General features: G+C 42.1%; 2 protein-coding genes, 1 non-coding gene and 1 pseudogene across 12 annotated transcripts; 2 read left to right on the top strand and 2 right to left on the bottom strand.

The window, feature by feature from the left end:
- Positions 1-5,736: 5,736 nt before the first annotated feature.
- Positions 5,737-10,371, top strand: LOC106837324 (single-stranded DNA-binding protein, mitochondrial pseudogene; annotated as a pseudogene).
- Positions 10,372-39,405: 29,034 nt separating this feature from the next.
- LOC123285231 (uncharacterized) lies at positions 39,406-59,470 on the top strand. Of its 4 annotated transcripts, none has more exons than XR_011502507.1 (3): positions 39,406-40,760; positions 41,239-47,352; positions 49,259-59,470. XR_011502507.1 is itself a non-coding variant. In XM_044768724.2 (2 exons), exons 1-2 carry the CDS (start codon positions 40,565-40,567, stop codon positions 41,463-41,465), a joined length of 423 nt encoding a protein of 140 aa, XP_044624659.1. In that variant the 5' UTR covers positions 39,426-40,564; the 3' UTR covers positions 41,466-59,470. The 4 variants fall into 4 exon arrangements, 1 of the variants encoding a protein (XP_044624659.1); XR_011502509.1 differs by having other exon boundaries at positions 39,412-40,760; positions 41,239-45,579; XR_011502508.1 differs by having other exon boundaries at positions 39,422-40,760; positions 41,239-44,060; positions 45,415-59,470.
- TRNAL-UAA (transfer RNA leucine (anticodon UAA)) lies at positions 40,409-40,491 on the bottom strand. Its single transcript has one exon. It is a non-coding gene; the product is annotated as a tRNA-Leu (tRNA).
- A 5,069-nt stretch (positions 59,471-64,539) lies between the features above and the next one.
- STX11 (syntaxin 11) lies at positions 64,540-107,091 on the bottom strand. 7 transcript variants are annotated; one of them, XM_070506612.1, is made up of 3 exons: positions 106,876-107,091; positions 106,559-106,746; positions 64,540-66,485 (listed from the first exon to the last, which is right to left on the bottom strand). In XM_070506612.1, the coding sequence occupies exons 2-3, from the start codon at positions 106,629-106,631 to the stop codon at positions 65,617-65,619; spliced, it is 942 nt and encodes a 313-aa protein (XP_070362713.1). In that variant the 5' UTR covers positions 106,632-106,746; positions 106,876-107,091; the 3' UTR covers positions 64,540-65,616. The 7 variants fall into 7 exon arrangements, with proteins under 7 accessions (XP_070362713.1, XP_070362717.1, XP_070362732.1 ...); XM_070506616.1 differs by having other exon boundaries at positions 106,977-107,083; XM_070506631.1 differs by lacking the exons at positions 106,559-106,746; positions 106,876-107,091 and adding an exon at positions 98,296-98,437.
- Between the last annotated feature and the right edge of the window lie 37,088 nt (positions 107,092-144,179).

Raw genomic sequence — 144,179 nt, 5'->3', positions numbered from 1 at the left:
GGGGCCAGCCTGGTGGCACAGCGGTTAAGTGCACACGTTCCACTTCGGTGGCCCGGGGTTTGCTGGTTCAGATGCCGGGTGTGGACATGGCACCGCCTGGCACACCATGCTGTAGTAGGCATCCCACATATAAAGTAGATGAAGATGGGCACAGATGTTAGCTCAGGGCCAGTCTTCCTCAGCAAAAAGAGGAGGATGGGCAGCAGTTAGCTCAGGGCTAATCTTCCTTAAAAAAAAATTTCTAGGTCAGAATGATAGCAAATTAAATGACTTTATAAACAATAATACTTTACTTGCTCTGATACCAACACTGTTATTGCAAAACCATTTTACACAATATTTTCTCTTGATCTTTCTGTATTTATTTCATAGCAATAACATCTTTGAAATGCTTGAACCCAGCAGCTTTAAATAAACCAATATTAAAGTTTTGGGATGTATTATCAATTTGCCATCGAATTATTCTCCACTGAATACATATTAAAAGGCTTTTATGTCTCCAATTCTTTCTCCATAAGGTGAACCTGACATTAGCCTTGGAGTTACAAATCTTTAATACTTCAGGATGAAGAGTATGTCATACATTGTGATCAGCTTCATCATTCCCATTTCAATTGGTTAAATTGAGGAGATCAACACTTTGTTCCCAAAGATGCAGGTGAAAATGAAAAGAATTTCTTTAAATGTTTTTTAATAGTAACTCCTTGCGGTTGTACAACTCTACACATTTCTCTAAGCGCTCTCTCTTTTCTACTTGGATGTCTTGCTCTTATTTCCACTTCAGCATGTCTGAAACTGAACATCCCTTTAATGTTATCTCCCTCTTATGACTTGTCCAATCCATTCCATTGGTACCACGACTCGATTCACTCTGGCTTGAACCTAGGATTCTTGCCTCTCCTTCTCCCCACTTTCAATATCTAATTAGTTAATAAGCTCAATAGATTCTTCCTTTGCAATATTTCACATAACTATGTACCCATTCCCAACCCTACCACCTCTCCTCTGTACTTGAACTTCTGTAATGGTCTCCTAATGGGCCTCAGTCATCCAACTCTTCTTCCTTCAATCCATCCTACACTTTGCCGTTGCATCAACTTGTTAACATGGTAATCCTGTTGTTCAAGAGTCTCCCATGGCTCCCAATTGCCTACAGGATAAAATCAGCCTTTTGAGTCTAGTAGCAAACTCCACGTTTTCAACTCTACTGTTTAAAAGTCTTTCTCAGCTTACCCCCATGCCTTCAGCCACTCTGTTCTTTCTTCCGGAGCATCCTCTCATGACTTCTCTTCCCCTTTTATCAATGTGGCTCAAGTCTTCTTTCTCTTTGAAGCTTTTTCTGAGTACTCATCCCTTAATGATAGTGTCCTTTGGATTCTTAACACTTATTGTCAGTATCATTCATTTGAAGTATATGATATGCTGCCTTTTATGGTTAGTTATAGCCTCCTATTTATGTATCTTATCACCTGAACAAATTATAAGCTCCTCGGGACCCAGAAGCGTCTGATCCAAACATGGTGGTGGTCTCGTAGTGTGTGTCCATTCAATAATTGATTGATAAGGGGAAACTATTTTTGGCTGACTTTTTCCATTTCCATGTGGATACAGGGCATTATAAAAATATATAGCGGGGGCCAGCCCAGTGGCGCAGCAGTTAAGTTCACACGTTCCGCCTCTCGGTCGCTGGGGGTTCACTGGTTCGGATCCTGGGTGCAGACATGGCACCGCTTGGCAAAAGCCGTGCTGTGGTAGGTGTCCCACATGTAAAGTGGAGGAAGATGGGCATGGATGTTAGCTCAGGGCCAGGCTTCCTCAGCAAAAAGAGGAGGATTGGCAGTAGTTAGCTCAGGGCTAATCTTCCTAAAAAAATATATCTATATATAATGATGTGAGTATACTTAATACTGTTGACCTGTACACTTAAAATGGTTAAGATGTAAATTCTGTTATATGTATTTTACAATTAATATTATATATATACATCAAACTCTATGTTTTATATATCTTCAAATTATATCAGAAAATTTTAATGTACTTTCTACTTGGTTTATTAAATATGAATGAGTTGGAAGAAAACCCTGGATTTGAGTCCTGGCTCTCCCAGAGACCCACTGTGTGAGGACCTTAGGCAAGTTGCTTAAATTTCTGAGCCTCCATTGCCGGGTCTGTAAAATGAGTGGACGGATAATCTCTGAAAGCCAGTTCTGGGAGTCTGCAGCTTCACGTCTCTCTGGAGAGCACACATCCTCTCCAGGACTATGGGAGAAAACGCTCGCTCTGGCTCCCTTCCCAGACTCGAAAACCAGACCATACTAAGTGAGCGTAACCTATGCCACTCCCAGCCCTGGAGATTCTAAAAGCAGTTTGGGAAGCTGGTAGCAGCTGTGAATGGGGAGGGCTGTGCTTCTGCCCCATCCTGGCTCTGCCTCTTTTCTGGGAATTCCGGCCAGGCTTGTACTCAACCAGCATCCTATCTTAGGAGCACTCACTGCACCCAGGCCCACTGGGAAGCGATAAAACCCTCATTTTGGTGGCTGCCGACCAGGCCCCCAGCGCCAGCTCCTCCTGCAGGGCGGGGGAAGGGCGGGAAAAGGAGCCTTTTCTTCCCTTAACTACATCGTATCAGGGAGTGCTGGGGGAGACAGGCTCCTTAATCAGCTTAGCAAGAGTTTTGAACAGATTATCAACTTCACATTTTAGGTGGTGGGACTTTTGTCTGTTTTGCAGCTGCGAAATTCTTTAAAATATTTTAGTTTTAGTTTTCCCACTTTGGGGAAAAGAATACTGTTCTGATGGTTGTCCTTTGAAATTAATTATGGAAACTGAATCATTTGGGTTTTTTCTTTTTTTTTTTTTTTCAAATAGTAGGTTTTGTTTGAATTTGCAAAAATCTCTAGTTTATCCTTTGGCTCAGGTTAGTTACAATAACTACAAATCTGTCAACCAAAAAGGCAATAATACTAACAGTCTTAGCAATAATATTAATATTAATCGAACGTTAGCATGTTGTAAAACCCCAAATGCTCAGCTTATACTTGCAAAGCTTGGGGCAGAAGCAGAGGAGAGGGGATTGTCGTCTAACTCACAGATCACTCTCCCACCGGGTTCACCAGGAGTCCTGAACAAAGGACAAAGCCAGATACTTTAGGCCTGAGATCAGCCGACTGTCAACCACTCTCTGTTTAAAAGAGAGAGAGAGAGAGAGAGAAGAGAGAATTTCTTGCTGTCATCTTCTTAGTAAGTATTTAATTATTTAGTGATCTGCCAATTTCTCCGTGGGATTTAAGGTTATTTATATAATGATTAAATAAAATTGAAACTAAGTGGATGAGGAATGCTGGACCAAATTAAAATTATATGTTAGAAAGATAAGATGAGGTCAGGAGCAAGGTTAAGGCACAAAACCATATGAGCACATTTTTGCTTATCTCTTGGTGTTGTGCCAAAATTATTGTGAATAACAATCCTGTGTTAACTATCACAAAATGTTATTTGTTATTAGATCACTTCTAGTAGTAGAACCTTCTCCAAGAGGTATTCCATTAAGTGGCTCAATCTAGCTGCGCCAGAGCCCTACATATTTGGCTTATCTGTCTCTGGCTAATGGTGTGGTTTGTCTAATATTAACTTGAGGGGGTCGCTGCATCAAGACAGCCAAAATTCCCAGGGTTGACTTCTTTAAATTCCAGAAGCCTCATTGTTCACGTTTCTGTCTTTGTGATCGATTAACTGTCTCCACTTGGCTGGATGAATAGTGTGGCTTCTCTGTGGCACCTCCCTGGCCTTGACCTCCAGCCTCTCCGGTTACCTTAAGTAGCCAAGTGTTTGCATCCCGCCCAATAGAGATGCAGCGGTTATATTCATTTTTCCGTTTATGTTGGCAAAGAGGCTTTTCTGTCAGTGCTTTAGTTTCTAAGTCCCGTTATGTGGTTTTGTGATTACACTGCAGTTTTTTCAGAAAATTTCAATACTACTTTATATTTTTTCCAAGAATTTCATAACCAATACATTTTTTAAATATTAAAAGTACTACTGATGTTTTTTAAATCTAGAAATTTTTCCTAAGAAAGAAACTCAAACCCAGTTGGTTTGTCAGTTTTCCTAAAAGCTAAGATTTCCTCTCTTTAACCAAGATAGTCAGGCTGGCTAGAGGTGGGAAAGGTCACAGAAGAAGTCTTCCAGAGGATAGCTGTATGAATGTTTCCACACCCCTTTGATGAGTCAGAGACAGAAAACTAGAGGCTGGGTGACAGCTCATACACTAAAGAATTCTAGAGCCAGAGAAGAATGCTGCCCTCAGGCTAACGATTTCAGAGCTGTATTTCTCCCCTCCAAGCTGGCCTTTGGGTAGGAGATGTAGGAAGTGGATGGTGGGAGGAGAGGGGCAAAAAAGAGACCATGGCAACTAGATTCCTTTTTGACCATTTTGTCCCACTGTAAGATCGTGTAGCGTGACTTTTTTTTGAGGTATGATCCATATACAAAAAGCTGCATATATTTAATGTATATATCTTGGTGAGTTTGGAGATAATTATACACCCGTGAGACCATCACCACAAACCATGCTGTAACCATAACCACACCTTAGGAAGTCGCCTCTCCCACTTTTTTTTTTTTTTTATAAGAACATGTAACATACATCTACCCTCTTAACACATTTTAAGTATAGAATACAGTGTTGTTAACTATATGCACTGTGCTGGGCAGCAGAGCTCAAGAACTTCCTCACCTTGAGGAACTGAAACCATGTGCCCTTTGACCTCTCGCTCCCCGATTCCTCCTCTGCATGTACCCTGATTTTCAGTCAACCAGTAAGGTCACGATGAAGATGGAAGAACTGGTTTCTCTCCTTCTGAGGCTCATAGTGAACATTTCTTGTAACCTCAGAACTCTTAGGTAAAAGCACTCATTTAGATTTATTTTGTGAAAATTTTAAATAGTGAATTTCACATATCCCTGTCTAGGCAGGAGAGGCAGTACATCCTGGCACTCGGCCTGCTGGGGTTCCATGCCCAGCTCTGCTCTCACCGTCATGACCTCAGGACAAGATTCACCCTCTCTGTTTCCTCCTCTGTGAAATCCTGATAGTGCCTCCCTCGTAAGGGGGTTATGAAGGAGTCAATGAATGTAGTGCTTAATGCATTTAGCATAGTTCTGAAACAACAGTATTCAATACATGGCAATTATTCTTTAAATTTTATTCAACAGTGCCTGATACATAGTCAATACATCATTTTAATTATTTTCCTTTTTTTTTTTTTGCTAAGGAAGATTAGCCCTAAGCTAATGTCCATGCCAATCTTCCGTCACTTTATATGTGAGTTGCTGCCACAGCATGGCTGACAAGTGGCGTAGGTCTGTGTCTAGGATCCAAACACGCAAACCTGGGCCACCAAAGCAATAAATTTTTTTAATGCATTACCTTGATTTTATTATGAGACTGAACTAAAGCCTTATAAAAATCTTATTTCATTCTCACACTTTACAAATAAATGTCATCTGCATTTTGCAGATAGAGAAATTGAAGCTTAGTGCTATGGATTAAATGTCTGTGTCCTCCCCCTACCCCATTCCCGTGATGAAGCCCTGACCCCCAGCAGGCTGGCATTTGAAGGTGGGACTGGGGAGGTCATTAGGTTTGGGAGAAGTCACAGGTGGAGCCCCCGTGATGAGGTCAATACCCTTATAAGACGTGGGAGAGATCAGAGGCCTCTCTCTCTCTGCCACGTGAGGATGCAAGAAGATGGCCATCTGCAAACCAGGAAGAGGCCTGTCACCAGGAGCCACATTGCCGGCTCCTTGATCTTGGATTTCCCAGTCTATAGATCTGTGAGCAATAACAGCCTGTTGTTGAAGCCGCCCAGTCTATGGTATCTTGTTACAGCAGCTGAGCTGAGTAAGACACTTAGCAAGGCTGACAGGATCACCCAAGATCACACAGCAAGTGAGTGGTTGCACCAGAACTTGAATAAGCGTTTGACACCAAAGCCTGGGCTTGTTCCATAAAACTGTGCTGCCACCCAATATACTACTTGGGTTTCTCTAGACAGAAAGCTCCCCTGAGCCAACCTGAATCTAGTTGATACACTTGACCATCTGTGTTACCATATGTCAGTTACTTGACTTCTCTGTGCCTTGGTTTCTTCATCTGTAAAAGGGAGGACAATAGTAATACTCTCTCTCACCGGGTTGTTGAGAGAATTGTGTGAAGATCTATGAAGTGTTTAGGCCAGTGCCTGGCATGCAGTAAATTTTTTTATTATAATTATTATTACTATTTATAACTCTGGGGTCAACCCAGATTAGTCTTTGGGAGATGCAAGGAAAGAGCAACAAATATGGTCTTTTCAGCACAGCTTGTGAGACTTTATGTAGTAGTATATGACCAGGGTACTACTCGCAGGATATTAACTTTGTGGTTTCCTGATATCATCCCTGAGAACTGTGGAGCAGAACTTGACGCCACCCAGCAGAATCACCAGCAGAGCTGTGAGAATACACATCTCCACCCACACTCCCATCCAAGCCCCACTCCCACCGCCCCCCTTCATCCTCACGCCAGACCGCTACCCAGAATCTGCAGGGGTGGGCCAGAAATAGCCACTTTTAACAAGTATCCCCAGTGATCCAGATGTGCAGCTTTCTAATACAGGCCACTTTAAAAGATGGAAAAATGATGGGGCCGGGCTGGTGGTGTAGTGGTTAAGCTCACACACTCTGCTTCGGTGGCCTGGGGTTTGTGGGTTCAGATCCCAGGTGCGGACTTACATACCACTCATCAAGCCATGCTGTGGTAGTGTCCCACATACAAGATAGAGAGAGATTGATGCAGATGTTAGCTCAGGGCCAATCTTCCTCACCAAAAAAAAAAGAGAGAGAGAGTGAGACCCAAGAGGTTACGTGATTTTCCCAGGGTTTAGGGCTCTTTCCATCATAAGTGCTAATGTTCACATAAATCCAATGCCTGATTATTTCTAGGTCTATTGCCAGGACAATTTTTTGTCCTTGTCAGCCAAAAGAATTATATTTCAATGGAAATGCTGAACTAATCTCAATCTCACAGATCTACCCCTGCACACCAGGGATGCCAGGAAGCTGAGGGTTGAGGGAAGACTTGAGCGGCAGGTAGCAACGTTCCCGTCCTCTCTTCTGGGAGCCAGGGACAAAGACGGAGAGAAAGCAGCTCCCTTAAGCAGGCTTGATTCTGAGCTGGCAGAGATTCTACAGGATTCTGCAGGTCAACGTGCAGTTTATCTTCTATTTGGCTTAGCCCTGGTTGAAAGATAATCCTAGGTTAGCCTTTGAAAAGCATCTTATCTCTCTTTTGTAGTTTTAACCAGATGTGACCCTCTTTTCCTGTTGTTTCAGCTGCTGTTGACACTGGGGTTGAGGGTGGACCCACGGATCTTTCAGAACATGCCTGAGTTGTTCATTGACTTTATTCAATGACAAGCTTAACTACGCTTGTGGATCCACCAAATGGTTTTCATGGCAAAAGTGTGTCTGTACTGCTGACTTGTAAACACAGCCTTAAAGTCAACAGAGTGTTTTTTCTGAGAGCTTCCAGGTATTTCAAGAAATCTAAGACAGAAAAGAGAAAAAGAAAGATCTCTTCAAGGTTCTCATGAAACCAATTTGTAATATGGTCCAACAACTGCCTTAACTATTGTTTAAAAACATAGGAATGCAACCTCTTTTTGAGGGTATTTTCTAAGTTTCCTAGGCAGGGAGACACAAAAAATATGGGGAAGAGCTGTAGTTACCAAGAGAAAACTAAAAGAATTGTTGTAAATACCTAGTCTTCCCAGCCAGCAGCTAAGCTGGAAGTATGTCTGGTGCCAAGAAGGACGCTTCTACTTTCCTAAAAAGGAAGAAAAAAATTAGTCCTACGGACTTGTTTCTACTTCTAGATACAGATATCCCCTATGTGGAATCTTTCCTTTCGGTTGCCAGGAGCAGAGCTGGAGGGAAAACACAGTCATTTGTTAACCTGGTGGTTTTCCCTCCTGAAGCCCAGAGGAAAAAGAAATGTTCCCATAGCAAACATCCTGTACTTTCTTTATGGTAACGCTCATCAATCTTATAATTGCTTGTTCAATATCTGTCTTCCAATTAGACTATAAATTCCATGAGAATGACTACGCTTTTCTTATTCACTACTGCATCTCTGGTCTAGAACCCTGGCACATAGTTTGATGTTCAATAAAAATCTTTTGAATACAATGCTGAATAAATTATGTTGAAGCCAATGCCTTCAACAGGGGTCATTGGAGCCAGTAAGATTTAAATTGCAGATGAAGCCACTACGTGGAGTCGGAGTCGCTGTATGTGGACAAGGTGGTCGACTATCTAATGGAATTAACTAGTTGAAAAAAGGAGAATTTCTCGTTTTGAAGGGCAAAACAAGGGAGAATCTTGTCATTACATTGAACTTCGTGTGATGACATAAGTAATCACTAAGAACCAAAGAGAAAAATGCCAAATTGCATCCAGGTCCGATTCCCTTCAAACATCTCACATCTATTAGACAGCACATCTTAGTGTTTTAGGTTCAGTTTGCTGTAATAAGGAGGGGTTTTAGATTTTTTTACAAGTATTAGTGTAAGAGTAGCCACATCTGTGGTTTAAACGGTATAATTTCAACAACACAATTAGCATCTCAAAGCCATCCGGGGTAGTGTAACTTCATTGCTGGTTTTATTGTGGATAAATAAAGGTCTTGAAAAATAAATCTGCAAAGTTAAACATAGGAAGTGTCTGCTATAATGTCATAAACTCTATCTGCTTTAAAAAATTAAGAGAACAGTGCAATTTTATAGATATGACCTCTTTTGATGGGATGAATATCTATCTGGAAGCATGATGATGAAAGATCTAATTGAAAAATAGATGAGAGCATCTGTCCGTTGAACTTAGGCCCCTTGAGAGTCCTCCCTCTTTTGAAGAAAACTGGGAGTAAAGGACTCGATTGTAACAGCAGGGCAGGATCAAAATTGCAGAAATATGAACATGTAAAGTAAAGAAGACAAATATACTCATGGACTTTTTAGTTCAGGAATTTTGAATAGATTACACTTAGAAAAAAATCACTTGGCTTAATGTATGCCTGCAAATTTAAATATTTGACTTGTTTTCGGAAAACCTGCAATTTGGCAGCTTTATTGAGGGATAATGACATACAATAAACTGCACATATGTCAAGTGTACAATTTGATGAGTGTTGACATATGTTTATAGCTGTGAAACCATCACCACAATCAAGAAAATGCATCAGCCTCAAAAGTTTCCTCATGACCCTTTGCAATCCCTCACTCCTGTTCCTTCCCCCAGGCAAACTGATCCACTTTCTCTTCCTTTTCAATTTTTAAAAATTGTGGTAAAAAATACATAACCTAAAATATACTATCTTAAGCACAGAACAAAGATTAGAGCAGAGATTAATGAAATTGAGGACATAAAAATATTGAAAAAATCAACAAAGCTAAGGGTTGGTTTTTTTAAAAGATCAGCAAAATTGAAAAGCCCTTAGTAAGATGAACTAAGAAAAAAAGAGAGAAAACTCAAATAACTAAAATCAGAAATGAAAGGGGGGCATTTCAACCAATGCTACAGAAATAAAAGGATTATAAGAGAAAACCATGAAAAATTGTATGCCAACAAATTGGATAACGTAGAAGAAATGGGAAAATCCTAGAAACACACAATCTTCCAACACTAAATCATGAAGAAAAAGAAAATCAGAACAGACCATTAACTAGTAAGGAGATTGAGTCAGGAAACAAAAACCTCCCAACAGATCCCCTGGCTCACAGATGTCTAGGCTAGAGCCACAGATTCGATTGTAAAGAACCCCTGTGTCCAAGACCTGTATTACAGGTATTTCATCAGTTTGTAAGACACGAATCTCAAATAGCTAGCAATTTGGTTCTTGAAAGGTCTCTGAATTGTGTCACTTGGGCAAGTAGGTTAGTAGGCTGTCATGAGACAGGTGGAAGGAAAAATCCGGCAACAATATTTTCTCTTGCAACAAATGAGATGTGGCAATCGAGGGAAAATGAGGTATATCAAATGGGCAATGTCAGTGACAAGACAACATAGCACAGAATACCAGTGTTCTGGCCAGGACTCAGAGATTTGGCATACCACTATATGAAAAAGTGGTCTTGAATTTATGTGGAAGGAAAAGTCGGTTCGGGTAACTGCCCAGATAAAAATAATTTGAAGCAACAAGCAACAGCCATCATAGCTGATAGCATTATATTTCTGAATGACCAGACAAAAGAGATGGCATACAATGGATGGTTCTTCTTTGGCCATTGTTTGGTACAGCCTCATTTCCAAATCATGTATAGCCCTTATAGTTTCTAAGGACAAAGATTGAAATATAAAAGGGGCATCACAAGCCTCAATTGATGCTCTTGAGTGATACCCAAGACTGGATGGCATCACTTAAAAATCCTACCCAACATTTAAAGAAGAATTAACTCTGAGCCTCCTCAAACTCTTCCAAAAAATTGAAGAGGAGGGAACACATCCAAATTCATTCTACGAGGCAGCGTATTACTGATACCAAAGCCAGATAAAGACACTATAAGAAAACTACAGACCCATATCCTTGATGAATATTGATGCAAAAATCCTCGAAAAAATACTAGCAAACTGAATTCAACAGCATATCAAAAGGACTCTACGCCACGACCAAGTAGGATTTACCCCTAGTATGCAAGCATGGCTCAACATATGAAAATCAATCAATATAACACCATGTTCACAGAACAAAGGACAAAAAACACATGATCATCTTAATAGATGCAGAAAAAGTATTTGACAAGAACCAATACCATTTTGTGATAAAAACACTCAATAAAGTAGGAATAGAAGGAAGCTACCTTCTTAACAAAACTACCACCATAATAAAGACCTTATATGAAAAACTCACAGCTAATAGCATACTCAATGATGAAAGACTGAAATCTTTTCCTCTAAGATCAGGAACAAGATGAGGATGCCCACTTTCGACACCTCAACATAGTACTGGAAGTCATAGCCAATGCAATTAGGCAAGAAATAAAAAGCATCCAAATTAGAAAGAAAGAAATAAAATTATCTCTATTTGTAGATGACATGATGTTATATGTAGAAAACCCTAAAGATTCCACAAAAAACTTGGAAAAAATAAACAAATTCAGCAAAGTTGCAGGATACAAAATCAACTAACCAAAATCAGTTGCATCTTTATACACCAACAATTATCAACTGGAAAAGGAAATTAAGAAAAAGATTCCATTTACAATAGCATTAAAAGGAATAAAATACTTGGGAAAAAATTTAATCAAGGTGGTAAAAGACAAGGACATTGAAAACTACAAAACATTGCTGAAAGAAAGAAGACATAAATAAATGGAAAGACACTCCACGTGCATGGGGTGGGAGACTTACTGTTGTTAAAACGCCCATCCTACCCAAAGATCTACAGGGTCAACACAATCCCCACCAAAATCTCAATGGAAGTTGTTGCAGAAATAGAAAAAAATCATCATAAAATTCATATGGAATCTCAAGGGAACCTGAATAGCCAAAACAATTTTGAAAAAGAAGAACAGAACTGAAGGACTCACACTCACTGGCTTAAAAACATATTACAGGGGGCCAGCCCTAGTGGCCTAGTGGTTAAAGTTTGGTGTGCAAACCAAAGTTCAGAGGCCCGGATCGGGTTCCTGGGTGCAGAACCACACCACTCATCTATCAGTGGCCAAGCTGTGGCAGTGGTTGACACTAAAAAAAAAAAAAAAAAAAAAAGAGGAAGATTGGCAACAGATGTTAGCTCAGGGAAAATCTTCCTCAGCAAAAAAAGAAAAAAAAATTACAAAATTGCAGTAAAATGCAAATGCAAAATGATGCATATAGACCAATGAGATAGAATAGACAGCCTGAAAATAAACCTGTGAGTATATGCTCAAATGATCTTTGACAAAGGTGGCAAGACCACTCAATGGAGAAAGGACAGTTTCTTCAATAAACAGTTTTGGGAAAACTGGACATTCACATGCAAAAGAATGAAATTGGACCCTTATTTTACACCACATACAAAAATTGGCTCAAAATGAATTAAAGACCTAAATGTAAGATCTAAAACTATAAAACTCATAGGAGAAAACTGAGGGGAAAAGGTTCGGGTATTGAATTTGACAATGATTTCTTGTATATGACAGCAAAAGCAAAAATAGAGAAATGGGGCTCCATCAAGCTTAAAGACTCCTGTTCATCAAAACACATAATCAACACAGTGAAAAGGCAACCTATGAAATCCAAGAAAATATTTGTAAATCTTATATCTGATAAAGCATTCATATCCAGAATATATAAAGAACTCCTGGGGCCGGCCCTTGGCCAAGTGATTAAGTTCTTGCACTCTGCTTTGGCGGCCAAGTGTTTCACCAGTTCGAATATTGGGCGCGGACATGGTACTGCTCAAGCCACGCTGAGGCGGCATCCCACATGCCACAACTAGAAGGACCCACAACTAAAAATACACAACTATGTACTGGGAGGCTTTGGGGAGAAAAAGGAAAAATAAAATCTTAATAATAATAAAAAAAAAGAACTCCTACATTCCAACAACAAAAAATCAGTTAACCCAACTGAAAAATGGACAAAAGACTTCAATAGATCTTTCTCCAAAGATGGTATACAAATGACCAAGGAGCGTATGAAAAAATGCTCAACGTCACTAATTATCAGAGAATTACAAATCAAAACCACAATGAGATAACACCTCATACTTATTAGAATGGCTACTATCCCCTCCCTAAAAAAAAAAATGAAAGAAAGAGAGAGAAAGAGGAAAGAAGGAAGGAAGGAAGGAAGAAAGGCATGAAGGAAGGAAGGAACAAGTGTTGACAGGGATGTGGAGAAGTTGGAACCCTTATCTTTGGTGGGATTTTTAAATGGCGCAACCACCTTGCAAAACAGTATGGCCATACCTCATACTATTTCTAGTTGCTATTTTAAGTAGTCATTTAATTATTACATTGGATTATTAATTTAATTACTCATACTGTTTCAATTTAAATAGAATACCATAAGATCCAGCAATCCCACATCTGGATACATATCCAAAAGAATTGAGAGCATGGCGTAGAAGAGATGTTTGCACATCCATCTTCACAGCAGCACTATTCACAATAGCCAAAAGGTGGAAGCAACACAAATGTCCATCGACAGATGAGTGGATAAACAAAATGTGGTCTATCCATATAACAGAATACTATGCCAGCTTGAAAAGGAAGGAAATCTTGTCACATGCTACAACATGGATGAATCTTGAGGATATTATGCTAAGTGAAGTTATCCAGTCGCAAAAGAACAAATACTGTATGACTTCACTTGTGTGAGGTATCTAAAATAGTCAAGTTCATAGAGACAGAAAGTAGAACGGTGGTTACTAGGGGCCGGGGGGAGGGGGCAGAGAGGAGTTGTTGATGAAGGGGTGTGGAGTTTCGGTTCTGCCAGATGAAAAGGTTCTGAAGATATTTCACAACAATGTAAGCAGACTTAAAAGTGCTGAACCATACACTTAAAAATAAAGATGGAAAATTTTATGATTTTTTTTTTTACCATCAAAAACAAAATCTGTAAATTAATAAGTAAAGTTGACAAGAATGTGGAGGGATTGGAACTCTCATACACTGCTAGTGGGAATATCAAATGATACAACCACTTTGGAAAACACTTTGGCAGTTTCTTAAAAGCTAAACATATATCTCCTATTTCACCTGGGAATTTAACCAAGAGAAATTAAAGCACAAGTCTATACAAAGACTCGTACGAGAATGTTCATAGTTGCTTTATTCGTAATAGGCAAAAGCTAGTGAGAACCCGAATGTACTTCCACAGCGAATAAACAAATTGTGTACATCCATACAACGAAATATTACTTACCAAATAGATATACTTTTTAGATCTTGTTTATTGAGTTTTTGCTACGTAGCAAGCACTGCGCCTAATGCTTTAAACACGTCATCGTAACTGTGCGAGGTAGGAATAATTAGCCTTATTTTACAGACGATGAAAAGGAGTCTTGGAAAAGTTGAGTAACGTGAGGTTACACAGCCCAGCTATGCTAAAGCCGGAGTTTGAATTTGGGTCTAGAGTGATGCCAAAAATGGAATCTTAACACTCCACTGTACTTCTTGAATTCAGCTGGAGCAATACACTGATGAGCTGATGGTAAACATCTCAACTGAAGAATTCTTTAGAAAAGGGGAGCTCTGGCTGTTCAGCAGTGATGTTAACTGACATATAGCACAGGGGTTGAGAACATGGACTATAAATACAAACAGAGGAGGGGTGAATTCCCACGGGTACCATTCCCTAGCTTGTGAGCTGTTTAATCTCTCTGTTCCTTTATCTTTAAGATGGAAATAATAGAATCTACCTCGTTCCCTGACTGTACTTAGAACAGTTCCTGGCATACAGTAAAACACTACCCATCTTTATTTAACTTCTTAAATTGAACTTTGAATGCTTCCTGTCTCTGTTAAGAGAGATAAGCCACTTAAAAAAAAAAAACTTCATTCAATTTAATGTGTTCAAACCTGTTCTGTGCAATGCCCTAGGCTAGCATTGTTGTGGATCAAAGTGGTGTCAGATGAGAGAATCCTTCTCGGGAATTCTGCAATCTACTGAGCAAAAGCCATTCTCAGCCTATTCAATATTCTTAAGGTTTACATGCCCTGTCCTTTGTGGCTGGTTGGATTTCATATTTAAAAATTTGACTTTGCAACATTCTAACCTATTTTGCATTATGATATACTGTGTGCAGGCCCTTTCCCCTTTAGGGCTTCCTAAATTACCAGCCCTACTTCTTTCTTTTTTTCTTTTTTGGTGAGGAAGATTGTCCCTGAGCTAACATCTGTGCCAATCTTCCTCTATTTTATATCTAGGATGCCACCACAGTATGGCTTGTTGAGCAGTGTGTAGGTCCATGCCCAGGATCCGAACCTGTGGACCCCAGGCTGCCGAAGCTGAGCCCACGAACTTAATCACTACACCAGTGGGCCAGCCTCCCAATTTCTATCTTTTTGTTTTTATTTTTTGAGGAAGATTAGCCCTGAGCTAACATCTGCCACCAATCTTCCTCTTTTTTGGTGAAGAAGATTGGTCCTGAACTAACATCCATGCCCATCCTTCTCTATTTCTTTTATATGCATTTCTTTTATATGCACAGCAAGGCTTGATAAGGCTTCTAGGTCCACACTCGTGATCCGAACCGGCGAACCCTGGGCCAACAAAGTGGAGCATGTGAACTTAACCATGCACCACCAGACCATCCCCCCTCATTTCTTTCTTAATAGCAATATTTCTTAATATTAATATTTCCTTCCCTTTTACTGCTGAAACATGGTGAAACTTACTAAGCTAAAACCATTTTAAAATAAAGTTTAAGCATTTTAAGCATCATCAAACATAACTTCTTGGTACTGTAATGAGATGCGTTATGAGTTGAATTGTGTCCCCTCAAAATTGATGTGTTGATGTCTTCACCCCCAGGTCCTCAGAATGGGACCTTATTTGGAAATGGACTTGTTGCACATGCAATTAGTTAAGGTGAGGTCAGTGGGATGGGCCCCTAACCAGTCTGACTGCTGTCCTTCTTAAAAGGGGAAACTTGGGCTCAGAGATTCACACATGGGGAGGTTGGAGCTATGCTGCCATAAGCCAAGGGACTACCGGAAGCTAGGAGGGGGACCCAGAACAAGTATGTCCCTGGCACCTTCAGAGGGGGTGTGGCCTTGCTGACACCTCGATCTCAGACTTCTAGTCTCCAGAACTGTGAGACAGTAACTTTCTGTTGTTCAAGTTTGCGGCGCTCTGTTGCAGCTCGCCAGCAAACTAGTACCAGATGGGAGGGGATTCTGTGCTCTTTTCTTTTCTTTTTTTGCCTCCATGGGGTTACACAAATGCTAGGGCTCTTACACAACTTGATTTTTTTTCTTTTAAGGATACAAAGATAAAATAGTCACTTCTCTCATGGTGCTTAAGATCTGCTACGGGAGATAAAACCGGGAGGGCGTGGTTTGCCTCTCAGCTCTGTCGCTTGTTTGTTGTATGACTTTGGGCATGTTACTTAGCTTCTCCAAGCTTCATTTCTGTATCTCTAATATGGAGATAATAAGATCGCCTGCCAGCGTTGTTGAATAATTTGAGATAATGTATGTAAACTGATAGTGCATGCTCACAAAACGCAGCTATTATTATAGCAAAACAGCTACAATTTAAGACAGAATGATCAAGACAAGATCAGCAGGATAGCAAGTGCTTCAGGGGCTGGAAAATCCAAGATCAAGGTGCCAGCAGATTTGACGTCTGGTGAAAGACCGCATCCTAGTTCACAGATAGCCATCTTCTCCGTGTGTTCTCCACGGCGAAAGCGAGCAAGGAACTCTGTGGGGTCTGTCTTGTAAGGGCATTAATCCCATTCAGGAGGGTTCCACCCTCAAGACCTAATTACTTCTCAAAGCACCCCCCCCCCACCCCCCCGCCGAATACCACCACTTTGGGGGTTGGATTTCAACACATGAATGCGGACACGCACATCCTAAGAGGTCCACCCGCTTGCTACTATGCTTCTTGCAGGCCTAAGTTTAAGAGAATCTGTACTTTGAAGTAATGAGAGTCCTTGATCAGAAATCAGGGATCTAAATATTCCCACTCTATTTCATGCCTATAGATAGATTTCAGCCTTAAATGAGAGTTCCTTAAAATTGCAACACGCAAGTAATCTTCTAAACAACAATTATTCTGGGACATTCCAATCTGAAGCCAAAAATGATCTCTCACTCAGGAGAAGAACTCAAAAGACTAACATCAGTGACAGTAAATCACCATAATTAGGAAAAAAAAGACCATGCAGAAAAAACACACACATAAACTCAGAGAATTAACCTGTCCATTTAGGAAAATCCTGAAGTCTGTTTGTGGGGAAATCTTTGCAGTAAAGGCAGGGGACTAAAGGAGAAGAAACAGACCAAAATCTTTTAATGAATCATGGAATCTGTAAACTGGTATCTGATGTTCTCCAGCAAAAGAGCCATGGACAGCCCCAACAACATTTCAAATTCTTCCAAATATGGTAGCCCCAGACAAAAGTGACTGCTTTTTAAAGCCAACAATTTCTTCTTACCTGATTGTCTATTTGGTTTAGAATGAAACAATGTTTTCAGAGCTAAAGTGCATTTATGCATGTAAGATTAGAAGGATTATGAAGAAGTTTTCTTTAAACACACACACACAACTTTTCTACTGAGTCAGACTTTCCAGTGTATCGGTCAGAGAAAAGGGTAGCATAGCCAAGAAGAGAAGTTGTCTGTGGTTTCATTTGGTGGTCGGGGAGCAATGGGGTTTGTTTTCCCACTGTAACATAGCAACTTGATTTCACGGTTGCCCTTCTGTCACATGCAAGAAGGGAGATGCCAAATATCTCAGAAGAGAATTCTCCAGAAGGTGCAGAGATGGTCCTTAGCCAGCCTATGGGTTCTCAGACACACATATGAAAAGTAACTACTTCAGACTGAGCTTTTGGATTCCAGAAACTTAAGGAGTAAATAGTCTAGAATTATAGACTCCTAGAAAGAACTCTTAATAAAACGCTAACCAGAATAGTTACTTGTGTGTCCATATATCCATCTCCTCTGCCCCAGGTACGGGTGAGGGTGTGGTGCTGCCTGGGCTGGAGACAGCTCCCCTGGGCCAGTTGCCTGAGGTCGTGAGCAGCCGCCTTAATCTACCCCAGTGTGCCACACAATATTGTTGTCTGTGTGTGACAAGTTGTGAAAAGATTGGGAAGCACTGGTGTGAATTACACCCATACTTTAGGCTTTCCAAATGTGTAAATAGATTGATGACTTTAGGTGGCACATAGGCATGACATTAAAAACACTGAATTGCTTAGTGAGAAAATAATTTCCCATTCAATTCTCTTTTAATCCTTCTGACTAGAGAAAGAGAAATGATCAGTTTGGTGTTATCATATATTCAACTATTAATTTTCCTTTTAACAAAATGAAGGCAGATCACAGGCACAGAGCTTTTGCCAGGCAAAGTCTAGTTAGAATTTAATAACATTGTTTTGTTTTATTATATTTATTTTTGGCCACTGATTCTTATTTCCCATTTATAGTAGCGATTTAGTTTCATTTAAAAATAAACTTATTTGGACAAAAAAGGAAATTGATGCAAAGAAAATATTGAGCAAAAAATGGTACAAGTTTCCCCTTTCCCGCATGGCAAAAATTGTGAAGATGACGTTCAATGAGTGAAGTCCAGAAGACACCATCCACTGGGCAGCTTGAATTCGCTCTACAATATCTCCGATCAGTTATTAAAAACCCTTCTAGACACAGCAAACATTACAGGCCAATTCAGCCCATTTTCAGACACCTTAAATTGTTACAGTTTTAAAATTGAAATTTGTTTCCCAGGAGCTTCCTATCATGAATTCTAATGAAATATTTGAAGTATTTCTCTTTCTTTGGTATCCTCTTCCATACCTTTAACATTCTTCTTCTCCTGGAACACATACACACCAGCTCTTCTTTCTTCAAGCCAAACTTTCTCCAGTTTCTACCCCTTTGACACAGTTCTGGTCACATTCACCCCCGTGGCAATTCTTCTCTGGGCTTATTTAATTTATCAACGTCTCTCTTAAATTGAATCAGTAAAAACGATTGTGGTTACATGTGACAGAAAACCCAGTTTAAGTTCGCTTGAGCAAAAAGGAGATTTTTTTTTGGCTCACATAATTAAACCTCCAGAGTAAGTTTCATTAAGGGCGTGGTTTGAAATAGGAGCTCCCAGAAGATCCCCAGAATCTGAATTCACTGCCTCTCATCTCCCAGCTCCATTTCTTTAAGAAAGAAACTCAGGCAGGCTTTTTCCTCAGGATAGCAAGATGGTTGAGGAATCCAGCCTTCCCTTTTAACAATCTCCAGTCTAGTAGAGAAGAGTGGCAATGTTTCAGAAATCTCAGAAAAAGTCTCATTGCATGTTAACAGCTCTGAAGGTGTCACACGCTTTCCCCTGAGCCAAGCACTGTCACCAAAGGAGTGCAACGTGCTGTCTGGTCAGGAGTAAAGAATAAAGACAATTTCACTGCAAGCACAAGGCCTTAGGTGGGAAAAGAGTTGGTGTCCCAAAGGGAAAGCAAGTTGTGTCTTCTAGAAAGACTCATACTGTGACGTCCAGATGAACTCAGTACCCTGGGTGAGGTAGGACCAGGAAACACAGCAGGCAATCACCTCCATCATTATGAACTTTATATGTCAACATAGGAGTGAGGGAAAGAGTGTTCTCCACTGTGAAACTACTAGGGGCTGTTATTTCCCAGTTTTCTCTCTGTGTTGGGAACCCAGGCACGATGGGAGAAATAGAAAACATTACATCAACATAAGACAGTATTCTTTGGTTTCCAGATGAAAGGATATAATTAAGACAACCTGGTGAAAAGGAGGAGGAGGAGGAGGGGGAGGAGGAGGGGGAGAGGGCTCTAGCATTGCATACTCTGATAGCAACCAGCGGTGGGAACTGACAGCAAGAGAGGAGATAGGAAAAACATACCAATGGTGACTATAACTCAAAAAGCTGAGTGGAATTGGCAAAAAACAGAGTAGAATTGCCAAAAAGAAGAACAAAGTCCCCAATTTCAAAACTCAGTATAGAACAACAGTAATCAAGACAGTGTAATATTGATATAAAAAAAGACATATATCAATGCAACAGAATTTAGAGCCCAGGAACATTTATGGTCAATTGATTTTTGAAAAAGGGACCAAGGCAATTCAATGTGAATTGCCTTTTCAACAAATGGTGCTGGAATAATTAGATATCCACATGCGAAAAGATGAATTTAAATCCTCACTTCACATCATACACAAAAAATAAAATAGATCATAGAACAAGACGTAAAAACATGCTAAATTAAACTTCATCAAAATTAAATCCTTTTGTGCTTCAAAAGACACCATTTAGAAAACGAAAAGTAATTTGCAGAAAGGGAAAATATATTTGCAAATCAAATATCTAATAAACAACTGATATCTAGAATATGTAAAGAACTCTTTCGAATCAATAATAGGAAGAAAAACAACTGGATTTAAAAAATGGACAAAAATCTTGATGAACGTTTCACCAAAGAAGATATACAAGTGGTTAATAAGCACATGAAACAATAGCCAACATCATTAGTTATAGGAAAATGCAAATTAAAACCATAGTGAGATACGGCTTCACATCCACTAGAATGACTATAATCAAAAAGTTAGACAATACTAAGTCTTGGCAATGTGAATAAACTCGAAACCTCATACATTGCTGGTGGGAATTTTTTTTTTTTTAACATTTTATTTTTTTCCTTTTTCTCCCCAAAGCCCCCTGCTACATAGTTGTGTTTTTTTTTTTTTTTTTTCAGTTGTGGGTCCTTTCAGTTGTGCTATGTGGGATGCTGCCTCAGCATAGCTTGATGAGCAGTGCCACGTCCGCACCCAGGATTGGAACGGTGAAACCCCAGGCCGCTGAAGTGGAGTGCGTGAACTTAACCACTCAGCTACAGGGCTGGCCCTGCTGGTGGGAACTTAAAAGGGTTGCAGCCACTTTAGAAAAAAGTTTGACAGTTTCTTAAAACGTTAAACACAAATTTACCATATAGTGCACCAATTTCACTTCTAGGTATCTACCTAAGGGAAATGAAAATATATGTCCACACAAACACTTACACATAAATGTTCACAGCACCATTATTCATAACAGCCAAAAAGTAGCAAGCATTCAAACTTCCATCAGGCAGTGAGTGGATAAATAAAATGTGGTCTATCCGTACAATGGAAGAACATTCCGCAATCAAAAGGAACAAATTACTAATGCATGCTCCAACATGAACGAGCTTCGAAAACATTATGCTAAGTGAAAGAAGCCAGTAACAGAAGATGAAATATTTTATGATTCTATTCCTATGAAATGTCTAGATAGGCAAATCTATGGCGACAGAAAGTAGATTAATGGTTGCTGGAGCTGGAGGTAGGAATAGGGATGGCCTGCAAATGGTCATGAGGGATTGGTTTGAACTGACGGAAATGTTCTAAAATTGAATTGTGATGATGGTTGCAAAACTCCATACATTTACTAAGAATCATTAAATTGTATACTTAAAATAGGCGAATTTTATCTGTAAATTTTATCTCACTAGAGCTGTTTTTTTTTAAAAAAAACAAAACAGAATACTCACAGCAACCTAGAAACAAACTTTGTAAAGAAGATATAATTATGTTTCAATGAGGTGGTAGAATTATGAATGAGTTTTTATATTTTCCAATTAAGACGTATTTTTAAATCAGAAGAAAACAATACTTTTTAAAATTACCCTCTGGGAGTCAAACATAAAATTACTACATGACAGATCAGAGGAGAGCTATGTAAAGTCACCTTGATAAAGAGACAGAATGGCTCTCAGGCCTGCAAGAGTTGGCAGTAACCTGATTAAAGTTAATAACACATCCAAAGAAAGAAGAATCAATCAGCAGAGAACATCGATCAATAAAGAAAGCAAAGAAAAGGGATAAGTGCAGAGGCAAGCATTGCAGGGCCTACCCAAGGCTGTGCAGTGAGGCTGAAGGCTGGTCACCATGGGTACGCACAGCCCGAAGGTGGAGGCGGTCACCACACATCTCAGAGCCCCTCGCCATTGGGCATCCTAAGTGTGGTAGAACAGATTTAACTTGCTTTCACTGCACACTCACCAAGTAACAGTTTTATAAAATTTTTTCCCAAGTAGTTTTGTGCATCAAGTCCAGTCATATCAATATATTATGAATTAACATATATTCTGGTTTATATACTTCAGACTCCTGAGGTTTATACTGTGTGAGTCAGCTTGTCCAATCTAGAGAGGTGGCAGATGAAATTGTGTACCTAGAAAGCCGAGAGGGACTGCGGACTGTGGCGGATTCACCAGGATAAACGCAACCTTGTGAGACCCGGCAGCCAGCCAGTCAGCTCACCTTTCTCAGTGACGACCCAACCTTGACAGCAACTTCTCATTCAGACTTCAATATCAAGGAATCCAAGACGCCAAGACATATTGAAATTATTGTATATTCAGCATATTTTTTTTAAGAAGCCACTTATGGCAGGAATTTAAATTATTTAAATCTTGTACTTAGTGACGCCAGATCCGTCCATTCACAGCAATAATTCTGGCACCAGTTGGTTCAGTTCCACCCTAGTCATAAAACCAGTCCTGGGTAAATAGGAAGCTCCCTTCCAGTGACTTTGGGTGGTGGTGATGCTGGAAAGAGTCTGTGGCTCTGTACCAGAGTCCTCTGCTTCTGGGGACAATGGAGCGTATTTGCTGGAGCACTGAGCTATAGTGTCCTACAATATATAGGCACTTTGCCTGACTGATCTTTTGTCCTGGTTCATAATTTCTACTCTCCTTCCCATACAGGACTTTGAGGCCAAGCCCCGTGCCTCATTCCTGTCTGCCATCTACTTCCTTCCATACCCCCTCATTCTAGTTGGACCCTGATATTACCCCTGCCCCGACCTAGATGGACAATTTGCTTCTGGCACTCACTTCCTGCTTTGAAGCACCTTTTCCTAGAATAGTGGTTCTCACCTTGGTTCCTGCAATACTACAGTTTGATGTTAACCACCCAGAGTCAGCTTCAGACTCCACCGGTTGAAGGGAAGTCCCCTTAAACCTTCCTCATTTCAGGTACCAGCTGCAAGTGTGGAGGTCCCTAGGCCACCTGCACTTCTGATAAACTGGTTACAAATTCAGAAGTTCCTACTACCCCTTCAGGTTTGGTAATTTTCTGGAATGACTTATAGAACTCAGGAAAGCACATACTTATGATTACAATTTTGTTGTCAAGGATACAACTCAGGATGAGCCAAATGAAGAGACATGTAGGGTGAGGTGTGGGAGGGTCCCAAATGCAGAGCTTCCACACCCACTCCCTGTGGAATCAGGATACAATCCCCTCCCAACACATCCATGTGTTCCCCAACCAGGAAGCTCCAAGCCTCAAGTCCAGAGTTTTTATTGGGCTTTCATTAGGCAGGCATGATTGATTGAATCATTGGTCACATGACTGGACTCAATCTCCCAGCGCTCCTCCTCTCCCTGGAGGTTGACAGGTTGGCTAACGTGGCTGTGGTTCAAAGACACAACTTTGATCACGTGGTTGGTCTTTTGGTCATGACCGGCTCCCATTTTGAGTCATCTCCTTAGCATAAACTCAGGTGTGGCCCAAGGACCCACCGCGAATAACAAAGACACTCCTATCACTGGGGGAATTCCAGGAATCTAGAGTCTCCTCTGAGGAACCAGGGACAAACGCCGAATTCTTTATTACACAACAGTTGCATATTGCAATTACCTAGGAAGCTTTAAAAAAGGTCCATGCCTGGATCTCACCAAGAAACTCTCATTTCATTGGTCTGGGGTGCAACTTGGATATAAGGATCCTCCAGATGGTTCTAACATACCCTACAAGCTGTGCTGCTGGCCGAGCTTTATCTCCTCAGTTAGAACTGCTAGGATATGTGTGTCCCTCCAAATTAGACTGGAATTAGTGGTCTGGTTAATAGACCTCCCAACATGCTATTAAGCTGGGGACAGACTTGTTATAATCTAGGTCAAGTCTAGGGTCTCTCTGGCTGCACAACTCCAAGTGGCCGCACCCATATCATAGTCTATGTGAACGGTGCCCTGGATTTATGCAGGGCACACACTGCACTATGGCGAGTGGCCATGTCCTAATCTAGTCACCATATGTCAAGTCTGCCAAATGACCAACTTAGCAGATTTATCAATTTTACTAACATATTTAGTAGCTTTAACAGGCATATTTTCACATCTCTATCAGCTTTAACTTTTATTTTCAGTTTAAAACCATCTAAAATAAATTAGAATTTAACTAAAACAATCTGTATATTAAGGAAAAATAGGAAGTGAAAGATTCCCATATGAAATACTAAAATTTTGAGAAATTGAAAACAAACAGTGAATATATGAATTTATAAATTCATATAAATTTGATATATCAGATTATCCTATAAATTAGCTTTTGGAAAACTGGCCTTCAATGAATTGGAATTCTGCAAATTATTTTCTCGGCTTCTGCTTATGATTAGCTTCCATCATCTAAAGAATTTGCTTATGTGATAAATTTTAGACTCTAGTATTTTCCACCAAGTTTTCCTTGTATAGCGTGCAATTAGGAGATTGCATTTTGAAAGTGTTTAAAATAAAAAAGGCAGAAGTAGAGAGGAAGAAAGTATGAACTACTTCTGACCAGCCAAGCTTTTTCCCAAGGGCCTGGGAGGTGCTCTCCAACAATGAACCAAGAAGTTTTTGCAGCAGAAAATAACTTTTTTTTTAGCAGAACTTGACAAATATGTTGAGGTAAGAGGCTGTATTCGACATTAAGGCCCTGACGCTGGTACTTTTCCTAAATGAAAACAGGGATTGCCTTTGTGCATACTATCCTTCCAAAATCAGTTCAAGGTACTCATGTGGGCCATTTTTTTGTCCATCCACCAGAGGAAAAAAAATTTTCAGAAAACTTCTCTTTCTCCCTCAGACTGAAATAGGAAATAGGTTTTAGCAAACTTCTTTTGCTGCCACCATGAAGGGAAGGGGGTTCAAATTTGTGATTATGATTGCATTTTAAGTCACCTAAGAATATCACTAGTGAGAAAAAAAATTGCCTTTAGAAAATAATCAAAATTAACCTGAAAAAACTTCCCTAGCCTCAGCTTTGAAAGTTCACTCTGAATTCCAAGCCCCCAGTTTTCAGTTTATTTCTGAGTTTGTTGATGAACTAACCAACTCTGAGGGCTGACATATAGGACTCAATAAAAATCCTTCCAAATATGTGGCTATGGTTGGCAGTCTTTGAAAAATAAGTAAAATTTCCAAACTTGTTACTGAGGCAGGGCTCCCCACCCAATGTGCACAGAAGCTGATACCGTGGCACACCAGTCTTTGAGAAAAAAAGCAGTTTATTACACAATCAATTAGTAAGGAGACAGAAGGACAGGCTCTCAACTCTGCCTCCCCCATCCAAGGTATGGGGTAATGTTTAAGGGATCAGGAGGGCAGTCTGGTATATGGAAGTGATGACAGGATGAGTTTCGATTGGCAGATCAAAATTATCTCTTCTGCGCTTGCTCCTGCCTGGCTCAAGGCCCCTGAAAAACAGTTTTAACACTCTGTTGTTAAGATGAGGTCAGCACCATAAACGAGCGTAAGGCTGTTATGTAGATCTAGGTCATTGCCTTCTCTATTGATAAGAGTTTCCATAGATTTAGAGTGGCCCTCCCCTTCCTAGCACAGAGAGGGAGATACCCTTAAAAAATGGAGATTCCTCTTATAAATGTAAATTTCCCTTACAAATGGGTAACTTTTGGGTTTTCAGAGCTTTCCCTATGTCTGCTGGGTTTTTTGGTGCTTTTTTTTTCATCATCATCAGCTCAAAATAGCCCTTATGCCAAAGAGGAATATTTTGGGATGGCAAATTCTATTCCTGGTCCTATGGTTACAAACTCATTCCACAATTCCCAGTTATCTCACACTATGAGAGAATCTGGAAATACGCAGCCAAAGTTAAGGGTTCTGAGGAATCAGTTTCCAAAGTGTCATCTGGGTGGGCTAAAGGCACATATTAGTTTGGCTTTTACACCTCCTGCTCCTTTTCAAGAGAATAAATAATTACAGTGATTTATCTTTGAAATGTGCGGCTTGGAGCTGGATGTGGAAAAGTCACATAATGGTGTCAGCACTTCAGCCTGAAGTAAATAAAATGGTGAAATATATTTAGCAAGCGATAACACGAGGCACTGAGAAACAGAGATAAAAAGAAGAAATTGTCCTTAAGTGATTAGAGAACTTTACCAAATACCAGGCTTTTGCAAAAGGAAAATAATTATAGAAAATATAAATGGTGGGCAAAAAGAGAAAGTCTTCCAAGTTCCAAATTTCCATCCTAATTCTAGCCCGCAAAAGGCAGGTCAGTTTCTCAGGCACTCTGCCTGGCTTTCCTGTCTCCTGGTTTCATCTCCCTTCATGTGGTAAGTGCTCAATTTTGAAATCAGCTGAGCAGTTACCTGGATCTCTAATGCCTTTCAAGGCTAATGTGAACATTCAAGCTAGTGGTGGCCATTAGTGCTTCCCTGCATTTCCAGATGCCCTAAGAGGGACTTTGGCAGGACTGTGGTGTCTGCCGTAAAAGAGATTTTACCTCTCCAGAAAGGCTGCATTCCAGTTTTCTCTTTCCTCTAATGTAGGTTGGATTTGCGCACAAATATTAATTGGCTTCAAAGGACTTCAAAAGTCCAATCAATCAAACAACTGACTCTGCCATTGAACGCAAGCAGAAAGCAGCCCCAGAGTGTGAGTGCTGGATACCTCTCTGCATAGATCCTCAGCCCCTCCTCCTGCCTGAGCCTCCTCCTGAGACTCGGGGCCAACTAGCTTTAACTATACTCAGTTAGTTGTCTGTTTGTGGTTTAACTGTAGAATATGGAGAGTAGTTAGCCCATGCATTACCAAAACCCACCCTACAGATAACATCTCTGACATCCGGGCCACTATAGGAACGGGTGTTTAAGCTGTTTCTCGGGAAATGAGAGTCGCCCCCTTGTCCAGTTCAGGCCAGTTGAGACCACTGATCCACCAACCAAGCCCGTGTGAATGTCTGATAGGTGACCATTTGACATCAAGGGAGCCAAAAACTCCACCCTCAGATCATGGTAACACCACCATTTTGTGAACATGCATCCTATGAAAAGCCACGAAGCTTGACTACCCTTGTGCAGATCATCAATTACCTCGCTTCTTACCTCCAATCATCTATCCCTACACTTCTGACTACCCTGCCCCTTTATCCCATAAATATCCCTAATCCCCATTTTCGGAGAGACAGATCTCAGACTTGTTCCCCTGTCTCCTCATTTGGCTGCCTTGTGAATAAACCCTTTCTCTGCTGCAAAACTCATCATTTTCAGTGACTGGCATACTGCGTGACAAGCAAAATGAACCTGGTTCACTAACATCCCCACCTCAAACTGCTCTTGCATCAGCCATCACCAATGACCTCCAAGTTGCTAGATCCAAGTAATCACCATCAGTTCATCTCTTACTTCCCAGATCACAAGAAGTTGATAATATTGACCAGTTGATCAACAAAAGATATTGATAATGTTAAAGTTTTTTCTTCAGTGTCTCTGACCACTCCTTGACAGTCTTCATTTTGGGGTTCCCTTCTTCTACCTGCTATTAAGTGGGAACTTTCTGCAGTACTCCATCAGAGACCCTCTTCTCATTCATCTCCTTATTCTCACCTGGTTGTATTCAACCCTTTGCTTTCATTGTCACCTACAGGTTGATGACTCCCTTCTTATATCTCTAGTCTGTCTCTCTCCTGAGTTTTAATCTCACACATCTGAGGGTCCTTGCGGAAGCAGAGAACGGGGGAATCCAGAGAGGAAGGACACATTAATGGGACCAGAGCCTTCAGTTTCAGAAACTCTTTTGCTCCTTTAGTGTCCTAAAGAAACTTAAAAATATATGTAGAGGCTGCTGTCTGCTTTGCCCGGCAACTTAATATTAGTATGTTGTAACTGCACTTGCAAATAAACAAAACTAAGCATGTGAGAATTTTCTTTTTCTAGGTTGATATTCAGGTAAACAGGTTGAAAATCTGACACTTCCCTTAAACTGTATGTCAGTATTTCAAAGCAGAATTGAGAAGACATGATACAAAGGAAAAGCTAGAGTCAGTATAGGGTGATGGTGAGTGACTTCTTTTATTTCTTATACTTACTATATTTATACTAATTGTTCCTAATATCAGGTAGACTAGCATTGGCTGTAGATAAAAGAAATCTTCCCCAAATAACAGTTTATTTCAGTCTTCATGGAAGTCTGAAGCTTGGTAGGACAGAGTTGGGATGGTGGCTTTGCTTTACTAAGACATTAGGAAAAAGTTCTTTCTACCTCATGTCTCTTCCAACCCTGGGCCATGACCTCCATCTTTGTGGTCCAATATGATCATTGAAGCACCAGTCATCACACCCATGTTCCCAGGAGCCAGTAAAGGGCACATTCACAAGTCTTTTAAGGATGTTTTCCTGGAAGCTTTCCGGTAACACTTCTACTTAGAAGCTACTGGCCAAATCCTATTCACGTTGCTGCTTTCACTAAGAGAGAAGCTGGACAATGTGGTCTTTATTCCAGGCAGCTCAGTGTTCTGTCAAAAGCTGTGCTTCAATTACCATGGGTGAGGTGGAGAATAGATGAGGGAGGGGGACAACCAGTAGTCTCATCAACATTGTTTTCTGAACACTGACTAAGACCAGGAGAAAATATCTAGATTTATTTGATGATGACAGGAGATGGAAATGTTACTTTTGCATGAAGACTTTGTGGAGAAAAAGATATTTGTATGGGTAAATCAATAAATTTGAAGGGTTCTTTTCGAGGGTCTGGATGCTTGTACAGCTTCAGGTGTAACACACCGTGTGGGCATCCCATGACAGCAAGGATGTGGGGACCCATGGGCCATTTCCTGAGAGCAGTAGGCTGGAAGCCCTTACTCCAGGAGCTCAGGGAGCCATAGAGCATAAGTGGCTGAGTCCTGGTGGGTGGACTGGTCTGAGTGGCTGCCAGCTTGGGATTGTTCCCCACAGAAGGGCCTCTGTTATTTTGTGCAGTTCATCTCTAAGCATTCCATCAGGGACTCCCACCACTGCTCTTGAATTCACAGACTCCTCTGTGGGGACTTTCCTCCCTGCTGGTCAGGTTAAATCTTCCTTTGTTCAGAACCTTTCCTCTTCCTCTGTTCTTGCCCCTTCAACATGACCACAATCTCAAGAATGTGATATTTACACATCACATTCTACCAAATCCAGCAAAACAGCCTCACAGACCACTCCTAGCACTGAAGGAGTGCTTTTTTGTTTCTTTTTCTCTTTTTTATCTAACAAAGCCACCTTCATCAAGTACATGGATGTGTCCTTCGTGGCTTTCATTGCATTTCCAAGGTGTAGTGAGCCTTAGATTAAAGACATTAAAAACAAAAACAACAACAACAAAATTTTTAACTTTCCTTGAACTAAAAAGCTGCACAGAAATCCATAATATTTGAAATATTGATATTCTGAGAGATAAAATAATGTTGGGTAAATATCTTACATGTACAAATAATTTAATAATTTAAGTTCATAACTGTGTTTTAGAAATGCTTTGCTCTTAATCAGAGACTTGAACCTGCTTTTCTAAGTTAGGTTTCAATCTATGCTACATCAAATGGCCAATTCAGTAGGACATCTTGGTAAGGGATCCAAGAAACTGAAGAATGGCTGCCTGTATGCCCCCAGGGACCTGAGGACAGGGTAACTCCTGGGCCCTCCCAGACTCTCCCTTGTCTTGCCCTTGAGCATGCCGATGGGCCGAGACTTGCACTGACAATATGTCATCAAAGTAACACAATGTGAAAACAGAAAGAGGAGGTCCTTTCCCCAGCCCCTTGTAAAGTGATGGAGGCGTTGTGAAAAGAACAAGACTTTAGAGATATACCACCTTGGGTTCAAATTCTTGTCTTCACTTAATACTCTACTTTGAGCAAGTTACTTAACCCCTCTGATAAGAAAGCAATGGGCAGTGGAAGCCAGCATGGGTTCATTAATAATATCTGAGGTCAAATCAACATAATTTTATTTTTTATAAAGTCACATTATGCATAGATGGAATGTGTTTCAGTTTTGGCACTCTCTTAGAATACATATCTCAAGATATCTTGTGGTCATAACGAATAAATGCAAACTGGATAGTCATTACAATTAAGTTTGGAGCTGGTTGAACAATGACATACAAAGAGTGTGTAATAATGTACCAATTCCCCCTGGAAAGAATATCTCTAATGTCAGGAAAGTCTATTCCTTGTTGTGTTCCAGATTTTATCAACAACTTGAATAAAACTGTATTCAAGGCTTGGGTGGCTCAAAAGTAGGAGGGACAGTGAATATAATGGATGACAGAATCTAAATTCAAAATGATCTCAGTAACCTAAAAGAGTAGCTGAAAATATGGGGCTGGCCCGGTGGCATACTGGTTGAGTTTGCGCACTCCACTTTGGTGGCCTGGGGTTCACAAGTTCGGATCCTGAGGGTGGCCCTACTCACCATTCAACAAGCCATGCTGTGGCAGCATCCCATATACAAAGTGGAGGAGGATTGGCCCAGATGTTAGCTCAGGGCCAGTCTTCCTCAAGCAAAAAAAGTGGAAGATTGCAACAGATGTTAGCTCAGGGCCAAACTTCCTCACACACACACACACAAAGAATAGCTGAAACAAAGACTACTTGAAGAGCTGTGTCAAGTTCAGCATTTACATTCATAGCTACTTGGGATATGGGTATGGCCCAGGGTTGGGGATGGTGTCAGGTTAGCATGACCAGAGAAAGCAGCCTGGACCCACCTGGCTGGTATGTATGGAGGGAGTCAGGGAATAGAGATGACCACTTTGAAGAGGAATCCCATTGGCCAAATCTGGGAAAATTTGAACAACCAAATTTTAGTTAGCGATTGCTTGGATTATAGCTAGTTGAATAAAATAGGAATCCATGAGCCCATATTGATATAAATAAGTAAATGAATTAATATGTGAGGGATAAGAGAAAAGTCTATCTTACAGTAGAATGCCAGCCAAGAAATGTAGAAGGAACAATGGACTTAGAAAAAAAAATCACCATTTGGCAGAAATCATAGTAATAATTGTTTCAGACAAGAATCACCAATGGAGGCTAATACCAGTGAGTGGAAATGCAAAATACTTAGGAATTAATTTTAAAGTGGAGAAACCTGTCCAATATCATCTTACCTAAGTTGTAAAAGTCAACATCACTGGATATAGGATGAAGTGTCAGCATGTGCCTCCTGATATGACGTACTAAGAAGAACACGGCATCATATTTGTGGTATTCCCGTCAAAAATTAACAGCCTGGATCTAAACATGAGGAAATATAAGACAAATGTAAGTTGAGGAACATTCTACCAAAATAACTGATCTGTAACCTTCAAAAGGGTCAAGGTCGCAAAGGTCAAGAAAAGACTGAGGAATTATTCCAGATCGAAGAGCCTAGACTAGAGACATAGATCCAAAAGGAAAGGTTGCTTATAAGGACACTATTGAGAAAATCAACAAAATTTGAATGGGATTTTGTGAATTGGATGGTAATATATTAATATCAATATAATTTTGATGATTATACTGTAGTAATGTAGAATATCCTTGTGTTTTTGGAAACGTGGAAGTAATGGGGCATCATATGTATAACTAACTTACTCTCAAATGACTTAGAAAATTAGACAAAATGAGAATGGGAAAAAGAGATGAGACAAATGTGGTAAAATGTTAACGACTGGCGAATATGAGTAAAGCAGGTACTATTTCTACAGCTTTCCGGAAAGTTTTAAATTACTTCAAATACAAGTTTTAAAAATCAATTGCATAAGTTCATATGAGAGACATGAATTAGCAAAGGGTTAGAGGAGAAATCTAAACCTTTGGGTAGCTCAGGATGCCCTCTCCTTGACGCTCAGTCCTTAAGGAGTTGGTACGCTGATCTAGCCAGGTCAAAGGCAGCCCTCCATGTCAGGATCATTCGATTCCAAGTACAAGCAGTGGAGAGCTCAGTCAGGCTCCTGAAGTCTGCAACCTGGACTAGGAAGTCCACTGGGGACCAAAGCAGCTCCTCATTCATGTCTTTTTCTCTTCAGGCCACACACGGTCACTCATCTCTGCTTTTCTCCATGTATTCATTCTTTTTTCTCTCTGCACATCAGATTGTCTTGCTTCTCTGTGCACATAGCAGAAAATGACCTTAGGCATCCTTGCAGTAGATTTATAATCCAAATTGTTGGGAGGGAATGTAAGTGGCCCTGTTGATTCAGGTGCCCATCCCTGGCTTGGTCCATTGTGGCACAGAGGCTGGGGTGATGTGGTCCTGCCCAGTTGGCCTCAACAGGATTTGAGAAGCAGCTGTTTCAAGAAGGGGCATGAGCGGGTAAGCTGTGCACATCCCAGCAAAGGAACAAATGAGCCAGTGTTGGGATGAAAGGCCCAGCCTGATGAATGAGGAGGTCGAAGACACCTGTTTCCACATGATATCTCAATATGTAAGTGTTAGAGCTCAACTACAGGAGGCGGAGCCCATCCCATCATCAGGAACACGACAGCTACACGTGCACGCTGATGCAGGTGTGCTGAACCAGTAACTCAGATACCACCAGTGCCGTTTCTGTGAGTGATGAGTTTTCCAACATGGAAACTAACTCGATGAAATTCTGAATGAAACAAAGTACGACTTTCCCTTGATTTACACTGTAGCTGTATAATTGGAAATTCACTGTGTATTGAAAGCTTGCAAAAGCATTCTGTGCTCAATATGCAAAACAGAGTTAGGTCGTGGCTTCTAATAAACAGGCCTTTAACCTACAGGAAGATCCTGCTGCATCTTCCAAAATCTTGCATGCTGAAGGCTAATCCTTTCTTGTGTGGGACTCCCGTACACTGCGGCATGCCCATCATGCCTGGCCCCTCCCAAACGGCAGTAGCTCTCCGACAAATTATGACAAGCCAAAGGTGCCCCACATTCTTCCAGAATGTTTCCCAGGGCCGGTGCCACCCCTATTAAGAACCACTGGTTTCGAGCCTAGTTAACCTCTGCCAGGGCGGTCAGTGGGTTATTTCTGTCTCCTTGGAAGCTTTGTCTAAGGAGATCCATTCCAACACTAACGTTCAACAAACCCATGACTACATCTCACGAGGCCTTTACTTGTTTCCCTTCTGAACTATTACCATTGTTTGTACTCCTTTGATATTCAAGAAGATACTCAAGTTTATAACAATAATTAAAAAACCATAGCCAGGATTCTTTCAATTTCAAATAACAAGAGGCCCATATAAACTAGCGTCCATCCACATACAAAAGAGGAAATTATTGTCTTAACTTATTCTCTTAACAAGGATGGAGCTGATCCCAACAAAACTGGATCCAGGAATTCCAATGAGGTTTTGGGGACCCTCTTCCTTCCTTCCTCCCTTCTCTCTCTCTCTTTTCCTTTTTCTCTTTCCCTCCTCTCTTCCTTTCCTTCCCTCTCTCCTTTTGTCCCCACTCTCTCCCTCTCTCTTTCTTTGCGGGCTGAATTCAGGCTCTCCCTTGCTGATGGGCAGATGGCTACTGGCCATCCCCCATTCACATTCTAGCCACTCTGTGAAAGGCCTCTGCTTCTCTTGTGCTCTGAACTGTGCCTCTCAAGCCTAGGAGAAAACCACGACTACTAAGGAATTAATGCTATGATTAGGGAACATTTGTATTCTCTAATAAAGTGTAATGGCTGTGAGGATGGTATCTTGTCTCTCTTATTCATTCTTGTGTCCCAGCAACCAGCATAGCATTGCTCATTCTAGTCACTTAAAAAATCATTACTGAATGAAGGAATTGCTCTGTTGGAACTAGAGGTTGCCCAGCTTTCAGTGCCGGTATTTCTCCACAAGGCTTTCCTAGACATTTTTGAAACATGGGCAAGAGGCCACAGTAGCTGTGTGTTCCATACGCAGGCATTCGGCTGGCCTACAGCACAGAGATGCAGAAGCAGAAAAGAGAAATCCAGTGGGAGGGGCCTCTTCACTCCAGATCCACCTAGGGGGCTTCTCCGCCCAGAATTCTCCAAGTTCCTCCCCATCTCACTTGGGTCTGAGGACTAGTCATAGGAGATTAAAATCAGCATTATAGAAATTGACTGATTGATTCAATTAGCATATTACTGAGGTCATTTCAATTCATTAGGCCACTTTGAAATTTCATTCGGTTCCATGTACACTTTCACACGCTGTTCTCTGCAGTGCCCTAAAAGAATTAGGCATGACATTGAATCCCGGCAAAAGAGCTCTCCTGCATGACAGTAGACTTCAGTGCCCGTCTATACTGTATGAAGCTCTGCCCCACACTTGAAAGCGTGACATAATACGTTATCTTACACATCTTCCAAGTGATAGAGGTTTCTTATTTTTCTTATGTGGAATAAAAACAAGTTAAGTGAGGTTGCATTTAAAATTGAAGCTGAACTGGGTGGGTCAGAATTGCTAGTGTTTAAAAAATGTGCACAACATCCTTAATATAGCTATTTGTGACTAACCCACTGGGTGTGACACCCAGGGGAGAAAACAATAAGTTCACTTACCATGAATTTGAAAAGTTGGAGTTCAGAACTCTGAGCTATTTTTTTAACATAAAAATTATTCAAGGAATTACTCAAATTTGGTTTAAGAAGAGATTGCCGATGACGGAAATTTAGGCATTTAAAGACTTTTAAATGGGAAAGAAAAAGTTTCATGAACAAATGAGAAGAATGTAATCTATGCCCTTCTCCGAAATTTCATGTCTTTTAAAAATGGTATCTTTTGCAATGATCTCACTTTACTGCTATTGCTATGGCAAATACAATGTAAATTCTGCAGCAAAATCAATTCCATGAACAACTTTTCCCTTTGTAGCAAGATTGGTCTCATAGTCAATCCACAGGTCCACTTTACAAGAATCACTAATGTGTAACAATAGATTAATCTATTGATCATTCCTCGTGCCAGGCACTTTCTATGCACTTTATCGACATCACACTTAATTCTCACAATGAATTTTTCCATAGATACTTTCATTATCACCCTTATTTTATAGGTGTGAAAACAAAGACCTGGAAAAGCTATATAACCAGTCCACAGTCACACAGCTAAGAAGGGTTGGAGCTGGGATTATGACTTGCGCTGGCTGCCTCCTAACCACAGCGTTGTGGCGCCACTTAGGACCAGCGCTGAGTATTTCACAAATACACATACTCCTATGTTTGCATATAAAGGAGATTGTGGAATTGAGACAAATATTCAACACTCCTTTTAATAGTCTATCTTTCCAATGCAATTTTAAAAGTTATCTTATTCAGTTACGGCTAGCCTCACTACACTATAGCAATGAATAAAATGGCTGCAAATACAACCAAAATCCAAAGATAAATTTGAGACTTGAATTGCACAGGCACTCTGATATGTGGTTCAGAAACATCAAAATCTATTTAGATGAGGGGCCAGCCCCGCGGCTGAGTGGTTAAGTTCACACGCTCTGCTTTGGCGGCCCAGGGTTTCACTGGTTTGGATCCTGGGCATGGACATGGCACCGCTGAGGCATGCTGAGGCAGTGTCCCACACAGCACAACCAGAGGCATTCACAACTAGAATATACAACTATGTACTAGGGGCTTTGGTGAGAAGAATTAAAAAAAAAAAGAAGAAGAAGATTGACAACAGTTGTTAGCTCAGGTGCCAATTTTTTTAAAAAAATCCATTTAGATGAAAATGAAACCAGGTGGTTCACAATGGCCCTCTATCCACCAGTAGTACACATGTGAAGAACCTGAAATTCTGTTCCCTGACTCTTACATGGCATCTTGTAACTGAACAAACTCATTAAAACTTGGGGCAACATCAGGCCCAGTCCGGTGGTGTAGTGGTTAAGCTTGTGCTCTCTGCTTTGGTGGCCCAGGGTTTGTGGGTTCAGATCCTAGACATGGACCCACACACCACTACCACTCATCAAGCTGTGCTGTGGTGGTGTCCCACACACAAAAGAGCAAGACTGGCACGGCTGTTAGCTCAGTGACAATCTTCCTCCCAAAAAAAACCCCCAAAAAACAACTTGGGGCATTATCATTTATCTATTCGAACAATTAGCAAATGCATGACTTGCATTCAAGTTGTTCATTAATTAGCTGCAATTGTATCTAAAAGCAAAATGTAAAACAAATGGGATAATTAAGATCTCCCAATTCCGACTTGCTACTAAGGACAAAGACAGCTTCTTGCTCAGGATTTGTCAAATTGGACATGACTTCTGTGTTTTAAAGCTGACAGCGATTCCAAAGCTCCATTCTTCTTCAACTTTATAGTCAGTTTTAGAGTTTGAAAAAATACGTTAGACTGAAACAAAGAAAGATGATGGATATGATGAGATAAAGGCCCTATTCATATAATTAAAATAATAGCTCATGTGAGTTGTGTCTGTGATTTGGGACTCTTTTCAATGGCAGATTTTATCATTAATGACTGAGAGAGAAAAAAGAAAGTCAGTTTACTGGCCGGGTTAGACACAGCCTTCACGGGCCCCTAGACACAGTGGAAGGAGCCTAAACTTGTAAATGTGCTCCTAAACTGCGGAACAACAATTTATCAGCATTTTACAGTCAAAATAAGGCAGACAGAATTTAACAAATAAATTTGCCTCAAATTAACCAGTAGATGTCACTGTTTAAATGTAATGGCAACACTTTTCTTACAGAGTTCTACGGAAAGAAGTCCAATAGAAAATAATTAAGCAGTTTTGAATAACTTACAACTAGTTCAAATCCATAAAGAGAATGCTTATAAACCCATACTCTTAACTTATAATTCAAAGTAGTGACTTAATTTCTTACTGTTAAAGAAATCACTGGAAAATCATTCTAAGCTTAGCAGCGGTACACCTACGAATGATTTAAATTTAAATTCAAAACATTTTAAGAGTTTTTTAACAAAACGAGTCTACTATAACAGGTCTACTTTTCAAGGGAAAGTAAAGATTCTGCTACTTTTTAGGACAGGATATCAATGTTTAAGAACTACAGATATTCTCTAGCTTTAGATATGTAATTTTGAGCAAAAGAAAACATTATTTTTTAAATTTATTAAGGAAAATTGTGTCTAATTGTATCTACCACCTAGGCACTCTATCAAAGGAGATTGCGAATGTTAAAGTGTTTTGAAAACTGCAAATTGGTCTACGCATGCAAGGTAAGACGTCTTCCGATGTGCACAGTGTAGTTCCACTGTACGTCCTACGGAGGATGGCTCCAGAAAAGGGAAGGGAGCTCAGAGTTATGAAACACCTACTTTTGTGAGAAGAATGTGACAGCCTCACAAGCACTCTGTGGAAGTAAAAATTATTTTTCTGATTGCAAATGAGGAAAAGAAGACTGGTAACCTGGGAAAGTGGGTAAGTCTGTCTGACCCCAAAGCCTGGGTTCTTTCTACTGAGTCACCTTGTGATTTGAATTTTTATAAGTTGAATAATATTCTTAAAGTTTGCTGCATTAGCTTAAAGCTCACTAGAGAATCCTGCTAACCAGAGAAATCAATGACAAAACATTTTGCAGAGAAGGATACAGTAAAGCAAAAGATCCCATCTAAACTGGCAGCCTGTTGCTGGGACCAGCCGGTGGCCAAGTGGTTAAGTTCTCCAGCTCCGCTCTGGCAGCCTGACCTTCGCCGGTTCGGATCCTGGGCTCGGACATACACACGGCTCATCAGGCCATGTGGCAGCAGCGTCCCACATAGAAGAACTAGAAGGACTTACAACTAGGATGTACAACTATGTACTGGGGCTTTGGGGAGGAAAACAGAAAAAAAGAGGAAGACTGGCAACAGATGTTAGCTCAGGGCCAATCTTCCTCACCAAAAAGCATATCTTAAAAAAAAAAAAAAAGAAGAAGAAGAAGAAGAGCTTTCTTCATGCCATAGGAGTTAAACCCAAATACACAGCAGGAAACACAAAGGTCAATACATCCATGTTATTAAAAAAAAAAAAAAAGACTGCTGTTAAGTAGGCCATATATGTTGATCAACTGACAACTTGTGGGTCACTGCCCTAGGATGGATCTGACAGATTTTCTTATTTCTAGACTGGCAGCTTTCAGCCGTCACTTCGTCCCTCTTTGAGGCCTCTCAGTGATCCGTTTGTCAGAATTTCGGCAAGCTCAAGGCGAATACCAACTGGTCTTTTACCATCTCTGCTAGAGCACAGTAGCTGGTTACTGCTGACTGGAAGCTTGACTGACAATAAGTTTTAAAGGAACAAAGTAAAAACCCACACTGCTGTTTGCCTATTCTTGGCAGGATTTTTCCATATTTGCACTTGAACATATTAATACAAATTAATACGAGCCCTTGCATTCAGGCTGAAAAGGCTTCAAATCAATATTGTTCCTCAGCTTTTAAGGAGGGGGAGAGAGAGACACTGAGCTCAGTCTAACTGGCTATTGACGGAACTAAACAATTTTTCCCTAAAAAATATTTTCTGCCGATTCAACATGCCCCTGTCCTGAGCATGTATAGTTGGACCAAGAGTTTCTACATCGATAGACACAGATACTTCCAAATGCAGCACTAATCAGATTGCTTCTTGTTTCCAATCCTTCAGTGGACTCCAGGCACCGCACTCAACATGGTTTCAAGGTGGTTTCCCCAACCTCCCCCAGCCCCCGCCCCCGCCAAACCCTACTCGTCTTCCTTCAGTTCTCAACTAAAGCTGATTCTCTGGGGAAGAGCTGGGCTTCGCACGCTGCTCCTTTAGCACCTTGGGCATAACCCATATTTTCTCATTATAAATGTGGTTCATTAAAACCTCTGTCTCTCACTATCTGAGCTCCTTGAGGCAGAGGCTGGACTATTTGTCCGCACATCCCAAGTGCCTAACGGTGACTGGCTCATAGCCAGTTCTAGGTGCTGGCAGGATGCTATTTTCCAAACTATTTAGATGGTCTTTATTTTCCTCTTTCCTTCCCTTCTTGAACAATTCAATCTAAATCCATTAGATGGGCCCAAGCAAGGCAGGTGTCACACTGGGCTGGTGGGAGTTTTGAGAATTACAAATACAGACAGAAAAACTAGAACAAAGTCTGTAGTGTTAGACTGGAACTGGAGGCGTTGGCACGAACTCCTGGACATAAAGATAAATATGTAGATAGATAAATATAGATGTGTATTCACACAGACACTCTGCTTAATTCTGTCCACTGAGAGGGCCTGGGAACAGTAACACATCAAAAGCCATGAGCACACCTAGACTGAGATCTTGGTTTCTAACTACCCTTCGCCACTAAAGGGAACCAGGGATCTTTGGAAAATGGCTGATTCTAGGCCCAGGTCAGGGAACACATACGGTAAGCACAGACTAGAAAGTAGGGAAGTGCTAAAGAGTGACAGAGACATGTCAAAAGTCAGGTTGAATGGACTTCCACTGGCCAAATCTGGGACACTCTGGGCATCAATAAAACAATTCTAGAGTAGATTGTAACTATTAATTGAAATAGGTGCATACTTCCGTGGGTGCATACTTACACAACTTATGATTCCATAAAAAACTGAATAAAATGGAAAGTTTGATGAGTAATGAGATATTTACATAGCTTCACAGCACTTCCCCTCAAAATAAGTATTAATCACAAAGAGGAAAAGAGTAACTTCGCAGTGGAGAAGGCTGGCAGAGAAGCTTAACCGAGTGAATTAAGATCAGTAACAGCCCACATCAAAATCCCGCCACCTGGGAGGATGCAACGTGCACACAGCATCACTCCTGCCACAGTCCCGCTAAAGGAGGATGGCCCTAAGATGCTAAAGAAGCATCGCTTCCGATCACGAGGAAACATGAGACAAACGCCAACTGACAAACGGGCGTTCTACATGTTTGCTCTGTCATCTTCAAAAGTGTCAAGATCACGAAAAGTCTGGAGAGACTGAGAAGTCCTTCCAGTTTGAAGAAGCGTAAAGAGATGTGACGAGAAAGTGTAACACATTATTCTGAACAGGAGCCTTTTACTTTAGACAAATGGTGATAAAATGGGGTTTGCAAATCAGATGGTAGTAAATTATCAATGTTAATTTCCTGATTTTAATGGTTGTATTGGAGCATTTAGTCTTTATCTTACTCTCAAAAGATTAGATTAAAAATAGGTTCTTTGCGCTGTACTTGCAACTTTTCTCCTCTAGATTTTAGATTACTTTCCTTTTTTAAAAGCATTAAACAATCAGACCATGCCCTTAGTATTTTAAAATTCTAAGCCGAAAGCACGTGAGAGTCCATTTTAGCGCTATGATGCACACTGTCTCCGCTGTCAAGGAGCTAATGGAAGAACTGTGTGCACACAATTAATTTGGGCGAAAAAAAAGGAAGAAGAAAAGTCTCTTGGACTTCTCCGCAGAGGCAGTTCTCGAACCACGCTGCCGAGTCCCAAGCGCCCGCCCCGCCCGGCCGGCTCCAGCTCTGCAGCCGGGAGACCGAGGCCTGCACCCCGGCGCCGCCCGGACGCCCGCCCGGCCCGGGGACCCGCCCGCGGCGGCGCCTCTGGCCGTGGGAAGCGGAGCCGCGCTGTGCCTCTCGCAGGCAGGAGACGGATTTCCTGAGTCCAAGGCGTGGTGTGCTCGGCGAAATTTCCATTTAAGAAACAAATAAAAATTTTCGGAGAAAAAAACGGAGCATCTACCAGGAGTGGGGTTCGAACCCACGCGGACATATGTCCATTGGATCTTAAGTCCAACGCCTTAACCACTCGGCCATCCTGGTGCAGGCGCACGGTGTGTCTCTCGCTCTTCCTACAAGCCGAATTCCACCGTCCGCCTCGCAGCCTCCTTCGGGAATGCCGAGGAGCCCTCGCCGCCGCGCCCCCCGGTCTCCCGGCCCGAGCGCGGCGGCCCCCCGGCCCGAGCCCCGCTTCCCGCCGCCGGAGCTCGCGGCGGCCCGGCCCCCCGCGGCAGCGAGGGCAACTGCAGCCGAGCCCGGCACGCCGCCGGCGGCCCGCGTCGGGCCCTGCCTGTTCTGCTTTCGGTTTCGAGGTGCGCGGGCGCGGGAAACAAACACACGAGTAAACTTCTGGGTTCCTAGGAGCACGTTTTGGAGGCGCCGGGAACGGGTGGTGCAGGGACGGAGCCGAGGGGCGGGGGGCGTTTGGCTGGTTTGTACTAAATAGAATAAACCTCAGGGAATGAGTTGCATGGGCAGCGGCAGAGTTCTGGGACCCCTGTACCTGGAAGCTGCTTTTCCTCTTAAGTCGCACGGGAAGGAAGCTTTGTAGACATTTGTGTCTATACTGCGCCAGGCCACGTGCCAGGAGGGGGGCACCATTCGCCCTCCCTGCTGGCTGCAGGCAGCACCCGCGTTGCGCCGCCTCTGCTGCGGGGAGAGGGGGGTCCCTCTTTGTTCCCACGACCCACCCGTGCACTTACATGTTTGTCTTCTCCTAACTGTTCTGCAATGCTCTTCTTCCTTTCTGTGCATAAGAGATTCAGTTCGCTCTGTCAACTCCTTTTCCAGGACCTCCACTCCATTCCCCACCACCCAGGACCACAGAGCCAAGGTTTCTGTGTTCTGGAGCATCATGGAACCCGGGGACTGAGCCACCATCTGGCAGCCACGCCCTTGTTGATAAAGTGCGGCCGCTGTCTTTCACCAAGAACTTCCATCATCCTGGAGACTGCACTTGTTCAACTCACTGTGCGGGACCTCACCAACTGGCTCCTCACCCCGGGGTCACACGGTAGGAAACCCATTGCCCTGCTACCTCCTGGAGCTCCGTGGGTCTGGGAACATTGCCATGACCGGTGGAGGCTGCTCCTCAGCCTGCTGCCCTGGTTTTCAGAGTTGCGACCAAGAACGTTACTGCTCCTGAGAGCTTCTCTGGATAATAACCAACGAATTGCCCCCTACCCACTTTGTCACCTAACATTGTGAGGCATCAGTGGCCTGCGTCTGTGTCCCGGCCTCAGCTGTGTCCTTCCTACTGAGCGTGAGGCCAGCTTCTCCGGAGAACACACACAAGATCATAGAGCAGGTTCCTAAGGCCTCACCGTGCTCTGCCAAGAGAAGAAGAGGAACTTGCCCTCTGCCGGGGTCTAGAGATCAAGTGGTGATGACACAGAAGACCACCCACCACTCACGATCTCCATCTTATTACACCAAATTGTTAGAGGCCTCAGATTTCATCAAACTGGGCTTTCGAGGTCCTTAAAATGGTAATAATAAAAGAATGTATTGAGTACACACTATGTGACAGTCATTGCTCTAACCTCTTTACGTGTGTTATCGAATTTAACTTTTTTAACAACCTTGTAAAGCAAGTGCTCGTATCTCCATTCTGAAGTTTAGAAGCCCTGTTGAAACTCGCTCCAAAACATGAAGAGGCCTCCTCAGTGTGCTGCCCACACCTTGAGGGCATTGCAGAACTTTTCCACCAATGCAGCCATCAGATTCTTCATGATCTTCTGGAAATGGTGATATACTATTTGAAGCATATTTGTATTGAACCCCAGACTTAGCCTCCAGCAAGGCCCTAGTATAAGACAGTTCTGAACAACACAGCCACATCACAGGGCACCCCCTGGTAGTGCCTCTTCTGAAGCCCCAAGATTGTATCAAATGTCTCTGGCCATTCCTTGAGGATGGGCCTGGAACACAAGTTAGTCTAATCAGAGTTACAGGTAACTCTGAGCTGTTGGAGAAGAGAAGATGTCAGTGGGCCGTGTGGCAGATTGTATTCTTCCAAAGAGGACCACAATAGTATCTCTCATCTCACATGTGACTTTGTCTTCCTCCACTGGGATTTTGACACCTGTACCATCAATAGGTGGGGGTCTGTGTTCTCCCTCGTTGAATCTGGGAAGGCTCGTGTCTCCAGCAGAGTGATGCTATGTGACTTCTGAGGCTAGGTCACACAAGGTGCTATGCTTTGCCTCGTTCTCTTGGGATGCTTGCTCTGGGAACCCAGCCACCATACTGTGAGGAAGCCCAAGTAGCTACATGTAGTTGTTGCAGCTGACAGCCCCAACCAACAGTCAGTATTAACTGCCACAAATAAAAGTGAATGGGCCTTCAGTTGATTCCAGCCCCTACCAGGCAGGTGACCCCCCAGCCATTGAATCTTTCCAGCTAAGCACCCAGATATCATGGAGCTGGGACAAGCTGTCCCCACTGGATCCTTTTCCAATTCCTGACTCACAGAATCTACAGGAGGAATAAAAATGTTATTTTGTGCCACTGCTTTTTTTTTTTTTTTTTAAAGAAGCAATAGGTAATGACAATTCTGAGTTTGATAAACTGGGATACTGTCATAGAGCCCTAGGAGCACTGCATAGAGACAGGCTGTCTGAGAAGAAAGGCAACACAGGGGAAAGCAGAGTCCCGAGATGAAGAGAACAGGGTCTGATTCCATCACTGGAGTCCTTTCCTCCCTCCTTACCGGAAGCTGGATTCTGGGCCATGCTGCTTTTTTCCAGATCGACATCTTGCGTGGGACAGTCTGGGTGGAAGCACACACGTTCCATCCCTAGGTCCTAGCTGCAAGGGAGGCTAGGCAGCAAAGTTCTGGCTTCCACCTTAGGAAGCAGGCTTCAAAACAGAGGAGATTCTTCAGACATACGAAGGGTGTTCAAAAGATGTTGGCAACCACAAGGCATGTCAAATATCCACTTGGGTGTTGGAATAAAATGTGGAAAGCACTGTGCAATGACATTTGTTATAACTGACAATATTAGAGAGCAAATGACAATATTAAGACAGATTTTGTAACATTGAAATGGCTTCATGGTCTGGAAATTGCAGTTGGCATACTTCTTATGGGGAAATGCTTCACTCTTTTTAAATTATTTTTCCACTGTGTGTGTGTTGATTTAAGCCATGTTATTCTTTGTGCATTCTGTAGTGGTTTTAAAAACCATGTGCATAAATGCTTTGATACTCCTCCCTTCAAGAGATGGAGCCTAATTCCATTCCCTTTCAGTGTGGGCTGGGTCTAGTGACTCATTTCCAAGGCTTAGAATAAAACAGAAGAGACAGCATGCAGCCGGAGTGACTAGGTCATCAAAAGGCAGTGCTGTTGTCATCTTCCTTTCTCTCTCTTGGATCATTCCCTCTGGAGGAAACCAGCTGTCATGTCACGAGCAGCCCTTTGACAGTTCCATGCAGGGAAGAGTGGCCAGCAGGAACTGAAGTTCCACAGGAGTGACCTAGGAAACAGATCCTCAGCCCAGTCAAGCCCTCAGATGACTGTAGCTCTGGCCAACATATTGACTACAACCTCATGAAAAACCCTGAACCAGAACCACCAGCTGAGCCCCGATCTTCTGACCCTCAGAAACCATGTAAGATAAATATTTCTTGTTTGAAGCTGCTAAGTTTTGTGTTATTTTTATGCAGCTACAGTTAACTAATATGCATAGTAGCCAAAGTCAGTTTCTCTAGTTTTGACAATATCGTCACGGGCCTATGTTTTGTTTCCACACATATGTTTTAAAACACTAATATTGCTGACCTCTTTGCTAACATCCATCTTTCCTTCTTCCGTTTGTTTTCAAACTCTTGAATGGATTCCCATTCTTTCCAAGTCTACTCATTTACTTTGTTTTCCCCAGAAAATGTGTGCCTTCTACCCTTTCTTTTCTCTCGCTTTATCTTTTCAGAATGAAAATATCTTTATCAAAACGGATGCAAGTTGTAAACGATATATAGAGTTCAAACAATGTAGAATTGAATAGAGTAGAATGTGTAACCCCTTTCCACCCCTGCAATCCCAGGCATACTAAATCGGGACCCCTTGTCCCTTGAAGATGCTAAGCCATTTCCTATCTCTCTCCTGCCTTTTCCTATGGTGCTTTTCTCTGTCTAACTCTCCTCTAAGGCCCAGCATAAACCCGACCTTCCCACCACACACATAATTGTAAAGTGAAATAAGTTACCCTTACCTGTAAATATGAGCGAACAAAACTCAAGAAGTTCCCAATGAGACTTTAGAAGCGTCCCTCTCGCTCTGCCTGATCTTTATTACAATAAAAATTAAAGTATGTGGTATCATTAGGATTACATTATTCTTCATGACAGAATTTTCCGTGTAAGTACTTATAGAACTTAAATTTTTGCCTCAAGTCTCATGAAATATGGTACACACATATCCTATACAGTAAGCAGAATATAAATTAGCCTCTTGTACATAACTAAGCATTGTCGTTATGACAGCAATGATTTTTCTGAACTATAGAGAAAACAAGAGGCAGCAGGACATCACAACGTAAAGGTGTTGTTTAGATGGTGGAGTCAGTAGAGGTAATTCAAATTCTAATTCTTTCCTGCCTCAGTTTCCTCATCTGTAAAGTGGGATTAATAATCCTACCGCAGAGAAATGTCGTGAGAATTAAGTGAAACAATGTATGTAAAATCTCTAGCAGGCTGCTTGGCTGAGGTGGGCTCCTGTGGTGGCCAATATTTCTTGTTTTTCCAACAGCTATTCCTGATTTGATTTCAGGGCTGGTAGATTCTTCCCCCTGCCCCAGGGGATGAGTCCTCATTGGTCTAAAGCAGTAAATGTCATGCCATCCCTTTTGCCAATAATTGGTCCGGGATCGGGGTAAGGAGAAAGTGGGCATGTGATCCAGTTCTGGCTGATGACAGAGAAGGGAAAGTTGGCAGGAGGTTCTGGGAGAGATTTTCTTTCTGAATTAGTAGACAGAGCCTCAGGAAGTGGACGCTTGTGCTGTTCTTCCCTCTTTCTTCCTGCCTTCCCTGAGACGGCGTGAAGATGAAATTCTTGAAGCTGTGTTAGCCAACCTGTGACCACGAGGGGACAAGCCTATGGATGAGGCGCTAACACCCAAAGATGTCCGAAGGGTAAGTTAGAAAACGACTTTGCTATTCAAGTGAGCCACAGCCAACCAGAAGCCACCTGCCTCCAATCTGCGGTTCTACAAGGTAATTAACATGTCTTTAAAGATAAGCCCGTGGTTCTCAAAACATCAGGATCACCTGCGAACTTGTTGGAAATGCATATTCTCCATCCCCACCCCAACTTCTTGAATCCTCATCTCAGAGTTGGGTGATTCTGAGGCATGCTCAAGTTTGGCGTCCCCGTTATCACAGTAGGCTTTCTGTCAAAGCATTCCTAACTGAGTGCTCATACAGTATGTGGATGTACAGTATATGCAGAATGGATGGAAGTTTCTACGTATTCCCTAGAAGTTTCTTCCTTGATTGATTCCCTATTATTGCCTTGACTTATCATTTACCTCTTTCTCCTAAGTAATCCTGTCTCCTGAGGGTGACTTCTGTCTTTCTGTATATAAATAGATGTAAAATTATCGTGTGGAGCTCTGAAACTGCCTTCGCCTAGGGTATATCTTGGGTTGATAGAATCTTCACTGTCACTTTACTGGGACTCTCTCATTCTTAGCATCATTCTAACGCCCTTTTATTTCAACATCAGTTAAACGCCTCTGTATTGCTTTTACACCCATTCTTCATCTCAATTATATTATGAAGAAATATGGCCGTGTCATAGATGTTGAGAACATGATCATGAAACACCATCAACACTAGGACGTATTTTCTCGTCCGAAGGTGAGAATGGGGAGCCCTCTGTTTGTGACGTTTCGGATTTCCAAATACCAAGTTCCAGGCACTTTGGGATCCCTGAGTGGACTGTTCTCTGAACTTCAAAGAACAGAGCTGGTGGCTGAGCACGTGTGAGCCCAACCAACCCCGACTCTGCTGAAGTTGTCTGTGGCGAGGCTCTTTCAGACAGGTCTGGTCATGGGTACCATAAACAGAGGCAAGGTTGCTGGAAACGTGGGACGAGGGGCCGGGGGAGGGAAGTGTGTATTGACTTTGCCTCCCATCACCCAGCAAAGCAGGACTCACCCCCAGGAAAGTCTAAGTGGGGGTTTTGCCATGGACTTGTAGCTTGCTTTCAGCAGGACTATTGGCTGCCTCCTCTCCTCTTTTCTACCTCATCTTTTGTTTTCCAACTTTATTAAACACAGATTTTGTTTTATGGAGGAGCACTGTCTCAGTGTCACTTTACTGTGAGAAGCACTTTATGTGCATTATCTCATTTAATTCATTTTATCCGCTTTTCCCTATTTCTATTTAAGTTTTTTATTCTTTCAGTGTTCTGCCTCTATCTTGCTTTTCTTATTTTGTCTTTATTTGTATTTTCTTAAAAAATATTACTACTGTTACATCCTATCGAAGTTATATTTATTCCTAGTTTAGTTTAGAAATTTTTTCTTAATCGATGTTCACGTTTTTATTTTATTTTACATATCGTAACATTTTATTTTTATTTTTAATTAAATCTAATTATCTTGTTGTAATAGTTCAGTTTTCACTACATTCCTATTTTAACCCTTATATTTTCATTTCAACTTTTTAGTTTTTCTTCATTTTCTCTCTTCCTTGTGTTATTTTTTAGAAAATTTTTCTTTTTTCCTTAGGAATATTTATTTTACTTTGTTTTTGGCAAGTAAGAAATATGGCCTCGAGAAGTGGCAGTGAAGAAAGAAGGGCCACATCCTTTGTCCCCACAGGCTTGACACCCAGGAAAAGGACACTAACAAAAGCCAGGGTCTTCCTGCACCACTCAGGACGGGGGCTCAGGCTAAGCAGGTTAGGTATTAAAGGGCGGGGTGAGCTTGGAAAATGTCGAACAAAGGGCCACCAGATTATATATCATATATATGTTGGGTGACCATGCAATCTATCATCCAAAACCAGACACTTGTGGAAGTGAAAGAAAAATTATTTAAAAATACTAGTAAAAATTATGCTGGGACAGCAGGCCCGCAAGAAGCTGCTCCCAGGCGACTTAAATATGTAAAAGAAATATGTATGTAAATTTGTGCCAAAATTGTTATCAGCTCTGCACTTAATAGACGTTTGTTGAATGAACAACCACATTAAGGATTATACAATTTTTTTTTTAAAGATTGGGACCTGTGCTAACATCTGTTGCCAATCATTTTTACTTTTCCTTCTTCTCCCCAAAGCCCCCCGGTACATAGTTGTGTATTCTAGTTGTGGGTCCCTCTGGTTGTGCTATGTGGGACGCCGCCTCAGCATGGCCTGATGAGCAGTGCCGTGGCTGCACCCAGGATCCCAACCAGTGAACCCTGGGCTGCTGAAGTGGAGCGCGCGAACTTAATCACTCGGCCACAGGGCCAGCTCCAAGGATTATATAAATTTAAATGTAAATCAAAACACAATTCTTGATGAGTGAGACACTTTCTTGTTGGGTCAATCAGGAATCTGGACAGGAAATTGTAGCTGCCTTCACAGCTTGAGTATCTGGTGTGCATGTTGGATTACGTGAACCACACAACACTCCACAGATATTCGTCTTTCTTTTTTTTAAGTGTCAGCAGCAACTCTTTAATTTCATTTGGTTGTGGACAGAGAAGACAGAACTGAATGAAGGTGGTTGTGACACTTGCCTCTAGACACCTGGGAGGATAACGATTCCATTAGCTAAAGGAGGTTCAGAGGAGGAGGAACAGGATGCTGAGTTTGAGGAACATGTGGGACCTTCAAGAGGAGAGGTCGGGTAAACAGTAGGATATAAAAATGCGGAGCTCCGGGCACAAATCTAGGCTAAAGGTGTAGATAACTGAGTGGATGTCTCAGGCAAATGCCATGGGTGTCACACGGTGCAGGCCAGAGCCACAGGCAGACGGGCAGTCCTAGGGCAATGCCCTTGTGATCTCTAGTGATCTTGTGCTATGCTTGGGCAGGGCCCAGCTTGATGCATTATGAGCTGACCCCTACTACTCCAAACAGGGTTTTCCAAAGGTGAGAGTAAGAGCGGTCTTGCAAGCAGAAGACAGAGAGTCTAGCTTGGGTGCCAGCTGCTCAGGGAGGTTGCCGGCTTCCACGGACAGCACCTGGGCACCTTGGGTGAAGTGGAGACCATTCTTGCTCCTTGTCAGGCAAACTAAAGAGAGAGGTTGCGGTCATCAATGGTCAATCTTCTCTCCACCGAAGTTTGGAAATTATCACCATAAGGTAGCAAAGCCATGGACTGGATGAGATCACCTACAAAGAGTGTACAGAGAGGAAAGAGTCAAGGCAGACTCCTTGGCCATTTCATGTCAGTGTGTGAGCTAACTCATTTGGCCCATCCTGAAAAATAAATGAGGCAATGCTGTGTTTCTATGCCACCAAGCACTGGGGAGCAGTAATTCCCCTCCCTCTTTTTCTTAGTTGCCTTAAGCACATCTAATGGTTTGTTATAGCTATGTCGGTGCAGGGGCAGCTATGGAGAAGACCAATACTGTCCCCAAGCCCACGCGGGGTATGTGGTCTTTGGCAAATTACAGCCTCTTTCTCTTGTCAAATAAATCAAAAGAGTTGGTAATATAAATGTGAATGCATGAATATTTCCTTTTGTTTGGTTTTTGCAATGTGCTTTAAGGAGGTAATTCAATTGTCCAGTTACTACATGGTGTACCTGTAATTCCAGGCATCTTCATTTGAGATGTAAACTGTGGTATCTACTTGGTTTTTTCTTTTTTTTCAGGAAGATTAGCCCTGAGCTAACATCTGCTACCAATCCTCCTCTTTTTTGCTGAGGAAGACTGGCCCTGAGCTAACATCCGTGCCCATCTTCCTCTCTTTCATATGTGGGATGCCTGCCACAGCCAGGCTTGACAAGCGGTGCGTAGGTCCTCACAAGGATCCAAACTGGCAAACCCTGGGCTGCTGAAGTGGAACATGCGAACTTAACTACTGTGCCACCAGGCTGTCCCCTCTACTTTGTTTCTAAGACTTGGTGAAAATTTTGAAAATGGGGGAAAAATATATATATATATTTTTTAATTTCTTCTGAATAAAAAAGCAGACCAAACAAAGAAACAATAGCCTAAATGGAGTTAATAGCATCATTCTCTCCCAGTTTTATTTATGGTTAAAAAAATAATGCAATAGTAGGATGAAGAGAGGAGAGGCAATTCTATTTTACCAAACTGTGAGAATGGACACACTTTTTTCCATATTTTTTACAAAAAAAGTAAAAGGAAAATAAATTAACATGCAAGTGAATATAAAGCCTTTGAGTTGTCAGAAATCTATTCAAGGCCTTTAGGTGTTAGGAGAAATTTCCAAAATTTTCATCCCACTTACCACATTGAATTTAAGCCCAAACAAAATTATGCCATAGAATAGCCTCATGCACAATTGTACTGAATTATACTCACAGGGCATACACAGAGGTAAAATAAGAAAACCTACCAACTTCCAGCTGTAACCATTTTCCCTGTTGATGTGTCAGCCAGCCAATTAAGTCCTGTGCTCACAATTTCTATTTGTTAGTGCACAGATGAAAATTCATTGGGTTCGTTCGCAAGAAAGTCTACTTTTAGTATTTCTAGCTTCCCCTTTCTAATTTTTGGTGCACTTCAGTCGTGTCCTCTAATCCTGCCCCACCCCTCTGAGGGTCAGGGTTTTCTTGCTGTCTGGCCTTCCTTCTACCTAGACACAGGTCTTCCTTCCTTCTTCCTCTCTGTTTATTTTAAATCTCAAGTTCCTTCACACCACTGGATTATTCCTTCCAAAAATATTTCTGTTAAGCGTCTTGTTTCTTATCAAGAAGGAAAGGACTTCTCGTCACCATTTTGAGGTCCCCCAGTGTGTTCTGCCAGTCCATTTTGGATGTAGCACTGAAATTCTTCTCAGGGAGAAATGATGCTAATAAAGCTGTGGTTTCCTCTCGTAAATGAGAACTTGTTCCAAAGTTACTTCAAATATTGATAAGGGCCAACGCAGGGTGCCAACCACAACAAGCCACCCTATGGATGAGGTGCGGAGTTCACAACACAAGAACTTTCCTTCATTTCCCAGATGGTTTGACTTTCTCCTGGGTAAGTGCATGTTTCACATCTTGCCACTTAGTAACATTTCTTGTTTGACAGGTTTCTTCCATGAATCAGATTCCAAAATGAAGACGATGTGGAGAAGCCGCGTTACCTCATCCATGCCCTTTTACGGGTGCATTAGACCAGGGTAAACCACAGGGCGGGAAAAGAATGAACTGGGAAACATTCCCAGCCACAGGAGAAATTCCTGTCTTTGTCATGCGGAGGGGAAACCACTTCTTTTCATCCAGGGGTGACATTCCTAGTATATCCTCTCTACCACCTGGAGAGTCTCTTCTTGATTTCGTCCAAAACTATTGTTTGAAAGAGTTGGAGCGCCAGCCGCTGGCAGCCGGCAGGCACCTCAGGCCACACAATAGGAGCATGGCCGGCTTCAGCAGGAGAGAGCTGGGGCCGTGCGGCCCAGCACAAAGGAAGGACAGTGTCAGGTCCTCCAGTCTCTCCTCGGTCTTCAACTCCTGCAGGGGAATAAATGGCCTTGCAATTATTTCTCTGCCCAATAGAGATGCAGTTGAACATTTTTGTATTGAATAAGCATTATGGATCCCTAAGGAGTGTGTGTGTGTGTGTGTGTGAGTGTGAGTGTGTGTGTCTGTACCCCAACATACTTAAGAGAAAGGACTGAGGCATCTCAGGGTATCCTCATCTATAGCGACCTTAGTGATTGAGGACAGTTTAGGACTAATGCCCACGTTAGAGAGGAATACATACAGCTGAAACTCTAGCTAACACATTTTGTCCAAAAATTTAAGAAATAATCTTTGTTTTACATGGCTGGAAGAATACAAAGCAAAGAAAACTCCCTTCTAGATAAAACCTAGTTTTACAACTGTTACCAGCCACAAACACAGGTTCTTTTACCCACCACACAAGAGAGAGACCAAAATAAAAATGGGTGCACCAGGCTTACGGCAAGGAAAGAATTTTATTGAAAGGCAGCCAGACGAGGAGATGGGAGTTCATTAGAACTCAGACCCACCTCCTCAAAGGAAAAAGGGTAGGGGTTTTTATTTGAGGTTTTAGGTAGGGGAGGGGGAGCCTGTGACCTTGCTGGTCAGCACTTTCCCACCAGCCTGCGTTTGGCCTTGTGAGGCTGTTTAAGGGAGGGGGGTGGTGAGTTAAGGGAATCCGCAGGTGGCTGTCCTTGGTTGTCTGCCTCTGTGATGGATGGTGGATTCCGGTGCCAGGAAGCCAAAGAGTTTGGGTCTGGGAAGCTTCAGTGTCTTGATAGTCTCTGGATATCAGTTTCCCTGTAATAAAACTTTAAAGGACCCATAACTAGCCAAGATGTTAGAATGAAGCCACCTGGCTCTACAATTTGTAACTTCTATCTGCCTTGTGAAGTTCAGGGATGCAAAGGCTTAAAAAACTGGTATTCACATATGAATGTAACCTAGAGAAACAGGGGGAGGGGATGGGTGCTTTTGGTTTTAACCCCATACATTCTGGGATTAATGTAGGGGAACTGATAGCAGGGCCCATATCACAACTTTCTTTGCATCCAACCTGAGTCTGTGTCTTTAAGAAGGTACAGGGTCTTCCAGGCTCTGCCTCACAGCATCCATTCCCCACCTCAGTTTGCCCCCAGTCACGCTGGCTTTGGTCCCTGTGAGTCAGACTTTCATTCTCTCTCTGCACAGCCCTTTCACATTGACCATTCTCTTGGACGATCTGCTTCTTCCCAAGTAGCTTTTTCTCCAATCCCATCTCCTCCCCTCACCAAGTCCTACCCCAGCTCCTAGGACATTACCCTCCACTCTGGGCCCAGCACCCAACACAGACTCTCCACTGGGAGGGGAGGCTAGATATTGGGCTTTATGCTGTAAAATAAACATGTTTAAAAAGATATACAAAGAGTCACTCATAATGGAAAACAAATTCTGAATATCTCTATTTCTGCATTTAGACCACAAATATTTGAATACTTATGAAATAAAAGATACTATGCAAAATGCTAACTAAGATCAAAAAACAGGGGAGATGCTATTGGTTGCCCTTAAAAATTGAAAAGCAGTCTAGCAGAGGAAACAGAAGTTGCTTGGTGAAGAGAGGGACAATGCTGGCCAGAAGAAGGCACCTCACCGACTGCACCAGCATAATTGAGGGGTGGGTGCTAAAATCCACACATTTCCACTGAGGTCACCCCTCCCTCGGGCTTTTCCTGCCAGTCACTGAGCACATCAGGGACAATAGGCCGGCCTGTCCCGGGAGACACTGATGCCTCTGATGGCCAACTGGCTCAAGGCCTTCCCAATGGCCTTGCCAAATCCTTTTAGATGGCGCAGCAGTCTAGGATGCTTCCATTCAGCCATTGTCCTCTCTCACCTTCCCTCGGGTCAGCCTTGCACAGAGTCTGACCACTCTCAGCCTAACCCGGCTCCCTCCCCGTTTTCTCACAGGCATTTCTCCTAATAAAATCTTTGCACTGTTTAATCTCTTCCTGGATTTGGCTTCTCAGAGGACCCAGGCTAACATAGGGGACAAGTCCTGGGAAGTAGTGAGACAGAGCAACAGCCTGCGGGAATGGCCAGAGCTGAACAAGAAGACAGTGTGCAATGAGGAATGGGAGGGATGAGGGTGAAAAAGTGGGGGGGCCTGGACCCTGGGGGAGTTTTATCCCAACAGCAATGAGCAACCATCGAAGAGTTTTAGGCAGATTAATGACATGAATGGATGAATGGATAAACAAAAGGTGGTATATACATACAATGGAATATGATTCAGCCTTAAAAAGGAAGGAAATGTTGTCACATGCTACAACATGGATGAGCTTTGAGGACTTCGTGCTAAGGGAAATTATCCAGCCACAAAAAGACAAACACAGCATGATTCCACTTATATGAGGTGCGTAGAGTAGTCAAACTCATAGAGACAGAAAGTAGAATGGTGGTTGCCAGGGCTGGGAGGAGGGGGGAATGGGGAAGTCCTGTTTAATGGGAACAGAGTCTCAGTTTTGCAAGAGTTCTGGAGATTGATTGCACAACAACTGAATGTACTCAACACTACAGAACTATATACTTTAAAATGGTGAAGATAGTAAATTTTATGTATGTATATTTTACCACAATTAACAACAGCAACATCGTACCAACAAAGGAAAAAAAAGAAAAAGCACTATGACTGTAGTATAGAGATTGGATTAGAGGGGGCAAGACTAGGGCCACAGACCAGTTAGAAGCTGCTGGAGTAATGGAGGCAAGAGAGGTGATTGTCTGACCCGGGGGAGGGACACTGTGGGTGAGAGAAGCAGGTGAATTCTAAGAGGTGGGGAGGAAGGAGACAGGAGGCGCAGCAAGCGTGCTGGTGTGGCAGTGGGGTCGAAAGTGACTGGTGATGCCACTTATGAGAGAGAGTGAACCGGGGTTGCTGGGTGGGGAAGTCGGTGGACTCTACAGCATCAGAAGCGCTGCTGGGACATCTACATAGATGTGTGATAGGCGGGTGGATGTACTGACACAAGTCTCAGCTGAGAAGTCAGGGCCAGAGATACAGATGTGGAAACCATCAGCATTTAGAGAGGTGGTATTTGAAACGCTGGGAGCGAAAGAAGTAGCTCATGGAGATTGGGTAGACTGAGAAGACGAAAGGCCTTGGATGCACACTCAAGAATGAGGATGGGAGAGGGAGAGAAAAAATCTGCAAAGGAAACTGAGAAAGAGGAGCCAGAGGTAGGAAACGAAAAATGTGGAGTCAGAGGCTGAGGGAAGAGCATGTTTTATGAATGTTACAAAAATTAGTCAAAGAAAATACACATTCTCTCTGTTCATGCAATTTATGCTTCTAGGTTGATGTTGATGTGAACATTTATAGAGAAATTAGTAATATGAGAGTAAGAAATAGACACACAGAAGGACCTAACTCTTGTCCAATGTTAGAGGGCCGCATTCTTAGTTTCCACCTCTTAGAAAAATGAGATGGTGATATTACTTCACAGGATTATCAGGAAAAAATGAGACCAAAGCACCCAGTAAACTGGAAAGTGTTATACCAATGGGTATTATTACGTTGGTTTGAACACGTCTATCTAGTGTGGGATGGGACAAATTTCTAGCAAAGTGTGGTCGCATCTAGATTAGTGTGAAGGAGTGTACATATGTTGAAGGTCAGGGTGAAAAGGACAGCCAGAAAACTTGCAGATGAACAGCCGTCAGGTTGTAGGGTCAGAGCAAGCAGCTGAACAGAAGCTAGACAATCACATAGGAACACATGAATAGTGAAGACGTAGGTAAGGCAAGGTGTAAAAATCTACACACACAGTACATGAAACAAGGAAACTGAGAGGGAACGAGGGTAGAACAGATACGAGGTACCATCTGCCTCTAAAAAGAGAAAGGCGAGGCACTGCTCATCCTTAGCCAGCGAGCTTTGGTATGTGTGGATATTTTATTCATTCCTTCTTTCCTTCTTGTCCTACCTTCTTCTGTAATAGATTTATGGTGGCTTAGAACACATCCCCAAGTGTGGGTACCCTAGGACCTGTAGAAGGCATCAGTAAAAGGAGCTCATAACTAGAGACCACATCAATGGAGAAGCATAAAGATTCCAGTGGAGAAGCATAGAAACATGTGGGTTACATGTGTATTCCTGTTAAATGACTTTAAGTGCTTTTCTGTTTGGGACACCTAGACTAAGCACATGCAAATAGCTGGGGCTATCAGAAAATAGAGAGACAAGGACATATATATGTATATATATATAATATATATATACATATACAACTTGTATATACATATATATGGTAATAAAGATGTTCCATATTTATATGTTGGTGAAATTGCATTCTAGATTGTATTCCTTTTCCATTTCTAATAGCCCCATTTAATTAATTGCAATGATTTTTAAGTCTGCTATCAAAAGCAAGTCAACTGTTACTCTAATATATATGTGCTCAACATTTGCATAATGGTGAAGTTACATTCTAGATTCTATTCATTTTCCATTTCTAATAGCCCATTTAATTAATTGCAGTGATTTTCAATTCTGCTATCAAAAGCAAGTCAGCTGTTACTCTGATTGCAATTGGGTGTTTCAAACTATCCTCTTGATTACGAGTGAACTGCATGATGCAGTTCGAGAGATCTTGCATATTTCAAAGACAGGAGTAGAAATATGTCTGATGGTAGAAAATAGAAGGGTAGGATTTATAAGTCCAAGGCTACAGTTATCCTATTTTATCATTTTTAAACTATATACAAACTTTGGTAGTTTCCTGTCAAGATAGGACCTTTATATTGTAGAGCCTGAAAAAGATTTGCATATGACATTTAGCTATAAAGCATTGAAACTGTTTTTAAATCAATATAAAGCATTGGTATAAGAATACTGTTCTCTTTCCAAGTGATGTCACAATCCAAACACTTTTGAATTATTGATCAGCTTTTTAAAAATTCTAACTCATATTATCCTGGATACTGATGCATCTTAGGGGAGCATCTTTCCTATTTCCAATATTTCTGAAGTTGTCATCACCTATAATCTGTGGCTGTGACTGGAAGGTTTGGCATTGGCTGGTTACAAGGAGTCACTGCATATGTTAACATAGCTTTAAAAGGTTTCTGCCTTCAACCCCCAAAGGATCTATTGTTGTTGGAGATTGGTTCTTCCATTTTGTACATTAAATGATGTTAGTGTATGAAATTTGCAGGTTTGCCACAAAGTCTTCTTGCCCAAAGTCAGCTTTTGGAGTTTGCCAAGTGAGCATCATGGGATCAGGTAAAGGCAACTCTACAGCATCTCTTGGTGGCACTGGAGCACCTTTCCCAGAGGAAAAAGCCAGTATTTCACCCACTGCTTGACATGGAAGTCAGAGCCAGGAAGGGCTGCAGGGAAGCAGGGCAGGATGTGGGAAAATCCAACCCATCCCTTCCCTTTAGTCTATTGTGACCTGGCCTCCAAGACTGAACTCCTTCTAGGACTTTCTGAATCACAGTTTGGAAAGAATCAGGGTAAAGCACTTGCCAAATTGAGCAGAACAGATGCTTCCTGCTTAACTGTGTTTTGAGTGGAACACCTCATTTCTTTTTCAGAATATGCGTGGATTTAAGAACAAAAATGCGATTGTAAAAACAGTTTTTTCACTGTAGAAAAAAAAGCCCTAATATTCAAAGAAGATAGGGTCTTGACTTCTTTACTCTATTTTATTAAAGGCTATTAACAGAAGAATAATCATTTATTTATCCTCAGAAGTTAATAACTATTATTTACTTACGTCAATAACAGCTCTCTCAGTCTATGAAAAAGTTATAGCAATAACAACAATCATGAACATAGCACTTAGCATTGCCAGACACTGTTCAAAATGCTTTTACATATTTAGTCATTTACTTCTTACGACAACACTGAGGTAGGTACTATTATATCCATTTTTCAGATGAGGAAACTGAGGCACAGATAGGTTAAGTAACATGCTCAAGTCATACAGTTAGTATGTGGCAGAGTCAGGATTTAAATCGAGAGATGGGGTCCTGAATCTGTGCTCCTAACCACTATGCCACACCCAGATGGTTACTAAAAAGCAGGAAGAAAAATTCTTGCCTTTTCATAGACAACTGTTCACTAATGTCGAAGTATATTAAAGTGCAATTTTTACCTAATTCTCTAATGTGAAAGGTGGGGAATTAAAAAATACACAGAGCCTGTAAACTTGTTTACTTTTATGAATAGTTCTAAGCAAAGAAAATTCTTTGTGGGTTTAAACAAGTCAAATTCATGAAGTATCCTCTGTCATGGAAACCAGCTGGCAGCCTGCATTTACAATATCTCTTCTCTACTGTTGACACCAATAAAAAATAATTAATCTATAGATAAGAAAGATAAGTTGAGAGGAGTGACATCAGCATCACGGTGGGTGAACTTTCCTGAGGCTCTCTCCCCTCCAACATACAACCAATAGGGGCATCCATACTCCAACAGAGGACATCCTAACACAACACAAAATCATCGGAGAGACACATAGCCACAAGATGGAGAGCGGAGAAGCTGGAGCCCCCCTCGGAGGAGCTGGAATGGGGTAAGAGAGAACTTAGCTCCCTCCCCTAAAGACTGCTATCCGAGCCCAGGGGAGGATCCGTGAGGGAAGGAATGGGGGAGGGAGATGCTTGTTCATGGGTTCACTAAGGACTCCCTAGGGCTCTTGCAGCCTAGAGGGTAGACCTCTAATGGGGCAAAAGCTTTCATTGGGGGTGACCTCATCAAGCCAACACCCCAGGAGACCAGACAGCAGAGCAGTGAGAAAGCCCAGGGAGCACGCAGGAGAAAGCGCCCCTCCTGCCACCAGCCCAGTGCAGGTGCACTGCCTGGGATCTTGGCTGAAGGTGGAGGGCTCAGAATACGTGGCTCTCGAGACCCACTCAGTGGCAATAGGCGGTAATGCAACCAAATAATATCAGAATGCGTAAGACCCGACCTACCTCCTCTAACAACATCAGACACTACATCAAATCTCCAGACCAGAGAGAAAACGACAAGCACCCAGAGTTCAGTCCTGAGGACACACAAATATGTAATCTAAATGACAATGAATTCAAAATAGCTATCATCAAAAAATTCAACAAAGTAAAAGAGAATGTAGAGAAAAAATTCAACGAGTTCAGGAGCTACTTCACAAAAGAGATTGAAACTATAAAGAAGAATCAATCAGAAATATTAGAGATGAAAGACACAATGGAAGAGATAAAACAAAATATGGATTCCCTGAACACTCGAGTGGACATCATAGAGGAGCATGTCAGCATAATTGAGGACAGATATGTTGAAATGCCCCAGAAAGAGGAGATTAGAGAACTAAGACTAAAAAGAAATGAAGAAAGTCACCGAGAAATATCCAACTCAATGAGGAAAGGCAACATAAGAATTATAAGTATTCAAGAAGGAGGAGAGAAGGAGAATGGAGCAGAAATCATGTTCAAAGAAATAATAGCAGAGAAATTCCCAAACCTAGGGAAAGAGAGGGAAATCTGAGTGGAAGAAGCTTCCAGATCTCCTAGATTTGTCAATGCAAAAAGACCTACTGGAAGGCATATAGTAGTAAAACTGGTGAAAATGAATGACAAAGAAAGAATACTCAGGGCAGCAAGGAAGAAGAAAATAACCTACAAAGGAACCCCTATCAGGCTTTCAGGGGATATCTCTGCAGAAACCTTACAAGATAGGAGAGAATGGAATGACATACTCAAATCTTTAAAATGAGTGATAAAATGACAGCATTAAGCCCTCATACATCAATAATCACTCTAAATGTAAACAGATCGAACTCTTCAATAAAAAGACACAGAGTGATGAGATGGATCAAAGAACAAGACCCAACAATTTGCTGCCTCCAGGAAACTCATCTCAGCTGCCATGACAAACACAGGCTCAGAGTGAAGGGATGGAAGACGATACTCCAAGCTAATGGCAAACAAAAGAAAGCAGGTGTCGCAATACTTATATCAGACAAAGGAGACTTCAAGATAAGGCAGATAAAGAGAGACAAAGAGGGGCAGTATATAATGATCAAAGAGACACCCCATCAAGAAGAAATAACACTTATAAATATCTATGCACCAAACACAGGAGCATCAAAGTTCATAAAGCAACTATTAACAGACCCAAAAGAAGATATTAATAATAACACAATAATAAGGGGACTGCAACACTCCAATCACATCAATGGATAGATGATCCAGACAGAAAACCAACAAGGAAACAGTGGAATTAAATGAAAAGCTAAACCAATTGGACTTAATAGACATGTATAGCACACTCCATCCAAAACCAGCAGAATACACGTTCTTCTCAAGTGCACATGGAGCATTCTCAAGGATAGACCATATGTTGGGGAAACAAGGCAAGCCTCAATAAATTTAAGAAAACTGAAATGATAACAAGCATCTTTTCCAATCACAATGCTATAAAGCTAGAAATTAATTACAAGAAAAAATCTGAGAAAGGGACAAAGATGTGGAGACTAAACAACATGTTATTGAACAAACAATGGATCATTGAAGAAATTAAAGGAGAAATCAAAAACTATCTGGAGACAAATGAAAATAACATACCATACCAACTCATATGGGATGCAGCAAAAGCCATATTAAGAGGGAAATTCATCACAATATAAGCACACATTAACAAACAAGAAAAATCCCAAATAAGCAATCACAAATTACACCTAACTGAATTAGAGAAAGAAGAACAAACAAAGCCCAAAGCCAGCAGGAGAGAAATAATAAAAATCAGAGCAGAAATAAATGCCATTGAAACAAAAAAGGCAGTAGAAAGGATGAATGAAACAAAGAGCTGGTTCTTTGAGAAGATAAATAAAATTGACAAACCCCTAGCCAGACTTACAAAGAAAAAAAGAGAGAAAGCTCAGATAAACAAAACCAGAAATGAAAGAGGAGAAATAGCAACAGACACCACAGAAATATAATGGGGGGCTGGCCCAGTGGCGTAGCGGTTAAGTGCGCACGTTCCACTTCGGCAGCCCAGGGTTTGCCGGTTCAGATCCCAGGTGCGGACATGGCAATGCTTGGCACACCATGCTGTGGTAGGCATCCCACATATAAAGTAGAGGAAGATGGGCACGGATGTTAGCTCAGGGCCAGTCTTCTTCAGCAAAAAGAGGAGGATTGGCAGCAGTTAGCTCAGGGCTAATCTTCCTTAAAAAGAAAAGAGAAATACAATGGATTATAAGCAAATACTACGAAAAACTAGATGCCAACAAAATGGATAATTTAGAGCAAACAGATAAATTCTTAGACTCTTACAACCTCCCAAAGCTAAGTCAAAAAGAAACAGACAATCTAAATAGACCAATCACAAGGAAAGAGATTGAAACAGTAATCAAAAGCATCCCAAAGAATAAAACCCCAGGACCAGTTGGCTTCCCTGGGGAATTCTACCAAACTTTCAGAGAGGACTTAAGCTATTCAAAAAATTCTTCTCAAGCCATTCCAAAAAATTAGGGAAGACAGAACACTTCCTAACACATTCTACAAGGCCAACATCACTCTGATACCAAAGCCTGACAAGGACAACACAAAAAAGGAAAACTACAGGCCAATATCTCTGATGAACATAGATGCACAAATCATCAACAAAATTTTGGCAACTCAAATTCAGCAATATATCAAAAGGATCATACATCACAATCAAGTGGGATTCATACAAGGGACACAGGGATGATTCAACATCTGCAAATCAATCAACGTGATACACCACATCGACAAACTGAGGAATAAAAACCACATGATCATCTCAATAGATGCAGAGAAAGCATTTGACAAGATCCAACAGCCACTTATGATAAAAACTCTTAACAAATTGGGGATAGAAGGAAATTACCTCAACATAATAAAGGCCATTATGTGACAAACCCACAGCCAACATCATACTTAATGGGCAAAAACTGAACACCATCCCCCTGAAAAGAGGAACAAGACAAGGATGCCCACTATCACCACTCTTATTCAACATAGTACTGGAGGTTTTGGCCAGAGCAATTAGGCAAGAGAAAGGAATAAAAGGAATCCAAATAGCGAGTGAAGAAGTGAAACTCTTGCTGTTTGCTGACAACATGATCTCATATATAGCAAACTCCAAAGAATCCATTGGAAAACTAATAGAAATAATTAACAACTACAGTAAAGTTTCAGGGTACAGAATCAACTTACAAAAATCAGTTGCTTTTCTATACTCCAATGACAAACTTACAGAAAGAGAACTCAAGAATACAATTCCATTGACAATTGCAACTAAAAGAATAAAGTACCTAGGAATAAATTTAACCAAGGAGGTGAAGGACTTACACAATGAAAACTGTAAGACATTACTGAAGGAAACTAATAATGACATAAAGAGATGGAAAGAGATTCCATGCACATGGATTAGAAGAATAAACATAGTTAAAATGTCCATACTACCCAAACCAATCTACAGATTCAGTGCAATCCCAATCAGAATCCCAATGACATTCTTCATGGAAATAGAACAAAGAATCCTAAAATTCATTTGGGGCAACCAAAGACCCCAAATTGCTAAGGTCTGAGCCAAAAGAACGATGCTGGAAGTATCACAATCCCTCACTTCAAAATGTACTACAAAGCCATAGTGATCAAAACGGCATGGTACTGGTACGAAAACAGGCACCCAGATCAATGGAACAGAACTGAAAGCCCAAAAATAAAACTGGACATATATGGACAGCTAATCTTTGACAAAGCTGCCAAGAACATACACTGGAGAAAAGATAGTCTCTTCAGTAAATGGTGTTGGGAAAACTGGACAGCCACGTGCAAAAGAGTGAAGGTAGACCACTCTCACACCATACACAAAAATAAACTCAAAATGGATCAAACACTTGAAGATAAGTCCTGAAACCATAAAACTCCTGGAAGATAATATAGATGGTACACTCTGACATCGAAATAAAAAGGATCTTTTCAAATACCATGTGTTCTCAGAGAAGGGAAACAAAAAGAAGGGAAAAGAAAAAATAAACAAGTGGGAGTTCATCAGACTAAAGAGCTTCTGCAAGGCAAAAGAAAATAGAATCAAAACAAAGAGACAAGCCACTGACTGGGAGAAAATATTTGCAAATCATATATCTGACAAGGGGTCAATCTCCATAATATACAAGGAACTCACACAACTGAACAATAAAAAAACAAATAACCAGATCAAAAAATGAACAGAGGATACGAACAGACATTTTTCCAAAGAAGATACGCAGATGTCCAGTAAACACATGAAAAGATGTTCAACATCACTAAGCATCAGGGAAATGCAAATCAAAAGTACACTAAGATACCACCTTACACCTGTTGAAATGGCTATAATCACTAAGACTAAAAATACCAAAAGTTGGAGAGGGTGTGGAGAAAAGGGAACCCTCATACACTGCTGGTTGGAATGCAAACTGGTGCAGCCACTATGAAAAACAATATGGAGATTCCTCAAAAAACCAAAATAGAACTACCATACAATCCAGCAATCCCACTACTGGGTATCTACCCAAATAATTTAAAATCAACAATCCAAAGTAACATACGTACCCCTATGTTCATTGCAGCACTATTCACAATAGCCAAGACGTGAAAACAACCCAAGTGCCCATTGACTGATGATTAGATAAAGAAGATGTGGTATATATATACAATGAAATACTACTCAGCCATAAAAAAGAGAAATTCATCCCATTTGCAACAACATGGAAGGACCTGGAGGGAATTACACTAAGTGAAATAAGCCAGACTGAGAAAGACAAACCCCATTGGGCCAGCCCTGTGTCTGAGTGGTTAAGTTCGCGAGCTCCACTTTGGCAGCCCAGGGTTTCGTGGGTTCAGATCCTGGGTGTGGACATGGCACCGCTCATCAAGCCATGCTGAGGCGGCATCTCACATGCCACAACTAGAAGGACCCACAACTAAAAATACACAACTATGTACCAGGGGCCTTTGGGGAAAAAAAGGAAAAATAAAATCTTAAAAAAAAAAAGACAAACACCAGATGATTTCATTCATATGTGGAATATGAACAAAACATGGACAAAGAAAACAGTTCAGTGGTTACCAGGGGAAGAAGGGTGGGGGTGGGCACAGGGGGTGAAGAGGAGGACTTATGTGATGACAGTCAAGAAATCATGCACAACTGATATCTCACATTGATGTAAACTTATGAACTCAATTAAAAGTTAAAAAAAAAAAAAGATAAGGTGACATTATTGAGCCAACCTGAGGACTAGTCTGGAAGTCAGTCTTCACCACGGAAGACAGCACTCCGGAGAAGCGTGGTTCACGGTGTGGTCATACACTATTTCAGAACAAAGAACATACATCAAGCATGACAGGAACACAGTTTTGTTTCCTCAAAGACACAAGCAGATGTTGCGCAGTTGGCACACACATGTGCAGTTAGCTAAACGTGCAGTGAGGCACGAACACAGCAGGTCAAATGGACCTTGGTTTTCTGGAAGAAAAGCTTATCTTCAGAGTACTGGTACTGGCATCAGAGGAAGGGAGACGTTCGTCCCTATCTTTAAGAAGTGCATTCTTTGCTTTGAAAAAATGTTTGAAGCAGATGGACAATGCATGTTTGATGGGCCAGAAGTCAGGCTGCTCTGGCAAAAACAAGTTTTGGGGCAAATCAGGTTTAAACCAGAATGGCTTCCCATATACCCCAATATGTGAAAGTTTATTATTCTTATTATTTTCATCATTACCATGAAAGATATAGCGATGGAGCTGTGTGAAGACTTCTTTTTAGAGAAAGGGAATTAGATCAAAGGTGAAAGATATCCTTGGAGTAAGCTAAGAACTCAGGAGAAATCTGAGAAGAGCCCAGTGGGCCTTGGCTTCCACAATTCTCATATTTAACCATGAAATGGAAATTAGGCGCAGGGCTACGTTTTTTGGTCATAAGCAGATTAGTCAGATTGTCCCAAAGAGTCCACATACTCTTCTTTCTACTCCTTTTAAAATTTCACTGTCTGAAGGAGCTGAGAATTATAACTGCTGAATAAACTTGCCCATTTATTAAATAACGAGTAGAGAGTCGAGTTGACTCAGAAAAAAGACAGGAAACATGGTAAATGTGGGAAAGGGCATTACAAAGTTTGCAAAGGAAACCAAATCTCCAAAATACAATGATTTTGCCATACTATTGTAAGTAACTCAGGAGAGACAGCAAGGCACTCCCATATGAATTCTTTTTTATTTTTTTCCCCTCTATTCAGAGTTCCATCCAGATGTGGGAGCCTCAAGCAGCTAGTAGAATTTTTTAAAAGAATAATTGAAAAAGTAACCTAAGATTTAAGAGATCAAGAGACAAATACATAAATGGGATATTTATAGTGTGATGTTTATTAAACTAACTTGAAAAACAAGATTCTTTTATTTTAAATGACTCCATTCAATGCATGAAAGGAATGTCCTCAGTAAAACAAAAGTAACATTTCCAAGAATGTCATTTTATTATCTCTCGTTCGGTGTGCATTTTCAGCCTTTGACATCTGTCTTTATCACCATAACCAACACAGAGTTGTTCAAAATAAAGTTTTGACCCAAACTGGACTATGGAGATGCAGACAGGAGTGAAATAAAAGTCAAAACAAGCAAATTAACACCATTAACCAGTAAAAGTGTTTTTCCTGATGTTTATGTATCATATTTACAAAAGTAAAGTTAAACCAATTGGTCACTATGTACACGTGTTAGCAAATATTAGTACTTTACATTACATATATATGTGCATTTGTAATAATCAAGTAAAAAGATAAATTTTAAATAATTTTCATTTATGAAAAATATATAAAATGTGACTGATACTTCAATTTGAGTGCTTGTTCAATACTCAGTGCTTAAAAATATTTGGGAAAAAAAATCCCAAAATATATTCTGATAGAAGTTATTAAAAGTGAAGGAGATAAGGAAACAGTGGATGTAAAATGTGATTTTAATAAGTAGGGGAGGTGAGCAGAATGAAGATACACATCTAGGCAGGAATCACATAGCATATGCCAGATGAAGAATCAGAAATGAAAGGCATACGGTTTTCCCTAAGGTCAATTTCACGTGAAATCGAACAGAACCAAGGTACTTTCAGGATGGAGTACATGAATTTTTTTGGTAATGAGTCCATGCTATCAGCCGACGCAGAATTGACTTCCTCCTAGAGTTTCACGAGGAAACATGCGGGGACATTTACCCCACAGCACGCGACAACGTCAGTTCCCTATTTGGCTTCTCTTAACAGGGCAAGGGCGCAAAATGCCACGTGACGACCTCACACAACTTCGCTAGGTACCCGTCCTTACTGAAGAAACAGGGGACGGCATCAACCATCTTCTAGAGCACAAGCTGAGTTGGAATTCTTGGACCTCGAGTCTCTTCTTTCTCTAAAGACTGAGGTCCCTAGCTAGGGACTGGGACAACTCACCCCAGCGCAGAGGGCCCTCAAGTCTTTCTGAGTGTGCTTCCCGGCGCACTCCTGTTGGGGATGGGGAGCGGGGGCCCCGTCCAGCCTGCTATTTGAGGCAAGGGCAGCAGCAACAGCAGAGAGTCCGGCAGGGGTTCTTCTTCTTGTACTGCACCGCCTTGCGCACCTGCACCTTGGCCTGGCCCGTGTAGTCGAGGGTCTTCTGCACGTTGAGCTCGATGGTATCGATGGTGTCGCCCTGCTGCTCCACCAGCCGGGCCATCTGCTTGTAGAGGTCGTGCAAGTCGCGGATGCGGCTCTCCAGCTGCAGTAGCTCGCGGTGGCGACTCTCGATCTCGTTGAGGGCTGCCCGCGCGCCCTTCACGTCGGCCAGCAGGTTCTCGGAGAACACATCCCACTTGCCCTGCTCGAACATGTCCTCGATCTGGTCGCCCGAGACGTCCTTGCCCATGATATCCAGCTGGCGCTGGATGCGGATCTTGCAGTTGTCGCGCTGCTTCATCTCGGCCTGGTTGTACTCGTGCATGGCGCTCTCGAAGGTGCGGGTGAGCGCGCAGTAGTGTGCCCGCCAGATGCGCGCTACGGCCGAGTGCTCGCCGTGCTGGGCCTCAGCCGCCTCGCACTGCGCCTTCATGGCACACAGCTTGCGGTAGATGGCCTCGATCCGGGCCTTGATGGCCTTGGCAATGGAGCTGGTGTCCCGCTTGATGCTGCTGAGGCGCCGCATGGATGTGAGGAAGCGAGCATTCTGCTTTCCCAGCCGCTTCACGTCGGCTATCAACTGCTGGTTTTCATTCTGAAGGTCCTTGACGTCCCGGTACAGGGACTCCAGAAGGTGATCCGTCTCAAACACGATGTCCTCGTGGGGCGCATCAAAGTCATCGTCTTCGCCTGGGAACTGCTGGTCGCACTGCCTGGTTAAGTCCAGAAGTTCTGGGAGCCGGTCCTTCATTTTGCCTGCAAGTTAGAGATACGGAGGTTAAATTCCTCTAGCGAGAGTCAAGTATTTGCATTGCGGGAACTAAAGCTTAAAGAAACGTTAGGCTCAGCACTCCCCGTTCTTCATGCTTGGGCGTACCTAACAAATGCTCTAAAGGAGCTAAATGCTATATGACGTTTTGCTTACAAGTCAAGGGCTAACGTGACAGAGAGGCAGGAACACACTCGTATGTTATAGCCGGTAGGCAGGCATCAATATCACAGGCACCCAGACCTTCACTAGCAATTCAAAATTTTAGATTGCATTGGGAGCCAATCTCTTTTTCTTGCTTTACGTTCTCCAATCATTGCAAATCAAAACAGACAGAAAAAGGAAAAATAAGAAGAAAAGCCTTGCAAAGATAAAGATTTTTAAATAAGGACAATTTACACGGCTTTGGGGCCAACTCTAAGCGTCATCTATTTCAGCACTTCTAAGAGCCCTCGGTCTTGCACACCACAATAACTCTTAAAATAGTTACCATATAAATCATGGTTTAAATTGTTCTCCCTTAAAAATGTTATAAACGTAAAAACATGCTTGAAATAAAACAACAAAATAAAGACAAAGGTCTAATAAGGAAGTATGAAATTTGGAAGCTGAAATTTCCTTGTACCTCTACCCAATATCACTGATACGTCCTTCAATTTGAGCTTGCTCAATACTTAGCGCTTAAAAATATTTGGGAAGAAAATTCCAAAATATATGCTGATGGAAGATATTAAAAGTGAAAAAGATAAGGAAGTAGTTAAGTGTTTAACGCAATTTTAATAAGTAGGTGAGGTGAGTAGAGGGAAAATACACATCTGGGTGGCAATCACATAGCATACGCCAGATGAAGAATCAGAAATGAAAGATGTTCAGTTTTTCCCAAGGGCCCTAGTGGTAAGCATTATTAATGAAACGGCTTTTTAAAAAAATTTTATGTGGAAAATTTCAATCATATACAAGCCTAGTAGCAATAATATAACACACTCCCATTTATCCATCACACAGAAGCAGTATTTGTCCACTGTTAACAGCTTTTTGAAACAAGTCGGCAGCTCAAGTAGAATTTCCATGTTTTTATAAGGCTGGTTCTGATCAGTTCCGTGCTTAGTAAGGAAAAATAATGTTCTCTATGTCCTTATTTTTTCCAGGGAAGTGAAAAAATTTCATTTTTAGTAGCATGTATATATGTCAAAATAATGAGCATATTGCCCTTACACACAAGATTTTGTGGCTAAATTCTCTTTCTACTATATAACTTGAAGAAAAGGAGGGAAAAGCAGTAGTACTTAATGGCCACTCAATCTATCAGAGATCCTGATCTCATATTAAAAGCTTCTCTCAAGTTGAGCTAATTAATTGTACAGCACCACTAATGGAATGCTAACAAGTTGGATCTTTAGTGATAAGTGGAAAATGGTGAAATACTAACCGTGGACTCTCATCTATCTGCCATGATCATATTTACATAAATTAAGCAAAGTTTTATTCAATGGTGATGATTTTTAATATAAGTTATCCTGCTTAAAATGCCACTTTTGCTGTCTGATGACAAAAATCAATACCAGAACTTCTCAATGATGAGGAAGGTGACTCTTCAAGAAGCATGACCGAGAGGCAGAAAAAGACCCAGCCTGGATCAAAACGATGCTTTCTCTGGCCTGTGTTTCCTGATAGCCAAGTATTTCCTCACTTGGAACAAAATTTAGAGACAAACCACCAGTTGGGGGAAATTGCAACATATGGCAGATAATGGGTTAACATACTTAATATATTAAAACCTCTGGCCAAAAAAAACCCACTTGCCCAAACAAAGAAAATGAAAAGGCAATTCATGTAAGAAGAAATATACATCCTGGAGAACGTAAGAGTAGCTAATATGTATCGGGTGCTTACCGTAATGCCAGGTCTTTCTAGGCACTTTTCATGGGATGCCCACTTTTATCTTCAGATCGACTTCCTGAAGTAGGTATTATCCTGACCTGAGCGGGCCAGTGAGCAGAAGAGATGGAGCACTTCACCCCAGGTCTCCAGCGTGGCCTCATTAACCACTTCACTAAACTTCCTGAGCAAATGTATAAAAGTGAGTCACGAAGGACTTCACTATTAAACCACTAATATTTTTTCTGCCCACTCAGTTGGCAGGAACTGTTTTTTTAATAATAATTTTTAAAAGTTGGGGAAGATTCTGAGAACTCTAAAAAATGCTGGTAGGAGGGCAAATTGACAGAACTTTTCTGGAAGGCAGTTGAACGGTATGTATCAAAACCTTTTAAAATGTGTTTCTGTTTTAAATTTATTCTAATGTACATTTATTCTAAGGAAATATGCAAGGGTGTGTGAAGCTCATTGCTATATTTTCATCAACACATTGTTCTTACAGGAATTCAGAAATAAGCTAAATGCACAATAATAAGGTATTGGCCGCTACACGATCACAGAGTTTCGAAGGCTATCTAATGGGATGAAAAGCATAAATACATACAATCTATCAAATGTAGGTAAAGAGAGGAGACTGTGCAACACTACCACACAGATATCCTGAAACAAAGACTTGAGTAATACACCTCAAACGTTAATACTAGTTTTCTTCAAATGGTGGAATTATAAATGGTTTTTAATTACTTCTTTGTGCTTTTCTGTATTTTCCAAATATTTACAATGTCCCTGTAGATTTTATAATTAAATAAAATCCCACAAAACTATAAATATTATTTGTTTAAAGGACTAACTTCTTAAGGTCCTTCTTTAAAACCAATGCATTACAATCAGGTCAACAGCTCATGTGACCAGGGGAAAGTACATTCTAGCTAGGAGGGAGTTGAGCTGTATCTATCTGCTTAAGTTAGTATCCAATATATTCTACTATGCAACATGTGGATGAGACAGAGAATGGATGCATTTTGATTAACAAGGCAAGAGTAGGTGATAGATGCCTTCCTTGCATCTTGGTCAAGACTTAGGAGGCACTACAATGGAAGGTAACAGGTGGTCAAGGAACAGCACCACACACCAGAAATCAGGGATCTGCTTGTCGGTCTCCCACTCGTCCTAGACAGGTCTCGTGCTCTGCATTGCTCTCCTAGAGCCATGAAGAAACTATTTAGGGGGAACATCTCATTCATAATATGAAGAGCAAAGCACACTTCAATCACACAGAAACCGGCCTTTGAAGAAGATGTTCAGAGACAGTCATTCCCTCTCAAGACCTAACGACCATAAAGGCCTGTCCTAAATCAGGTGAAGGCCTGCACTCATTTGAAGGCTCAAGCCCATGATTGGCAAGGAGAGAGAAAGGAAGAGTGTGGGGAATTAAAGATTCTCTATGGACGTGGCGACAAGACGGTGGCCTTCATCATGCCTTCCTGCTCATCTTTCCTGGCCCAGCCCAGCCCCAAATGAGTTGGTCCCACTGATCTAGAAGGCCTCCTGGTTGCCAGGGAGCAAGAATAAGGAAAACTACAGCAGAAAGTCAACCAAGAGGCTGCCATTTCTAAGAATGTCCCTGAAAGAATGTCTCTTGCTGCAGTTATACCAAAAGATGTAAGGAGGCACAGAAAGAAGATCAAAATAATCTACACATCCAGTAGCTTGATTGCCTACTATGAGATCCTAAAAAGGGAACCATGGTAAATGAGAAAGGAAAATCAAATAATTCTATTAATCTTTCTGTTTCATTCTGATAAAGAATAATGTAATAAATTTCACTAAATTCCATTCATAAAGTTCTCGGAAGAAATCCTGCTTAGATTCACACAGAGATGAAGAACTCAAAAGAAAATTTACAACCAACTACCAGAAATCTGCTTCTACTTTCTAATTATCTTTTCAGGCATGCTTATCACCTTTCCTGAGAACTACACCCCACAGTGAAGGAAGGGGAAATTGCTTAAGGTTTCTTTCACTGGGCAGTAAGATTTTATGTAAAAGAAAATAAAGGAAGAGAGAGATGATGGTAGCTCAGTGGCTCTCAACCTTAGGAGGCAACAGAATCTTCTGGAGAGCTGCAAACAACACAGATGGCTGGGCCCCTAGAGTTTCTGATTCAGTAGGTCTAGGATGATCTCTAAGTGATTCTATGCACGCTCAAATTTGTGACCCATTCTATAGATACTTAGCATGGCATCTTTTTATTCATAAACATCATGCAGTTCTGGACAACTTACAATAGTTCTCAGCTTGGGGGCAGTCTTGATGAGCAAATAACTGGTAGGGACAGAAAGTGGTAGCTACCAGCCTCTCTCCCCAGTGGAGAGCTGTTGGCTTCCTGAAGCACCACCTTGACTGCTTGGCATGGAGGTTAGATATGAAATCAAGGTCAGCCGAGAACTCACTCACAGCCCAGCAAGGCATAAAAACAATTTATGAAGTCCAAAAGGCAAAGTAACCAAGAATGTTAGAGAATTTACCCCAACTCCTTTACTTTAGGATGGACAAATATAATTGTTGCAGGCACTGACCAAAGGGGAGTATGAGCAACACTGACTGAGCTTTATTATTATGAGATACCCTCAGGTACAGAGAGAATAAATTCCCTAACAGCATTCATGGTGAAAAATGAAGGGCAGAAATACTCTATTAGCTAAATATGCTGGCCACTGGGACCTGGATCCTGCTGCCAAGAACCTAATGTATTTGGCACATAAGATCTTGACACTTTCTGTCATATCAGAAAAGAAATATTCAGACAGCAGGTGTACCTACCACAGAAGATCAACGAGTGGGGCTCGTGGCCACATAAATAAGCCATAGGCTGGGTGCTATGAAGAACCACCACCAAAGTCATTGTTCCCTTCCTGTTTCTAGGGGAACCAGCTATAAACACAATGCAGAACTATATTTCTGATCATAAAAGACAGGTCTTGTGCCTACTTACTCTAAGGGGAACAAGAAAAAAATTGTTCATACATAATTATGGGGTAAATTGTACCACTCCCCCTCCCACCAATTCGTATACTGAGCTCATAAGCCCTAACCCCAGTGCCTCAGAATGTAATCGTATTTGGAGATAAGGTCTTTGTTAAAGAGGTAATTAAGTTAAAAGGAGGCCTTCATATAACACATACATTATTATACATTAAGCAATACATACAGTAAACAAATTTGCCCACTTCTAGGAAACAAAACCTTTCCCTGTTTCACAGCCATATGTTAAAGTATTTTTTACAAGTAGTGAGAAAGTTTACACATGGGGGTGCACACTGCAGAGGAGGGCAATGTACAAATCACGTGAGGTTTATTATGGGGATCACCTTATAGACTACAGGAGGGGAACAAGTCCGAAAGCATGGAAGGGTCTTCCCGTCTGTATTTATGACAAAGAAATGCTCTAGACACTGTTCCTCTGTAATGTGAGGTCAGAAAGTTTAGGATTCTTGTTTTAATGGGAACTGAAGTCCACATTTAGACACATACACACACACACCCACACACACACACAGGCTTTGCATATGGTATTCAGCTACTAGTGAAACTAAACAGATCTTGTGCCAAGATACACAGTCCGAATGAGGAGTCTCGGAGCAGAGAATCTCCCTGACCTCAGTAATGAAGTGCCCATGTTCGGATTTTCAGATTTTATAATCTTTATCCCCTGTGTCCTAATTTGATAGCAATTTTTAAACTATTATTAAAAGAAAATGATAATTACAAATCACAACCTGTCTTTATGCCTAGGTCCACCACTGGTCCATATGGTGCCTTAAGGAGCCTTTGAGTCTGGACCATGTGACATCTTTGTGGAAACGAGAAGAGGGCCCCTTTCTCTGGGTGGGTATAGCCCTGTATCAGGGCACAGAGCCTGGTGAACTAGGCACACGAGAGATTTCTAGCCCCTTGCATCCTTGTGGCCAAGCACCCTTGTGCTGAGCACAACCCGCATAGTTCCATGTGGTCACTCTGAGTTCGCCTTTCTGACCACCTCGTGCAGCCCCTCCTCCCCAACCACCACCACAGACATGTGGCAGGCACCAGAAAGCCCCATAGGGACCTGTCACAATAACTTAGCATTTACTTTCCAGGACACACCAGAGTAACACAACCCTTAAGGGCAGTGAGTGTACTTTCTCAAACAGGTTGATTCAGATCCATAAATAATAATTTCACTCAAGTGAGTAAAACCTAGCATTCTGCTCCATTTCTTGATTTAAAAAATAACACATCTAAGAGGGGAAAATCATTCTTTGAACTTCTAAAAATTATAGGCTAAAATAAAAAGATTTCCTGAAAGCTCTTATCTTCTTGCTGTTCTAAAGTTAATTAAAAAAAATAAAATTGATGTTGGATTTTGAAGTGCACTGGGCAAAAATATTTTTTTATTGAGGTATAATTGACATACAAGGTTATATTAGTTTCAGGTGTACAACATAATGATTCGATATTTGTATATAGTAGGAAATGATCACCACAATAAGTCTAGTTAACATCTGTCACCATACAGAGTTACAAAAATTTTTTTCTTGTGAAGAGAACTTTTAAGATCTACTCTCTTAGCAACTTTCAAATATGCAGTACTGTATTATTAAATATAGTCAAAAACACATTTAATTGTTTAATTTCTTGGGGTGCAACTCAAACCGCAATTTGAGAGTTTGAAGAGTGTTAATTGAGATAGATTATAATTATAAAAGTCTGAGGCTAGAAAAAATAATAAAATCAGTCTCTTGTTTGCCCCTTTCAAAAGCAAAAAGCAGGAAGGAGTTTTGCCAAAGCATTTTGAGGGAGTCTGACCTATAAAGAGGAGACAGTCTCCACTTTCCAATCACTCTACTCATTGATGCCCCCTGACACTTTCACTTTTCAGTTCCCTCCATCAGAATTTCCTGCCAACATCTAAACAGAAGAAGGCAGTCCAATGTGCACAGTCAGTCCGCAGCCAGTGGGCAGTCAGAGTTTTACCGAGAGCAAAACGCTCTCCGATGGGATCTGCAGAAATGCGCTGTAAATCAAGCAGCTGCTCTGGGACTCGACTCCACGCATCCTGCTCTATGGCTAACATTGATGAGCCATCTGCAACGTGCCAGACACAGTCCAAGCACTGTGCAGCCCCCATGAGCTATCAGCGTCATCCCATTTCACAGGCGAGGACACCTGAGGCCTACTGAGTTGAAGCAATTGCCTAAAGCCACACAGTCAATAAACGTGGAGCTGAGATCTGAATCCAGCATCCACCAGACCCGAGAGCCCACCTGTAAACCACAAACCTGCACTAGCTTCTTTTTCCTGAGCCTCCCCAAAAAGGCTTCTGAAATCTTCAGTCTTACGGGGAACCTATTCTCTGTCTGCTATAACGACATACTGCAGACTAGATGGCTTATAAACAACAGAAATTTACTTCTCACAGTTCTGGAGGCTGGAAGTCCAAGATCAGGGTGTGAGCATGGTTGGGTTCTGTACCTGGTGAGGGCCCGCTTCCTGGTTCATAAATGGCCATTTTCCTGCTCTAACCTCACATGGTAGAAGGGGCAGGCCAGCCCTGTGGGTCCTCTTTTATAAAAGCACTAATCCCATTCATGAGGGTCCACCCTCATGACTTCCCAGAGATCCCACCTCCAATATCATCACCTTGGGGGTTAGGATTTCAACATATGAATTTGGGCAGATGCGAACTTACAGACCACAGCATTCCCTAATCAAGCTTTTCTATTTGGAAAAATTATTAGCATCTAATAACCTAGATCTGGATGAGCACACGAAAATGTTTTCCCCATTAGAACTACTACCTTCTTTCCCACAGTAGCATCTTCCTATCAGGGCTTTTCCCCGCACTGCAGGGTCTCAGCCGTTATAGCATCCAGTCAGGCATAACTCATCGCAACTTTCCAGACGTCCAGGAAATTATTAACGCTCATAGATAATCCTCGTATAACAAAGATCACTGTCGCCATGACTGAGCAGAGACCGCTGGAATAAGGAAACACCGATACTCGGAGACAGAAGCATTACGGTCAGGGGCACAGAGGTGCGCACTGAGGCGATGCTAGAAGATAAGTTTGCTGAGGGAGGAAGAAAAGAGAAGAGCGCTCGGGGTCAAGGCCCAAATCACCTCTACAAGTTTTTCCACTCTCATCTGTATTAGCATTTACAAATGAAAACAGTTGTTGCTGTATCTTACATCTGATTTGGCTTTTGAAGCAAACTTTTGGCTAGAAAATATAGAAGAAATCTATGTAGAAATTAAAAGTGATGAGGAATACATTTTTAGTCCGGTTTGAAAATGTGTACGTCTTTGATTAAATTTTATATTTCATAACTATTCCATGGAGTATTTTTTTAAAAGAGAATCAATAGAGTTTCCAGAATCATTAATGACCTTTTCTTTTCCAACTCATAATACTAGTTAAGGACAATCCCACAGAATTTTCACATTCTTTTTTCTATTCCTCTTTCTCTTAGACACTGATCCTAATGCTGTTGGCTGTTACTCTTCTTCAATTGTCCACAGAACAAATTATTATTTTTTTTTTTTGAGGAAGATTAGCCCTAAGCTAACATCAGCTGCCAAACCTCCTCTTTTTGCTGAGGAAGATTGGCCCTGAGCTAACATCCGTGCCCATCTCCTCTACTTTCTATGTGGGACGCCTGCCACAGCATGGCTTGATAAGTGGTGCGTAGGTCCACACCCAGGATCCAAACCAGCGAACCCCAGGTCGCCGAAGTGGAGTGTGGGAACTTAATAATTTAAGTGCGCCACCAGGCCAGCCCCACAAATTATTATTTTTGACTGACATTTTTTCCATGAGTGCAGAAAAATCCCAGTTATCCAACATTGTCAATGCCTGAGGTTTTTCCATATCCATGACTTTTCCCAACTGAAGTTTCTCTCTTTAAATATGAAAGGTATTCACTCTGTTTTGTTGGAAATCCTCTTGTAAAATGCACTGATGTACTTGAGAAGACATTGCACACAATTTATCCATGACTCAGATGATCATTAGTAACATCTTTGAACTGTGTAGTGATGTAGTTTCATTTGCTTTAAAATGTTTCTCTTCCCTCAGGGTTAAAATGTCAAACCCTATCTCAGTTACATTGCTCCTGACATTCCTCTCATTCCACTTACATGTTGTAGCAGACTAAGAAATTCAATAAAAACCAAGTAGTGAATAATGGTAAGCTATACGTGGGTCAGCAGCCCTCTAGCATCAAACCTACTAAGTAAAGGAAGGAAACACAAGTCTGAGCGACAAACTGAGTGTCCAATATAAGCCAGTCTTTGTACCGGAAAATTGATATATAATCCAGCAACATGTTCACAATAACTGTGTGAGGAGGGTACCATAATTTTCAACTGACTAATAAATGGATCCCAGTAAAGCCAAGTTCCTTCTCCAATCTATCCTGTTAGTAAGTGAGAAGGCTGGGATTTAAGTCCACCTCTGTCCAGACCCTAAATTCATGCTCTACCCACTCAGTCCCGCACTGAAGCTGTGTGACAAGTAGAAGGTGTATGGTGTTAGCATTGATAAGGAACATTCTTTCCCACTGTGACATTTCTTTCCTGTAGGTTCCTCTCTCCACCTCCTCCTGCCAAGGGGCATGAAGTTGCTTATCTGATTGGTGAACCCAGAAGTTGTCCACGGTAGCCCAGCCTCTCCTGCCCGCTTCCTCTTGGAAGTGGGCTTCCTATGGAGAGCCTGTGTTCTCTGCTCTGCTCCTGGGTGGGAGGGGGAGAGCTCAGCTACTGGGGAGGGTAAGTCCATCTACATCTGGGATCTTGAGTTGCGATGAAGCCACGTCCTCCAGCCTTGTCTTTATTGGTAACAAAGGTAAGACTTTGCCCTCGGACTGCTTTTTCCTTCTTATATCTCAACTGGTATGGAAATCAGGTGGGTAAAGGGAAGCTGCTTATTGTGCTGTCTCCTCAATCAACCCAATAACCACCTGAAGTAAAATCAGAGGTGAGAGCAGAAAAAGACCTTAATGATCATCCTGCACAGTGCCTTAGTTTTAAAGATAAAGAAAAGGAGCTCACTGTATGTAGGTAACCTACAAATAATGATGGAAAGAAGGTTATTAGTGAGGGGGGAAAACTCCTACGGACTAGACATTTCCATTTACAGCAATAACATTCTAACATATGTAAAGCATTTTCACGAGCCTGGAATATATTGGAAGCTTGATAAATGATTGCTACTGCCGGGAGCCGTCAGCCTACAAGTTAAGCCTCTGCCTTGTGACACGGTCCGGGAAAGAGATGAGGGGATGCACGGCGACCCTCAAGGGAATCTACCAGGCTGCCCCTGCAACGAGTCTCCCTGGGACTTTTGACTTTCCTGCTTCTGCTTACTCTGTTCTGCACCTGGGGTTATTTCAGGGGAAGTCAGCCCGGCCCTGGGAATGAGAATGACACAATGCAATATTCTAGGGAAAGTTCTGGGGAAAAACATCTTCTAGGGAAAGAACATTCTGACCCGTCCTTTGGTCGGGTGAAGCGGTAGGAGTGGAGAAGGAACAAAGAAATCTGCGCCCCCCACAGATCTCTCTAGGAGGACGGCGGTTGCCAGGGCCCATTGAGTCAGGAGGCCGCTGGGGGTGGCCTCCTTGAAGTAAAGAATTGCAGAAGCTTGACTCCCCCAGGCCTACACACAATCTAGATACGGTTGCTCTTAGGAACCATTGTCTACTTTGCAAAAACCCGCTTATGCGAGCCAAAAAATATGTACTGGGACTGTTTCATGAAATCATCCTTGCATACCCTGAGCCCTATATAAATCATACATACACAAAATAAAGTTAGACTTGGACACCAAACTCCTTGTCTCACTGCCTCCTCCTTCGCCAACGCCGTCCATCCCTCAGGAGACCCTGTTCCGGCTGGGGCTGGACCCCGGCAGCTACTAATTTTACTATTTTAGTACCAGATAGTATCTAAACTATGGAAGCATCAAATTGTAAGATTATTTCCATGATGTGATGATCATCAATTCACACATCCTACTTTCTTGATCTGATCTCCTAAGTGGCCCATTATTTCCTCCCAAATGTGTACATATTTGAGAAAGGTTGAAAAGAAATTTACTACACAATGTTTGCAGCTTGCCCCATCAAGAAGTATAGACTATTTATTAACTCCTCAAATTTGAATGTGGCATGAGACTGGGACTTGCTTTGGCCACTGGGACATTAGTAAATATGATGCAAGCAGAGGCTTGGAAAGCACTTGTGCAAAAGGGCTTGCTACTGGCAACCCTGATACAACTCTACGAAGAAGCCCGCAGGCTGCCCCAGGCTTCATAGAAGATTCTGCAAGAGAAGGATGAGCTAAAAAATGTATTATTTAGTTATTAAGCATTATTTAGAGAAAACTGAGAAGAACCAGAACTCACAAGATTGGAAAAAGAAACATTTTTACCTCTCCAGTCTCTTCAACTGGAAGAAAAGATTCTCAAAGTAAGAAATGGCCTCAGAGTAAAGACTGTTGTGAAATTTAATGTGGTACCTAGCAGACCTTCTCAGCCAGACGAAAGGGACCCAAGAGTCCTAACGGTGTGGTCTTGTAGCAGCCTGGCACTCAGCCCCAAGTAGAGAGAGATTGGTCTGACTTGAAAAAAAATTGTGGCTGTGAGCTTTAGGGGCAGGGATCCTACGGGATGCTCAGGAAATCTACCAAGCCTTTAAGAGGGTTTTACTGACAAGCACAAAAGCACAGCCTAAAAGAGACAGAGCCCCTTCAAAGGAAAAGAGGGCCCCTGGTGTCCGACTGTACACAGCAGGAACCAAGCCAAGGAAGCTGTGTAGAAGCAAAAACAAGCCATTTCTTTGGGGAAAGGAAGAATGTTTCAGAGGGTGGAGCCAGCAGCAGTGGAGAACCATAAACCAGTGAACCACTCCTGAGGGGCAGAACTGGGTCCTAATCAAGGGACATCCCCAGGCCCAGGAGTGCAGGGACCCAGCAACATGGACCTGGATAGAAGTGCTGAGGACCAGGGATTGCTGTTAGTAGCCTGTTTGTGTCTTCTTGTTTTAATGGATTACATATTTTGGTTACCCTTGCCCTATTTCACCATTACATCGTGGGTGTGTATGGGGAGGTAACTAGTCTTTTTGGTTCACTGTCTCAGGATCAAGAGGATCCACATCTTAAGAGCTGTACCTGAGGCTCACGTGTATCCAGAAGTGATGCAGCTCACGGACAGGCATCTGGACTCAGAGGCTGATGCCATAATGGGATGGGACTCCTGGGAATCCTAGGATGAGGGTGAGCATATTTGTCTTGGAGGAGAACTGTGAATAAATTTCGCCAGAGGCAGACTATCCTTGATTGCCAAACAATGAACACAACAGAGAACAAGAGAACCCACGATGCAAGCAGAGGCTTGCCTAGCAGGAACACATCGGGGCTTGCCCTCTCTTAGTACTGGGAACACCGGAACCACTTTGTGAGGAAGCTCGGGCTAGCCTCCTGCAGGAGGAGGACCACATGGAGAAGAGGCTAGCCACCAGGTGACCCAGCACTGCAGCTGTATGACAGAGCCCCGGTGAGCTGGTACAAGAACCACCCACGACTTACTCTCTGCCAGGGGCTGTTGTGGAAGCTTTACACGGATTACCTCACTTCATCCTCACAACTACGAGAAATATGATTTGGGGGTGGTTTGCTGCACTGACAAAGCTAACTGGCACACCGCTCCCCCTTTAGGTTTCTCTATACCCCATAATGTGCATTCTTCTTTAAAGAGAGCCTAGGAGAACGATAGGAATCACGGATAAATCATCATTTTTGGAAAGTAAATGCTCATGCATTTAAAACAAAAGTTTACTGCTACGATTTGAAAACACAAACATAAGCACCATGTACAAAATAATTGTCCTGAGGATAGTTGTCACCTACTCAGTCATGGCCTATGCGCATAACTTGACTTTAGTGCAGTATATGGCTACAATGGTCTACTCATATTGTATACAAACGTTAATATAAAGCATGCACGTAAAAGGAGCATGTGTTTCTTAGCATGTCTGAGGACAGCCTTCCTTTCCTTTTGAGGATTGTGGTCATCATCATGGTGAGGAGAAAAAAAAAAATGATGCTAAAAAAAGATTATCTCACACACAAGCAGCCTCCACAAGAAAGGCTCTGCAGAAGCTGTTTGATAACGTGTGTGCTCAACAGGAGTTTGTGAGCAGTGGGGGCGGGACAGTGCCCAGACAGCAGTTTCAACCCTGGCTGAGTTTCAGTCTGATAAGAGGAATGCAGAACTTGAAGAGCCAGTCCTGAGACGGAGGAAGATAGTTTTAAGTGTATCGCAAGTCTACTGTTCAGATCACTGCCAAATTAAACAACACCCCGCAGGCCAAACGCAGCTTCCCCACAGGACGCTGCTGCCATGTTCCAGACCTTCCCCTGTCATCCAAGACTGGACCACAGACATTTTTTGCTATCACACTAAAAAGAATAAAAATTAGTGGGATGTGCACTAGGTTGCTAACGGACATCGGAGTTGATTAGGGCCCTATTAATCATTCAGAGAGTTAAAGGCAATCAGGATACTTCTTTCCAGAGGCATAGAATCTGCTCCAAATTTCACACCTACTCAGCGAAATGCAGGAGAGCGGCTGAGTGTTGAGACTGGGGAGATACTCAAGTCCCAACTCCGCCCCCTCCGAGCCCAACCTGGGCCACCTCACCGGGGGCAGGGTTCCCAGCAGTAGGAGAGGGCGATTCCGAATAGCTGAGTGCTTTTCAAACCTCTGCTTAAGTCACATTTCCTTGTCATCACCTTCTCCCTCCCTTATCTTCCCCATGTCATAACTACCTCCTGCAGAGGATGGGGGAGAGAATTAAACGAGATAATCCACGTAAAGCTCTTAGAACAGTGCCTGGCAGAGGAAGCACTCTGGATATGCTACCTAATATTGTCTACTTTGTGATTTTAACTCACTCGACAAACTAATGTAGATTCAGTGACTATTAGTATAAACAGTGCATTTGCTAATACATACAAACGGTTTATTACCTATCTCATCTATAATCACAAATGAACACTAACACTTGTGTGTTACCATATTATTGGGGCTCTTAAATAACTTTTGTTCCAATTCTTTTATTGTAAAATCTCTCTTTTCTTCTGTGTATGAAAGTAACCCAAGTTTTTTATAAAAAAGAAAGAAAGAAAGAAAAGAGAAGAAATCAAATGACACGGAAGTGTTTTACACGGAAAGTAAAAATTTCACATCATCTAAAACTACTATATGTAATAACTACATAAAATAACCACTGACAAAAGTCTAATGCATATTCTTCTAGACTTTCTTCTATCCTAGAAGTTTGTGAATAGTTAAGAGACAGCACTCAGAAGGACTGAGCCCGACGCTGTGAGGTAATAGGACGTTTCCCTGGTAAACCAACCACACGAGTTCCCTGGGTCCTTCCTGCTGGGGCATCCGGCAGGGGCAGGGAGAGGGCAGGTCCCACTGTCCTTTCCACCACCACCATTTCTGAGCAGGTGAAATCAGGAAAAAAGGAACACCAAAGGCAGCCTGGGAAAGAAAAGGGAGTTCTAAAAAGGAAGGGAATCCTCATGTTCTGCTTTCACGTTTAAGAATCTCAAGGTGGTTACCCCAACTCCACACACCCCAGGGACTGGGAAAGAGGCTCGACACGCCGAAGCCAGGCTCATGACGGCTATCTTCTAGACTCAGTGTATGTAAAGTCTGTGGCTGTGTTTTCTTTGGGGAGCAGATTAACAATGATAACTCAATAAACATCCACTGAGCATCGCCCTCATACATGTCTCCCACAGGGAGCCCTTCTCCCCCCACCTTAGGAAGGTGTTGCTGCTTGTGGTGGATACAGGAACACAGGGAGAAGAAGTCTTGCCCGTCAGCTAACTGGCATCATTCCCGAAAGCAAATGGGATATAAGAAAAGGTGCTCAGCTAGACATCGGAGCGCCATCCCCGTTTCCATCTTACACTGGATGAAGCGGAGCAGGACACTTCACATCTCTGAGGGGCAGCTGCCTCATCTGTAAAAGGGTAATAACACTACCCATTTCATAAGGGGTTTTTTAATCATTAAATGATATAAATAAAGAATATAAAAGCACTGTAAATTTTAAAGTATTTTACAAACATGTTATTAGGAATTATTATTCTGCACTATTGCCATCCAGAATCAGTTTATTTCACCAGGTAGTTTATTCAAAATAGTACAAATACCACTCCTTAAGAAACATGTGCTGATCATGTGATCTAAAGTGATTCAATAAAACCAAACAAGTTTTTTTTTTTTTTGAGGAAGATTAGCCCTGAGCTAACTACTGCCAATCCTTAGGAAGACTGGCCCTGAGCTAACAGCCGTGCCCATCTTCCTCCACTTTATATGTGGGATGCCTACCACAGCATGGCTTACCAAGCAGTGCTATGTCCGCACCCGGGATCCGAACCGGCAAACCCCGGGCCGCCGAGAAGCGGAACATGCCAACTTAACCGCTGCGCCACCAGGCCGGGCCCCCAAACAAGTATTCTATTATCAGTTTCTATATTACTCCTATCGCTGGAGGGACAGAATGTTAATGCCTTACATTCACTCAGAACCTCAGGGAAGTATGAGGTAGATACTTGCATTTACTGTAAACAGAGGGCCAAGGAAACAAACTGACTCATAATGACAATTTTTATTTCAAAGTGAATATCTCACATTATACCTATCAAAGAGGACAAACAAACAATTCCTTGCACAGCAAAGCTTGCTGTTGTTAGCACCATCAAGTCGATTCTGACTCAGCAACCCTGTGCACAGCAGAGCGGATCCTGCCCGGTCTTTCTGCGCCATCCTCTCCCCTTCCGGCGCTGTTAACAGACAGCGCTCTGCTGCTATCCACAGGGTTTCATGGCCAATTTTTTCAGAAGTGGGTGGCCAGGTCCTTCTTCCTAGTCTTCTGAATCTTAACCACTAGACCACCAGGGCTGACAAACAGCAGGGATACGTGCTGAGAAATGGGTTGTTAGGCGATTTGGTGGTTTTGCGAACATTATGGAGTGTCCTTACACAAACCGACACAATATAGCCTGCCACACCAACTTATGGGACCACTGTCAGATGTGCGATCCATCCATCATCGACCAAAGCATCGTTATGCTGTGCTTGACTGTAACGTTAAAATCTAATTACACTGACTGCTCAACAGAAAGTAAAAATGAAAGTATGGTATTCAAAATTGTATGCATGTCATGGTTGCTGGGAATTATTCTACCTGGATATTGATAGTCTGTGCATGAGGGAACAAGTAAAGTTCTTCTTTTCTTTTTTTTTAAAGATTGCCACCTGAGCTAACATCTCTTGCCAATCCTGTTTTCTTTTTTCTTTTTCTCCCCAAATCCCCCCAGTATGTAGTTGTATATTCTAGTTGTAGGTCACTCTGGCTGTGCTATGCCATGTCTGTTGGCCCAGTGAGAGGTGCCATGTCTGTGCCCAGGATCCGAACCGGCGAAATCCTAGGCTGCTGAAGCGGAGTGCGCAAACTCAACCACTCAGCCACGGGGCCGGCCCCTATTCTTTAGCTATAGAATTCTCTGAAATTTTGGATGGCTAGGAATTTATCCACCTATTCCAATTATGAATGTTACCAATACCACTGCCAAGATGCAACATCCCTTTTAACCAAAATAGAAGTCATGTATAAGGGAAATTTTAAATTCTGTTACCATTTGAAGGTCTGTAACAGGACTATTTGTTCAACACCTAAAGGTGCTGATTCTATATAGCACTAAAAAGTACAACTGCTACATGGAACAGTTTATATTGGGGTAAATGTATAACAAATTTGGTCAGCCCCTGCTTTTTAGTTTGTTAGTTTTGTTTTGGCCAGCCGTGACTGCCACAGCCCTGGTTCCTGTCCCAGGCAGGGAACCACGCCACCCGTCTGTTGGTTGTCACACTGTGGCAGCTGCGTGTTGCTGTGATGCTGAAAGCTATGCCACCGGGATTTCAAATACGAGCAGGGTCACCCATGGTGGACAGGTTTCAAAGGAGCTTTCAGACTAAGACAGACCAGGAAGAAGGACCTGGACACCCACTTCTGAAAAAACTGGCCAAGAAAACCCTATGAACAGCAGTGGAACATTGTCTGATACAGCACCAGAAGGTCTGCCATACACAGGGTCACTAGGAGGCGGAATCCATGGCACTAACAGCAAATCCCCATTGTTAAGTGACACATGACTGTATATTAAAATACCTCAGTTCCATTAGCTCAGATACATACAACAGCATAGAATTGATGGCATTTGTTAGGTTTGTTCTGTTTTTATAAACCAAACGGGTAACCTGTTAACTAGTTTTAAAGTAAATTCATAAAATAGACCATGGGATTGATGTTCTCGTCTTTCTGGACAGGCGTGTTCACATAGGCTACTACAGCAGAGACTTCCATGTGTTTACTCAGGAAACAGATAGTGAGGGTCTCCTAAGTGCCAGGCATGGGAGACGATGAGGTTAGCTCAGTAAGCAAGAGCTGTGGTCTCAGTCCCTTAAAAATATCTTTTTTTAGATAAGCAAAAAATAAAAAACTTACATAAAGCAATTCTAAATAAAGAAATGAAAATTCCAGAAATGTGAACTAGACTTCTAAAATATTTAAAATACAGACATAGCTGAAACCAAAACTGACTTATGCAACTTCCTGATTCTCAAACCCATTTAAAGACAGAACTATGAAGGTAACAAGGGAAACACATATTTCAGCTTTCTGGGTAGCTGCAAAAATTTTCTTAATTTCAATAACCGGTATCAACAATGACACAAAGATATGACAGCTTAGTGTTTCGAAGGGGCTGCAAAGTCCAGCAGACCTGCATTGGACTCCGAGCTCCGAGCAAATTGGAAAGCCACAATCCACCTCAAGGCGCACTCAGTGAGGTGCCTGGCACCCAGTGAGTAAATTCTCAGCAAATGCAGTACTTACAGGTTGACTCACGTTAGTAAACACACACACCCTCCCTGAACATCAACAGGAAAATGTGGAGATGTCAGTTGAGTTATTTACTTTCTACTTACTGCCCTCAACCTGTCTTGGCCTAGAGAAACTCCACCACGGCCATCTCATCCCGCTTGACTCCTAGACACGCCCTCCCACCAGAGCTGTCCCTCGGCCCTCCCCAGTCTATCCCAATCCAAACTGGCCCACTTAAACATCCCAGTCCTGCCTTCCATCCTCTACTTCTTAATGCAGTAAATAGCTATTCTGATGAATATATCTGCTCTTCATACATATCACTCACTCCAGAAAACACATTTGTATTTTTAGAGTTGACTTCTATGTTCTGGGTAAAATGGCAAACTGAACGTTACTTTTGCTCCCTCCCAAAATCCCACTAAAGGAACTTTTGAAAAGGCATACACCAACTAGGATAAAGATCAGAGAGAAAAGAGTAGCAACAAAATTTTGGAAGTTGTAAAGCAAATGGACAAGTGATAACTAGCCTAGAAGATATAAGAAAGTTTAATCCTAAGCTAACGGTGGAGAAGGCCAAGAAACGAGCTAAGTTACACCGTAAAATAAATAGCCAAAGGCTCAGGAATCAGAACCAAAGGCTGGGGACCTGTGGAAAAGGAGGTGATGGCAGGATAACAACAAATAGAGTTTGGTTAGAAGCCTTTTTAAGAAGTGAGAGTACCCGCCATGCCCTGCGCCACTCCAGCAGGAGAGTAGACAGGCCGGACTCCGAATCCCCATGTCAGGAGAGGAAGATTAAGGGAATGTTTTCACAGGGAATGGCGGACCTCCAAGCCCTCTTCCTTCACCTGCTGTCCAGCGCACTCACCTACATCCTTCTGGCAGGAGAATGCAAGATTCTTCCCCATAAAGTAGAAAGAAAGAAAAAAAAGAGGTGAAAAATAGCAGAGAAAAGATGAGGAATTTAGAAGTCCAGTCCTTTAAGTTCGAATTCCAAAAAATAGGAATTCCGGAGAGAGAAGGATCACATAAGCTTAGAGAGAGACAGAGACAGAGAGAGGAGGAAAGAGGGAGAGAGAAAGAAATCACCTACAAAGAACTAGGAGGCAAAACACTTTGGACTTCTAGACAGCAACACCGGAAACTGAAAAATGATGGAACAATGTCTTTAAAGTACTGAAGAAAATGTATTTTCAACCCAGAATTCTATACTCACCCAAACCATCAATGAAGTATGAAGCTAGAATAAAGACATTTTCAGATACACAAAGTCTCAAAAGTTTTTATTTCCTGTGTTCTCTTTCTCAGGAAGAGACTTGGGAATGCATTCCAACAAAAGAGGAAGCGAAGGAAAAAAGATACAGAATACAGACTCCTAACATGGGATCCACAGAGGAGAGAGGCAAAGCATCCCAGGAGGACGGCAAAGGGAAACTAAGATGACAGCTGTGACCTTGACTGCAAAGACCATCTGTCTAGACCAGGAAAGTAAACTACAGGACACACTTCTCTAGAAAGATGCACTGATCCAACTCCTGATGGGTCAAAATTTCTTGAGAGGAGATTTAGACAGTTTGGGGTTGAAGAGGTTGTAAGTATAAATAAAACTAAGCTAACAAAAAACCAAACAATTAACTTCCAGGAAAGCAAAAAACTATTATGTACTTATGGGAGAGTAATCATGATATTCAACATGGCTTCACTATGATTAGCATTTTCATAACCATAAAACATAATCACTGAATATTGATCTAACTTGCATTATGATACAGCTGCGTTGGGAGGATGGGGGGAGGGGACAGGAAGGGTGCATGTCTGTCAGGGAGAGGGGTGAAATGGGCTAGATCATCAACTTCCATACAGAGAAGGCAACAAATAACGCCTAAGATGGAAAAATCAAGAAATAGTAACAGAAGCATGCTATTTACAGATAAGAATATAAATACCAAAAGAATCAGCAAAAATAGCTGAAAGTGATTGCTTTTGGGGAGAGAGAAATGGAATAGAAAAGGAATGACTGTTTTTATTAGACTTCCATTTTTCATTAATTTTACAGAGAGAGTTTGACTCTGTAATCATGTATGTATAAGTTTGATAAAAATTAAAACTGGAAAAAAGGAAGGAAGGGAGGGAGAAGGAAAAAGGAGAGAGAGGGAGGGAGGAGGAAAAAAAGAACAAAACAGGCTTTCTGGAAATCCAAAATGCTAACGAAAAGGAAAACGCTGTGATTCTGGCCTGGGGGTAACCAAGGACTCTTTAGGAACACTCCATCTTGCCTGTTCACTTGCTTCTCTCTCTCTCACACATAAACATCTCTTTGCAAATCCTACTTTAGAATTAACACGTATACACATTTAAAAGTGGAATCTGAAATTCTCCCCAAGTTAATTTTTTGACAGAACTAAATCCAAAATTCCCACCAGGGTTAAAAAAAAAATCTAAAAAAGAAAATGATGCTAAAATAAAGCTCAAACAATAAACGATTAAAAGTATCTATAAATTGAAAAGATTACAGCCCTGGTGAAGTGGGGGCCACCCTGGCAGGCATCACCACTTATCATAAGACAATAATTAAAAGCACAGTAATTTTGCTAACATAAAAATCAAGATAAATGGACAAGAACAAAACATTGAGAAATAGAACAATTATATATAAAATATTAGTATACGAAGAAGCAGCTATCAAAAACTAATGGGTGGGGGGGGAAATTTAAGCAACCAGGCTGGTATAATTGACTAGCAAGAATTTATTTCTCTCTAATCCTTACTGTGGACCCCACAATATGCCTCAGGGCCATCAAAGAATTAAAAGCAAAATCAATAACAGAAATACTAACAGGAAGTAAAGTTGAATATTTATCACTAATCTGGGATAATGATAACTTTCCATGAGATTTGAGACTGTGGAAGAAATCTCAAAAAAAAAGACAACCAAATTTGTCATATAAAATTTGAAATCTCTATGCAATAAAAAAAAAAGACATATTAAGAATTAAAACAAGAGACTGGAAGAAAATATTTGCATAAAATAGACATTATGTAGGTACACAACATTATGTGAACAGACAACCGCAACTGATAAGAAAATAATATGACAATAAAATATTGAGGGAAACATATAGAAAGACAATTCACAGGAGAAAATATTCTCCATAAAAATATGAAATGCTATTCATTATCTGCTCTTTAGCAAATAAATGTAAATTAAAAATAAGATATTAACTTAGACTTATTAACTTAGCCAGAAATTAAGGAGAAAATTGGAATACAAGATTTATCTATGCTTCAGTTATGAGGACTAGATGGAAAAAATAAAAATGAAAATACGTATTGTGTGCGTATGCCGCTGTCAGCGGTAGGTGGAGGTATTCAGATGTCAAGAGAAAGGAGAAAATGTCCATAGTGCTCCAAGTTTCAGCAAAGGGCAATTAATAACTTGAGAAATTTCCCAATTAAACAACAAAAATATGCTGACGAAACGGAATTGCCCTCCACCGTTACTCTTTTCAGATGAGCCGACACTGCCATAATTTTGAGTCTTTAAGGAATAAGCTTCATCTGCCAAAGAGTTCTACATTTTCAAAAGGAGAAAATAATCCCAATTCACCACATAGCCTTTTATTAAAAAATTCTCAATTTAATGCAAATATAGAAGTGGATCTAGTTTACAAGTCACAAAGTATTCAACTGGATTCACAGTGGCTACACTTCAGCAACAAACCAAGTTCAAACTACGCACAGTAGAAAGTTTAGGAACCAAAGTCCAGAAGTATCTCCTCACCATTCATAGGGTCCTTAGATACCATATTTACAGTAAAAGCAAGACAGGAAATTTGAACATAAATTAAGTAATACTTGAAATAAACCCAGGAATATGTCAAAGTACGGGAAGAAAGATGTGAGAAAACATGGCAAATGGTCATCACAGGACATCAAGTCTTCAATCACTTAAAGTAACACTTCAAGCCTGAGCTGTATCTTCACTTGCCTAGAGTTTTTAACTCCACTTTTTAATATCAATGTTGCTTTAAGATGCTGGATGGTGTGGACGAGTTTAAGTTGATTTAAATGACACACAGCGGAGCACTCTACGCCTCCCATCTACATCTAATAAACACTGCTGCATGAGGATTTAATCCTCCCTTCCCTCCAACCAGCCAAAGGGGCAGCTCCCTCCTAACCAAAGTCGACACATGGCAGCTCTGGGCATACCTGCTTTGTGACGTCAGGTTAAACAAGAAATAAGTGCTCAGTAGAGAACCAATCTGGTTACCTTCTCAACCCAGGAATCATCCTTTAATTCAGACACTCTATTTAAGGTTATTTATTTCATGCAATAAACGTAAATAAATTGCAGTAGAAGAGCTGTAGAAGATTCAAGAATTAGAAAAATCAAGATGTTGCAATCCCTGCCCTCAACTTAAGGTTACGATTTACGGGGAGAAATAAGCAGGCACAGAAATAATAAGGGAGCAAGAACTGGCAAGAAAAAGAGAAAAAGGACCCAGCAGGAGCTGCTACACCAGGTGGAGGCTACAAATCGCAACACCACAGCTGGAAAGACGAGAAGTAGGAGCAGACGCTGACCTCTGAGCAAATGTGCGTCAACCTTGGTCCCAACAGGACCCAAGTGCAAATCTGTCCGCACCCTCATAGGCCATAACCATCAGCTTCTTAAAACTAACGTTTAAAAAGCTGTGATATATGCTCATGATTTTCAGAGCTTTAAGCTTATTTTCTTTTACTGTATATCACATATTTAAAAATCAACAAGTTAACTTCTAGCGATGGCATATTGAATGAGATGCACAGACAGCTTCTTCTCTGTTGCCTGCTATTTTATTCATTAAATGAAGGAGTCATTTTCTTTCTTTCTTTCTTTTTTCTTTTGGTGAGGAAGACTGGCCTGGTGCTAACATCTGTGCCAATCTTACTCTTTTTGCTTGAGGAAGATTGTTGCTGAGCTAACATCTGTGGCGACATTCCTCTATTTTATGTGGGATGTCGCCACAACAGGGCTCGATGAGCAATGCATAGGTCCACGCCCAGGATCCAAACCTGCAAACCCAGGGCCACCGAAGTGGAGCACACGAACTTAACCACTGCGCCACTGGGCCGGCCCCACGGAGTCATTTTCTTATTGTCTCTCTGCCAATGTATGTGCTCACATACTGCACACACACACACACGTGAAGGATTGATCTATTTTGAACTAGATGGACCAAAATATCTTCCTTTGTTAAAAAGGGGTCCCTTGGGGCTAGCCCTGTGGCCGAGTGGTTAAAGTTCCATGTGCTCAGATCCTGGGTGTGGACCTACTCTGCCCATCAGCAAAGCTGTGGAGGCATCCCACATATGAAAAAAATAGAGGAAGATTGGCAAAGATGTCAGCTCAGGGCTAATCTTCCCCAAGTGAAAAAAGGGGAGGATTGGCAATGGATGTTAGCTCAGGGTCAATCTTCCTCACACACACACAAAAAGAGTCCCTCATCTTGTAACCAAAGTTAGTATCATAGCTTCTATTTTTACATAAGTTATGTTTCATGAGAATGGGAAACTCTCTCTGACCTTGGACTAAGCAGGTTACTGGCTCTATGGTCTCACACTTTCTGGTTCTTCCTTTTTCCTAACACTCACCATATTCTATTGTTAACTATTTTCCTGCCTATCTTCTCTGCTAGCTCATAAGCTCCATGGGGGCAGGGCTATCCCTGTTGTGTTTGCCATGAACCCCAGAACGTCCAGCATGTAGGAGAGCCTCAATAAATATTTGTTACCTAGCTATGCTCGCCAGAGTGATTATTTCTTTCAATCAGTTTCGGTGAGGCTAGGCCTCTTGTGCCCCAGATGAAGAAGATGGTCCTGGTTTTCCAGGTGCTCATGGGCTGGGAGGGAGGATAATGATGATAAGCGTAACAATAGGGGGATACGGGGAATACTTTCTGAGCTCAATAGAGGATGGCAAGCTCAATCCGGGTGAGGGGAAGGGAAGATGGTGTCTGAGCTGCTTCTAAATGGTTTAATAGGAGTTAGCTGTGCTGGGAGAAGGGGACGGGAACCCAGGCAGAGACAGCCTGAGCAAAGGCACGGAGCACTGAAGGTATGGAAATGCAGCGGGTGGGTGTTGCAGGAGTGGACAAAATATATCAGAATCTCCTAGTTATCAGGTCAATCTGTAGGTGACTAATATTTTCTACAAGGACCTCACTCAAAGTCGGTAGGTTTAAAAGTGCTTTTCCTTTTGAAGAAACACAATTATTCCCTAGCTCAATGAATTAGAGAATACATTTTCCCGTCATAACTATTTCGCTCATCCTACTGGATGGTTATTTAAAGTTTGAAGACAGCACCTCAAAGCTTCATGTGGCGGAAGATTTCCCGGGACCTGCTTATTCTCCAGACAGTTTACTGACGGCTACAAACTGATGGATTCCCCTCCACCTCCAAGGATTCAAGGAACTCAGCATCTCTCATCCGACTATCTCAGCCAGCGAAAGGCCAAGCCAGAATCTCTCTCTCTGCAATCTTGGTCAGAAGCCAGCCAAGGAATGTGGGCCGGCCTCTCTGTTGGCCACACCAAGAATGTGCTATTCAAGACAAAGGAAGGATGTCTCCATGACGAGACTGCTGGGACTGAGGCTCAGGTGTTCCTCTGCTGTCCCACGGTTCCCAGCCCTTCTTGCTAATTTGAAAAATCCCAACAGGCATGGTCACCATTGAGAGCATTAATGGTTTAGGGCGATGGTTCTTAATCTATAGCATGTATCAAAGTCATCTGGGGAAAATTTGTTGAAAATGTCAATTCATGGGCTCCACTCCTAAAGATTCTGGTCTAACAGATCTTGAATGTGGGGCTGGACTTTCCTTTCTGTTTTCTTTTTTGCTTTTGTTGCTGTTTGTTTGTTCGTTTTTGGGGGGAGGTTACTTTTAAATATCCCAGGTCATTCTGATGCTTCTACAGAATTCTACAGGCTAAACATTGAGATTCAGTGGACTGGTTTGGGACCTTTCAAAGCTTTAGAGGGAAAAGAGAGGAGAGGAGAGAGAGAAGAGAGAGAAAATGGAGCTTGAAACTACCACACTGCTTACCTCTTAACACCGTCAAAGCCCAGAATGAGGGCAAAGCCCCGTGCGCCATCCTTTGCTCTGGAGAGCCGCGGGCTCTGTTAGCCTTCTCCATGAGGCACCACCACTCCGCTCGCCCTGGCCTACCCCCACCTGGCTCTTCTGCTCCTGATCTCCCTAGGGCTAAGGCATTGTCTTCTCGCTGTCTGGTCAGCTATTCTAAATCCTTAAGGGCCTTGGACAAAATGCCAACTTTCTGGGCTCCACTCGGCAGGGTGATGGTCTGGATCAGAAAGATACAGGAAAGACCGCTGCAGTGGAGAATGTTCTGTTCTACACAAAAGCAGTGGGTGATGGGATAATGAGATCCCCTTCAGACCAGGGCCCTCGTGCCCCCAGCTGCCAGGAGTGTTCGCTGCTGAAGGCTCCCAGTGCCAGGAACTGCCCTTGACTGAAGGGAGCTGCTTGGCCTAAGGTTACGCCTTCTGCCTGGGTGCAGCCCACATGCAGTGACAGCTGATGCAGGACACACGCTGATCAGCTCCCTTGCTTCTAGGTGGCAGAACAATTCTGAAGGGCCATCCCATCTCCAAAGTTCCCTGCTGCTGTTCCCCACTGTCGTTCACGCACCGCAGATCAATTTCTCCCTCTGCGGAATCCTGCTGCGCTCTCTCCCCCGCCAAGCGTGGTTCCCAGAGCAACCCCGAGAAACCTCCTGGACGCAAATCTCAGAGTCTGTTTCCAGGGAACATGACCCGGTCAAGTCCTGACAGCACGGTGCAGTGGGACTCCCACCTTACTTCCTGGGTAATCTTGGGTGGCGACTTTATCTCCCCAAGCGTCTCCCTCTTCATCTACAGAATTCGAAGACAGAGAACAACGACAACAATAATACTACTTCTTCTTTCTGTTCTGCAGGCTTGTATGAGAATTAAAAGGGAAATTATATGTGAAAGTACTTTGCAAATGATAAAGAGCTATACAATACTGTCAGCTAAAACCACTATCTGTCGGTTTCCCATGCAAAGATCAGGGAGAGGAGTCAAGGCAGTGGGACACCTGCTCATAGTATACAATTAGGCTACACACCATGTCCCACTTTATCTCCCATCAACAGATCTGTGCCGCTCATCAACACAACCAGGCACACACTAGTACATGAGGAAACCAGGAGGCGAGAGGTGCATTGGTGCAATCCTGAAACTGAAACAGAAGACAGAACGACTCTTGTCACTCTGTTTCCATAGGAAGAGAGCAACAAAGCAATTTCCACTACTCTGTGAAGACGGAATTCACACTATTACCCAATGAGTTATGCAATGAGTAATGGAACATGATTTTACATCTCTGAGCCAGAGAAACAAGTAAAATAGTTGGGTATACACAATGGGGAATACTATTCTAGGCAAATTAGTATTTTCTGTATTACCTTGATACTGCATCCACTGAAAAGAAAAAACAGCACACAAATTAAGTTGAAAACATTAATTAGCTCAAGAAGGATAACTGGAAACGAGCAATTCTACAACTCTGCTTCCTATTAAAAATCACCAACTTATTGAGCCTGAGGAAGAACCTGAACGAGATAACACAATGTTTGGTATCTACAGACTCAGAAGGAGTGGCCAATGAAGGACTTTCTCAGACAGATGGTTTCGTTATCAGCAGAAGTCAGAGAATGGTCGGAACTGGAAGTAGGCCTAGACACCTACCAGAACGCCCAAGTCCAGAAAGTCTCTGCTCTCAGGGAAACCACAGGCTGGAGGAGGCGAGACAAACCCACACAAAATATTAACCAAACCCTCCCCTTTCTCATTATCTGAGCAGTGAGTGAATTACAGACAGGTAAAGAGGAATTCAGACCAAGGGGCAGACAGGTGGGCTGGATCACCCCGGAAGGCTTTGTGTCAGTCTGTCTCATATGATGGGAAGCTATAAATATCTTGATTTCCTCTTAAATCTGAGAAAATTCTGAATGAAACATTTTTTTCATGCTTGGAGAACACATTTTGAAACTTCACATTTTAGACATTTGAACATATGAAAACTTCAAACTCAAGATGCGTTTGCTGATTCGTTTTAGGTATAACATTAATTCAGTGTTTGTAATCCTTAAACGGTCCAAAGTAGAGGCCTCTGAGGAAAAGATAATTCGATCCTGCTTGCTGAGCAAAAATCAGAGTATTAATCCAAGTCGGGGCAGGCCGAATTAGGAAACGAAGAGAATCGTGAAGAGTTGGGGCCAGATTGGAGGGTAGTGAGGTTGTTAGTCAAAAATGCCTTTCTCAGGACCAAAGGAATCTATGTGGATGCCACAAAAGAAAGCAGGGCCTGAACCCAGGAAACGAGAGTCCTTTTGCCTAGTTAGAATCAAGAGGACAGGAGACACAGCGGCAGCTTCACTCAGTAAGATTCCGGAAGTTAGAGGAGGAGCGGCAGGTAGGGACCTGCTTCAGCTAGAACCAGAACAAGCCAGGCCCCAAGGGCAGGCCCCAGCCCAGCGCCTGCAGCTGTGATGTACCTGCCTGCATTCGCCAGGGATCCCTCCACGCCAGACCCTGCTCTGTAGATTAGCACCCCTAGCCAGCTCTTCTGCTTCCCCACAGGAAGGACAGCACAGATTTTAGCAACAGAACATCGAGTGCATCTCAGAGTCACAAAAGGCTGAAGATTCAGTGCTCGGGAAGGGTGGTCACCAGGACAGCGTGAGGACACAGCTGTTGAAGCTCTGGAGCCTTCAGACACTGAGCGCCTCCGCGAACATGTTTAAATGTTCTGATTATTCTGGGTTTATTCCCAGATCAACCGGGCAGATCCTGGGGTGGGGGGGGTGGAGAGGTGTGCTATGCAGCACAGCAGGGCCATGGGGAGCCCATCTCACGCGCTGGGCTATTCCTGGACAAGCAAGGATTACTGGGATCAGGGCAGTGACTCCAATTCGCATTTACTGTGATGTCCAAGACATCATTCCCGGAGACAGCATCTCATGGCAGTGAGGTTCAGAAAGGAAGCTCTGGAGCCGGGCGCTTGGGACCAATTCTCGGCTCTGTCAGTCACTAACATGCACTTTCTTCACCCGTCAAAAGCAGTCCATTACCGCGCTTACGTCACAGGACTGCAGCGAGGAGTAAGACTGAGCTCACATAAGGAGCCCGGAAGAGTGCCTGGGACTAAGAAGCACTCAGTAAATTTTAGCTATTATTATTATGCATTCATTCAAAAATTTTTAATGAGCACTGAGTATGTGTCAACCACCGTGTGAGGTCCTCATCATCGTTCAGCGCAAACCTACTCTTGCACTTGGGTTCCCATCCCAGTCATTAACCAGAACTGTGGGAGTCATCCTGGCTCCTCCCTCTCCCTCACTCCCACTTCTAACGAGGTGGCCAGGTTCCGCCTCTAAACATCTGTCAGCTCCTTCCTCTTTTCTCACTATCACTGCCTGACTCGAGCCTTCCTGAACTTCTCTTCTCAAACTTTACAGTAATCTCCTCTGTCGCCCTAAGGCTAATGTTGCTCCCATCCAATCCAGTCTCCATCTTGATTCTAAACTATCTTTCGAAAACACATATCTGACAACATCATTCACTTGCTCAAAGTCCTCTGTAGGATAAACTCACAGCTCCTGCCGGCCCCCGGCCTTTGTGACCTGGCCGCCTATCTCCCCAGCCCTCACCCTGTGTCCACACTACACAGGCTGGAGTTCCCTGACCACAATGCTGATCCTTCTGCTGGGTCTCCGTATCTCCATCTGCCTGACAACTCCCCCTCTTACGTTAAGGTTCATTATTTAATCAAGAAATACCTCCTGACACTTATCTTGAGTAAAGCCTGTGCCAAGTTCAGGGAGTACAAGGATGAAAAACACACTCAATCCTTTCTTTCTCATAAAAAAGTAACTTTGAGGCTCTCGAGGGAGAAACAAAGTGTGGACCCTAAGGTAAACTTTTCTCAAATTTAGCAGTGTCCCTCACTAGTTGGATAGCTTATGGAATTGGAGAAATTTGGCATCAAGTTCAAAAACACCTCAGCAGAAAACTGATAAATCCCAGAAAACTGTAACTCAGTGGATTTACTCATTTTAACTCACACAGATAAAGTATGCTAGAAAAGATTTATTTGAACTATAAAAAAAGGACCAGAAAGTTGCTTCAATGTGGTCGTATAAAGTTGTAAGCCATGAACCAGTCACTCTATTTTTTAAAAGGTGACAAAAAGTGCCTGTGATTATCCAGGGGTAATAAAAGGCTGGATTTATTTTTACATGGTTATTAAATAATATGAAATATCGTCAGACACTTTAAAAATCATGCCTTTCTAATTAATATATTTTTAAATCACTTATTGATTGAAACGCTTACTGAATAAGCACCACAGGCTGCCTCCGAACACATGGAGATGATTAAACTCAAAACTTTCCTCGTTCTTCCAGTGACAATCACCCAGTTCATTCAAAATCCCAGATTGCAGAAATGTCAGTCACATTGGGACAGAAACCCTATTCTGGGCATAGATTTGTCATAGCGCTCATCTCCGTCTACTGGATATTGCAGTGGATTCGCCCACCTTCTAACAAGTCTTTGTGGCCCTTGTGGGCAGGATCCTGTCCTACTCATGGCTGTATAACCAGAGCTCAGTGCAGAGCCTGACACAGGAGGTGCCTGATAACTATGCACTGGGCTGCACTGAGCTTAGCTCAGCTCGAGCAGAGACGCTGTCCCCGTCTCTACTGTCTGTTGAGATGGCTACAGCTAGGAGCCAACACTCAGCTGCCATGGGGCCTATCAGCTTAAATATGGAAACTTCTTAGCTCCAACTGGTATCCACCTTCGTCAAAAATTTTCATGTGATTTTAGCACTAATTTACTAAAGACAAAGCATCTGAAATATTTTGATTAAGAGTGACATACAGTCACCATGTAAAATGATGTATTTCTACCATACCATACCAGCGAAAGTAATAAGAAACCGGTTATTGAGTAATAAAATTAATTTTCTCCTAGGCCTCTGTGGCAAAGCACATGATTTTAATGGTTATCTTCCATCAGCCTAGTGACTCCCGCTGGTATGTTGTACCATCAGACGCTTTAGGAAACTGAAAACTTGAACTGTGAGTTCCTATATGACGCGCCCCAGTTGGGGAGTGCACGCATCTCACATCCTAATTCAAATACAGACGGAGCAAACCTCACTTTTCAAAAGCGCACTAAACTCTCACAATTCAGAGAGCAGCCCGGTGACTCATTTTTGGATCCCTGCGTGGAAATAGCAACTCCTCCCTTTGCTGAGAAACGGCTTGAACAAGCGAGCGAGAACCACAGGAAGTCTTACAGGTCTCGGCTAGCGTCAGCGGAGTGCAGAATTCCCTCGCAGGGAGGTGTGGGTCTCGTGAGCGCTACCACCCAGGCTCGTCGCCATTCTCCTAAAAAAGAGGCTTACGTGGGCTTGGCAGGACCTGCTTCAAGGCGGCATCAATTCTGCCGTCTCTCCCGGCTCCCGAGTCATACCGCCCAGTTCTAGTCAAGAAGAAGCACCCATTCTGGTGTTTTTGAGAAAGCGCAACCTAATAGGAAGTGAAGAGGTGATCAAACCGAAGAAATGCCCCCTCCGCATTAAAAATAATTTTGTTTAACCTTCACTCATTTGTGGAAGATAAAGAAAGAAACACAGATTGGCGGCTGCCAGAGAAGAAGGGGTTGGGGGAGGGCGAAAGAGGTAAAGGGGCGCATTTGTAGGGTGACAGACGGAAACTAGACTTTTGGTGGTGAACGCGATGCAGTCTACACATCAGCTGAAATATAGTAATGTACGCCTGAAATTTACACAATATAAACCAACGTGACCTCAATAAAGCAATTTTTTTCAAAAACCTTCAGCCTTTCGATCTAAAACAAAAGTAGCCTGAAGTGGATACTGTAAAAGGGAAGTCTGTCCACAGGTATTTTTGGAATAATTGCCAGAAGTCCTGATCCGCAGCCCTTGCCCCCTGCAGGGGAGAAGTCACTTGCTCTAAACTACCACCCCGACGCCGCGTTCCCGAAGGCGCCGAGCCGCGGCAGGACCCCCGGGGGACCCGGAATCCTCGGCAGGCAGCCCCCCAGACCCCGCGCGCGCGAGCCCCCCGGCCGCCATCCCCGCAGATCCCGCGCACCGCCCGGCGGAGGGAAAAGAGACACAAGGAGAGGAAACGAACCGGCACCGGGACCCGGCGTGCGAGCCCAGAAGCCCCTCTCCCGCGCTGGGCGCCGCGACGCCGAAGGAAACCTGCCGCTCGGCTCCCGCAGCCGCAGCTGGGCTTCTCCCGGGCCGAGCTCCGCGCCTCCCTCCCCGGCCCGCGCCGCCCCTCCCCTCCACTCCCATCCACTCCCCGCCCCGCCCCTCCATTCCCCTCCCCTCCCCGCCCCTCCCCGCCTCTCCCCTCCCCTCCATTCCCCTCCACTCCCCGCCCCTCCCCGCCTCCCCCCTCCCCGCCTCCCCCCTCCCCTCCATTCCCCTTCCCTCCCCGCCTCTCCCCTCCCCTCCCCTCCCCGGGCCCGTCCACGTGCTCGGAGGTGGGGGGGGGGGCGCGGCCCTGGCGCTTCCCCTCCCCGCCGCCCTTTTCCGCCCGCAGCGCCGCGGGCAGGCCGGGAGGCGCTGGACTTTCCCCGGGGATCCCCGCTGCGCTGGGGACCGTCGCCGGCCCGCGAGTTTCCCGCGGCGGGGATGCGCGCAACCGGTTCTGAGTGTGGGTGTGACCGTGAGCGGCGGCGGCCGGCCCAGCACCTGCGGAGACCCTGGAGGCGGCGGGCAGGGGCACTTCGGGTCACACTGAGGCCGAGCGCCGCCTTCCCGGAACCCACCCGGTCTCAGCCCTCTGTAGTGAAGCTTGACACAGCAGCGATCATTCGTTCATTCACCACCAGTGGAGCTGCCACGCGAGTGCTGAGGGTCCCACCGTGGTCGCACGTACCGCCCAAACTGCCCTCGAGGACCTGGCGCTCCAGTGGGGAAAGGGTAACAGATAAAGTGTAGAGTGTGTGAGGTGGTGGTAAGTATCTTGAAAAATAAGGCTGAGGCTTAAAAATTAGGAAGTGCTCAAAAAAAGGAAAAAAGCCCTACATCGATGGGGGATGTGAAAGATGCAGACCAACTGAAAGAGCGCCCAGGGGCCAAAGCTGGGACAATCTGAGCAGCAAAATTAGAGAGGATTAGATTACAACCCAAAGTAAAAAAAAAAAAAATCCATGGTCCATAATGGTATAAATAAATGGTCGGATAAATAAATAAATGGTGAAGAGATGTCTCCCCTGCAGAAGAATTCCTAATAATTTGTGTAGATACTGCACCTTCAAGAAAGAGAAGCTTCTTCCCACTCCTTAAGCATGGGCTCCTCATAGTGACTTTCTCCCAAAAAGTACGGTATGAAAAGAGGGAAAAAGAGTGACTTTACAATGGAGACAGCTGATAAACACTAGCTGAGCCGGATGGCCAAGGTCAACATTAACAGTCCTAAAGCATGCTGATAGTGTGTGCTCTTCGTGTGACGTGATGAAAATGGCAGGTTACCTCTGTGGTCTTCCTCCGAAAACCCGTAACCCCAGCCTTACCATGAGAAAACCATCAGACAAATTGCAATAGTGGGACCGCCTGCAAAGTACCTGACCAGTCCTCCTCAAAGCTGTCAATGTCATCAAAAACAAGGAAAGTCTGAAAAACTGCCACAGCCCACAGGAGCCTGAGGAGACATGACAACTAAAGGTAATGTGGTGTCTTGGGTGGGATCCTGGGACAGAAAAAGGCCACTAAGTAAAAACTAAGGACATCTGAATAAAGTAAGGACTTTCGTTGGTAATAAAGCATCAAGACTGGTTCGTTGGTTGTGATGATGTACCATATTAATGTAGGATGGCAATAATAAGAGAAAATGAGAATGGGGCTTGTGGGAAGTCTCTACCTTATCCTTGCAGTTCTTATGTAAATCTAAAACCATTCTAAAGAGTAAAATTTGTGTAAAAAATAAAGCAAAATAAAAAGGATGAAGGGTGCTATAATGAAGTTTAAAAAAAGGTTTATTGCAAAGATCTCTGAGATAAGAAGACAGTTGAGAGTGGAAACAATGTGGATGTTTGGGTTGAGACCATTTCCAGCAGAGGGATCTGCAGGTGTAAAGGCCCTGAGGCAGGAGCATGCTTGGCTTCTTGGAGTCCTGTCAGTGTAGATGGGACAGAGTGAGTGGAGAAGACTGACAGGTGGTGTGGCTAGGACTGGGGAGCAGAGCGGCTAGGGCCTTGGTAGTTGTGATAGTTTTTAAATTTTACTTTGAGAAGGGAAGACATTAAAGAATTTTTAGCAGAGAAGTGATAAGGTGGAGCTTTTTTTTTTAGTCCACTGTTGTGTTGAGGTCAGATTAGGGGACAAGGCTGGGATCAGGCCAACCACTTAGGAAGCTGATGGTTAATTTTCTGTGTCAGCTTAACTGGTCCTCGAGGTGCCCAGGTACTTAGTTAAGCATCATTATTTTGGGTGTGTCTGTGAGGGTGTTTCTGGATGAGATTGACATTTGAATCCTAGAATGAGTAAGGCAGATTGCCCTCCCCACTGTGCGTGGACCTCCTCCAGTCTGGTGAAAGCCTGAATAGAACAAAAGGGGAGAATTTGTTCTTTCTGGGCCTGTCTTCAAGCTGGGACATCAGTTTTCTCCAGGCTTCGGACTCATCTTCAAACTAGAACTTAGACCATTTGCTCTCCTGCTTCTTGGGCCTTTGGGCTCAGCCTGGAATTGTATCACCAACTTTCCTGGGGCTCTAGCTTGCCAACTGCAGACCTTGCGATTTCTCAGCCTCCATAATCGTATGAGCCAATTCCTTATAATAAACCAGTCTCCACCCCTCCCATACCCCCCCCCACCCCGGCTGTCTGTCTCTCCAGCCTATTGATTCTGTTTCTCTGGAGCACCCTGAATGATACAATGCTATAGCAGCGAGCTGGTGAGAAGTGGGTACGTTCTGGATACGTTCACAAGGAGGGGCTGACAGGACTGGCTGATTCATTGGATGGAAGGCGTGAGTGAGAAAGAGGGGTCAAGGTTTTTACTTGGAGCAACTAGAAGAAAAGAGGTTCCTTATGCTGAGATGGGGAAGACTGCCTGAGAAGCCAGCTGTGGGGGTGAGGGAGAGAGGGGAGGATTGCTGGGGATTAAGAGTTCCCCTTTGGACACGAAGTTTGGAGTTGTCAGGTTGTCAAGAAGGCGGTTGGAGAGATGAGCCTGGGATACTGATATCAATTTGGAAGTCTTCAGCATGTAGATGCTGTGCAGATGGAGTTTAGATGTCTGAAGACTGAGTCCTGGGGCACTCCAAAATTCAGAGATCAGGAGAACGAAGAATCAAGAAAGAAGTATGAGAAGGAATACCAGGGAGACAGGAGGTAAACTAACAAAGCATGGTGTTCCAGGGCCAAATGAAAAAATGTTGCAAGAATCATCAACTCTGTCAAATGCTGCTAAAGTGGGTAAAATTAGGATTGAAGACTGAGCAGTGGGCTTGGCCATATGGAGGTCAACAGCAAAGTTGAGAAGGGGAGTTTTGGTGGTGTGTGGTGACCAACACATGCTTGGAGTGAGACAAGAGAATACAAAGAGAGTAAACAGAAACAGAGAAATGGAGCCATAGCTGGAAGGAAACGTATGGTCAAGGGAGAGGTTTGTTTTCAATTAGAAGATATCCATATTTGTATGCTCACGAGCATGAGCCAAAAGGGAAGGAAAAGGTGATGATGCAGGAGAGAAAAGGGATAATTGCCGGAGCAGCGTTCTGAAACAGATGAGCAGGGATGGGATCCAATGCACACATGGGAAGTTGGGATTAAATAGAAGAAGATGGGCTTCTTCTCTGGTGACAGGAGGGGAGGCAGGATGTATGGGCACAGATGCTGGTGAATGTGGAAGCGGGAACATGTTTTATCAATAAAGAAGCAAGGTCATCAGCTGAGAGGAGTAGAGAGGAAGTTTGAGGAGAGAGGAGAGAGTATGAAATAGCGTCTAGGGACAATGAGAGAGTAAATGGATTTTGAAAATTTAGCCAGATTGTTGGGTGGCACTCAGAGTTCATCTGAAGTCAGGGATCGTGAATATAAAGGGAGGCCAGTCAGTAGAGTTGTGTCTTCTCACAGCTTCATTTGCCTACTCGGGTGCAAATAAAACTAGGCAGAGGTCCAGATAGAACCAGAGTCTGCAGTTGTCAAGTGAATATGATGGAGGAGAGAGGGACAAGAGGGTTGAGGGTCTACGAAACGGAAGGATTATAAAGGAGTACCACGGCATCTGAACGGAGTAGGGAGAGCAGAGAGGAGGTGAATGACGGTGTTGAGGTAAAGACAAAGGTGTTAGGTTGATAGGTTGGAAGCTCCTGGGCGCCAAGAAATCGCTGCAGTCTTGAGGCTAGGGAGGTTCAGCTGGGAAAATACAAGTTGGTTTTCAGGGAGTAAGATCTTTGAGACTTGGATCATGAAGGGACGCAGATATTGATAATAGCAAAGTCTGTACTGACCAGAGTTCTCTTGATCTGCCCACCCCCGGCTAGGCTACCAGATAGACCTTCTTTGTTCCATGTACTTGTCCAGAGAGATTGGGTCTCATCTCCAGTCTGGATTTTTGAGCAATAAGGACTGATAAGAACCTTAGGATAAAGCCCAGAAAAAACAGGGCAAGAACTTGGAGAGCGACAGACCTGCCGTGTAAAGCTTGTCCCCTGTAGGCATCATCTGGTATACTACTGCCACCCCTAATTTTCAGGGCTCATACACCCATTGAATCCCAGGGTTGGAAGGTCTTCTAGCCCAGCCACCTCTCTCAGGTGCAACTTCTTCATAGCCCTCCTCTAAATAGTTATTTTATATCCCCACAACATGTAATAATCACCAACGACCATTTCTCTTTTCCATGCTAGTTTGTGAACCTCTTGAAGACATGTGTTTAACCCCTTTTTTCATTGTGATAAAATATATATGACATAAAATTTGCCATTGGAACCATTTTAAAGTGTAAAGTTGAGTGACATTAAGTACATTCACATTATTGTGCAACCATCACCATTCATTTCCAGAACATTCTCATCTTCCCCAACTGAAACTATACCCATTAAACACTACTTCCCCATTCCTCTTCCCCCCAGCCCCTGGAAACCACCGTTCTACCTTCTGTCTCTATGAGTTTGACTACTCTGGATACCTCATATAAATGGAATCACACAATATAGGTCCTTTTGTGACTTGCTTATTTCACTTAACATAATGGCTTTAAGGTTTATCCATGTTGTAGCATGTGTCAGAATGTCCTTCTTTTTTAAGGCTGAATAATATTCCTCCTTCAGTCCTTGCTTTCATTTTTCGGGTGTATACCCAGAAGTGGAATCGCTGGATCATAGGGTAATTCTATGTGTGATTTTTTTGTGGTATCATCATATCGTTTCCCACAGTGGCTGCACCATTTTACATTCCTACCAGCAATGCAAAAGGGTTCCTAATTTCTCCACCTCCTCACCAACACTTGTTACTTTCATATAACCCATCTTTGATTTCCTCTCTGTTTGAGACCCTGCTAGGCCCTTGATGTTGTACTAGTCAGTGAATAGCTGTTGTTAACTCTGCCAAGAAGGGAAATGAGGTTAAGTGAGTCAATTTATGCCCAGCAAGCCCCACTTAGCACATCTTGTTCTAGAACTGCACTGCCCATTACTGTAGCCACATGTGGCTATTTGCATTTAAATTAATTAAAATTAAATGAAGTTTTAAATTCAGTTCCTCAGTTTCGTTAGTGACACTCCAAGTACGTAATAGCCACCATAACTAGTGGCTATTAGTGTGCGATATGTTGGGCAGTGCAGAATAGAACATTGCCACTGTTGCAGACAGTTCTTTGGTTACTATATTTGGACAGCGCTTTCTAGATCCTGGTAGCCACCTCTGCTTTGTCTCACACATCATATTTGGATATGCTTTTCCAGAAATGGACAGCTTACAATTTAAGATAAAGATCCTTCTTTCAGGAGCGAGGAAATATGCTGCCGAAAAAGTCCATGGCTCTTTGGCACGTAAATGGCTGCTCTGAGAGTTCTCACACTGTTATGTTGAAACGTTATATTTGGACTGTCAGTGAGCATGTGGTTGTATTGCTCTTGACGATCACCTTTATGAACACAAATTTACTAAGCCATTACAATTTTTCTCTACATCTTTCGAAACACTTAGCTACTAAACCATGCATTTCGAAGCATATCCTCAGGTTCCCAGTGGAGATTATGTCTCTTCCACTCCCTACCTTTGCCCGAAGCCCACCCAGCACGATACCTAGGGCGTTGAAGACTCTCAGTAAATATTTGTTGAATGTTGAGTGAATGAATTACCAAAGTAAGCCCTGAGCTGAATTTGGGGGAGCGCAGTGCACTGAGATAGCACTTTTAGAGGGTGGCACCCACGTGTAATAAGATTTAGGGATATGTAGCCAGCACTGATATAGTTTTGAAAGATTTTTTTTTTTTTTTACAGAACATGGATTTTAAGCTATCTTCTTTTCTCCCATTGTTCAAAAAGTAGCTTGAAACTTAATTCCTATAAGGATCTTGTCTAGTGCATGTTTATAAAGCTTTACTCTGTTTTATAAATGCTTGCCACCACTGGATATAGCAACAAGGAAAAAGAAAGTCTAGATTTTTCTAATGTCAGCATGCGTGCACATATCTTCTGTTTGCCCCTTCAGATCCATTTTCTACCACCCTCCATCCTGCTCTGACCCTGGGAGTTTGATCTGAATGAATTATTCTAATGGGCTCCTGTGTTCTTTGGCTTCCCTTGGGCTTGGCCAGTTGAGAACTCCAGCAGGAGATGAGGTCAGGGAATTTATTCCAAACAGAAGGGCTGTCTCTGTCCCTTCACAGGTCACCATCCCTCTAAGGTGGTCTGCTCTATAGGACTCCCTCTCCTTGCTGGTCCTGGACACCCCTCCCTACTCATGATGCTCAAGCCTGTGGGATGACAGCCCAGCTCCCCGCCCCACCTACACCTTTATCATAGTACCATTATTTATAAACTTTCCTTGAATTATCCTCATTTGAATGTGCCATCTGTTTCACAATGGGACTGTAACTGATACAGCATCCTTTATTAGTAGGTAGAGCATAGTGTCCAAACCTCCAGTCCTTAAAAAATGTTCCCTGATGACATTATCATCTCCTCATTTCAATTGACTGGCTAGCTTTATGAAGAATCCATTTGTATGTCACATAATATAAATTTTTCTCCAGTACACTCAGACTAGAAATATACTCTCAAATTCACAGGCAAATCTTTTTGCATACAGCTTCTCTACATAAAATGTAAATTATAGAAATATATAAACAAGACTTTATAAGTAAATAGGTTAATTTTTATGGTTTTAAATATTTCAGTATCTAATAACTTTAAATTACTTCCAGCTATGTGAGGAAACCTGTGCTTCAGTACTGCAAACAAGCCATCATTACTCAATATACACGGCTTACCAGAGAACACAGTTTCTAACTCTTTCCCATACACTGAATCTTTGTGTCTCCCCAAATTCATGTTGAAACCTAATCGCCAGTGTGATGGTACTAGAAGGTAGGGACTTGGGCAGTGGTTAGCTCGTGATAATGGAGCCTGATGAATGGGATTAGAGCCCTCATAACAGGGACCCCAGAGAGCTCTCTCACCCCTTTTGCCACGTGAGGACGCAGCAAGAAGACAGCCATCCATGAACCAGGAAGCAGGCTCTCACCAGACCCCAAATCTGTCAGCACCCTGATCTGAGACTTCCCAGCCTCCAGAACTATGAGAAATAAATTTCTTTTGTTTATAAGCCACACATTCTGGAGTATTTTTGTTATACCATATAACCTAAACAAACTAAGACACCCTTGAAACTCAAGATTCAAATGTACAACTACTAGCAAACGTCGGATAATTAAAAACTATATACCCCATAATGCCAATACCTGTATGAAAGATAACCAGTACTACTGGTCGGCTACAATGTGCCAAGCACTATGGTAACGTTTTCATATATGATCTTGTTCAGTTCTCATCACAAATTTTTGAAGTGTGCACAACTCAACCCCAATTGGCAGAGGAGGAAATGAGCCTGGAAGTCTGCTGTCCATTGTCCCTGCACCAACGAGCAAAGGGCCCTGGATTCAAATCCTAGCGTCCGACACAGACGTCTGTGTTCTTAACCATCAATAAAGAATCCAAGAACAACATCGAAGACCACAGAAGAGCCAAAAGATAAGAGCTTCTCAAAGCAAATCATTTCTTCAGCCTGTTACCTGCACTCAAAGAGCAATGTCAAAATCTAAGTAAGCCTAGAAAAATTACTAAGAAAAGAAAGAAAGAAAGGAAAGAAGGCAATAGATAACTCATAGAAAACCAAATTTCGTGTTGTTTAGTAAGCTTATTTTTCTGTGGATAGTACACAAGGAGGGGTAGGAAATGAGGGGTGGAAATTGTACTATTTTGGTATTAGTTAAATTTTATCTCCGTTTACAATTCCTGAAATGACAACGTTGTATTTTTGTTCTAACACAAATTGCAATTAAAACTTTCCTCTAATATGTTGGCATACTTGTTGTAAGAGGCCTGAAGTTTGGCATGTACTAGCTGCTCCATGCTTACAAATAGAACATTCTCTGTGAAAAAGAACAGACTGAAAAATCTGGTCTAGAGCTAACATAAGTGATCTGCTTAATAGCTCTGAATAATTTTTCTGCAGCTGAGATTTTGCATAACAAGTTGCAAAAGTATTTTTAGAGAGACTGTTACTCAATTGTCACTTCTGGTAAACCCCTTTTTACACCATCACACTGTCCTGCGGAACTGATAAAAGTGAAACAGAAAAGCATAAACAGAATGTGACAAATAAGCAGTGCTTTTTCCAGATAATGGTTTGGTCATAAGCCTTGAGATACTGGTTTTGAATCTGAATAATTAAATCAATTCTCAGCAAGTGTAATTTTCACAAATAGACTAAACCTTTTTACATCCATATTTTGTTCGTTTAGATGAATTTGTGCTATCCATTTAGAAACTGTATATTTCTACACGAAAAAGCCTTACTTTGGATCTGAGACGTGATTTTCTTCTCCTTTTCCTCCTCTTCATCCATCTGGGCCGCTTGCTGCAGCTCCATTCTCCTTATTCGTCTTACTTTCCCTTTAGCACCCTTCAGATGGATGATTCCTTCCTCGAAGATGGTTTAGAATTTCTGTGAGTTCATGGACCACAGCCACCGTCCCTCTGTGACCCTAAAGAAAATGCAGAAGTACAGTATAGGCACCACAAAACAAACATGTTTCAAATGATGAATTTGTTCCAAGGTGAGCTCACTAAAGTGATATAGTAAAAACAGATTGAAGTCTGAGCAGGGAACTCACAGATTAAACAGACAGCCTTTCCTTGAAAATGATGATGACTGTCTGGTTGAGGACACCATGGAGGAGCTGCCAGACATTCCTCTCGGTCCACAGCTCCTCACCTTACTATGTGCCAGGTGTGAGGAGGAATCTGGGGCCGGAGCCGACATGGCCTTGCGTCACCAGCTCTGAGTGTTGAAAGCAGGGCACTCCTGCTGATTTCTTTAAAGCCTCTTTTCTACAAGTTGGTAATGGGTAAAGATGAATTATGAAACAGGAACTTTTGCCACACTCTACATCCCTAGTCACAAAGAAACATTCACAAAATAAATGTCCATGTGCAAATCAGAATTCATAATTCATTACAATGCAAACATGAGTGAGGGACAAAATCTATTCACACCTTCTTTCAGGGTCCTAGTATATCAACTCTCCAACTTAAGCAATGAGTGGACCCCCTTCAAGGAAAAAGAAGACATGGCACCCAGTGTTGACAGGATATTTCTATTCTAATGTTGCCTAAATATAATATAAATACTATGTTACTTGCATAAACATGATATAAATTCCTTATGGCTGCAGACTCTAGAAAATCCAAACCAGGGGCCAGCCTAGTGTCATGGTGGTTAACTTTACATGCTCTGCTTTCGCAGCTCAGGGTTCGTCAGTTTGGATCCTACATACCCTCATCAAGCCATGCTGTGGTGGTGTCCGACATACAAAATAGAGGAAGATTGGCACAGATGTTAGTTTGGTGACAATCTTCCTCAAGCAAAAAGAGGAAGACTGGCAACAGATGTTAGCTCAGGGCAGTCTTCCTCACCAAAAAAAAGATGAAGAAGAAGAAAGAAAAATCCAAACCAGTCTACACGTTAAAAGTATAAAATTAATAATATTAAGATAAACAGCATTGATATAATGTTGTTTTGATGAAGTGAAACCAAAATTGTTCTAGAAGTAGCATGTTCATTGGGGTATTTTGTATTTCACTTGTTATCTGTATGATTCTCTTTATTCTGAAGATAATAGACACTCATTTGGGTCCTGCTTATCATCATTGCTATGATTTTTCTTTTTAAACTATACATTTATCTTGAATTTTCAATCCATGAATTTTTTTCAGCTTTATTGAGGTATTATTGACAAATAAACTTGTATTTAAAGTGTGCATTGTGCTGATTTGATATGTGTATACATTGTGAAAAGATTCCTACTCTCTAGCTAGTTAACATATCCACCACTTCCCATATTTACCTTTTCTTCTTTTTTTGGTGAGAACATTTGAGTGTTACTCTGTTAGCAAATTTCAATTATACAATACAGTGATTTCAACTGTAGTCACCATGTTACGTTAGATCCTCAGACCTTATTCTTCTTATAGCTAAACATTAGTACTCTTGTACCAACCTTCCCTATTTCCCCACCCTCAGCCCCTGGCAATCACTTTTCAACTCTTTTTCTATGAGTTTGACTTTTTTTTTTCTTTTTTTAGATTTCACATGTAAGTGATACCACACAGTATTTGTCTTTGTCTGGTTTATTTCACTTAGCATAATACCCTCAAGTTCCATCTATGTTGTTGCAATTGGCAAGATTTCTTTCTTTCTCATGGCTGAATAATATTTCATCATATACCTGTTGACCATCTGTATGCCTTCTTTGGAGAAATGTCTATTCAGTTCCTCTGCCCATTTTTTTTTTTTAAGATTTTTTTAATTTTTTATTTTTTTCCATTTTCTCCCCAAAGCCCCCTGGTACATAATTGTATATTCTTAGTGGTGGGTCCTTCTAGTTGTGGCATGTGGGATGCCGCCTCAGCATGGTTTGATGAGCAGTGCCATGTCCGCGCCCAGGACTTGAACTGACAAAACACTGAGCCGCCTGCAGCAGAGCGCATGAACTTAACCACTCGGCCATGGGGCCAGCCCCCTCCTCTGCCCATTTTTTAATCGGATTGGGTTTTTTTTTTTTTGCTATTCAGTTGTGTGAGTTCTTAATATATTTTGGATATTAGCCCCTTATCAGATACATGATTTGCAAATATTTTCTTCTATTCCATAGGTTGCCGTTTCGCTTGGCTGATGGTTTCCTCTGCTGAACAAAAGCTTTTTATTTGATGTAGTCTCACGTGTTTATTTTTACTTTTGTTGACTTTGCTTTTCATGTCAAATCCAAAATATCATTGCCGAGACTGATGTCAAGGAGCTAACCCCCTACGTTTCCTTCCAGTGGTTTTATGACTTCAAGCCCTGTGTCTAAGTCTTTAATCCACTTCGAGTTGATTTGGGGACATGGTGTAAGATAGGGGTCCAATATCTTTTGCCTGTGGCTGTCCGGTTTTCCCAACACCATTTATTGAAGAGACTGTCCTTTCCCCCATTGTACATTCTTGACTCTTTTATCACAAATTAATTGACCATATACACGTGAGTTTATTCCTGGACTGTCTATTCTGTTCCATTGATATACGCATCTTTTTTTATGCCAGTCCCATATGTTTTGATTACTATAGCTTTGTAACAGAGTTTGAATCAGGAAACGTGATGCTTTCAGCTTTGTTCTTTCTCAAGATTGCATTAGCTATTTGGGGTCTTTGTGGTTCTATACAAATTTTAGAGTTATTTGGCCTATTTCTGTGAAAAACATCATTGGGATTTTGATAAGGATTGCACTGAATCTGTAGATTGCTTTGGGCAGTCTGGACATTTTGACAATATTAATTCTTTCAATCCATGAACATAAAATATTATTGCATTTAGTTGTGTCACCTTCAATTTCTTTCATCAATGTCTTATAGTTTTTAGTGAAGAGGTCTTTCACCTCCTTGGTTAAATTTGTTCCTAGATATACTATTCTTTTTGATGCAATTGTAAATAGGATTGTTTTGTTAATTTCTCTTTCTAGTAGTTTGTTATTAGTGTATAGAAATGCAAGTGATTTTTGTATTTTGACTTTCTACCCTATAACTTTACTGAATTCGCTTATTAGTTCCAAGAGTTCTTTAGTGGAGTCTTTAGGGTTTTCTATATATAGTATCATATCATCTGCAAATAGTGACAGTTTTACTTCTTCTTTTTCAGTTTGGATGCCTTTTAGTTCTTTTTTGCATAATTGCTCTGGCTAGGACTTCCTGTACCACGTTCAATAAAAGTAATGAGAGTGTGCATCCTTGTCTTGTTCTTGATCTTAGAGGAAAAGCTTTCAGCTTTTCACCGTTGAATATGATGTTAGCTGTGGATTTGCCATATATGGTCTTTATTATGTTAAGCTACGTTTCCTCTAAACTCATGTCGTTGACAGTTTTTATTATGAAAGAATGTTGCATTTTATCAAATGATTTTCTGCCACAAGACGTCCTTATGATTTTCATCCTGCACTTTGTTAAAGTCGTGCGTGACGTTGATTTGCAGATGTTCAACCATATTTGCGTCCCTAGAATAAATCCCGCTTGATCACAGTGCATGAACTTTTAATGTTTTGTTGAATTTGGTTTGCTAATACCTTATTAGGGATTTTTGCACCTATGTTCATCAGGGATTTGGCCTGTAATTTTCTTTTCTTGTAGTGTCTTTGTCTGGTTTCCATATCAGGGTAATGCTGGCCTTGTAAAAAAAGTTTGGAAGTGTTCACTTCTATTTTTGGGAAGAGTCTGAGAAGGATAGTATTAATCCTTGTTTAAATGTTTGGTAGAATTCACCAGTGAAACCATCTAGTCCTGGACTCTTGTTTGTTGGGAGTTTTTTTTTTATTACTGATTCAATCTCCTTAGTAGCAATCTATCTATTCAGATTTTCTATTTCTTCATGATTCAGTCTTGGTAGGTTGTATGTTTCTAGGAATTTACCCATTTTTTTCTAGGTTGTCTAATTTGTTGTTATAGGATTGTTCATAGTAGTCTCTTATAATCCTTTGTATTTTTGTGGTATCGATTGTTAATGTCTCCTCTTTCATTTCTGATTTCATTTATTTGAGTCCTCTCTTTTTCTTGGTGGATCTAGCTAAAGATTTGTCAATTTTGTTTATCTTTTTAAAAAGCCAGCTCTTAGTTTCATTGATTTTTTTCTATTGTCTTTTTAGTCTCTACTTCATTTATTTCCACTTTGACGTTTGTTTTCTCCTAGCTTTGGACTTTCTACTGACTTTGGCCTTAGTTTGTTCTTCTTCTTCTAGTTCTTTGAGATGTAAAGTTAGGTTGTTTATTTGAGCTCCTTCTTTTCTTAGAGTAGGTATTTCTTGCCGTGATCTTCCCTCTTTGAACTGCTTTTGCTGCATCCCATAAGTTTGGTATGTTGGGCTTCCATTTTTATTTGTTTCAAGATATTTTTTGATTTCTCTTTTTTTTTTAAAGATTTTATCTTTTTTCCTTTTCCTCCCCAAAGCCCCCCAGTACACAGCCGTATATTCTCCGTTGTGGGTCCCTCCAGTTGTGGCATGTGGGACGCCGCCTCAGTGTGGCCCGATGAGCAGTGCCATGTCCGTGCCCAGGACTCGAACCAATGAAACACTGGGCCGCCTGCAGCGGAGTGCGCGAACCTAACCTCTCGGCCACAGGGCCAGCCCCTTTTTGATTTCTCTTTTGACTTATTCTTTGACCCATTAGTTGTTCAGTAGCATGTTGTTTAATCTCCACATATTTGTGAATTTTCTGGTTTTCTTTTTGTAATTGATTTCTAGTTTCATACCATTCTAGTTGGAAAAGATGCTTGATACAACTTCAATATTCTTAAACTTATTAAGACTTGTTTTGTGGCTTAATATAGGACCTATCGTGGAGAATGTCCCATGTGTACTTAAGAAGAATGTGTATTCTACTTCTGTTGGATGGAAAGTTCTGTAGATGTCTGTTAAATCCATCTGGTCTAACATGTAGTTTAAGTCCAATGTTGCCTTATTAGTTTGCTGTCTGGATGATCTATCCATCATTGAAAGTGAGATATTGAAATTCCCTTCTGTTATTGTATTGCTGTCTATTTCTCTCTTGAGTTCTGTTAATGGTTACTTTGTATATTTAGGCACTCCTATGTTGGGTACATAAATATTTACAAATGTAATATCCTCTTGTTGGACTGACTTCTTTGTCATTATATAATGACCTTCCTTGTCTTTTATTACAGTCTTTGGCTTAAAATCTATTTTATCTTGTATAAGTATAAATCCCCTGCTTTCTTTTGGTCTCCATTTGCATGGAATATCTTTTTCCATCCCTTCACTTTCAGTCTGTGTGTGTCTGTAATGTAAGTGCCTGATAATTAGCTTTTTTGATTTCAATGTAAGTTCCTGACATTAAGCTTTTGATTGCTGAGGTATCATTTCAAAGACATCCATCTCAAATAAATGCATTGCCAACTACACAGCTAGATAAAGAGCCATTCCACCTGACCCAGGAAGTGTCTCTTTTAGAAAGCCCCAGGTGTCCTAGATAACTGATGGTTTGAGTGACCCTGCTTTTCTCTTTCTGAGCTTTAATTCCCACTCTTATATTTTAAATTCACCAACAAAGAGTGAACCTGTGAAACCATAGGCATTCCACCCTTGACTCCAATAAAGGTAGAACCCAAGGTCCTCTCTCTCTGTCTCTCTACTCATGACCTCACTCTATGGCCTAAGGCATGCTGTCTATCCTCTAGAAACTATGAGTAATAAATCCTTTTTTTCAAGATCCTTAGTCATTGTTGAGGTGTGTCTTGCAATCATAATAAGAACCACAAGGACTGGTTCAGCCACAACATTGTCTCTAGTAAGGGAAATGTCGTTGAGGGCTCACCACAAGTCATATGGGCCCGGGTGAGGTCCCCAGGCATTCTTAGCTGATAGCATCACTATTGATAGGCTGAAACTGACACAAAACAGTGTCCTTAAGGCTGAAGTGAATTTCTGAAGTAGGCCACATATATTTGCGTCTTGGTTTTTTATCCATTTAGCCACTCTAGGTCTTTTGGTATGAGAATTTAGTCCATTCACATTTAAAGTAATTATTCATAGATATGGACTTACTATTGCCATTTTGTTATTTGTTTTCTGGCTGCTTTTTAATTCCTTTGTTGTCTTCTTCTTCTCTTTGTCTCCACCTGTGGGATTTGATGATTTCCTGTAGTAGTATGCTTAGATTCATTTTTCTTATCTTTTGTGTATTTATTAAAGGTTTTTGCTTTGTGGTTACCATGAGGCTTATATAAAACATCTTATATTCAGAACAGTCTATTTTAAGCTGATAACAACTTGAGTTTGAATGAATGCTAAAGCTCTATATTGCTACTGTCCCCCTATGTTTTATGCTTTGTTGTCATAATTTACATTTTTTACCTTGTGTATCCGTTTACAAATTATTGTAGTTCTAGTCATTCTTACTACATTTGTCTTTTAACCTTCATACTAGCTTAATAAGTGATTTACTCACCATTACAACATTGGAGTATTCTGAATTAACTCTATTTACCTTTATCAGTGAGATTTATGTTTTCCAACTAGCATCCTTTTGTTTGAGCTTGAAGAAGCCCTTTAACAACTTGTTGTAAGGCCAGTCTAGGGGTGATGAACTCCTTCAGCTTTTGCTTGTCTGAAAAACTCTCTCTCTTTCAATTCTGAAGGAAAACTTTGCCCAGTAGAGTTGTCTTGGTTGGCAAGTTTTTTTCTTTCAGTATTTTGAATATATTGAATATATCAGGCCATTCCCTACTGGCCTGCAAAGTGTCTACTGATACTCTTAGGGGGGGTTACACACGAGTGTAACAAGCTGTTTTTCCCCTGCTGCTTTTAAGATTCTCTCCATGTCTTTAACTTCTGACAATTTAATTATAATGTGTCTCACTGTGGGCCTCTGGATTCAGCCCAGGCCCAGCTCTTGATTGTCTCGCTACTGACGCTGGGTACCTGAGGGTTACTGTGAATATTCACTAAGAACAGGATTGCCCTTCAACCTTGTTCCCAACACAGACACAGATGAAAAGAAGTTAATCTTAATTTGCTGTTTCCTTGTTTAATGTGAGAGGCGACTCAAGGGTCACAAGGATTTGTGAGCTTGTTTTGCAGAAGAAAAAGAATATGGCCACCAGATAACCAGTTTCCAGCTGCCAGTTGCCCAAGGGCTTATCTGGAGTGAAAGAAACACACACTGCCCCTTCGTTTCTCTGAAACTCCTCCTCTAAAGCCCTTAGCACTATATAAAAACCCTGCTTTAGGGGCTGGCCTGATGGCACAGCAGTTAAGTGCGCACTTTTCACTTTGGCATTCTGGAGTTCACTGGTTCGGATCCCTCGTGCAGACACAGCGCCGCTTGGCAAGCCATGCTGTGGTAGGCATCCCACATAGAAAGTGGAGGAAGATGGGCACGGATGTTAGCTCAGGGCCAGTCTTCCCCAGCAAAAAGAGGAGGATCGGCAGTAGTTAGCTCAGGGCTAATCTTCCTCAAAAAATTTTTAAAAAACACCCTGCTTTCTTGTTTTGTTAAGGTGGATTTGGGAAAGCCTATCCTCCCGCCTTCCTATTTGGGCCAATTTGAATAAAGCTTTCACCATCTCCAAGCACTGGTGTCTTGGTGATTGGCTCATTGCACCTCAGGCACATGGACTTGAGGTTAAGAGGCTTGGTATCACTGCTTTGTTTGTTCTTAGTGGCTCCCAATAGCTGAGGGTGCACCAAGACCTGTCAGTGTCCCAAAGGGGAAGATTTCAGTTAGCACCTTCCTGCAGGCTCCTTGGAAGCCTAGTGCTTAAGCAGCAGCTTTTAAGATATGCAAATAGACCTCTTTCAGGGAAAGACTGATAGATGGGCGTTTTTGTCTGCCCCATCTGTGCTGAACCCTGGGATGGATAGCTGATTAAGGAGTGTTTCTTTGCTACAGTCCTGTGGGACCTGGACCTCAAGTTCTGCTGGACACTACAGCCAGGAGATTGAGGGGTGCATCCCCTGGGTAGCAGCCACAAAAGCCAGGGCATCAGGTATTTTCACGAGTTCTTTCCAGAGAGACACTAGGGACGTGGAGCTGGTCAGAAGGAGAATGTGGAGATGGTAACCACAGGCTGCCCTGGTCTATTGGGAGGATCACAGTTGGCCCCTAAAGGTATTTTAAATTAGGAGCCTGACCCTCAGGATGCAGCTTTTAAAATATGCAAATAGACCTCTTTCAGGGAAACCTGGGGGATGGGTGTTTCTGACTGTTGCCTCTGTGCCAAACCCTGAGGGGATAGCCCCAGGGTGAGTCCTTGCTAGCCTGTTAAGAACTCTTTCTTTGTTTGCTCTAGTCTCGTGGGTCTTTTGGACACAAGCCCCATTAGCTTACAGAGCTAGGTGTTTTGGGGGCCCGGCCCTCTTGTGGAAGTCTAAAAGATGGGGTACTAAAAGATGGGGTACTTAGATGTGGGGTCCAAACCCTTTGCTCCTCAGGTAGAAGCTGGGAGTTGTGAGTTCCATCCCAATCGTACGTCACTGTGCTGTGGGAGGGTGAGGTTTATGGCGAGAGTGTGTCTCAGCTTTCCCTCCCTCTTTGGATGTGGACTTTTTCTTGTTTGTCTGACATATAGGAGTCACTCAGCTAGTTTCTGGATTTCTTTCAGAGGGAATTGTTCCATGTGGAGCTGTACATTCCATGTGTCCATGGGAGGGGTTGAGTTCAGGAGCCATCTTGGAGCAGATGATCTTGGACTCCCATCAATCCATGATCTTAATGAGTCAATCAATTTAAAACTCTCCCTATAATAAAATGTCAAAATATAAGTTTAATTTAATGAAAATGTCTTTACTGAATATTTATGATCATATTTAGCACTGATGAATTGAGCTACTGTGTGTGATGCATCTCCTCTCAAATGCAAAGGTGGTAAGTGTGGAGGCACACATTCTTTTGGGTTAGATGTGCCTGCCCTACCTAGGGCTGTTTTATCACTCAGCTCTCCTACCACGTTTCTTTAGTGCTACAGATCACCATGACATCATCTGAGGTTTACTTGGAGTAAGGCTTTGATTTGTTGCTGCACACCTGTCAACTATATGCAAATAGTGTGACTACGTCGTTATGAAGTTGAGTACGCAGATGATCCTGAATCATAATTTTTTTAGCTTCCTCATCAAAATGAAAATTCAAACAATTTTGTAGAACAGTTAGACTCCTGAGAACATCAATAGTTTGAGAAACACTGAGCTAATATATAGTTGTGCTGTACAGAAGAGCATGGTATAGAGGAAAGAAGACTAAATCAGTTGTCTGAATTCTTAGCCTGGTGTTCCAGGCTGACCATAGTCTGATCCCAATTCATCTCTCTCAAAGGCAGGACGTCCTAGTGGCCAGGAACGCTAGCTCTGGAACCAGACCGCTCAAGTTTGTATCCTGCTGATGTGAAAATGACTGCCAGATCCCCCTTCCAGGATGGACTTGCAGCGCAACTACTGGGAGAGCAATCAGAAGGCAGCCTCCAGTCATCAGTGCGTTCAGGGTCTGCCTCGGGTGCAGAGAGCTGCTTTACTTGAGGTTATACCTTCCCCAGGCAGCCCGTGTCCTGTGCCAGGGCATAAAGCCGGGACATCTCGGCTCTGCGCAGGACACTCTGATGAACAGTGCTGCTCCAGAGCTCCCCACCAGGTTGGTCAAAGCTTCATCACACCTGCATTGTAGGTTGACTTCTTTTTATGCCCAAGTTTGCTTCCAATATCTTCCTTTGATGAGTGTTGGTCTCTAATAAATATCTTGCACCCCAAACTCTATCTCAGCAAATGCTTCAGAGAACTCAGTCTGCAACGCCACTCCACAACTTTTTGGTTGTTTGACTTTGGCCAAGTTAACTAACCTTAACTAACCCCTGTGCCTCAGTTTCCTGATCTGTAAAATGGAAATATTAACATCACATTTCATTTAATACAAGACATCTTTGATGATAAAATGCACCTCTATTTCATGTGCCATTAAGAAAGAAAAAAAAACCTGCACAAAGAGGGTTCTACCCGAAGACCTCCATTCAAAGCTGATACAATGGTAAAGAAGAAATAAATCCACCATACAGAAAAGGACAATAAAAAACCTTTTTTTTTTTTTTGCTGAAAACGTTTTGCCCTACGCTAACATCCCTTGCCAATCTTCTTCTTTTTTTCTTTTCATGTGGGCTGCCGCCACAGCATGGCCACTAACAGGCAAGTAGTGTAGGTCCATGCTCAGCATCGGACCCTGGGCCGCCGAAGCAGAGCTTGCTGAACTTAACCACTAGGCCACTGGGGCTGGCCCTGAAAAACCTTTTGTGTCTCAATCTTTATTTATATGAAAACACGTTATATTATTATTATTATTTTCCTATATAACTCATTAGTGAATACATCAGATTACATTTTCTCAAACGGCAAATGAGGCAAAGGATAATATTTATTATTGTTATTTAGTATTATTATTTTCATGTTTATTTTTATTTATTTATGATTATTTTACTACATAATATAGTAATGAATACACCAGATTACATTGTCTCAAGCGGCAAGTGAGGCAAAGAAGAACATTGCTCTTTGATTCCTGAAAACCTCAAAATCTTCTGTCTTTTGGAGGACTTGGTGATACCGGCCATGGAAACCGATGTGCTTAGCAGTGAAGAGCATTTTGTTAAGTTTTTCTGTCGCAGGTTCTCGCGCAGGTTCACCTTTTCCTTCTGACTGGATTTCAGCACGGGGCCACGTATTTCTTTGTTATTCTGCATGGGATCTGGTCGAGGGACAGGTTTTGCGCGTTCATGGGAATGTGCACAGAGGGTGGTATTTACCGTCCTTTATCAGACGTCAAAGCCATCTCCACCGTGCATTTGTGGTCGTCCGGAGGAGAAGCATGCGTGGATTTACGACAAACACAGGATAAAGCTGCATTTTCAACTGGAGACGAATGTTTCAAGATAGTTCTTTTCGATAGTGCCTGTTTTACTGTCACTGCAGCCACAGTGAATCAAGATGTTTATCAGGTGGAATGAAAAAAAGACATGTTGAACTTTTAAAATCTGCTTCTAGGGGGCCCGGCCCAGTGGCGCAGCAGTTAAGTTCACATGTTCCGCTTCTCAGCTGCCCGGGGTTCACCGGCCCAGATCCCGGGTGCAGACATGGCACTGCTTGGCAAAGGCTATGCTGTGGTAGGCGTCCCACATATAAAGTGGAGGAAGATGGGCATGGATGTTAGCTCAGGGCCAGTCTTCCTCAGCAAAAAGAGGAGGACTGGCAGTAGTTAGCTCAGGGCTAATCTTCCTCAAAAAAAAAAAAAATCTGCTTCTAGGCACATCTGTTTTCATCCTTCAACACCTCCTCATTGTAAGTCCACCTTCTCGTCTCAACCCAGATCCTACCTGTATCTCAATTTGACACTAGGCGGAGGGAGGAAAAAAATTTCCCCTGAGAATTTTCGTAAAGTTGGTAGTAATGGAAATTTGAGGTCTGAAGTCACATTACCCATGGGACAAAAAGCCTCAAGCAGATAATTTAATGTGTAGTGGACTTGGGTTGAGTATGCCTCCAGGTGACTGGCTGAAGCAAAGGCTTTAGTAAAAATCCTACACTTCTATCCTGATTGACAGCAACTGTCCTCTGCCAGCCGTCCAAAGACGCAAGCAATTTCAGGAATGTCAAAATGTGAAAAAATGTGCATTGTAGACTACGGTATGTACGGAAGTTACAAGAATTCAATGAGATAATAACTCATGCAAACCGCTTAAGACAGTGCCTATAAAGTAGTAAGCTGTTATAATCACCATCATCGTGACTTTTCAGCTTTGTTTCCAAAAACCACAAATGTTTGTCACACATTAACAAATCAGCCCGAGTCACCTTTCTCTCACACTCACTGCTCCTTTCATTTCTTTGTTTTGTGAAGGACGAAATGAGAAAGTACTTTGCTGAGTGTAATAACAATGAAAATTATTGTTTAAAAAAATTATTACTATCATTATTCTAGCCCTGAGAGTCACATACTCTCCGTTAACAGCTTTTCCTATCTGTAAAATCAAAGAGTTGGGCTGCATAATTATTTTTAACTTTTGGTTACGACAAATGTCAAGCCTACCCACAAGTCTCTAGAGAAGTAGTTACAACTCATGGTCGAGATATTCCTCATACGTACCCCTCCCACTCTGGATCATTCCCGGGCATCATATCACTGTAGGCTAGATAATTTTTGTATAGCTCTCTAACTCTAAAAGTTGATCATAAATCCAGAAATTCAAGGAAGCCAACCTTGAAACTCGGCTGTTAACAGGAGTTTTTCTGCTCTCAGCTGAGCAAAATGAGCCTGGTTGCTCCTCTCCTGCTTAGTTAATCCTTATACATTTACTTTTGCTTCCAAGTATACTGGAGCAACAGGGACCAGATTTACCCTCTCAACTGAATGACAACAACAAAGACAAACTATATGAAACACCAGTTTAAAAGATATTGGACCTCAGATAATGAAGGACTGTGATCCCCAAGATAGGGAAAACAAACAAGGCGAGCCCTGCTTGCCCCAGCTGACTGCTGCCAGAGTTGCCAGCACATGGCACCGGGAAGGAGAAGCCAGGCAGATTCTCTGAGTTGAGGAGATGAAGCTGAATGTCCAGGGAGACCAAGGTGACTAAAGTTCGCAGGACACAGTATTGGAGAGAAAGAAAGAGGAATAGAGAGAGACCCCAGGAGATCTGTGCAGGGTCCCCCTCGAGTATTCAGCAGAGGATTTATCAGCACATGCATACGAGAAAACCACCTGGGGCTGGGGGCAAAACCACCTGAAAGAATTAGAGGGAACAAAAACTGCTGTTCACACAGAGCCATAAATTGTGCCTCTTCCCACCAGCCAGACTGGAAAACCTCATAATTCACTGGGTCGAGTGGTCAGAAGAGTTTGCCTCTATAGGATCAAACTGTTTCCAAATAATTTAATAGGACAAAGTTCAAGGATACTTATGGGAATACGAAAATGTCTATCACCCAACAAGCTGTAAGACACTGTATATGGCATCCACTCAAAAATTGCCAGGCATATTAAAGAGGAAGAAAATATTCATAATAAGGAGAAAATCAATCAGAACTGACAAAAACTTTAGGGTTAGCAGACAAAGATATTAAAACAGTTATTATAACTGTATTCCATATATGCAAACAGTTGAGACATAAAAAAATATTTTAAAAGACCCAAATGAACTTCTACAGACAAAAGGTATGATGTCTGTGATGAGAAATACACCATGGGCATTAATGGCAGATTAGACATTGTAGAAGGAAAGACTAGTGAATTTGTAGACAGAGCAATAAAATTGACTGGACTGAAGCACAGAGAGAAAAAAAAATTAACAATATGTCAACGAGACTTCAAATGACTATGTACATTTATATATGCCAAGGTAGGATGAAGAACATATTTTAATTTAACAGTTTAACTTCATTTATAATTTTAAAATATTTAGATATATGGAATGAGGGCTTCTATTTGGTCTCTTGCCTTGGGGCAGTCCTATTTTGGGGGGTGGGGGCTGTCACAGTTTTTGAGAATCATTGAGAGGCTGTGGATAGTGTCAGTAGAAATGTGCACATACGCAAATACAGACAAAATTTTGTGTGCATTTCAGACTCCCTAAAACTCATGTGTGGGCTCCAGGGTTCATTCACTGTGGGTCAGAAGCACCCGCTCTGAATTCCCTTCACATCACTGCCATTTTAGTCTCAGCACAGACTTGACGTTGTCAACCTCTTACCGCTTCCTTCAAACTCTTCCAGTGGCTTCCAATTCTTTCTGCAGTAATTTCTTCAGCCTGCCATTTAAAACTGTCAATAGACTAGCCTTAACTTACCTGATCAGACTTCTCTCCCTGCATCCCTTCATGAAGCCCAAGACTAAGCCACTCAGTGCCGATTTATGCAACTTGCTGTTCTCTGAGTGTATCTCCAGGCTTTCCAATTCCTCTGACTTTATTTATGTAATTTTTTCCACCTGAAATTCCCTTTTCTTTATCTCTGCTTATTGAAATTCTACTATCATTCAAAGCTCCCTGCTGTAACCTTTTACTTCTACCCCACCTACTTTAAAAGAATCTCCTTCTTCTGACCGCTCAGGACAACTGTTTGTATATTCATTCTTTCACTCATCCTTCCTTCGTTCTATCAATCATTCAGTAAACTTGCTGAATGTTTTTAGTACCGGGCCCTCTACTGGTACTGACAGCTCCTGCTCAGGAAGAAGGTGGCAGATGGACATGAGTACATCTAAGTGGGACCTGATGGAGGCCCAGGCCAGAGGGCAGTAGGATGCAGAGGTTAAGGGTCAGACTGCCAGGCTCAGAGCCTGGCTCTGCCATGCTGGCTGGCTGACCTGGGCTAAGTTATCTCACCTTGCTCTGCCTGCTTTGTGATCTGTAAAATCAAGGTAATAAGGGCACCCACCTCACAGGGTCCCTATGAGGAATGTGGCTTTACTATGTAAAGACCTGTGGAGAGTGCTCAGCAAGTAGTAAGAACTCAGTAAATACCGTTCTTATGATCATTGTGAATGGAGGGAAAGTGGCAAGTGAGAGGAGACGTTCCTGAGACTGCATGAATGAGAAAACCTGACGCTTGACCCTGCGCTCCCCAGTGCTGTGGAGGAAGGTTGAACAGACCAACACAGGCTTTTGGCAGAACTCCTCTTTCAGGCTGATTTAGAACCTGATTATGTATGTTTCAGGTGCATTTGATGACTTTTGGCCCTATAGCCAATTTATTATCTCTTGACCTAAAGAATGGCTTTGAAAAGTCACTACTCCACTTGCGTTTTGTTTTTGGTTTGTTTTAGTCACTATGGAGTTGATATGTTTTCAAAGAGATTTTAAAAACAAAAAAGGCTTTTCTATAAGGCTATATTAACACACCTCCCTGGTAAGGCAGGACCTTCACAGGAGTGAAGTCAGAAGACTGATTTTTAGGATGACGGGTCCCTGAAAGTATAGGTTACAAAATCAGCAAGCAGGTAAATGGCCTTTTAAAACATTATAAAGTATTTTGTTAAAGGATTGAGTGTTTGGAAGTAGGTTATCTGCTTTTAATTTGGGGTTGTACCTTTCCTAGCTGGATGGAGTGGGCAAGTTATGAAGAGTTCCTGAGCCTCAGTTTCACTGTCTGCATTATGGGGATAATACCTCTATTCAGGATTAAATAAGACAGTGTACCGGAAAGTGTTTGGAAATAGAGATGGAAGGAAGGAAAGAAGGAAGAAGGAGGGAGAGAAGCTAAGAAGGGAAGGAGGGGAGGAGGGAGGGAGGGAGGGTGAGCCCCAAATACAGTCCAAAGAAATAGCTGTAGATTTATGCTTGACTTTTTGAAGCTATACTCAAGGTAAGAGAGCACTTGAGAAGTATTTTGTTATGGCACTGACTTTATGAGTTTAAATCTACCGACTTTTTGAACTAAATGCATTGAGTGCGTGGACATCGTCGAGCTGCTTGCCGTCCTGTGTTCTTACTTGAGTGACATATTAACCCATTATCCACTTTCACCTTTAGAATAGCGGAATTGCATTTCAGTGCCTGACCATGAGTTATTGTGGCTCAGAACACTTCAGAAAGTTGACTACATGCAGAAAATTTATGAGTAGCAGAGTGAGAACATGGCAGAATTCCATAAATCACTTTTATTGAGAGCCGAGTCACTCTTTGCTATGAAAATAACTTATAGGGCAATGTTCCATTCGAAGAAAAATGAAAATTAATGGCATTTGTCAAGATGATGAGGAATATGTTTCAACACCGGTGGAAAAGAGCAAGTTTCACAGAAAATGTAAACCATACACCAGATTATTTATCATCATAACTATTTCAAGTTCTTTGGCAAAATGTTAGGAAGTTTGGCTGAATTGGCTATCATCCCCTGTGCCAGCTCTCTGTCGTGTGTGCCCCAGACCCGTTTTCAGCCATTCTGTCTGCTGCTCTGAGCCGCGGGAGGCTTCGGTAGGAGCCCGGAAGGCAGGATGAGGCTGGCTCACGTGCTTTTTCTCTACTCCTTCCAGGTGACACCGAGGTTGTGGCATTAGCCGTGTCCCTAACCATCGCGGCTCCCGTGAGCTCCAGCCTGCTCAGAGTTGTCGGGGAGGAAAGGCTTCCTGGGGTGCTTGTTGTGGTTGCCTTAGTTCTCCTTCTTGGTTCTCTTCACCCTGCCCTCATCGATGTAGATTTCATAGATTCTCGTCAAAATCCCACCTGAAAGGGATTTGTTTTCTGCTGAGGCCTGGCCGGAGATAGTCTCCACTAAGCAAAGTTTACGAAACTCTTCTGGGCCATGGACCCCACAACAAACTAGATCTCACTCCACCAAGTATGGATGCTGCTTTTTCCAGGTGATTTTCAGCTATCTTTATCACCATGTCCTCTTGATTAAAATTTTGTTTAAATTGAAATATCACATGTGGTGGCAAGGCCAAATTACCTTTCCCAGAAGTCCCCTTCCTGTGTGTTTCCTGTTGGGGAGGACCACAGGAGAGAGTCTGAAGCGAGATCTGGAGGAAGTTTTTGTAGCTTGTGCATACCGTTGCTTATCTGCTGGGTGAGCTCATTGCTGTGAGGCAGCATCCGGGCTTCCAGCTGCCCTAGCCGCCCCAGGATCCTCCTCTATCTTTCCAACTCCTGGGTCAGGCCGGCGTGATTAGCTCCATCTCAAGGGGCTTGGATTTTCAGGACACTCATACCCTCAAGATCTGAGGAAGGGGAACTGACAGGGGTTTCAGTCTGTCCTTGGGAGCTCCAACTTGATCTTGCTCTCCCCCACTTTACATCCATCTTCCTTTCCTGTCTGCCTGTCCTCTGGACTTCCAGCTCCAGTGTCAGCCTTACAGAGTCCGCTTAACCAGCAATCCAATCGTGTAAGGTCAACTCCCTGTGTGTGGATAGATGATGGATAGAATGATACATAGATACATGAAGTTAAAATATTAATCATTTCTTTTGTACTTTCCCTTTTAGCACTGTAAAATCTGTAGTTAACGTACTTTTTTCTTAGCTCCTTTTAAGATTTTTCTCTGTATCACTAACTTTCAATAGGTTGATGATGACGTGTCTTTTGTTTGTTTGTTCTTGTTTTTGGGTATGTGTTCTTTGGGACTGGACTAGGAAAGGAGTTTGGGGGTTTGTGTGTGTGTGTGAAGAAGATTGGCCCTGAGCTAACATCTGTGCTAATCTTCTTCTGATTCACGTGGGATGCCGCCACAGCGCGGCTTCACAAGCGGTGCTAGGTCTGCGCCCGGGATCCGAAACTGTGAGCCCTGGGCCACTGAAGTGGGGTGCAAGAACTTAACCACTGTGCCACCGGGCCAGCCCCATAGGTAAAGAGTTTTTAGACATGCCACCAAAAGCATGACCCATAAAAGAAGAAATTAATAAATTACCAAAATTGAAAACTTTTGTGCTGTGAAAGGCCTTGCAAAGAGAATGCAGGATTTGCAAGCCATGGATCTGACAAAGGCCTTATAACTAGAATATAAAAAGAACTCTCAAAACTCAATAGTAAACAATCCAGTTATAAAACAGGCAAAAGACATGAACAAATATTTCATCAAACAGGAGAATTAGGATTTAACATATGAACTTTGGGGGGACACAATCTATAGCACCATGGTCTAACCATCAGAAAGGAGAAAAGATGAGGAGGAAACCTCTTCTTTTAAAATCATCCCACGGAAGTTTCCGCTTATCATCGTTGGCCAGACCTTAGACACATGGCTGCATCCAACTGCAAGAAAGGCAGGGATTAATCTTTATTCAAAGGAAGAAAGGGAAAATGGATATTGGAAGACAGCAAGCTGTCCTTGTCACTGGTGCCTAACATTTCAAGGCTTTCTGAAATTTGACCTCATCCGCCACCTAAATTATTATCACAGCCACCTAATGAGTCCATCTGCATCCACTTTCACATTCTCCCAGGTCACTGTCATTAGTCGTCAGTTCACAGTACAAGTTTAATTAAATTATTCTCTTGTGGCACAGTCTTCAATGGGTCCCTATTACTCGCAGATTGAGTCTACACCCTTTTACTTAATGTGATATTAATATCCCCCATAATACCATTTCAGCTTGGGCTCCCTCTTCTTTCCTACCCTTCCTGATCCCTCTCACCTGGCCACTCCCTGAACACACCATAAGCTGTCAGTTCGCCAAGACTTTTCTCATGACAGACGTCCACCAGCACGCACTCCTCCCAAGCCCGTCTCCAACTTTGAACGCTGCATGGACTTCCAAGCCCGTCCCAAATGATCTTTCTTTTATAAATTTGTTTTTCATCACTTCTATTAAAAATAACCTACTCGTTGTCTGAATGGTCACCGATTTTATGCTGCCTTCCATTATAAAAAATTGTAGTTTTTCATATTCATAATAATGATTATATTTTAAAGAATGCAGTAATTGCTACATAATATTCACCTTTGTAGTCCTGGGAACACTAAATCTCAGATTTTTTACCTAACAGCTGCATACACATATTGATTAAGTGGAATTGGTATGTAATCACTGAATTTATAGAAGGAAAGAGAAAACCTCAAGTCAGCTGTCTTTGGATAAAACACTCATTTAAACTGGATTAAATACTTTATCAACAATCTAGTATTATTTATTACATAATTCTCTCTAAGCCTGTATGTACTCATTTGGAATCGTTTTGAGTGATTTGTATTAATATAAAAGCTTAATATGGATTTGCATCAGGAAGAAGAACTTGTAAGAGCTATTTTCAGCTCTAACAAGGAAGTGACGGTTTTTTAATTTTTAGCAGAAGTGTTATAACTTATCTCCGTCAAACTCTTGCTAGGTCATTTAGTCTGTCACTTATGTTACTCTACTTTCTATTTTAACTCTCAGGCCTATTCAGAAATAATTTTAAAAATCATATTTTTGATTGCTGCTAATTTTCTTGTGACAGAAGGTAGAAATGAAAATAGTTTCAATACTGAACTCTCTGTGTGTTAAAATATGACCACAAGACTTATTTCATATTAATCTTTTGTGCATGTTGGCCAATTTTATTAGCTGCCTCTTAGGTTCAGACAGGAAAAATATAGCTATAGAATTTGAAATAAACAATAAACTCTCGATTAAGATTAATAAATTATTTGAAAATCAATCCCACATTGGCCCTATAAGGATGTCTCTTCCAGAAAAATGGGATTTCAAATTAACCCTGTTGTAATTTTATGTTATTTGTCCTTCGGTCTGTCTCTCTTCTGTGCCCTCTCTGACCTGTTTTGTGTCCATAGTTCTGGTTTCTGATTTCATTAGAATTATTTCATGCTCTTTGTATTAACTCTGGTTGTATGGAAAGAAACGGGACACCAGTCAGAGCTCAGGATCACACATCACTCCAGCTAAATCAAAGCTAGAAAAGGCTTAGGGAAGCATATGGTGGAATGGAAATAAACTATAGGGCTAATATTTTTCATTCTAACTCTATATTCAATTTTGAGTCTTTTTTTAATACAAGGAAAGTCAATTAACTTTCTAGGGTGAGGGAAAATAAAAGAAAAGACAAATCATTCAGACAATGACTCATGGCATCATTTAGGTACAAACAAAGCATAGCAGCAACAAAAACAGTATCTTTTTTGCAAAGATTAGTTTTGAAGACTAGATTTTCTAGGTTATTGGTTCCTCCATCCACTTTGAATAAAGAGTTGCCATTTTGGAATTTAATAAAAAGTAACAGAAATTCACAGAGGCCCCTGTTTTGAAGTGTAAGAATATGGGAGGGTGTGTCAGAGGGGTAGTGTTCCTCAAAGTGACAGCAGTTAGAATGTCTACTTGGGGTGGCCTCCTGGGTGACAGAAGGGTCAAGAAGACACTGAGTTGGGGTGGGGGGAGTGGAGTAACGGGTTGAGGATCTGCTAGGTGCTTTGCATCCTGAGGAGTGTTCTAGATGTGCTAGAGCTCTAACCAAGCTTCCCCAGGCTTTGTCAGCCCGACACTGAGGAGGCGGTCCAGGAGGACCTCTGAGAGTTCACACATATGCTCATGAAGATCTGCACTGTCACTTGCTGCCACCGTCCTGCAGAGTCATAGTGCTAGCTATCGACGAGTCTTCCCAGCACAGCTGTCTCCCATCTCAGTGGAGCAATGAAGCCCTCAAGATGACAAAGCTGCTGATGTCCTGCTGTGAAGCGGGAAGGAACTGCCCGCTCCCCACCCCCGGTCATGTGCACGACCTTGTTAGATGAGTGCCTAAACTGTGCTCCTCATTTCCCGTAGAGCTTTTAGAAAATACTCTTTTTGTTTTTACTTATTGCCCCCAGTCTTCCCAGGTCCTATCTGTGGTCCAGCTCATCACGCCTGACGCCTGTCTCAATGGTTCTTAGCTCCAAGATGCAGAAGAAAGGACTTTCGATGGGTCACCTCCCCAACTTCCACAGTTTTACACCAGTCGGAACACTCGTAGCCTGGCAGAGTGCTGACGCACGAATGAAGGGCACTAAATATGTGTGAGTGAGTGAATGAACGAATGAATCTGAACAGCAGTCACAGTTTACATCTTCTCCAGGAAGCTCGTTGGTCTATATGCAAACCGGCTACTGGCAGGCTTAGTCAACCCGTTTTCAGACATCCTGGCTTGTCCAAATTCCACTTGGATTCAAACTGGCTATTATTTAATTTCATTTTACCTCACAAATAAGTCTGTGAAGTAGGCATTGACATCCCTATTTAGAAATTAGGAAACTAATGCTCAGAAGTTTTGAACTACCCCAACCAGTCCCCTGTGTCCATCCTCCAGCTGCTCTAGGCGTTAGCTGCTGTCAACTCTTGGAACGGTACCTTCTTCTCCAGGGAACCTCCCCCGGTTGAATAGGAGCCACCTCACCCCAGAATTTAAATTCCCTTGGGACAAACCACAGCCAGTGATAACACTGGAATATTAAATGTTGAGCCCTGGTCTCAAGATGGGACCAACTCTGTGGTGCAATTAATGCTCCTGAGTTCCCACGGGATCAGGCTGAAGTGTGTCTCCAGCTATGACCACACCCTTGCTTAGCCCCTCCCCCTGCCTTATCCTTCTTCCCTCACCTCCTTTTTCCTGAGAGCACTCTTTCAAAAAATCATTTGCACAAGAATCCTGGTCTCAGGCTCTGCTACTAGGAATCTCAACCTAAGACAATTGGTCCTGAGAGTATTCCTAAGAAGAACATTCCAGAATGAGGTTCTGGCATTGATTAACTTGCTGGTCTGATGGCAACAGAGAACCCCATCACTAGTAGTAGGGAGGGAGAGTAATGGGAGCTCCTGGCATGCTGTAGACGTGAGAGTGCTAAGACTGTCACCTGTGGCGAATTTGATGGGCTACGAAAGGAAAGAGAGACACCAGCTAGTGCACTGTCTCTGTAGTCTGAGAATTGTGGAGGAAACAGTAACTATAAACTATAGACATGGCAGCCTGTTATTAAAGGACACTGGAACACTGAAGAGAGAAAATAGGGTCTAAAATATTAATCAGCAATTTAGAGCAAAGTGTGAGAGTCACAGGACCTCCTTGGCAGCGTTTAAAGAGATCTTCATCTCCTGCAGCCGGAAGGAGATAGAGCATAGGATTTAATTGGAAGAGATGCAAAAGTTGAGAGAAGGCTGAATTCATAGCCTGGTGAAGTCTCCTGCGCCAGACTCAGGGTCCTCATAGGAAAGGATAGGACCATAAGACGCAGGATGGAGATTTCCGGGTGGGCTCACTTGAGTACCTTGAGCCCCCACACTCCCCTGAACTCTCTGAGTCTGTAGAAGTGAGCAACTCTTCTTTGTTGGAAGATAGAAGTCATCTCTTGAAGACTTTGCAGATGCCTCACATGAGACAGGTACCTTACAAGACAATGCTTGTACTCCTTAGGATTTGTACCCATCTGCCTTCCTGTTCACCAGACTGACAACTAGGGCCAAATTTCAGCATGACCTCACTGGGAAGGTGCAGGGCCCGCTAAGGAAGGAGAGGGCTTATACACCAAAGTTACGGCAGAATCTTACTAACATATACTGGCAGGAGCAGGTGGAATCTGTCTGGAAGGGAATCCAAGGGTGCTGGATCAAGGTGGGGGGCAGAATATGAAGCTCATTAAGGGAGAGTTTATCAACATAGAGGCCCTCTCCCATGATACAGGATTTAATATCCTTGTATGGGCCCCAAGAGATGGTTCTGAAACATAACTGGGATGGACTTGGGAAGATTTGAAAAGCAGTGGTCCATATATCTCAAGTAGAGATGCCAGAACTGTCAGAGAAGCTGTGACAGAAAGGATTGAAAAGCTGAGAGAAGTGGGCATGCTAAAGAGGGTCTACCATATGAGCCTGGAAAACTTACCGGCTAACTACGATCATTTACAGAGCATAGAGTACTCTATGTATCAGGCAATAAGGAAATTACCGGTATGGGACACTGGCGTCATTGAGAAGCTCAGTAGTGGCTCTCCTCTGCAGGCCAGAGTTGATGATAAGAGATGCTGTTACAGAACTGGGATCCCTAATAGCCATGGGGATGATAGGATCCTAGAAAAGCAGAAGCTATGTGGCAGCACTTTACCACCAAAATCAACATGGCTATCATTTCCATAATGGGCAGCAAGTTTGCAGTGGAGTGGGTAGGGGGCTCATTTCTGGGAATCTATGGAGGTGTTTAATAGAATAAGGTGTTCTAAGGGGTAAGACAGATGTGCATCCACCAAGGATATTGGTTAACATACATAATCAAAGGAGATCAAGAGTAGATGAACAGAAGACTGTGGTTAGTTGCCTCGAGGGAAAGTCACTATGCCTTGCCCATTTTTCACACCTGAGGCAGTTCTCAAACCCACCACAGAACATCTCCATCGACTGAAAGAGAGGCCAAGTCCACATGAGGAAAGACCCTGCAACACCATGGCAAGTTTATACAGTAGTGATTCCCCCAAAGGGTCTTGTGGCTACCCTGGGTAGCCATGCACTGGAGACAGGGGAACACCTGGCTCTTTTAAGGACTGTTAGATACAGTGTCTGTGTTGATGCTAATATCCAGAGACCCAAAGCAACTTCTGATCCCCTTGTTGGAGTAGGAGTATGTGAGGTCAAGTAATTAAGGGAGTTCTAGCCAGGTATACTGTCCTCTGATCCACAGATCCACACAGAGATCATTTCCACGGTTTCTGAATGTATAATTGGAGCAGACGTATTAGGATTTCACAAAACCTTCATATTAGTTCCTCGACTTGTAAAGTAAGAGTTATTATAGCAGGAAAGGCAAGTAGAAGCCCCTGAAACTACACCCTCACCCCTCAGCCAAGAGTGTAAATCAAAACTAATATTACATCTCAGGCGGGAAATGGCAGAGTTCTGTGTCACTTTCAGTGATTTAAAGTAGGCAGGGGTGATGGGTCTCATTATATTCCCCATTTGATTCATCATTCTCACCTACCAAAACCAGGCGAATTCGGGAGCATGATATTGGGCCACTATAGACTTATCCAAGTAGCAACCTCACTTGCGTTTGCTGTATGAGATGCAGGATATTAAATCTAGCAGATTAACACAGCCCCTGGTGCGTGGTTTGCAGCTATGTGGTCTGCTTTCTTTTCAATACCTGTCAGAAGACAGATCAGAAAGTCTGCCATCACACAAGATGGATAATAGTATACACTCATGGTCTTACCCCAATGCTATGTTAATTCTCTAATTCTACCAGGATAGTCCAAAGGGATCTGAGCCATCTGGACATCCCACAGAACTTCACTTTGTTTCACTAAATGGATGACATATTGTTTGGACCTTACGGGCAAGAAGTGGCAATTACTCTGGATGTCTTGTAAGACATGTAATCCAAACGGTGGAAGATAAACTCTACGAAGGTTCGGTAGCTTGACACTTCAATAAAGTTTTTAGGAGTCAACACTCTGGAATATGCCAAGACACATCTTCCAAAGGAAAGGACACACTATTTCACTTTATGCCTTGCTTTATAGGCACTTTGGGTGTTGGAGGCAGAGAATACCATACTTGGGAATGCTGCTCCAACCACTGATTGAATAACTTGGAAAACTCTAGTTTTGAGTTGGACCCAGGGCAAGAGAAGGACTCTGAAGCAGGTTCCAGCTGTGTTACAAGCAGCTCTGCTGCTTGGGTCCAACAGTATAAACTCCCTCTCATCAAGGCTGATCTACCTACCAGTGCTGCTGAATGTCTGACCTTCTAGCAACAGAGACTAATCGTAAGCCCCTGTTAAGGTGTCATTCCTTGAGGTGACCAACCAGTCACTTAGTGACATGTTGCTTATACCATCCACTTCAACTCTGGAAAAGAAAACATTTTATCTTGAATGTTTCTAGATATGAATTTGCCTTTCCTGCCTATAATGCCTCAGCCATCATCACTGTGTCAAGGCTCATAAGACATATGATATCCTGGCATGGGATCGCACTTAACATCATCTTTGTAGCACGGAGGCACCTTCTTTGTAGCAAAGGAAGTAGATTGTTGGGCATTGTGATTAGATCATGCACCATCCAGAAACTACCAGCCTGAAAGAGCAGTGCAATAGCCTCTTGAAGGTACAGCTAAGGCACTGGCTTGGGGACAATACCCTGCAAAGGATGGGGCACTATCTTTCAGGATACAGAATATACCTTAAACCATCAGCCACTACATGGCGCTGTGTCCCCAGTAAGTAGAACACTTAGGTCTGGGAACCAACAAATAAAAGTCAGAATGGTCCCATGATCACTCCCAGTGACCCATTTGGGGAAATTATGCTTGTTATTCCCGTGACTTTAGGCTCTGTGAGTCTAAAGGTCTTGGTTCCAAGAAGGGAGATGCTTCCACCAAGGAACACAGTAAGAGAACCACTAGGCTGAAAGCCATGGCTGCCTCAGTCACTTTGGGCTCCTTGTGCCAGTAGACCAGCCAGCAAAGCAAGGATTCAACATACCAGTAGGGTTAATTGACCCTGATCATCACAAAGAGCTGTTATTTCTGGCACTCACGTCACCTATTAGAGTGTCCTTTGGTTTCCTTATACCCAGTTTTAACTGTAAATGGTCCAGTACGGTAACCACAGCCCAATAATAGCAGAGAAGCCTACAGATAACCTCTGTGAGATGATTGTCTGCATCACCCTACCAGGAAAGCCACCTAGGGGAGAGGAATCTAGAATGTGTGGTGGAGGAGGGAGATGATAAATATCAGATATAGCCTTGTGACCAACCACAAGAATGGGGAACTGTATTTTGTTCCACTGGCCCTTCTCTTGTTAGTTTTCCCAGAAATTGTGACCAACCGAAAACCTGGTGAGAAGGAAGTGGAGCTGAGTCAGTACAAGGAGTAGACTACAGTGGATGTTGTTTTTTCTCAGATATTCTTAATGAGGTCAGTGCACTAGTCCCTTGGCTGCCATGAATTTTGACTGCTAAAGGCCCACAGCTGTCCCCTTTTCTGGATAGTTGACCTTGGCCAAACAAGGTTATCTACCCTAGAGCAGAGAGCCCATTCCAAAGACTGACTGACATGGGGATACTAAATGTGGACCCTACTGCCTCAAGGTGAGACAAACTGTGTGGAGGAGTCCATGCTCCCCCACTGGCTGTGGGACCCGCCGAAGCTGAGCTCATTCCTCCTGCCTTAACTCTCCTCTTTCTCTCCTCTCCTGAGACTACTCCCACAATAGACCGCTTGCCCGAGAATTCCTGCCTCAGGCTCGCCTTCTAAGGGGACCTGACCTGAGAATTGTACGTTTCCCAAAATCAGACAGCTATTAAGTTGTAGAACAGCTATTATTTTAAAAATAATAATTTGTTTGTCTCCAAAGACCTTCCTCTTTCACCAAATCACATTTGATCCCAGCAAGAACAAATTTATGCCTAAAAGAAGCTCTAGCGTCCTATCCGCTGTCCACCACCATTTGCCACTCTCCATCACTGACTTGTTTTTATTGAGCAGTAGGTATAGAATGTAACACTGTATTAAGAGTGTTTGTAATGTGGCTTGCTTCTTCAACAGAGGCAACTACTTGAAATAACTAGTTTATAAAGATTGGATGGAGAATATGAATAAGAGCCAGAGAGATAATAGAAATAATCCACTCGTAAGGCAGTTCTATGCAATTTTATCATTCGTAGGCCCATTGTAACAGGTTCCAAAAGTGCAGCTAGAATTGGGCTGTTCAGTATCTTAACCCAGTCCACTCCTAAGATATTTCAAACCTTCATAACTCTTTCCACAGGCCACCTACACCAGCCACCCTTTTTCTCTGTATATGACACTGATTCCAAATAATAAAGAAAATGAAGGCCCTCATGTATGAACAAATTTCTTCAATTCCTCTTACTCTCTCAACTCAATAAAACTTCCGCATTCCTTCTCTAGTCTTTTAGAAAAACAAGCACCTCTTTCTCTCCTCAGATAACATCCCCATTTAGATTTTATCTGATCTTCAACTTATTCCATCAAGTTCTTCTCCTCTCTTTTAACTTCAGCCTATCCTCTTCCACTCGTTCTCAACTCTCAGTCTATAAAGACGCTTTAGTTAGTCCCAAGTTAAGAGTGAATTTACCACGCTACTAGCAATGGATATTTTTTTTCCATTTGAGGATCTGTTGTGAATAATGCTGCTATGAACTTGCTTGTACACATGCACACCATATTCTCTAAGTCAGTGGTTCTCAACTTTAATTGCTTCGGAATCATCTAGAGGGCTTGTTAAAACATAGATTTCTGGGCCCCATCCCCGAGTTTCTGATTCTATAGATCTGATGTGGGGCCCAAGAAGTTGCGTTTCTAAAGTGTTCCCAGGTGATGCTGATGCTGCTGGTCCAGGGACCCTACTTGGAGAACCACTTCTCTAAGGGATAGCTCCAGTGTGGAGCTCATTGGACACAGGGTATGAGGATGGTCAATTTAGATACTCTCAACTGTTTTCCAAAGTGGCTGTGCAATTTATAGTACATTCCCACTCAAAATTAGAATTCCTCACCAAAATGTGGCATTATAAAACTTTAAAAAGTTTGCTAATATGGTGGGCATGTAGTGGCATCTCATTGTTTTGCTTCTTTTTTTCTCCCCAAATCCCCCCAATATATACTTGTATATTTTAGTTGTGGGTCCTTCTAGTTGTGGTATGTGGGACACCATCTCAACATGGCCTAACACGCGGTGCCATGTCCGCGCCCAGGATGCGAACCCTGGGCTGCCAAAGCAGAGTGTGCGAACTCAACGACTCGGCCACGGGGCCAGCCCTTCATTGTTTTAATGAACATTTCTATTTACTAATTATCTTAAGAACACTTTTCAATGTTTACTAGCCATTTGCATCTCCTCTATTGTGAAGTGAATAATCAAGTCATTGATCCATTTTTGTATTGGACTTTTTGCCTTTTTTTCTTATCAAATTTAGAGAGTTTTTGTATATTTGGAAACAATAATACTTTTTGGTTGCTGTTATTGGTTGGTTACATAGCCTGCATATATCTTCTCCTAGTCTATGGCTTGTATTTTTTTCTTGTAATGATATTTTTTGATGAACAGAAGTGTTTTCTTTTAATGCAATTAACGTACTAATCTTTACTTTTTTTAAAAGTACATGATTGCTAAGTTTAATTCAGCTGTTCTACCCAATCTTGCCTTGTAAAAATAACAAAATGTTCCTATCAAAATTACATTGCCGTGTGAGTACAGGTTTGTTGTTCTGTTTTGTTTTTTTTTTAAAGATTTTATTTTTTTTCCTTTTTCTCCCCAAAGCCCCCCGGTACATAGTTGTATATTCTTCGTTGTGGGTCCTCCTTCTAGTTGTGGCATATGGGATGCTGCCTCAGCGTGGTTTTATGAGCAGTGCCATGTCCGTGCCCAGGATTCGAACCAACGAAACACTGGGCCGCCTGCAGCGGAGCGCGCAAACTTAACCACTCGGCCACGGGACCAGCCCCTTGTTGTTCTGTTTTTGACACAACTCCAGAAAAAACTTGACACCAAATGCACTTTTAAAAAGTTTTAAGCTTAATAAAAATACAGAGACTAACAATTGCTCAACGCATCTTCGAGCTTGAGAAAAGGATGCTAAGAGTTCTTGAATCTTCCAAACACAGGCAGTCCCCAATGTACAGAACATTTCCCAAATACAAACGCGTACCTCCACAGGGCTCACATTTGCAGAAATTCCTCTTCTGCTTCTCCCAGTGGCCAGACTACCCAGGCACTATAAACCCACTCCTACCGCCTCATGGAGGGAAAGAAAAATGGAAGAGGTGGGACAAAGTAAGGTGGGGTGTTCTGTCACTGCCTCCCAGGGTCTCTTGCTGTATTCATACGTTCCTCATTCTATAAGGCTTCTATTCCCATCTCTGGTTTCCCCCATCTCCAGCCCAGAAATCCCTGCCAGTGGATAGAACTAGAGAGCTTTCCCTCTCACTTGGCTGACAGCTGGGGGTGGGAGGAGTGGGGCAGACCACAAAGGCCAGCACTACAACGTCAGGTGTTTTCTTGGCAATCCAATTTGGAATTCACAAATTATGTTCTGGTATATATGAAAAAAAAACAAAAAACAAAATGGTTATCAATGGTAGTTCATTTCTACCATTAGAACATTTCATTGTGAATTAAACAAATTAGTGTGTTTGGACTTAAAAAGCTAAACACTATTTAGGCAATTTGGTCTGTTTGTTTGTTTTTTGAGGAAGATTGTCCCTGAGCTAACATCTGTGCCATCTTCCTCTATTTTGTATGTGGGTCACTGCCACAGCATGGCTTGATGAGTGGTGTGTAGGTCCATGCCTGGGATCCAAACCCACAAACCCCAGGCCACCAAAGCAGAGTGTGCAAACTTAACCACTACACCACCGGGCTGGTCCTATGCAATTATTTAATGGGGAAAAAAATGCTCTGAATTCCTAACAACTTTCCTATAACAACTTTCGAACCACAAACCATTGAAAGGATGAAGACGGGAAGTACTTGATAGAGCCACATCGAATGAGTGTTTCTTGGCTCCAAAGTCAGCAGGGCAATCGAAAGGGGCAAACTGTCTGGTTGACACAGCCATGGGCAGATTCCTCAATGTGCCTGGTGAGGAAGTGGAGATTGGCAGGTAGCTCCTGCAGGCACTTAAGCAGCTAGGCCAATGAGAGTGTGACTAGACACAGTTGTTTCTTTTCTAAATTTTATAATGATGAAGATATTTCTCGCCCCTGGCATTAGCTTTGTAGGCACTCACAGCAATAGCTCCATCACCCAAACACTTTCCTCTGTTAACAGTTGGTCCAAGGTGAGAGAAGTATGGTAACTGAGACTGTAGCCCTTTATGAGCTGCTTGGGAGAAACTCTTGCCTGACAGATTAAATCCATGTGACTCTTGCCAGCCCATCATTTTTATTGGCAAATATCGTGGAATTGGACAGTTGAGGCTTTGCTGCCAAACTACTTAATCTCCCAGCCTGAGGTCTCCAAGTCTCTTCTGGAAATTGTTTGTGAATACGGTCCAGAGTTTCTAGAAAGCTTTATAAAGGGTGGCCTAAGAAACCTTCTCTTCTTCCTCTTTGGCATACCTGAGCAACTGACTTTTTTCTGGAAAGGTGTCAGAAACAGAATAGAGGCAACAGTCTTTTACATGAAGCTGGTATTTTCAGATAGCTTTTTAGATATAATGAAAGAATTCAAACCTAAGAACCCAAGTTTCTGGAGCATCTCTTCTCCCCACTGGGAAGTGAGGAATAAAGTAAGACACGTGAAGGATTTAAATAACCCCATTACCTAGATGAATCTGGATAGATGTTTGAAGTCTTGCAGAAGTCAGTGGGCTGGTAGAGAGGAAGAATCGTAGCTTGTGAAGGGAACTGTCCAGATCATTGGTGAGGAGCAAAGGCAGATGAGAAAAAAAGGAAAATTCACAAGCAAAACTGGCCTGTAAAGACACTAAAACGAGTCCTTTGTGAATGAAAGGCAGAGATTCCTCGGTAAGATCTGACCAAGGTTTAAGGCAGCAAAATGGAGCACCTCAGAGGACCAGGGGACAAAACCTTTCCATAAAGCATAGATTGAGAGCAACTTGTTGATTTTTGTTGACAGCAGCTGAGGAAAAGCAACCAAGAAGTTTTGAGAAAAGATTGCAGAACACTACAAGGGGATCAAATGAAAAGGGAACATTGGAATTTAACGGCAGTAGTCTCAGGCATGGAAACCACATCCCCTGAGGGTGAATGGCATTAGGCTGTAAGGGGTCGGGGTTATCTAGAGATCACTAGTTATCTTAGTGTCTCTGCTCATGCCTTCCTTCTCTATCCCACAGCAATGGACAGGGTGGGGTTTGGTTTTCTTTCAATGGCTTAAAACTTTGCTACTATTTTAGTCATTTCTAGACACCCAATTACCTGGCAGATCACTGATGCAACAAGGATAAGATGCCACCTCATCAAGCCTCACTGTGGCCTTACACCATCTCCCCACCCCCACCCCTCCTCCACCTTAGGCTTCCTCTCACCAAGGAATGGCAAATGAGTGTGCACCAGGGGAGTGACATTTAGCCATCAGGAAGGCAAGCTCCTCTGTGCAGCTCTTGGGATGGCAATGGAGTCTCTGTGCAGCTGGCTTCAGATACTTGACAACCCGTCTCCCGACCCCACTCCTTTGGTCTAAAAGAAACTACATTTGACATCCTGCCTCTGAGTTTCTTGTCTGGCTCGGGGGAAACAGTAGCTCCTCTTAGTAGGAGGGGATGCTGGATTTGCCTCCACGTGGGTTGAGGACTTTGTGGAGAGAGCAGGTTCAAGGCTGTCCATCTTGGGCATGGTCCCAGGATCCCTGGCCTGCTCCACCTCCCTCCTTCCTCACCCAGCTCTTCTCTGGGGTAGGTGCTCCTTGCAGCTTTCAGGTCCGATTTTGGCTCTTCTCCTTCACATAATAAAACACAATCTTTGGGTTTGTTTGGGGGTGTCAAGGATGAATTGGCAGTGATCAGGGATCCACACATGCCACTGGTCTTCCCACCAGGTACATTCAGCCATCACCAATTTGTCAGAGATCCCACCTCCTCTCCTCCTGAGGGGTTTGTCCTGTTAGGTATGTTCTGAGTTTCTTCAGTTGGTCCAAAAATATTAAATGTCATTCAGTGGGGCCTACTGGAAGGAACAGCTTCTTCTGGACTTACAGAAGGATTGCTCCATTCTCCTCCTGGGGGCTTCATGACCCTGGAGCTGGCCAGCCACCCTCTCGAGCCCTTGTTGTGTTGCCTGCTGCTCAAAGCCTCCCTCAGCCCTGCTCATCTTCACTTTTATGGTTGCTGCATTTTGCCTCTTGTTTAAGAAACATTTCTCTAACCCAAGGTCATGAAGATACTCTTCTCTATTAATCATGGAATAACCTTATGATCTGTCTCATATTAGATCTCATATACACTTGGAATTGACTATTCTGTATAGTGTGAATTAGGAGTCCAATTTCATTTTTTTCCACGTGGCATTCAATAGTCCTAGCACCACTTACTGGAAAGATTGTCTTTTCTCTCACTTCCCTGCAGGACACCTCTGTCATATATCAAGTATCCCTTTGTGTGGGTGCCATTTTATTTTCTTGTTGCTGGAATATAGAAATACCGTTACTTTCTAAAATATTGATTTTTGTATCCAGCAACCTCCATTAGATATTTTAAACTGCATTAATGGGTTTAATATGCTCAATTTACTTTCAAGCATTTCAAATGCCTGACCATGAAAGCACATGCTCCTAGTAAGAAAAACATCCCAAAGCATTTCAAAGGCTCTTACAAATCTAAATTTAACTTATAAAGTTGGTAGATCCATTTCTCTTAAGTATTAGAATGCCACTTACAAACTTGCTCACATTGTTACTTCTTCTAATTTGAAATTATAAGTTAGTTACACATGTTAAATAAATAGAATCACAGAGAGAGATCTTGTCAAGATGGCACTGTAGGCAGACTCTGAACTGACCTCCTCCCATGAAAGCAATCAGGTTACAACTATTCTTGGAAAAACTACCCCGGAGAGAGAAATGAAAACTGGATAAAAAGAACCCCCACAACAAGGGACAGTCCTGACTGAGGTGGAAGAGGCAGAAATTCCTTCTGGAGAAACAAAAGCCACCTTCATGAGCCATGGAACTCCACAGCTGGCCTAGCAGAAGCCACCCTAAGGTACACAGCCCTCCCTGCAGGAGTGGGGGACCTTAGCGAGGGTCTGTTACTGCTATAAGTATTCCTCAGACTCTGCACAACTGAGATGAGTCTCATAATATCTGGCATCGCTGGCTATTAACTACAGTGGGGAATACCCCCAGAAAAGCTATCAGAAATAAGTTGAAAAAAGCCAGCTCTTAAAGGGCCCATGCACAAATTCACCCATTTTGGAAAGCAACCTAAAATCACCAGAAAGAATGGTACACAGTCCTTTGGTGAAGAGATTTACCTGATATGCTCTGGGTGCATCTCGGTGAGAGGTGAGATCTCTCTGGAGACTGAGACATCAGCAGCAGCCATTATTCTGATGTAGTACAGGCACACTGACACAGATGCTGGCAGATGCCATTGGAGTTCTTCCCCTGGCCTGTACAGGCCCAGGGGTCTGCCACATCCACTAGATCCCAGATTTAATTCAGCTCAGCCAGGGCAGGTAGCCCGCCCTAGGGACTGGCCCCATCCAACAGCAAGTCCTCAGGCTACTTTGCATATACTGGGCGCCTCAATCCTCTGCAGGCTGGCGAGTGTGTCTGCCTCTGTGGGGCATGGCCTGTGTGAGGAGCAGGTAAACTGTGGGGGGCATTGGTTGAGCGTGTGGGGGCCTCTGCAGTGGGGTGACTGGGTACAGTCCAGGGGGTCGAGAAGTGTGCATGGTCCAGGACAGTGTTGACAGTGTGTGTGGACCTGTGCAGGGAGGGGTTTATCAGTGGCAGAAGACTTGTGCTTCACAAACAGCCACAAAGGGGATTGTCCCTGCCTTCCAAAGCCTGAAACAATCAGGTGCTCCCATGCCTGGGGCCAGCCCCACTCAGCTGCAACCCTGAGAGAGCTGACAACAGCCCTGCAGGCCTGAGGCCTACAGAAACTGTAAGCCCCTGAGCCTAGGAACCAGCCACACTGGGTGCCAACTCATTTAACAGAAAAACTACAACAGGAGTGTGCTGCTAGACCTTGCAAACAACTGTGCTGGGGCTCCCCAAACCCAATTTACAAACAGCCAGCCAGGGAGAGAAAGCCTAGACTCCCTGGGTAACAGCAGTAAGAGCAACCCTGCCACAGCAGAAAGACGCAAGAATCCCTCACAGGGGTCACTCTTGGAACATTTGGACTGTTGACAAGAGGGATGCACACTGCTGGCCCTCAAAAGGCATCTCTTACATAAGGTCACTTCTCCAACATCAGGAGACATAGCTGACTCACCTAATACATAGATATGAGGAGGCAAAGGAATACGTTCCAAGCAAGGGAGCAGGACAAAACCCCACAAAAAGAACTAAATGAAACAGAAATAAACAATCTACCTGACAAAGAGTTCAAACAAAAATTCATAAGGATGCTCACTGATATTGGGAGAAGAATAGATGAACACAGTGAGAATGTCAACAAAGAATGGTAAAATATAAACAAGAACCAATCAGAAATGAAGAATACGATACTGGAAATGAAAAATTCACTAGAGGGACCCAATAGCAGATTATATGATACAGAAGAACAGATCAGCGAGCTGCACAAAAGACTAGAGGAAATCCCCAAGCTGAACAGATAAAAGAAAAAAGAATTAAAAAGAAAAAGAACAGTCTAAGGGAATTCTGGGACAATATCAAGCACACTAACATTTGTATTATAGGTGTCCCAGAAAGAAAATAGAGAGACAAAGGGGCAGAGAATCTATTTGAAGAAATAATAGCTGAGAACTTTCCTAACCTACAGAAGCAAACAGACATCCAAGTGCAGGAAGCACAGAGAGAACCAAACAAGATAAACCCAAAGAGGCCCACACCAAGATACATTACAATTAAAATGTCAAAATTAAAGATAAAGAGAGAATCCTAAAATTTGCAAGAGAAAGGCAACAAGTGACATACAAAGAACATCCCATAAGGCTATCAGTGGACTTCTCAGCCAAAATCCTACAGGCAGAAGAGAGTGGCATGACATATTTAAAGTGCTGAAAGGAAAAAAACTACAGCCAAGAATACTCTACCCAGCAAGGTTATTGTTCAGAATGGAAGGAGAGAGAAAGAGTTTCCCAGACAAGCAAAAACTAAAGGAGTTTATCACCAAGAAACCAGTTATACAAGAAATGCTGAAGGGACTTATTTAAGTGGGAAAGAGAAGACTACAAATAGGAATAAGAAAATTATGTTTTTAAAAAGAACAGGCAATAAAATCACTGTTAAAGGCAAAAACACAGTAAAGGTAGCAGATCAACCACCCACAGAGATAATATGAAGGTTAAAAGACAAAAGTACTAAAATTACCTATTTCAATGATAAAAGGGTAATGGATAGACACACACAAAGTAACAGATTAGATGTGATTTCAAAAACATAAAATGTGGGAGGAGGGGAATAAAAGAGTAGAGCTTTTAGAAAGAGGTCAAACTAAAGAGACTATCAACTCAATATAGATTGCTATATATGTAGAATACTATATATGAACCTCATGGTAATCACAAACCAGAAACCTATAATAAATAAACACACAAGTAAGAGAAAAGAAATCAAACATATTACTAAAGAAAGCCATCAAACCACAAGAGAAGAAAGCAAGGGAAGAAGAAAGGAACAGAGAATAACTACTAAATCACCCAGAAAAAAGTAACAAAAATGGCAATAAATACATATTTATCAATAACCACTTTAAATGTCAACGGACTAAATGCTCCAATCAAAAGGCATAGGGTGGCCAATTGGATAAAAAAAAAAAAAAAAACAAGACCCATATATGTGCTGCATACAAGAGACACACTTCAGACCTAAAGACACTCAGAAACTGAAAGTGAAAGGGTGGAAAAAGATACTCCATGCAAATGACAAAGAAAAGAAAGCTGGGGTAGCAATACTTCTATCAGAAAAATAGACTTTAAAGCAAAAACTGTACCAAGAGTGAGACAGGCACTACATAATGATAAAGGGAACAATCCAACAAGAGGCTATAACACTTGTAAATATTTATGCACCCAACATAGGAGCACTTAAATATATAGATCAATTATTAACAGACATTAAAAGAGAAATAGACAGTAACACAATAAGAGTAGGGTCTAAGTATAATCCACTTACACCAATGGATAGATCATCCAAACAGAAGATCAATAAGGAAATATTGGCCTTAAAGGACACATTAGACAAGATGGACTTAGTAGACGTATATAGAACATTCCATCCAAAAACTGCAGTATACACACTCTTTCCAAATGCTCATGGAACATTCTCCAGGATTGATCACATATTAGACCACAAAACAAGTCTCAATAAATTTAAGAAGATTGAAATAATACCAAGTATCTTTTCTGACCACAGTGGTATGAAACTAGAAATCAACTACAGGAGGAAAATCAGAAAAGCCACAAATATGTGGAGATTAAACAAAAAGCTACTGAACAATGATTGGGTGAATGAAGAAATCAAAGGAGAAATAAAAAAACATACCTGGAGACAAATGAAAATACAACATGCCAAAATTTATGGGATATGGCAAAAGCGGTTCTAAGACGGAAGTTGATATCCATTCAGGGATACCTCACAAACAAGAAAAATCCCAAATAAACAATCTCACAGTGCACCTAAAGGAACTGGAAAAAGAAGAACAAACAAAGCCCAAAATAGTAGAAGGAAGGAAATAATAAGAATCAAAGCAGAAATAAATGAAATAGAGACTAAAAAACAAAAATAGAAAAAATCAATGAAACCAAGAGCTTGTTCTTTGAAAAGATAAACAAAATTGACAAATCTTTAGGTAAACTCACTAAGAAAAAAAAGAGAGAAGGCTCAAATAAATAAAATCAGAAATGAAAGAGAAGAAATTACCTCAGAAATACAAAAGATTATAAGAGAATACTATGAAAAGCTATATGCCAAAACATAGGATAATCTAGAAGAACTAGATAAATTCTTACAGTCATACAACCTTCCAAAACTGAATCAAGAAGAAGTACAGAATTTGAATAGACCGATTACCAGTAAGGAGATCAAAACAGTAATGATAACCTCCCAAAAATAAAAGTCCAGGATCAGACGGCTTCCCTGGAAAATTCTACTAAACTTTCAAAGAAGACTTCATAATTATCCTTCTCAAACTCTTTCAAAACATTGAAGAGGAGGGACAGCTTCCTAACTCACTCTGTGAAGTCAACATTATCCTGATACCAAAACCAGACAAGGACAACACAAAAAAAGAAAATTACAGGCCAATATCACTGATGAACATCTATGAAAAACTCCTCAACAAAATACTAGCAAATCAAATACAATAATACATTAAAAAGATCATATGCTATGATCAAGTGGGATTTATTCTAGGAATGCAGGGATGGTTCAACATCCACAAATCAATCAGCATGATACACCACAATAACAAAATGAACAATAAAAATCACATGATCATCTCAATAGATTTAAAGAAAGCATTTGACAAGATACAGCATCCATTTATGATAACAACTCTAAATAAAATGGATATAGAAGGAAAACACCTCAACCTAATAAAGGCCATATATGACAAACCCACAGCTAATATTCTCAACGGAGAAAAACTGAAAGCTATCCCTCTAAGAACAAGAACCAGACAAGGATGCCCACTGTCACCATTTTTATTTAACATAGTATTGGAACTCCTAGCTAGAGAATCAGGCAAGAAAAAGAAATAAAAGGGATTCAAATTAGAAAAGAAGTGAAACTGTCACTATTTGCAGATGACATGACTTTATATCTAGAAAACCCTAAAGAATTCACTAAAAAACTTTTAGAAATAATAAGTGAATACAATCAAGTTGCAGGTTACAAAATCAACATACAAAAATCAGTTGCGTTTCTGTACACTAACAACAATGTAGCAGAAAGAGAAATTAAGAATACAATCCCATTTACAATTGCAACAAAAAGAATAAAATATCTAGAAATGAACTTAACCAAAAAAGTAAAAGATCTGTACACAAAAACTATAAAACATTGTTGAAAGAAATGGAAGAAGAGACAAAGAAATGAAAAGATATTCTGTGCTCTTATCTTGAAAGAATTAACATAGTTAAAATGTCCATACTTCCTAAAGCAATCTATAGATTCAATGCAATCCCTATCAAAGTTCCAATAACATTTTTCATAGAAATAGAACAAAGAATCCTAAAAATTTATATGGAACAACAAAAGATCCTGAATAGCCAAAGGAATCCTGAGAAAAAAGCACAAAGCTGGAGGTATCACACTCCCTGATTTCAA

Source organism: Equus asinus, chromosome 1, assembly GCF_041296235.1.
Source record: "Equus asinus isolate D_3611 breed Donkey chromosome 1, EquAss-T2T_v2, whole genome shotgun sequence".
NCBI classification, from domain to species: domain Eukaryota; kingdom Metazoa; phylum Chordata; class Mammalia; order Perissodactyla; family Equidae; genus Equus; species Equus asinus.
This window is presented reverse-complemented; position numbering and strand designations above follow the sequence as displayed.

Coding starts and splice junctions, on each gene's coding strand:
- LOC123285231 (XM_044768724.2), top strand. CDS start 40,565: ATGCCGAGGAGCCCTCGCCGCCGCGCCCCCCGGTCTCCCGGCCCGAGC. Junction 40,761..41,238: donor GTTCTGCTTTCGGTTTCGAG/GTGCGCGGGCGC, acceptor CTCCTTTTCCAG/GACCTCCACTCCATTCCCCA.
- STX11 (XM_070506618.1), bottom strand. CDS start 91,571: ATGGAGAAGGCTAACAGAGCCCGCGGCTCTCCAGAGCAAAGGATGGCG. Junction 66,486..91,480: donor GGCTTTGACGGTGTTAAGAG/GTAAGCAGTGTG, acceptor TCTAACTTGCAG/GCAAAATGAAGGACCGGCTC.